Genomic DNA, 144179 nt, shown 5'->3' with positions numbered 1-144179 from the left:
AGTTGACCCTCTGACTAAACCTCTCGCGCCACCATTAGGTTTTGGCTTTCTTGTACTTCTCTGGTCAAAATATTAATTTGTCCAGTACTTTGCTTTATGACCAAATAATGCTTAGTTCAAATAAACTATGATGGTGATCATGTTTGGCTTTATATCTGGTGGCATCAGTATGTCAGGAATTTTTTGTAACTTAAGTTTTTATATATAAATACAAGTGACAGATAGTAAAACAAAAACTAAAAAACACGGGTAAAACGAATAATGGAAAATTATAAGCACATCCGTATTATTTGAAAATTGTTTTTACATTTTGTATACATAGGCTATTTTTAAAAGCTGCCAAGAGAGGGTAGCATTAGCATTGTCACTGTGAGCACGTTGGTGTTAGCATTTAGCCCAAAGACCGCTTTGCCTACAGCTGTCTTTACAGCCACTACAGCATGACTGACTCTTAGCCCTGTCTCTCCTCACTGAATCCCACAAAGTGGTATGCCAAATGACCACATCGCCTCAGTCAACCTCGCAGTCTGAAGTGCAACCGTGTAATTTCGGGTTAACCATGATAAATCTCAGGCTCGGAATCGTGTGTAGTGACCCTCAGTTTAAACCCTGTCAGTCATGTCTGCCCTATCATCCAGCAGTTGATTGAGAGATATGCTCGGTGTCACGTAGGAGTATAAAGCCATACCCTCCACTGATCCTATCTCCCAGGAGGCCTCAGATTGTGTTACAGGAGTAAACAAAAAAGGCACAGAGATAAATGGAGCTCCATACAGGCTCATTCCTCCTCATAATAACAAAGACATGCAAATCATTCACCCTGGTAAACAACTTATTAGTATCTCTAATCTGATTAAATTTAGAATAAACTTATGTATAAAATCTATCGTGAACGAGTTTACACAACTATCTTGGAAAGTGAATGGGAAACAGCTTTCACGTTTTTTTCTTTTGAATGGATTGTTAAAGAAAAGCACCCGTACCACTCGGACTGAAATGATTCGCATATGATTTAAAGCCTGCACATGTGTGAACAAATGTTTAGGATTAAGTCACTGAGGCATAGCCAGGCACTAAAAATATGAGCTGTCCAATGTGCTGAATCCCTAGAGGGAACTAATACAGAAAATAAAATGTACAGTGTACAACCTTCATACAGATAAAAAAAAGATGATATGTTATTTATTTAATAACTCTCCTGTGTTAGTTTTGTCAGATTTTAACTTCAGTCTGTTTAGGTCCAACAATCCCCGTGAATTCAACCAGTTGCACCCTGCAGTCAATGCATCAAGATCCATGAATTATTCTGTGGAAAATCAGTGAAGATTTAAAAAAAGATATATATATATATATATCGCCCTGTTTTGTAATGTTAAAGAAACTGTGGGGAAAAAATTGACTCTGACCTGAATCCGCATCAAAATTGAATGGGTTCTTTATTGACAAGTACCACATCCCTGTGGTTCATTCATGGTATCCATCCAGGTAATTATTTGGTTGCTTAATCGTACATTTCCCTAACCCTAACCCTAACCCAATCTTTCAATATAAAAAAGTGTTACTTAAAGAAAAGTTCATGGTAGGACATAGGTAGCATCTATACTGTGTGTGAACCTACTTTCATGTGCTTTGTGTATATTGACCAGTTATTGGTTGTTTAAGAAGAATAGATGGAATGGGAGTCCTGTCTTCTTTTCACATAGTGGAACATTGAAAGGATGTCTACTAAAGAGTCACATCAGCCTGTCCCATGGAGACACTTAGATAAACACACAGCTAAAATAGAGGGGGAGTCAGGTTGCACCATGAGGTATTGGTAAGAGAAAGGACAAGGAAAAAGCATTGTGAACGCATTGTGGTCGCTCTATTTTCTATCCCAGGTAATTTTTTCCCCCTCTTTGCAGACCGGACACCCATAATTTTTCAAACAAACACAAAACAACATCCTCCAAAGCCTGAAAACAAAGGCCTGGAGACCTGATATAATAATTGGAGTTGGGTGAGTAGAGTGGGTTTCTCTCAGGGAGTCACTCATGGCCTGGGGAGACAGCTGGACCAGGGAAGCTTTGGGAAGGGGCCTTTGGCAAAGTGTATCAGTTGATGGTCAATGAGGTCGTGAATGAACGACTGTCATCACTTAACATTTCACCTGAGGACCTGGTGAATGGTGAAACTGCCACTGACTGATGGTTGAATCACTGTTTGAATCACTGAGCAGCTATTGCAACATTTTAAGTCTGGGTTGTGCTTCATTTGATTTTTTTTATCTGAATGCCAAGTAACTGCCTCACAGTATTTAATTCTCTGTTGTGTTTTCTGTGTTGTAAAATAACTGGGAAACATAAATCTAAATGGTTTTGACTAAGCTCCACCTTATATATTAATTAATTAAAAAGCCTTTTGAAAATGCCCAGGCCCAAAGTGAAATCCCCCATCTGAATCACTCACCAGTAACTGGAAGCCAGAGTCAGACTAACGGTAACTGTCTTCAAACGTTTTGGTGGGGCTGACATGTGCATTTCAACCATTTGAACTTCTAAGATGCATTACCTTTTAAAGTCTTTATCAGAGTTGTTAAGATAGTGAGGTTTAATTTTGGAAAGCAATATTTGAATGACAAAACTTAACTTATCTCTATAGATATTAAAGTAAATTTGATTGATTTCACATTTATGTCATTTTAATTTAAAATTAAGTACCCAAACTATAATAGTATTTCCATATTGCTAAACCCTAAGAGTCCCTCTATGAAACTTGATTTGAGATTGACATCTAGGTTATAATTTGGATCTGCCCCGGATTTCACTCATAAATATCAATCATCTAAACATGCTTTTTATTTTTCATCAAGATCCATGTTGAAAACACCCTATCTCACAATGTTAAAGAAAGTGCCAAAAATTTCATGGGTTCTTTCCTGACCCACACAAAATCCTTCTACCGAGTTGTATTAGTTAGTTCTGTTCATTAGTTTTTGTGTATTGGAGCTGACCATCAGACAAACAAACCAATGTAGACGAAAACCTAAGTTCCTTGGCAGAGGTAATAAATAAAACTACTGGAACATAACCAACAATGTGATTAGTTACTGATTAGCACAATGATGAAACCCCAAGTACGCAGACATCCTCAATGCCGCAGTGTGATTTGTCAGGGTTAATTTTCTACTTGGTATACAAAGGCTGTGACAAGAGCCTAGACATTAGCTGTATACTGGAGAGTTTCTAACTTTACACAACATGAATTCATCAAATTTGAAGGCTGCCTTTCAATGTCCATTGGGCCTTCATCAGAATGCTGGGAAACAGATATTTGAACACATGTTGTATGATCTTGTATAATCTTGCAACGTACTACTCAAGGAAAATCCACTCTGTCGGGTACGCTGTGCCAAAAGGAAGGAAAGCAATCATTTGGCATGGTTGTGCATGGGTAGAGTTACTAGAGGAAAAAACCAAAGCTCATTAATAATATGCAAAGATCCGTGAGTAGGAAAACACTTCATTGGAACCTTTTTTTCCAAACAAAACATTGAAGGATTCCATCACATGAACGGTTTCAGGTCTCATTACTCATTGCCAATGGGTGGCGAAGTGTTAAGTCTGTGGATCTCTTGTATGTCACGTGTAAGGAGTATTCCTAATGACCCAGCAGATCAACAGCTCTGCTCACGCATCCATTTATTTCAGAAAGTCTCTCTGTAGTCACTAGGGATACTTAACCCTATTCTGTGAAATGTCTTGTGGGAAACCGAGTTGTTAATTTGTTATGACAGTGCAGGATATAGTTTCTGATAAAGGCCGAGTTTACCTGCCAAATGCTACATTATTCCTGCAGCGGGACTCAGACCTCTTACTTGGCTGCACTGGAAAAACAAATTTTCATAATTTCTGGCTCTGTACCGCAGGGTGTCGATTAAATCTCTTTAGTCTATTGTTAAACTTAAAAGATGAATTTCAGAACGGCAGTTAATGACCCATACAATCTCAACATTCATTTTTCAGCCCACTCAACGTTTCTCACTACTTTCCAAAGTGCACAAAGGCAAGAGTGCTATAGAAGAGAAACTCTTAAACTCTCTTACTTGGTTTGGAAAATGGTACTTATCATGCACTGTAGCTGATAAAAGGAGTATGACACAGTCTAGACTAGAGGGGCACTCAGAGGTAACATATCTCAGCGAAGGCTAACGGCCTACCTCATAATAACCGGACGGAGAAGAAACTGGCAACCAAGCCAAAGACCCATGTCAACCAACAAGGTAGAGATCTTATCTACACAAATAAAACAGGTTAGTTTTAACTGTTGTGACTTTGGAGAAGCAAAAGTTATGACTTACTTGTCCAAACAACATCACCAGGTCGGCTACCGTGCTGCATCCTTAGGCCTCGTCATCAACGAGTGAAATATGCTCAGATATTCACTCTCGTTTCATTTCGTACTCGGTCACTCTTCCTCTTCTTCGTTTCCACTGACAATGTCCTCTTCGGTATCTTCTGTGGCAATGCCATGATGTCCACAATAAAATTTAAAAGCTAGTTGTCTCTCATAGCTAGCTGCTAGTGCTGGCTCAGGCTGTTGCTTGGTGACGTAGGCTATGGCGTTAAGCTGGTTGTAATGTTCCAACGTGGTACACCAAAGTTACATAGTGCAGGTCCAGGCGTCCAGGAAGCGCTGTGGTATTTATCCATATCTGCTGCAAAATTTTATAAGATCTTGCTTGTCATGTCCCACCCCGCCACACACTCGTAATCCTGCAAACTAACAAACAAGCAGAGAAACAAATGGAAATGCCAAATAAACTCAATAGCGGAGGTAAAGAATCTTAAACCCTTCCAACAGCCTCCCTTTAGTGCAAGTGCTCAGAAATATCAGGCGACAACCTGCTATTTGTGCTGAGCTCAAGTCTGCTGACCTCTGATGATACATGATGTTTCTTGCTTTGACTGCAAAAAGACAGAGAACAAAAGAATATGTATACAACACATTAAACGCACCACGAGGAGTCATGAAATTTCATAAATACATCACAGTGCTTATTGTACAGATGTATCCACAGAACATATTGTTTCAATTTTAGCTCCATATTACCTTTGATGGCTGACTTACTTTCTATGTTTTTTTGTGTGGTTTTTGCCAGTTGAAACCATTGTGGCAATGACAAATAGAAACCAACTGTTATGTAAAGTTACATTAAAGCAGTCATCTAAACTCTAAAGCAGAGGTCTTCAACAGGGGGTCCGCGATCCCTAGGGGGTCCGCGGAGGTACTGCAGGGGGGTCGCAAAATGTTTGGTTGATTAGACAATTTTTAATATTTTTTATAATTTTGGATTTATTTTCAAAAAAAAAAATTCCCCACAAATTTAAATGTGTTTAAATACACATTAACATGCATCGGACATATTGTGAGGCTGATATGACCCTCTGCCTGACAACCTCCATCCGTCCAAGGTTAGATAAGTTGTGTGCTACCCATCAGGGTCCGACATCTCACTAATGTGGGAGTATGTGTGGCATCCATAGATGGCTTGAGGATTCACTCTCTCTTCTACATGTATGTTTCAAATTAAAACATGAATCTGTGAATTACTTTAATAGCTCAGTTTTGTATGCAAGAGTTATGTTTCTAAATGGCAGTGGCATGGCCATCCTGTACCGTGTACATGTTTAAATTAAGAACATGAATATATGAACCTGTGTTATATTTGAATAGCTTAGTATTGAATGCACAATAACAGGGTAGCTATGCTTATATATGGCACTAGGCCCAGTTTAATATAAAACACAATTGTATACAATATATATAGTAGGGGGTCCCTGCTCCATCTCTCCACCGGTTTGGGGGTCCTTGGCCTGAAAAACGTTGAAGACCCCTGCTCTAAAGGATTAAATTCGCCCACACTGGACCTCACGCTCTATCAGTTATGGTAAATGAATGGATGGTAGTATTTAGCCAGTGTGACATCACATCCATTCATGGCTGACTGGCTCATAGGCTGCACATGGGCATTGCTGCAAAAAGGAAATTAGAGGCCAAGTTAAAGCTGCAGGCACAGCCGAAGGTCCTATATGTGTGTATGAGCAGGTTACGCTGTATGTGTTGTCTATTCAAGTGGAGGAATGGTTGGGAGGGGGAGTGTTTTTCTTTTTTAAATGGCCAGAGAGAGGAAGGATGTCTCCAGCCTTGACTCTTTATTGTTCATGAAAACAAAACAAAAAGAGAAGAGGACAAGAGGAGAGAGAGAGAAAGAAAAACGAGCACAAGGGAGCGGAAGAGATGAGGGAGGGAGGGCGAGAGGGAGGGTGAGGGAAGGCAGAAAATTAGAGTCAGTCACTGACAACAATACAGTCTGCTCTGTGACAGAGACATGATGTCATGATAGTTGAGTCCCTTGTGTGGGGGTGGGAGGACGAGCGAGCTGGGTGGGGCCAGTCCTCTGTCCTCCCTCTCCCCATGTGTCTCTTTTTTTTGAATGAATGAATGCACCTTGGGAAGCATAATGGGTAAAGCTAGCAGCTCCACTTCCGCTCACCTGCCATTTGAAAGAGTGAGATTTCCAGGTCGTTCATTCATGCTCCAGTCCCCACTGAGCACGCTGCTCAGAGAGTGAGGGAAGCCTGTTAAAGGATCGCCCTCAAGGGATTGTGTGTGTGTGTGTGTGTGTGTGTGTGTGTGTGTGTGTGTGTGTGTGTGTGTGTGTGTGTTTCTACTTATATACAGTTTTTATAAGCACAATTTGGAGTGTAGAACTTACAGAGTGAAGACATTTTTGGAAAGTGAGGACACTTTGGCCAGTCCTTGCTTTTTCAAAGGCTTGATTGAGGGTTAAGACTTGCTTTTAGGTTAGGGTTAGAGTAAGGTTTGGGTATGGGTTAGGGTTAGTTATTTAGATTAAGGTTAAGGTTAGGGTAAGGGGCTGGAAAAAGCATTATGCAAATGAATGTCCTCACTAAGATAGAAGCACAAGGGGTGTGTGCAAACATTGGTGAAGCAGGGGAAAGATGCAGGTAGGGGGGGGGTTATAGTTAGGGTTGGGGTTAGATAAGGAAACGGGCATATCAATGATCTAGGAAAACCATAATGCAAACGCCTTGATGTGCACCACATTTGCCTTACATGTGTCTGGTTCATGGTGTTTGTTACTAACGTCCTTGATACCATGATGGTTGTTGCTTTAAGAAGAAAAGCACTGTAACCACGGATTATTTTCTTTCAGGGCTTTATTTTAACAATCCAAGCAAATGGTATAAAGTGTATGCCACAAGTGCATGTAGCTCATAACCAAATCCACTTTTGGGGAAGATGTCAAGTGCTTCAAAAGGGGTTTTCTCTTTTCTCTTTATTGAATATCGGTGCCTTTTGGGAGCCACCTCCCATTCACTTTAAAAGATTTATGACTTTGACATTTGGCAAATAAAAGGGTGAACCTGTATATCATATCACTATCCTGATAATTGTAACTTAAAATAGCAATGAAATACTGCACCATTGACATATTAGGTGCCAGCAATGCATCTGACCACACCTACTTTTAAAACCAATATACCCATGGATGTCCAAATGGGCCCAAAGGCTTTTGCTGTCTAAATAACCTGGGTGTTGGAAATGATAACTCAGTCTCAAGCTAGCAGAGACAGGAGCATCACACTTTTGGAGTTTCACCAGTTGTTACATACGTTCAAAAGTAGAATAAAAAAACTATGATTAAGTTCAGTCGGAACCTTTTTGACCAATTTGCAAGGTTACTTCTAATTTTTTCTTCACCTAGAAAAACGTTTTTAAGTTAATGCATAATAATTAGTTTTAGTCATTATATGAACTGATGTGTAAATCATAAACTATGACCGTCAAACTCAAGTGAAAACAAGGACATCCTCTCTCATACCTCACAATATTTACAAAACCATTAGCTTTCCAACAGTCTAAAAAATATATGTAACATTATAAAATTCAAAACAGAATAATTAAGTGCCAGACTGGGTGGGATTTCATTATAGGCTATTGTGTGTTCTTGCTCTCCTGGTGTTCTCTGTTCATGATCGGCAATTTCCCCTCTTATAAACACCCACAGCTTGCTGTTATACAAAAAGTCTAAGCTTGATTAGTTACATTGCACAAATTTAAATAGAATCCAAACACATTTTCTGCATCTGAAGAAACACCTGGGTGGCCACTCAAGAACAGGAACACATAGTCAGATCTATTAATACACTTGTTTAGCAGTAATACTTCATCAGGCACAAGTGTGGATTTGAACCGTCCCGTGATACATGAAGGCACATACATGTTCTTTTTAATGAATTTGGGGGCGAGCCAGGACGAGTGAGCACTAAGAAACCCCTTGGGATCCAAACCACCCATCAAGGAACCTTCAGTAAATGCCTTGGCTGGTATTGAAAAGCTCTCCAGCAGTAACCAACTCCGAAACTATTCTAGAATTCGACAACATTCTCATCTGCTCTGTTCAATTTTCACTACATAAATGACCTGAGGGAGAAGCTTCCGGTACTGTTCTACAGCAGGAACTCTAAAGTCATGTCAGCACTCTGATCAATTAGTCGTAAATGGCATGCAGAAGACATTTCATAAAGGCCAGGAAGTCTCATGATTTAAATAAATAACAAGTTATGAGCTTGCATGACTTTGGGACACGTGTTTGTCTCGTCTTGGTCTCTTACAGGGTCAGTTGGCTCCAGTTTGCTGCTTAGCTGCAGAGGTCAATCAAAGCTGGTAATATTCCACTATCTTCACCAGGAAGCAGTGGGAGGGAACCGAAGATTGATTGCTGTAGGTTTTGAATAATAGTAAGATAGATGGCCAGAGAACCAAGAGATCAAGGACAGCAGGATAGGCAAATAGAGAAACGATCTGTGGATCCACCATGGGAAGGTTCCTGTTATTGTTTGAGTTTATTATCTAGCCAGAGGAAATTGTACCCTTTGCCACCCACAAGCACTCAATGGTAACTATCAAGTTAAACTGCCAAAGTGAGACGTTTTGACAAAGCCTCCTTTTAGGGATGAGGGATGACAGTGAGATGGGGACGGGGTGGGGGTTAAAGCTTGTCTCCTGGGAGTAGGAGGGGCAGTGTCACCGTTTGGAGTTGTTGAAAGGAGCACAATGGCGCCAGGTATCAGGTTTGCCTGTTTGACAAATGGATCTCCTGCTGTGATCGTGGCGGGTGCAGGAGCCTTTATCTGTTCACAGAAACAGATGGGGATATATATGGATCATCGTATTAAATCCTGTAAACAAGTATTCTTACGGTATATGAAATTACAATACATTAGTATAACACTGTCGCTCAACTTAGAGAAAATTTTCAGTGAAGCTTTCCAACGGCACTCTCTCCCTCATTATACTTTCAAATATTATGTCAAGTTTCACACATCAGGACTTAAAAGTTAGTCGCGGAGAGGTGCTACCGCAGAAACCCACCACTCCTCGATGGTGGAGTTCATTGAGAACAAAACAATGGCAGCCACAACTCCGAACCAAAATCCTCATTACTCTTGACGTTGAATGGACCAGAGCAAAACATAGGCTGTGTTTGTTTGCAGTTGGTCACAATCAGTGTCCTGAAGGAAGCGGAAATGTCAAACACAATAAAAACACAGGCTTTCATCATGCTCTTCAAATGAATTACTTAAACCATGGTTATTATCAAATGCAGCTTTTTTGCTCCAAAGGAAAGTACAAAGCACACCTACCTCTAACCCTAAACTTTGCCATATTTGGGAGTTCAGCTTCCTTTAACTTCTTGCACATTTGCCCTTTACTTGACAAATTTGGTTAAAACTCAAATGTGTTTTTGGCTGGTCTAACATGTCCTACAACACAAAAAGGTCAATAAATAAACCCGGTACATCCTGAAACACAGTCATTAAAACAAAATGCAAGATGTCTCAAATTGTTGAGTTTTTAAACAGATTTGCTCCAGCTGTTCACGCGAATCCCACTTAAAACCATGCTGAGGAAAGAGATAGACTCTGACACATCGGACCTCACATTGTGTTTGGCTCAGTTTTTATACTGGAGAAGTGATAAGAAACACACGCAGGCACTAAAGAATGATTTAAGGAGGTCAACATCAACAAAATAACTACAAGACAGCCACACAAGTTTTCTTACCTAAGATCTAACCTGTTTTGACATATCTGGCCATGAAAGCAGCATGGCCCTCACCTACAATATGTACAAGAAAGTAGCCTTTGAACTGATAACGCTGTACTTGACTTACTCTCACCAATAAAACCACACACAAATGTTCGATCCAAGCCCTGTAAATCAGGGCAAGTGCTGATCAAAGCGGGGCAGTGAATCTTACATGGCACATCCTGCATTCCTCACTAAACACATTCACATGTTGTGCTCAAATCCGTAGCACTTGTTTGTTGACTCCCCCATTTGAAGCGCTGGCCGTTTATCTGACCGATGCCTGAATACACTATCTAAACAGCAGAATGCTTGTTCTAAGTACAAACAGGAAGACTGGTAACACTCTGTGTGTGTTGTTTTTTAGAAGATTTTGTTTTTCGCCATCACTTGCTGCAACAACAGTTTGAAGTACGTGGGACAACACTACTTGTGTCCTGTCATTTTGTCCTTGATAAGAACAGATGAGCCCAACTTTGCATCACGGGGAACTAATGCTTCATCACGTCCATTGGCTTCCTCACCCATGTCTGGATAATGTGCCTGGAAAAACCCAAACCATCTCCCTCCCTCCCTCTCTCTCTGAGCTTTGTGTCCAGTATTTGTATGCTGAAATGTTATATCGACCCAGGTTTGCTCAGTTGTATTTTGACTACACACAAACAGTTGAGGAACATATGGAGGAAATAAGGAAATAATGAGATAGGGTTTCTAGATCAGGTATGCAAGCCCCACCTTATGACCCTCTATTTATTATTTGATCATTGATTTACCAATAAGTCAAATGACCACACTCCAACTAACTGTTGTGCTAATTGACAGCCAGTACTGCAGCATTGTCAAGCTTTGGATTTGAATGCTGAAGTGATGCCGTGGGGCTCTCGTATGACGAATAATTCAAGTATCAAAAGTTCAGAGGGTTGTGTCCTTTTTTCTTTTCAAGGCCGCAGAGAACAACATTAACTAATACAATAGTTTGTGTGTTAAGAGTTAGATTTTGATTAGCAGATCCTCTGTATATTGTTTTCCCATTGCTTTGACTCTGGACCTGCTTACTAGGTTTATAAAGGTTTATGATAGCAGATCTGTACTGTTGCAATCTAGAAACACCAGCCAAAATCTATTGAGTGTTAATTTGCCAAATGTTTCATTTACTCCATATCCTGAAAACCTTTCCTCTTGAAATGCTAAAAGTGCTTGCAGGTTGAAACTACAAAACAAATATGTTGGCTAAGCAGTGATACAAACATATGCTAAAACAAAGTAACAGTCCTATCTTACTTTCCCTTGTAGGCTACTAGGAACTAGGTCTATGTTGCAACATATGAACAACAAGAAGGTATTTGTGTGCACATGTACTAATGCTAAATCAGGCATCACAGGCATATTCTTCAGGGACGGGGGACATGGCGCTTAACACAACTACTAAGTTTAAAACAAGTTTCACATGTTTCAACACCATGGAGGCCATGAATCCAAGATTTCTATTTTTGGGTACCTTAAGAAGGTAGGAGTAAACCTCTTAGAGCTCTTTAGAAAATAAGCATACTCACAGGTTTTTTGAGAAAGATTCACATGTACATTTGGTCAGTTGCCACATAGTGAACCAGTTGCCTTTAGTCTCCTGGGGATTTTGGAACCCAAGGCAGTTTCTTTCCGACTTTGCCCTGTTGTTGATTCAAGCTCCCACTGCCATCACTTTAACCTCCTGTTATTCAAGATTTGCGGTTTGGCACAATTAAGTCTATTTTTCAGGCGTAACCACTTAATGATTATAGCGTTTTATAAAAATGTAACATTTTATGTTGATTTTCTTGATGGTTTTGTGCAGGCTGCAGTGCAGCTGACCTTATTGTGTCTTGGAATAATTTTAAGGATTTTAAATAGCTAGCTCATAAAGTCTGCGAAATGTAGCAAAGACGAAAGGACTCGCATAAACATATGTTTGGCATGAAAATTAAGTATGATTACTAACTAGCAGCAGGCATAAAGTACAGGCGTTCTTGCATTAGTTCTGTGTACGTGAATCAGACCAACTTGACATGCTTTTTCTCCGTTGTCTTGCTCAACTTCCATTGTTCAGATCAGCCTTCGCCAGGGTGGCATTTATTTCGTAATTGCTCTACGTTTCAGTCGGCCTTGGTGTTTCCTGAAAAGAAAAGAAATGCGTGTACCGACAAACAACTAGTTCCCTCTGGGGTTCTCATAAATTCGAACACACTTTCGTCTGGCAGACGCAAAGCTCAAGGAAGCCAAAACAGATGTTCCAAGAGTGAAAAAGCGAGAGAAGAGTCATGACCCCCAGAACGAGTTGGAGATGATATTCAAGCAGGTGTAAATGACTTTATTATAAAGATGGATAGCTGTCATTAGGAACAATATCGACTCTGAAACAAACTTTCCTCTGCACAGGTGCTGCTCTGCCGATAGTGAATTATCTCCCTTTTAGCTGATATCGAAGTAAGAGCTATAATAAGGTCTTGATACATATACTGTACATATATAAATAAACATAAGGCTGTACACATATTTAGATGGACTGTATACATAGACAGACATCACCCATCAGAGTAGGCTGTTAGGCAGATGTGAGACCTCAGGAGAAAGAAATTGTTAGAGCACATGTCTGATTCATAGCTAGAGCATGAAGTAATTGGATGTATTATTTGGATGAACTACTTCATGTCCAGATGAACTGTCCATCTGAAACCTTTGAGCCTAAGTACAAGCCTAAAACTCATTGGCAGCATGCCACGTGTGTTTGTTCTTCTAATGTGTCCCACACCTGTTGCATTTTAGAGAGTATGACTTCACAAGTGCAAAAAACAGAAATCAATAAATACAAATACAGAAAATATGGAAAGGAAAGGGAAATGCTTGAGGTTTGGCACATCCACCAGCATTCCATTCTTTCTGCATCCCAACCTGCCAATGATGGAAAACTTGACTTTTTTTCTTTCTCCTCTAAAGTTGCCTGGTACTCAACATGTCTCCCCAATTAGATCCAGGTGGCAGATAAATAAACTAACCAACTTTAAATCGCAGCCACTAAAAACAAGGTCAGATCAAATGTATTACAAGGTCAGATCAAATGTATAACAAATGCATAACAGATTTAGCAATAATAAATGACTGGTAATTAACATGTATAACATAAACACAACATAATACAAATTCCACAGCTTTGGAGACTGACCGAATTATTTGGTCACCCATGGAGAACAGCCTGGAGACTTATGAGAACATGTGTCAACTACACAAACAAAGACAAACAACATCAAGCATCAAACTGCTTTCTGACATTCACTGGATTCTGCACCTCCTCTGTATTTTCTCCGGAGGAGGTGCATGTGTGAGCGCAAATGTCAGCGTGACACGCTCTGCATTTTCTATGGACTTTATCCACCTGCTGTCCTACTACAAAATACGTAAGAAATCCAGGAAAACCGATGTGTGAACCAGCAGGGGCTCCCCTGCTAGATTCACTGAGAGCGAGTAGACACAAAAATGAAAGAAATAACAAATACCTCCCGGTGAAAAAGTGGTGACACACATAGAAGGCACCAACGAAGATGTCAAGAAAGTGTGTTGTGATAAGAGCTGAAGACGTTGTCGGGGTGCTTTCAACAAATCACGTTATCTACGCTACAGACTACTATTCTTTTAATATTTCACTTTCAGCTGCTCCACCTCCCACCTGAATAATGCAGAGGATTTGTTGCTTTTATGAATGGGTCTGTGCAGAAATCCTTCTTCTGCGTTGTGATTGTTTGAAAGGAAAACTCTGTAAACTCCTTTTATGCAAATTATACGGATTTTACAAGGAGTTCCTGTCTGAAAACGGCTATATATGGGGTTTGAAAAATTCCGTTAACTGGCTTCTAACCTAACATGACTCCATTGGATTCTTGGTTTGTTTGTTTGCTTGGAATTTGAATTCCTTCTTCCACTTGTCTATTGTTATTTAATGTGGTTGTGTGGATGTTTTATGTTAGGCCTTCACTGTGCAGATGTGCAGACTCGAGGGCAAAAACATTTTAAAGCATTCAGTCTAATAAAGCCTAATGTGAACAGACTTAAGATGTAAGCAAAAATCTAGGGTCTATTTTTGAATTTTATTGTTTAATATATTTAATCTGATTTCTCAATTTGTCAATGATTGGTAGGGAGTAGGTGTTGGCTTTTTTTATATCCGACAAATTGTTGTTCAAAGTAGAATAGTTTTTATTGTCAGTACGGGAACTTTAGGGGTATAAAACAAGAAGCAACTACATGAAAGTGCTGGTCTATGTGGACACTTTGCCCCAGAGAAAAAGTTCCTGTCACTGTAAGTCTTTTGTAATCAAGCACCAGTCATTGTTTCTTTTGAACAGTTATGAATTCAATGCCTTTTTTAACTTTTAATCATCCTTTGTTTACATTCAACGATTATTCTCTCTCTTTATATATATATATATATGTATATTTATATGTGTGTGTGTGTATATAAGGTCATTTTGAGGTTTTAGACAACTTTGAAAAATGGTCTAAGCACAAGGCAAAGATAAATTTACCTTACCGTGGAATGAAGGTGCAAAATGCAACAAAAAATAAACATACATTTTGTAACCCAGCACAAAGTGAAAAGCATGTCGGCTCCATTATCTGTTTTTGATTCGAGTTAATCAGACAAACCTAGAGATGGATGAGCATTAACAAATGGTCCACTGACTCTATTGAAGTATGATGTTGGTTAGAAAGATAACTCCCACAGTTGGAGTCGGGAAGATTTTAATACAGTGCAAATATTGAATTGCGTGTTGCAGATGAGAGAAACACTAGAAGGTAAAACAGGATTAACGTATTTACTGTCAGAATTGACATAATCCGTCATGACTTCCCACAGTGAATGTCTCTATATGACATTTAGTTTTTGCTTATTGGATTGCTGTACATCTAATGTGGTATTTCCATTAAGTAGTAATTCTACTGTTTAATAACAGTGGAGCAGAGATACTGAGAATTGACAGAAAGCAGTGGTGGACCGGGCAGGGGTCCAGCTACTGAGAGCTGGCAGAGGGATTTCATCTATTTGGATAACCTCTGTTGTATTAATGGATCTTTTCTTGGAGCATGTGCTGCTGGAAGAGGGAGGTCATGGAAAATAATGGCCGTGAACCTTGCTGCAATGATAAAACCAAAAGTTTGCCAACTCTAATGATTGTTTTAGTCACAGCAGACTCTGAGATACAGGAGATAAACACAGCATGGCGCCCTTGGGCTGAGGCGTTATTCTATATCTCATATAGCTATGGCCGTGTCTATATATTTATAACAGCCCTCAACATACTTCATGTTCTCTGTGGTTGATAATAAATTGTGACCTTAAATGCAAAAACAAAAAAGTTTTTGTAATTTAAACATAAGAAATGGTTTGTACCAAAACATTTAAATTTCAAAGGAACCATGACATTTCATTTAATTGTCGTGCTAATAAAACAACGATTAAACCTGCTGCTTCCAATGACAATGGGAAGTAAACTAAGGGATTTTACTCAAGTGCTGTGCTCGGGTGCAGTTCTAAGGTACTCATTATGCTTTATACATGGTAACATTCATTCACCTCACTACATTCATTTGACAGATGTAGGAACTAACTTCTTTTTATATAAAGATTTCAGATAAAAACACATGGTCTAACCTTGTAAAGGGTTTATTTAACCAGGGACTCGTTTTGGCCCTTTAACAAGTAACAATGTCCACTTGGAATGCCTCAACATATTTCTAATGTCCACGAGCTGAGACATTACCCTGTGAACGTTTCAGATGGTTTCATTTAAATAACTGTTTGGTTCACAAAGTAGGTACAACTGTCGATTATTTCACCAAAAAAACAAAATAGTTTAAAGTCTAAAATTTATGTAGCAGAACTTTGTTTTTCTTCTTTCTTTCCACATTAATCATCGTGCAACCCCCAGATCGATCTTGACCCTCTGGAAGGGGGACGACTCTCAGTTGGAAACCACTGGACTAAACTATTGTATTGTATCTAAAGGAGTTGAAACTGAGTTTACCTCAGCCAGCTACAATCTTGATATTGATGAGTTAGTTTTAACAATTGCAAATTAATTGATAACAAGCAGGGATCATTTTTCTGTTGAACAAACATTGATGCTTTAGTCCACTACAATTGGTTGTGTGAATACCATTTCAGATCGAACACTGTAAATATATAATGTGTGATTTATAAAATGTGAGTTAACAAAAAGCAACCTTGTCAACTGGACCTTGTTGATACAAGATCCACAGTTAATTGCACCAAATCCAAATTGCATTTAGATGCTGCATGAAACCGCTGTATATTGTCTCCCGATTTCCTGCATATCAATATTACTGCTGCAATTGCTGCACATAGTCAGTACATAGTAAACTTTCGATCTTATGCAAGCTTTAAACATTTTTTTACTTTCTTTATATGCTTAAGAATTTCTCCTCGGGACTATCTGTTCCTCTGGCTTTGCTCAGGATAAAAACGGCTGATAAAAGCACAAAACCTTTGTACCACAATTAGAATAAAAATGATGACCATCATGAGCTTTAACATCACACACAGATGCAGGGGATCATGTGATGAAGCCATTCAGTCTGCTTGCTTGAGAAGACTTTCCCTCTCTGCCACAGTAAATGATATGAGCCATACAAACCCAAATTACATTTATGATTTGCACGGTGCCAACACAGGCACAAAATCAAAGCCTTCCACTGAATCATTTTGCATATTTACATAGCTGGCAACTTCATGGGCAGTCAAACCTGTCTGTGCGAACTCCCCCAGTTGTATTTTCTGCTGACACACGCTGGAAAGTGCAGAGCCAGTGACAGTCGCTCGCTCATTAGCAGGTTCTTGGTGGAGACCCCAGAGCCTGTGGGTGGCCTGGAGCTGGAGAAAAGTGCTTTCTTTTCTGTATCTACCTCTACTTTCCATTGCAGACCTGAAGTCTCCAGTCCCCCTTAATGTACCCTTTTCAGTGTCTGTGAAGATAAAAAAAGGCATCCAATATTTCAGCCAATAGAAACCGTGTCCAAACAAAGGTAGGGTAGAGTCATTACTTACGATCAAAAGCACATGTAAAAAAACGACTGGACACTTGCTGGATCGAAAACACGACCTTGTAGAGTGCTGAGCGCAGAGTGTGGTGCTGCATAATTATTGGAAGTTTCAGCTTTTTACTGTTAAGAAATGTGAGAAAATGATTGATTGTGTCTTTCATCGCCTCAAATTGAGAGGGGTAATGAAATATCCATCAAACCTGGGTGTATATTGTGGAAATGTTCTTTGTAATTTCTTTTAGATGAGATTGCTTCAGTTGTTTATAACTAGGAGAAGATGAAGACGAAAAACAGTCGGTATTAGTATAAGTGCTTTTAACTTTAGGGGTACTTAAACTTTTTGTTTTTTGAATATTGAACATCTGGTGAACACATTTACATAACAGGTCACTCCCAGACTTTTCCACATAGTCTGTAAAACAGGCTAATGACTGAAGGAAAAACTGAATATGTATTATTTCAGATTAACAGGGAGAAAACAAAGCAGCTGGTTTGCGAGGAGGATTTTCCTAAACAGATTGTTTCGCTGCTTTTTTAGGACAATGAGACGTAAACTCACTCAAAAGATGTTTTTTTTTACAGTGCAGGGTTAAATCTCCTCTGACTCAGAAGATTTTTTTATAAAAAAGACAAATACAATATATTATAAAGCCTGAAAACATCCTATGAATATGTCCTATAGACATTTCATAGAACTCACACCCCGAAAAAATTCTTACAGAATGAAGTGAGTTGAGCAAATCTTCGCATACTTTCTGTATTGCAATAAAAACGTGTGCTGACAGTAGGTCTGGGGAATTTACTAGACAACTCTTGTAAATCATAAATAATATTGCGGAAAATATATTGTAGCACTGTAACAGTTTCTAATGGACCATAAACCCGACATCTGGTTCAAAGCAGCGGCATGGCACCACTGCTGAAAGAGATGTCACCAGTTTTAATACTTTGCAGCTAGAGCAAGGGGCATAAAAAGTTAAGTTGAAAACTAAAGTAACAAGTCAATCAATTTAAAAAAAAGTAACTTGTTTTAACACAACTAAAGACAATGGGAAGAGCAATAGCAGCACTGTAATGACATTGAGGTTCTGGCAAAATATTCATCTGTGATAAATGGAAAAAATCTCGGACTCTTTTGGGAACAGCCTAAAATAGGACCCAGTCAAGTTGTTCAATATCGTTCCAAAAGAAACGTGTTGTTCTCTAAGTGTTCTCTGGGGAAGCTTTCAGATGACCTTGCCACACACGATGTAAAGATAAAGACAGGGAAGCAGTTAACCCTCACATCAAGAATTCTCACATTTCTATTGCAATGATATTCTATTTATGAGATTATATTATAGTCTCAACCTGGACTAAACACTGGACACTGTACATTCACTGCGAGAGGTTAGAATCCCATGTGCAACACATCAGGTTATAATGACTATTATAGTTATAATAACTCTAATGTGAATAAATCTCGAATGCAGTCACAGTTGGTGGTTTTAGTGACCCCTTAAGCTTTTACAGGATTTATTGAAGCAGTCAAAACATCATTTCAGCTTGGTTCTTAGATCTTATTGATAATTTAGCTTTAAACAAATATATTATTCACTATATATATATATGTGCAATATGATTATGCTGGGTGTGTAGTTACTCTAATAGAACTGATGATTTCACATTATGTTTCATCACTAATCTATAAGTGATGGTAACATGTGAAGAAAACTTGTTGAATGTAATAACATGGATGTGCATGATACAGGTTTCAAATGTCGTTTCTTTAATTTCCATGTTCAAGTGAAGCATCGGATGTTTTTGAATTTGCAACGTGTTTGGTGATGCCCTGTCCCATTAATCAGTAATTATTATATTCCGATATTTATATATGTTTTCATCATCTCCTGTCCTATATAGTAAAAACTCTACACAACAACTCAACACAATGAGCAAGAACAAGCCATGTGCAACCAGTGTTACAAAATACATTCTTTTATTCATTCATCATTGTAACTACACAAAAAAAAAAAAATCATGGGAAGTATTCACATAAACAATATTTAGGGGGACATAATTCTTGAAACCATTTACACAGACTATTTTGGAAATGAATGTGCTTTCATTGTCTAAAGGCACTATCCTTTCAATGCATCCGTCAAAGCTACCCACGCCTTTAGTCTCTATACACAGCTTTTATCATGACTACATTATTTTGAATCTGTCCGACTTGTCCCGTCTCTTCCCTTTACTCTTCTCACCTAGATCATTTTTGCTGTAATGTTCAGGATTCATATTTTTTTATTATATGTACATGATATACATCAATTCTTAAATACATTTCCATTGTTTCCAATCTATTTACAATATAAGAGCTTATTGATATTTCAAATGGTTACAAAATATGTGGATTTGATGCTCAAACAGCACTAAAGCAAAAGGAGGCATATGTGATATAATGTTGACTATGTAGGTTGTTTGAAGGAGTGGTACCGACAGAAGCATTGCTTCACCTCCAGCTTAGTTTTTCCAACTGAACAGTATTTCGTAAGAAGAAAGTATGCAAGTCATATTTGAAAAAAACTGAACGAAACACAGAATGTTGATTCATCCTGTAATTCTCTTTGAAAACGTCAGGTTTATGAAGCATGTTTGTAAATCAAATCAATCTGCACGTGTCCTTTCCTACTGGCTTTGTGAACGGAAAAAATTGCACTTCCATCGTATCCTTGAATCATGTGATTGGAAAAGCAGAACCATTCCTTGCTGGTACCGGTACCACCGAGTTTGCAGCAGAGCACAATCTCGGCCTAAACTGTTTTAACCCCCACTGTTGTATCACAATAGATTGCAGCTGTATCTGACGGATCAAAAGCGCTTTCCACAACGGACACAGAACCTTATCGCTCTTCTTGTGGCTAGAATTCGGGGCGAGGAGCTAATGCCCCAGATGAAACCCATCACTGCGATGTAAATGTTCTTCCATTCTTCACACAAGTCAAGCCGGAGTGAACAGTGTAAGCAATTAGTTCCTCATATGATATGACTGGTATTTATAGGGTCTGAACATTGTTACTGGTTGTGAGATTCTGATTGAGACAAAGGATTAAAAAAACTCAGATCCTGAAGTGAAACGCAGGATATTAACTGTCTGATCTAAACTTCAATCTTGGACTTTGGTAAAGAATGTACTGTGCAGTAAAAAATATGTCTTCTATGTAAATGGTCTACCTCTCTTATTGGTATAAGCTGAAGCTCAATGAAACTGCTACGTCTACTGCCTCCATCTTGAAACACCACCTATCACAGCATCTACTGGCTAACTCTGTGGCTCCCTGAATGTCAACGAGAATGTGTAGAAAGGTTTGCTGTAACTGTGAGCAAACACACCATGAGCTCATTGATCTCAAGCTGTGTGTGTGTGTGTGTGTGTGTGTGTGTGTGTGTGTGTGTGTGTGTGTGTGTGTGTGTGTGTGTGTGTGATGGTGCCTGTTTGTACCGTACATGGTTACAAGGATGGAACACTCACAGCAGACACATTAAAGCATTCTCATTCTCTCTGCGCTTGCTGAGTAGCGGGCTTGAACCCACACAGTCTGTTCTGTCTCTTGTTAGTCTCTGTCTTTTGCTCCTTTTCAATACAGCCACAACCCATCTTTTAAAAAAACTTTCCCTGGCAGATGGAGACGGAGGCTTCTATGCCGACAGCAGCTGCCTCCGCTTCAGATCTTCTGGCACATGTGGAGCCTGGACTTGGACGAGGGGGTGGCATCTTTCCACACCTTGCAGGAGAGGCCCTTGGCGCAGTCACAGCGCTGGAAGATCTCCAAGCCGTGAGCGCCTTTCTTCCTCTGCTTAGTGCACACCTCTCCCTGCATCAGCACCGGCTTGCAGATTTTGGTCCAGAAATGGCGGGCGCAGCAGTAGCCCTCGGAGCAGTCGGATGAGCGCAGGCAGGAGTCACCCTCGTGCCCTGAAAGAAGAACACAGGGAACCGCGCCGATCAGTGGTGAACCAAACAACATCAAATTCTGAACTGCATAGCAAGTTGGCAGAACTTGAAAAAACAGGAAAGCAGAAACAAATGCTTCATCAGGGACATAAAAGACCCACGTGTAATTTGAAACCATCCAGCATCTTGGAGTTTTAAAGAGTTTAAAGACAAAGAAATGTATAATCATTGTTCATTTAGCTGTATCCATACAGACCCTTTCGTGTGGCCATGTCAGAAACATTGAGCTTTCATCATGAGTCAAGCAAACATGTTGCCTATCCTGTATATTAGCTATTAATCCCATCTCGTGTAGGTCTGATGTTTTTGGCAGGAGGTTAGTATCCCTTCAATAAGTTTATAATTCATACAGTTTTTTTTCTTTCCTGTGACTTTTAAATGTATCTCATCTCTTGCCAAAGGCTGCTTTATCATTTAAACCAGTCTTCCTGTATCCCTGACAGAACCGCAAGCTGCTGATTAGTTATTTCAATATGAAGCTCCAACCGTCGGCACGAGGGACTGCTGCTCCTCCAGTGGTTTCAACACCACAGATTCTGCGGGTTGGAGACTTTTCTCAAGCAGCGACTTTGTGTCAGGCCATTATAGTGTAATAACGTTTAAGGAAAGGGAGTGAGTCAAGCACAAATGAAATAAACGGCCTTATTTATAGTAACTTAAAATGCCACTGCTATTTTCACATTTATTTTAGTATTACAGCCAGCTGTCTTGAAAGTGCATTAGAGTCGAGTAATTTAAGAGTCTCGTTAAATCTATTACTTTACGGGCAGGTCCTCATATTACCTTAAATCACGCTAAGCAGGGGTCTCACTGCATTATTAGCTATAATCGTGCTAAATCTGCATTCTGTGGTTTTCACTTGTGTACCACACAATAGGTGCTGTCAGCGAAAGTGTTCGTATGGGCTTATGAAGGTGCAGAAACAGCAGGGTCATTGTGGCTCCTTCTGGGCTCGCCATGCTGCGCTCTGGGCTCACAGACACTGACATACGAGCAGAGAGGTAATTATCAACATAGTTTGTGGACTGGCGTCGCCCGTGAACTCTGTAGGGCTGTGAACAACAGAAAGATTCAGCCCCCCAGACCAGGTTCAGTGGGAATGAACGATGAGAGAAAAGACAACAGCGACAGTGTTAAGAGGGGGCGAGGATTCTTGTGGGCATGTTTTAAACATGATGTCGGGAACACACACAGTCAAATCTTACTTTTCAGAGAATGCTTGGCTTGTGCTTTGCTGCTCTTCTTCCAGTTGTGGTCTTTAGTGGAGTGTTTGTAGTGCTCGTCTAACGCTGAGATGTGAGGTGAGAGCACACTCTCTGAGATAGGGACACAAATATCTGCACACAAGGACAAGAGAGAATGGTTAAACAACAGAAAACAGAAATATACTAACATGGACATAAAACTAACCAAAACTGTGAATGCAGGTAACCTCCTGTCACTATGCAGCTACATCAGTTAAAAACGGAACTTCTCTGGCTTCTGTTAGCAAACACATACATATTCATGACATTCACACTGTTTACTGCTGAGACAACATGCCAACATGTGAGCACTGACTCCTCACCTCTGGGCATCTATTTAAAACAGTTCAGCCATGGTTTCAAGATTCTGTCTAAAAGCATGTGTTCAGCATTATTTAAATGTATTGGCTGCTTCCCTCAAGTCTCTGGGCTAGATACTGTTTGTTCATTGACCTAGAACAAGTCACCTTTTTCCAGAATACTTGCACGAGAGACTGAAAAATCACATTTCTGAGTTGCACTGTGCAGACACAACATAACATAGGATCTAAGGGTTAGAAAAGTATGTGTGTGTGTGTGTGTGTGTGTCTGTCTGTCTGTCTGTCTGTGTGTGTCAGGTACGCACAGTTGCTGCAGCGGTTCCCCCGACAGCACATGGCGTCCCGATGGCAGCGCTTCTTCCTTCTGCGGCAGGTGAGGCAGCGTGAGGGAGCCTGTTGAGGGCTGTGACAGTAGCTGCCCACTGTGCACTCCTGGTCACTGCTGCACGGATACACCTGCTGAGAACAACGTGCATTTACTCAATATGTGGAAAATATACCTTTGTTTTGCTTCTGGATGATAGTACATTGCACATATTCATCTACACATGGGTGAGGCTAGAGAGGATAGTTTCAGTGATATCAGACATTTATATAAAAATGGCTCTTCCCACATGGTCTTTAAACTGTTGCATCTAATCAGTGTGTCATTATCTGGACACATCACACCCATAGACTTATTGAACCTGCAGTTCACCGTCAGACTGTTTAACATCAAATGCCGCTAATCTCGTCTGTCTTAATGGGCAATTAGTTTGGTCCTGGGATTCACACAGTACATGATGGTGGAGAATCTCTCCCTTCCCACACTAGGACATCAATGTCAAACCAAATATTTACCAAATGATCAGCTGGCTGTATTGTTGCAGCACTGCTGTGGAAGAGAAGAACACCCAGCAAACATGAACTCACACAGACCAAACGCATTCACAGCATTTCATCTAATTGTTGCCCCACAGTTCAAATTGTAGCAAGCTGTTAACAAGCCAAATAAAATGCATTCCGGTTTATAGGTCCTTGGAGAAACTCTTGGCCCAGAAAACAACACTCAACCTGACTAATGGTTGTGCCCTCACATCAGCTCTTAAATTGGTCTTCAGTATCGCTCAGTTAAAGGGTTTTCGTAAACTGTTGTTTGGACCAAAAACAAGACCGGAGAAAGACTCAATGCAGTTTTTCATGTTCGAAATTGTATAGGTTACCTTATCTGTTTTGTATATACAATCCTAGAAATCCCTCTGAACAAAAAATGTAAATAGATTTTGGGCACAAATTGTACATCACTGCAAATTATGTAGTAAATATAGATAAATGCAGCTGCTTAAAATAGATGACGCTGATGAAAACCAGGCAATAGAAGATTTTCCAGTTACTATGTTTCTAATTAAAAGTATTCAAAGTGTTTTTGGAGAGCTGCCTTCATCACTGGTGCTGGATAGAGACATCACATTGTGTATAATTTTCTCAATTGAAGGATGGAACATCAAAAACAAATGTCAATCCCCTCATTTCATTTTGTTGGCGGCAGCAGACTGTGCAGCACAGATATAAAAACCTCGGCATAGGAATCCGAGACTATCTACGTGTCCAGATAAGAGAGAAGATATGACCACAGGTTGCCTTCGTTCAATGTTAGTGGTCATGTTGTAGGTGTTAACATGTCTTGTGTGGTCATTGGGTTCCAGACAATGAAGCCAAAAATACTTAATTGTCTGTGTTCAGAAGCTAAATGACTCTACAGACATAATTGAGGGGTAATTATTGTTCCTAATTATTCTCAATTAACCGTGATTTTCTTGTTTTTTATGCTAAAAGGTTGAGACATGTCCTCTATATTCCAGCAAAGCATGCTCAAAGTCTGAGGGTCTTTACCGTAAGTGCCGTGAAATGATCACACTAGAAATAAAACACCACCTTACATAATAATCCCTCGTCCACAACAACGCACACAACAATTAAAGCCAAGCTCATTTTTTCCATAACAGATTTGTGCACCAATGGGACGTTTTACTGGAAATGCTGCCTTGATATAATTCCTTGCACATGCACAAGTCCCGTCGCCATTAGTGTTGGAGCGGGAGCAAAGAAGCTCACCATAAAGTGTGTCACAAATCAAATGAGCTGCTCAGACAAGTGATTTAAAGCCGTGAATTCGCACTGAACTAATCAACGGAGAGGGACATTCTGAGCAGCAGCGGGGGAAGCACCAATATTCTGGTTCGGATCACAGTAGAGGTCAGGAAACTTTGTTCTTCCAGCTGGGGGAACATCTTTATCTAATTTTAAACCCCTCTGTCTGATTCCAGAGTGGCATGACTGGAATGGGTGGACGGAGCTGTCAGACATTTAAACGACTCGACACCAATTCAAATATGCAGATCTGTAGGAAAATTGCCCAGGATATGGATTCTAATTGGGTAAATCATGTCCAGTGTGGTCTGACATTAGAACAACATATTTAGCTGGCACACCACCACAGGCACCACAACCACACTGAGCTGGCCCGGCACTGACAGAGCTGATTTAGTGTGGTTTACCACTGACAAACATGGAACAATAAACATATGAATGGACATGAAAGAGGTTTAAATCAGAGTAAAGTCATTAATGCCACAATAAATAGCAAACTCCATTTGGGGTATTATGATCAGCTGAGCAGGGGGAGGGCGTACCCAAAAATACAGGCGTCACTCCAAACGTGAATGTACACCACATGTGTTTAAATCGGCTCTCGGATATCGCGTATCACATTAGAAGTTGTTGCTCGATGTCCCTGCGCCTCAGAAAGCGAACAAGATTAGACTTGTTGGAGGGATGCCACTTTCTCAGGCTGGAAACACATGGAGGCAATGAGAAATGAGCAGGAATATTAACCTGAATGTTCATCCATCATTGTGTCCGGTTCCCATGATCCAGATGCGTAATGTGTTGATGAAAGTAATGAAGTCCTGATATATTAATTTGTTTATGCGCTCTAAATATTGCTTAATTACAACAATGTTAAAAATAGAGTTCCGAGAAAATCTACTGGCCTTGTTTTATAGGGGAAAGTCATTATGATGAGTTCAGGTGAGCCTGGAAAAACACTTGAATCGTGTCTTTTGTGGTTCTGTAGATACTTTGTTGCAGTCTCTGAAAATAATCCTGGTTATGTCATCAGCACTATCTCAGCTTAAACAAGAGACTACACAAAAGACTTTGACATACATGGGTGTGTTGACCAGGCGGGTAGGATGTAATAAAAGTGCTATCAAGTGTATAGGAAGTGCAGTATCCAACTTCATGGAATCACAATCCTAAAATCCAAGCTTTTCTTTGAGAGAAGAAAAGGTTTAACAGTTTGGGGTAATCTTATCTCTTATTTGCTTACTCGCAGAGACTTAAATGATGTATGTGAATCCAGAAAAACTGGAGACAGGAAGGATTATTATAGCTTAGCATCACAACTAGAAACCGGAGGGAGAGGTTAGCCTCTCTAAAGTAAAAATAAAATCTGCTGTCCAGCACCTCTGAAGCTTACTGATAATGCAATGCTTCTAATTTTTTGTCAATTCTGAAATAAACAGAAACATGAGAGCTACAAATGACAGTAAATCTAAGGGATTTGGGTGGTGTTAGTATTTATTGAAGATCAATTGATTTGTCTTGGCCGTCTGTGACTGTGTGAAAACTCCCTGAAAGACCAAACACTTTCATTTTTACATTCCTATGTGTTTAAAAAGGGGCCGGAAATTTAAATGAAAAAAGATGAAATGTGAATTAACTTGTAGGAACTTTTCTGAGGTTTGCAGCGAGTGTTTGCCCCAGTTTCTTATCTAAGCCATGCTAAAACACACACACACACACACAACTTAGATTGGTATTAATGATTTCCTCTATTTAATCTAATAAACATGTCTTAGTGCTGCTCTAGCTCAAAATCCAGATAACAGATGTCAAACTACCCCTTCCAAGTTCCACGTTAACTTTTTGGGATTTGCATCAACTTCTTTATCAGAAAAAAATCGACATTGCGATGAAGTGTTGTTGAAATCACAGCTAAGTAGTGGAAACCGTTGGAAATAGACTGTCGAGAAGTTTTTTGCCGTTATCTGAATATGATGACAAATGGCAGCGGCCACGCGCAGTAGTACTTCACACTACCTGCTTTGATTCCTATCTGTCTTTCTGGACGGAAGATTTGGATTACAGCGCGTGGGTGGAGGGGGGCTTTGTAGAAAAAGAGGGTCGGGGCTCACCTCTTCCATCATGGCTCAAACCACGAGACAGCCCTTTGAAACCCAATGATACAAGGCTGACCCCAAATCGCGGCGGATAATATCGCCTTATCTTGTGTTTTAAAATGGCTCATTCGCAACTTCTGAGAGACAGGGCTTCATTTGGATGCATCTCATTCATCTCCCATCTTTTTTCTGTTGCTCCCTTATTTTTCCCCCAGACAGCTTTTGGACATAAAAGCACAGCTTTGAATCCTGCGCAGGAAGTGGGCTGAGGACTGTGTACTCGGCAGCCTCTCTTGGTATGCTGGTGAGACGATAAAGGCCGAGACAGACAGAGAGTCATAAGGGAAGCCCCTGGCCCTGTCTCGTGCTGCCTCCGTGCTGGTAAAACACCGTGACTTTGATGAGGAAACTTAAATGTGCGGGAGCAACAATCTACAAGGGATTTACTACAGGATATACAGGGCTTTAAACCATCCATCCTGGTTGCAGGATCCCTTATTTACCTCTGTGGAGTCATTCCAAAGCACTGATATAATTCGATGGAAGTGCCCTGTAATGCATACAAATAACACTAAGAATGTCTCCTCTGCTTAGTGCGATTGCGAGGGATTAAAATTCAGAGAGAGAATGAAAATATTTTCGGAAAGTGATGAGGGTTGAAACTTAGTTTCAAAAAGTGAGACCCTTTCCTGCGTTATTCATGTTTTCTTGAGAGGTGCAAAGGACAGTAACATGATATAAAAGGCAGAAGTTGATGGATGGGTCAACAAAATATCAGATTTAAGTGCGGAAGATGACTATTTGTTTCCCGTTTCCAACCAAAAGTCAACTTGTACAGTTTTTTTTTACATAACCATAACCATTCCCTAACTTTAACTGAGTGTACTGTTTATTATTGTAACTTTGATTACACAAGCCCCTTAACCCTGACAATGTAGTCATGTAAACCCGGGGGTGGGGAACAGTCGGCTCAGAGCAGTCGGGAGGAAAGAAAGTTGTGCTAGAAAATGGAAAAACATTACATTTTTTGTTGAAGTAACAGAAAAGTCTGCGTGCCAAATTTTCGGGGATGCGCTCACATCGATACAAACGGCCAATCACGAGCATCATTACAGCTGGAAACACACAAAACTGGATGGGTTGCGAGGACAACTACGCTTGGATGAAGTTAACGCTCGTTAGCGGAGTTTGCGTGCCCAACAAGCAGCTTTCACAAGACCACATCCTGACAGGGATGATGTTGAGCAGGCAAGTTATACAATGAGCAAAGTAATAACTTAGCGAAAGCTTCGTTCAGAGGTTGAAATTATAAATTGCCTGATTGCCGCTGTGGAAGGTGTTCACCGATGTTTTCGCTAAGCAGATAAATTACAATTACTGATACTAATACTGACAAAATGGAGACAAAAGAAATCTCCAACTTTTATTTTACCTGTGAGGAAACAACAGACATGATCAACACTGACCCACAAGCTATTTTGTGTGTTGAATCTATGCCGGGTTTGGTACGAGTGAGTACTTTCCAAGCCGGATACCTGATACTACCAATGGTGATTCTAAAATTAGTTAAGTACCATCAGCATCATCATCATCACGACCATCACACATCTTGACTCTTCAACGAAGAAGAAGCATCGCTGTACATTTCTGTAATATGTGTTCAAATAGTTATTACGGCCTGTGAAGGATACTATAAAAACTTGGCCCTTGATAGGAAGACGGTTCCTCATCTCTGTTGTAGAGGGCCTGAACAAACAATATGAGTGAGTGGAATATTTACAATTTGGAGGATTATGGAGGCAATTTAAACCTAATTACTGGAGGGAATTTCTGGTGTGGGCCACCAATGCACATATGAATCAAGCCGGGGATGGAGCTGCTGTTCTCCACAGATGAGAAAGTGAATCTTCATGTACAATGGAACCTTTTTTATTTGACTACCTCTGCAAAGGACAGATTTAATTGAAATTGTGTGGATGAGTGGAGCATGACAAACATTACACATTACACGTTTGGACCGCATCCGCTTTCGTCAACATGGCGAGATAGGGCATTAGCCTTGATGGAGGTTTGCACCTCTTGGTGCTGTTTTAGTCATCAAGTACTTTACAAAGAAAGGCTGAAATAAAATATATACTCAGGGTGATAACAAAAAATACTTCCCTGCTCTTCTAAATGACAGTGTGCCCCAACCCCCTTTCTCTGACCCCCTCTCCAACCCGACTAACCTCTATTCAGTCAACATTGAGGGACACCATTTGAGTATTATGATAGATCAGTAAATATATGCTGGTATTCCATTGATGTTGATTGAGAAGCTAAAGTAAAGGACGTATTAAACATTTGATACACATCCCAATTCGTAGAACTCGGTGATCGCACTTGACCCTAAAGCTGGAGATCAAGCACATAAGCTGAAAATGTGAATGGTGTTAATGAGTGGCAGGGGCCTTGCAGAGTCAAATAAACGATGTCACTGAGTAAACAAACTTCATATGCCCTGAAAGCACAGACAGCCGGTATCAGATAACATAGGGATGGCTGCGCACAAGTCACTCTTACAAACCATGTCTTTAAACACAACTTGGCGTCTTTCATCACTCAAAACACATGTGTTTATGGGCATGTCCCTTTGAGCGCCATAAACCCATGTCTCCAAAAAGTAGACCTTCTTTAAGTTAAGTATACATTCTGGGTTGATCTTATTCATCGGACATGAATAAAGGCACACATGACTGCGCTCTTCAAAGACTATGTAAAGAAAGGGGGGAACGCTCTTGATGGTGTGCTGCTCTAAAAGGTGTAATCCTGTGGAATGAGAGGTGGAATGGGTCTCCTCTCTCATTAAAAAGGCCAATTACAGTAAAAAAAAAAAAAGAGGTCAATATGGGAGACTCCTAATGGCTCCAGTGCACGGCCTTCACGGTGCCCAAGGGAGCCACAGACTGGAAAGGCCACAGGACAGAAGACTGGAGCATGAATATCAGCCGGACTCTAACAAGCGGTCACACCTCTCTCTGCCTTTTCGCTCTCTTTCTCAGCTCATTAGGATCACCCAACAGCTATTTTGAGCCGGAGAGGAGGCAGGCAGGGCTGAGACAGAGAGAGGTAAGAGACGTGGCTGTACTTTTACAGGCCGAGCCCTCAGAGATCGCTTGTTAAAGTGATCTCTCTGTGCGGATTTAAATAAAGCAACCAGTTAAGTCTGGCTGACCGACTGCTGATGTTTTACAGACTTGTCCTGCATGAATGCAGCCACACTGTCGGTTCCCTTGTGGGCCCGGAGGTTAGAGTGGTGAGCGCTGCCCGCCCCGCGCTATCCATTTCTGTTGGTTCCCTTCCAAGAAGCCAACAGTGCCACCCACGAGCGGCGGCTGTCAAGTTCTTAGAGGTTTTGGGTTTTGTCGGTTTTACTCGCAGTCGAGCTGACGTGTAAAGGGTCGGACAACGAGAGAACACTCTGACTCCGGGGCAGCCAAAACCTGACCCCGGCTCGACAGTGATTGATATGACTCTTATCTCCAAACGCTGTCAGCAGCCAGAGGAAATAAAAACGCATTAGGCTGTCGAATGCTGCTTCGACAAGAGTTCCTAATGCGCCGAATAAAATACCAAATTACACCCTTGTCTCCTGCTCGTAACCCCGGGGCGGCTGGAATATCTCGCTTGATAATTTGCTGAATTTCAAAGTTAACCGATGAGGGCAATTTATTGGAAGATTTTTTTGTGCTTTTTGAATTCATCCGATTTTCCGGCCTCACAAACGGCTGCTTCACAACCATGCAAACGATTGAATCTTCTTGTGTTTGACTGCGGATTGAAGAGAGGAGAGCAGGTTTCAAAAGGGGAGTATTTAAAAATTCGGCATGGCGGTGAACTATGGAGATCCCTGATCACATAAATAGCAACTTCACAATCGTTTACATCCTGAACGCTGTACAAACTCCGTGGAGGTTTATAATCTGGCAACAATTTCACACCAGCTGGAACAAAAATCAACAGCATGACAAGTTGACCATAAATCTACTTGTGGGATTTTGGCATTGAGGTTTCCCATAATGCAGATGCAGAGAAATGCAGAGAAACTTGAGTTGGTGCATGCACATTTTCCAAACTTACACCCAAGCCTTAATCAACAGTAATTAATTTCTCTAATGTAGAGGGGGGTTGAAATATGTTTGTGGGGGCCTAGTGTGAACCACTTTAGAAGGAGAATTACTCAGTAATGTGTTATTTTGTGTAAACCAGGGTTGTATTCAGCTGATTAGTGTCCATTTAATCGCTCATAAACTAAATCAGTGCCCCACGTTGCCAAAACAACCTCATGAAGAGAGCAGGCGTTTCATCTATGATTTGTTCTGTTCATTTACAGCGAGGGTCAGTAAAGTTATCCTGCCAGAGTCGAGCCGCAGATCAGGCCAAGGCAGAGCTGCGGCTGTGACTTGAAAATACTGGAAAACCTTCTGGCTTCTAGAACACACACACACACGCACACAGGTACATTCATACACACACATGCAGTGTACCCCCTCCTGCCACAATTAACCGGCTTAATTTGGACACACAGCACCATATACACCCTGACATTTACTTTAATAACAGTACGGTGGTCTCTGCACTCATATATTGTTTTCCCTCAGTCCAGCCGTCCAAACCACTCCAGATTATTGCGATGGCAAAGAAGTAAGCAGGCGTTCAAATTGAGGTCTGGCACTGCCGCTTGAGGTTGGGTGTCCGCACTCCATAGAGGAGAGGAGAGAGAGTGAGTGGCTTTCCCATAATTGACTTCTGTCTGAGCTGGACGTCAGAGCGCGGATCTCAGCACAACGCTCCTCACCGATATTCAACACGATCACATATGTTGGACACGGCCAAATGTAAACACTGTGTTCAAAGAAAAATGCTTGAAAGGTAAGGTCAAGCATAATCAGCTGCAGTGAGCTGATCCAGAGTGTCTGGTGCAGGGGGGGGGGGGGGGGTGTGGCAGTGCCATCTGCTGCTCAGAAAGAATCTGAGACCTCAACAGTGTCTCTCGGGTCAAAATATGAATACTCATACATGTTTGATGAAAGTGTACATTTAGTGATAGTTTTTTGGTAGAAGTCAGGTTTTTGTTTAATTGATATGTCATATGATATGTTTCCCACATTTATATCAGTTTTAAATCCCCTCTCATAAACTTAACTAAAACTTATTTTACATTATATGGAGAACTTTGATCTACCAGCAAAGCAATGAATGCCCGATTATGATTCCTCACTTGATAATCACCTGACTCATAATGTTCACAACTTTTTTTTTCTTTCGCCGAAATGAAAAGCTGCCAAACCTTTAATATTTCTCGATCCTGCGTTTGCAGTCAAACTACCGTAATTTGGCACTTTGTTGAAACAGCAGGACTTGATAACTCTTTGAGTGGGTATTAAGTGGCTGGTTGGTAAGAGTATCCCTCAGAGGCCCCACAGTAAGAATCTCATAATCCCAGCAAGCGTCTGGACCACTTTAATGACACTAAGACCCAGACAGAAAATTACCCCAAGTGTTAACTTTTTCTCACATTTCTCGAGGCATTAATGATTTACTGTGGAAGTGCGAGGCACCCGACGGTGGCGTCAGGTCTGAAAGGCAATTAGGGTTTATGAGGGGGTCCGATCCCTGCAATTTCCAATAACGATTCACACATGAGACTTTTTTTTTTTAACAACATAAGGCTATTTTACGCGTTCACCTCCAGAAACTCCAGGGGCACACTTTTCGAGACCGCACAATTACGCACCCTTGTGTGCATCAATGGCGCACTTATAATCAGATTTAAATTGAGAAAACTGACACTCTCTTCTCTTCAAGTTTATTGAAGTTAATAATCACTACTTGTGGAATCATTACGGCTAATAATATTCAACTTAATGCACCCCACTTTCTCAAATATTCAAATTTAAGGCTGTGCGTAAATGTTGTTTCAGACGCTCCATTTATAATTTAAGTGCTCTGACAAGAAGGATAATTATCATTACCTGCGTGAGGATGTGATGTTTCTTCGTGATCCCGATGTGCACAGTGGAGGACCGGTTCGTAGCGGTAGTGGGTGCCTCATCCACCGAACCCGGCTTGATGGAGTTCGGCTTCGGGCGCGTCTCTGATACCTGGGACGTCCCGGTCCTCAGCGCAGCGACGAGAAACATCACAACACAGCATCTATTCCATGCAGAGACGAGCATCCTTGATGAAAAAATATATATATACTGCGATACCGAAAAATATATATAGAATTGCTTGAACAGCCGGATTTTTGTGGCACAAAAAAAAAAACGTTTCTCAAAGACAAGTGTGCGACCTGGCAGTGTCCATGTGTCACTCTTCCCCAGTCTCCAAAACTCGAGTAGTAGTGACGAGGCCAACTTTTCGTTCCTGGGAATCAGATATTGAGAAGAATGACTGCCATCGACATCGTTATCTGGAGACAGAGAGCCCAGTGTGTGGCAGGGACACAATGGATAAGAGAAGCTGTTAAAATGCTGGTGCTCTGAGGGTCAGAAGGAGACTTGACATGAGGTTTCCACTCTGTCTCTGTCTGTGACTGAGCCCTTCGTCCTGCAGCCGGCTGCTTTGTGATCTCGGATACTTTCTTTTTATAGGATTGTAATGAGTTTGCTTCCTCCGCCCCTATTCACCACTGAAACTGATCTGTGCGGGGCACCGCTGCGTGCGCATTGTCTCTCGACACCGGCACCAGGAGACCCGTTGGGAAAACCTTATTAAATTATACACTGTGTGTTTTAACTGGGCGCTTGACCCTTTTTACTGCGAGGCGGTTGGGCGCATATAGGAAATAAGGGGGGGGACGAGGACTCTAAAGAGGGTTTGTAGGTAACGTGGACGATTTTTCCACAATCACAAGGAAGAATGTGTTTCCTTGTGCGTAAAAATGTAAAATCCATCACATCTGAAACCAAAAAGCGCTTCTTTATTCTACCTGAGGTTAGATTTGTGATGCTCCAACCGATGTGAGATGCAAACACGCAGGACGCTCCCAGATTCAGGGTCCATTTAAGCAGCATTCCAGAATAACTTAGAATAAAAAACTGTATTTGATAACCACTGTTTTTCTTTCTTTGGGGAAAAAGGCATCCCTCATGATACCAGGGATAACAATGATGGTGAAGGTTTGTGATAGAAGTATTATAGAGGCGCCTTTGTTTGATTGTATCAGGATGAGTTATATTCATGTTGGTTGGATGATAATACACGTGGAGGCACAATAAACTCTTTCATTTTCAGATAGGTAAAGCCCATGAATTTTGGATGAATGATGTGTTTAGTACAGGGACACTAGTGCTGCCAGGAGATGGGGATGTTATCAGTCTTACAACTCCAGATCTGTTTAAATGTGTCTTTCACTCATTGCATTAAATATTTATAAAACATCATCTCTTAACCATGATTCATATGCTCTCTACAAATCAAAATGTGACATAGAGAAAGAGAGCGTGGTGCACATTAAAAAAGCTGAAAATCTTGTCAAAATGAAAAAAAATTAAGCAGCCAGTCAACAAAACCATCTTTTCCCACAATGGCTTTATGACTCTACGCCTCAGTGCTTTAGTTTTCACACAACTCGGAAGCACCTATTCAAAGCTGGAAGCCGGGATGAAACCAATATACCGGTAAAGGCTTCTGACCTCAAAAGCGATCCATCACAGGCTCCAATTCAAAGTGTCAAGTTCTTTTGTCTGAGACAATGGACAACCAACTGAACTGGGGAGTGGGAGGAAGTATTGGACTTGTTTGATGTAACTGTAGATGCTTAGAGGTGATACTACCTCTGTCACCTGAGTGCACAGTGATTTACCCTGAAAGACTGGCAGCAGACAGTTGTTTTCAGCAGATATGCATCTTTAAGTTTTGGAGGAAACGTTACTTTCCGCACATAACCTTTTGATATTTAAGAAAAGAGCGAGGCTCCTCAGCTGGATGATTAGCACTGCCAGTATGAGGATTCCATTAATGTTCTGTGGGACAAATGAAAGATTATGTTTCAAATAACAAAGAAAAACAGCGTCAATGGCTCACAGCAAAAATGTTTCCACTTTTATACCTTTAATGCCCAGCTGGATCACGTCCGCCTTCAATACTGCTGATTGAGCAGTTGAAAAAGTCCCGGCAGAGCGGGTGAACGCGGCTCAGTGAACCGGAGGTCCAGACGAGAGAGGGATGTGGCCAGATTGGAACATTTCAACCACATTCATCACTTGAATACATGAAAGCAGAGAAGAGGAGACACTTAAAATGACATACTGATGAAACTCGAGCGGCCAAAGACCCAGCACGTTGATGCTCTGGTGCTGATAAGTGTGTGGATGTCCAGAGGAACCACAGCAGATGAGCTGTGGCTGGTCTGAGCAGCAGATGATAAAGTACATCCGGATGGCAGGAAGGTGAAATGAGTGTTTTGGACAGCGAAGCTTCTGGTGCCTCACGTAAAGGTTCTGCACGCTGTAAGTCAACGCAGACGTCTAGAGGGATGACAGCGTGAGCCCGCCCCCTGTGCTTAGTCACGATTTTCAACACTGTGGATTGACCGAGGGCTTTGAGGATGTAACAAATTAGTATCAAAAAACGTGAAGAGAAGGGGGAAGAGAGGGGAAACAGGCTCAGTTTCTTCACAGCTTGGATTCAGTGAAATGCAGAGCACGAGCACCTGGGCCAAGATCTGTGATTGCTTTCTTGGCACACTGAGCTGGAAAGAGTGGGATTATCGTGTGTTCAGACATGCTATCATCATCCCAGCCTCCGCACGGTAATCACATTTTGACCACTATTATGCAGCATTAATGCTGTGACGTTAAAACCTAATGCTGAGTGTTCGATGTTGAAAAATCCAAACCATGTGTAAAGTAGACGCCATTCACCTGACGATGGAGAAAGCAGAGCTCTGTTGATGTGCACTTTGTTCGGGGGGAATATTAACTTCATGTCATGGCAGGTAGACTCTCTTGATGCTGGACCACGATGGTATCACATGCAGGTGAATCATACAGGAGAAGGTCTCCACCAGTGGAATAATAGTGATGTTAATGCTGACAGAGACACTTAAGTGGCACAAGCAGTCCTCTGCCAGGCGCCACAGTCTCAGCTCTTGGCTGACAGGATTGAATGTTTGAGGCTAGCAGCATAAATACAGTTTAATACTGGTCGAGGCCTTACACTGGTCTTGTCGAGTTAGACTCAATTCACCCTCTCGCTCAGAGCTGATGAAATGACGAAAGGGATTTCTCATGATGACAAACCCAAGGAAAATGGTCAGTCTGCAGTTCTTTTGAGTTTATGATGCGTTTTACCATCTTTCAGCTCATTGTTTTGATTCTACAGCCGCCGACCTTAATCGTTCTCTGCCCCTGTGTCCAGATGCACCGGGCATCTGTTTTCAGCATAAAAAAAAACAGCTGTTTGCCAACAGCCCTGCACCAAACAACAGACTTGCTTACAGTGGAAGCGTGGTGAATCATTTAATGTGCTAAAAAACCCAATATCAGTTAGTTTGTGGTGAGAAAAGATCAGATGATGAGTGATGGTGATCACAAACACAGCTTCAAATGATTATAGCTCAGGGTCTGTCAGATAGTTGACTAACATGTTCAGCCCATACACTGGTGTCTGGCTACAGTATAGGCCGTTAATCCCACCTCCTCCATGTTGGTGGATGGGACTTGGACCAAACAAAAAAGTTTAAGTATGCAATTTCCAGTAAATTTGGTTTTACTAAGTTATGCGATGCCTCAAAAACAATGTGAACGTGTTGTCACGATTAACAGCTGAGACTGGTGTGTTCTAATAACGTATCGTTTGGTATCTTATAGTTTGGTTGAGTCTCCGTAGTCTTTAAAAATATTTACCTTTGCCAAGGAGATTATGTTTTCACTGAGTTCATATTGTGAAATGTACATTAAAGGCTGTTTTTAGTTTATTTGGATAAACTATAAATAGGCATTAATGAGCAGTAGACACAACATCTTACGTGCAGTGTGAAAGTCCATATTCGCTATATTCTTGGGTTATTGTGTTTGTGGGTTGATTCTGTTATGTCACTGGAGACAATGTAAACCAGTTTCTCTGTGGCACAATGTGACTGGTTCTCATTAATGGATCATGTAAGTCTAGAGCTGGTTTGATCCTCCTGTCTGATCACCCGCAGCCACGCGTCACTACAGCACCCAGCCCACCCTGCGTCTGCCTGTGATTCAGGGTCACTCGGAAACGCGGGTGTTTACGTTGTGTTCAGAAGATGGGGTTCCCCACAGTCGAGACCCAGCAACATGTCGGTAAATCAGCGCTTGGTCGGTGTGGCGGGGCTCAATGAAAGGCTGCCTCGCTGACTCACACAGAACATGCACATGGACTACACCCACACTAGATGAAACAGATGACCAAAGAGACTGTCTCGCTCTTCTTGGGTAGATCAGTACCTCAGTTTCCTGCAGATGTGAGCGCGCTGCCTTATGACGCGGGTCGTCCAGCAGGTGGCTAACTGTTAGAGCGCCCTGCCAAGAGGAAGCAGGTCCGGTGCCAGAAAATGAAGTGTTCGGACGTCAGAGGAAAAACACACTTTGTTGGGAGTTGTTTTTGATTTTGAATGTAGGGGACTGTTCCTATTTTTATTAGCGGAAAGTTTGCATGTGACGTTGATAAAGGATTATCTGGAAAGCTCTTCATATTAAGAGCTAAATACCAGCAGGTTTTTGGTGTAGTCGATATATATTTACTGGTTAATATATTTTTTCCCACAAAATCCGAGATAAGATCTATCATTTGTAGAGATGAATACATATCTGGACAGTTTCCTTCAACATTTGCAAAAGACCTTTCAACTCTTTCCAAATACAGTGAAATAAAAAGCCAATGCATATGTTTATGATAAAGAGTTAATTTGTGACAGATACGTAAATTAGCCAGGAATACAAAATCTGGGATCAAAGAGTCTTGTGTGTCCCCCATTCACAAACGCTTGACTTTGTTACTGTGAACACAGGGATTTCTGTAACTCCTTTATAACTTCATCTTAAGGGGATAGATTCACATTTTTTCACGTTATCATTCAACAATCACATGTTTATCGACTGTAGATGTATGGGAATGTGTCTCGGAGAAAGGGGCTGCAACTTGCACTGGTGAACTTTAAAGCCAGTATCTGCACAGTAGTGATCGTGGAGTGGAGTTGTCATATCCAGGTCCTGCTGATACTCGCACTCGACAAATCAGGGTGTGTTACCACATTTATATAGCATCAAATAACTATGTGTGTGATATTGACATGGGATCAGAAAAATTTAGCAAATTTTGTGGAGGCTTATGACTTAAATCCATCCCGCCACCAGGTGGCGATCGAGATGATTTTGGCTTCACTTTTGAAGAGCTGTCGTTTCATCCATGCCGTGCCAGTTGTAAACCTGTCAGTTCACAGTGGACTGTTTGCCTGGCCTGTGGTGAAGCTGGTTGCAGTTCTCTTGCTGCCCACCTGTTTATTCATCCGTCAGTTGTTGTGATGGACAACGTCACTTACACAGACGAGTCCCAGCCGCTGCTGCCAGAGAGCACTGGTCACCTGTTCAGTCCAAGTTTATTAACATTGAACATATCACATGTCCAAGTCGCACCAAATTCAGCCTGCACTTCCTTGAGCCCGTAACAATACACGTGTGAAGTGTGAAGCCGGTTTGATCTTGAAGTGAGCCACAGACAGGCAGAAATATTGGGAATTAACAGATATATCCAGTTTATTATCATGGCCATGAAAAGATCCTTTTCATGGATGATCTCAGGGTAAGTGATGTGGTCTTTTAAGGTCACTTGGTATGAATACAAGCTTTCAACTGTCTCAGTTACACACATCATTTTCCAAAATACCAGTTCTCTTTGAAATTAATAACCCTCTATATGTTTCCTAGATTGTATTTTCCCTGCTGAGCTGCAGCAGAACGGTTGTGACACAAATATGGAGATTTTCTATTTACTATGAACTTTAAACAATTACAGCCACGCGCCATGTTTCAATGTACATGTGGGGATTGTTTCAGAAAAATGTGTAACATCAAAATGGGATCCAGTGCTGTATGTCAGGTCCACCTTAATCACGTCACACATGTCATCAACATTTAAAACACATGTCAATGAGTGAATGTAAGAAAATTAAATTAAAGATTCTAGTTAAAGAGCCTGAAAGAATCATCATGAGAAATAACCCAGAGCCTGCTGACCTGAGAGATGTGACTGGATCACTGGTCTGTCACCAGGTTCAAAAGGTTCACAGTCAAAACTATTACCTGATATAATACACACATACAAAACGTTAAGCATAATGTTTGAATACTTTTATATCAGCTGTAATCTGGGTGACACAATAAACATCCAGAGTGCTTAATTACGTCAATGGTCATTAGGAAAAAAGTCATTATTTTGTCATTAGCGCATTGTAAATACTGATTGGGTCGCAAATCTGTGATTTTCAACAGAAACATGGTCGGGGTTTCTAGATGTTCGCTCCTGTGGCTGCAATAGAACTAAAGCAGATGAATTACTTCCTCTGAGATCAATTAATTCATTGTTCCAGCCGCGGCCCACTCTGCACACACTACACATCCTGCAGCTCTGACGTGGATCGCTAGTAACATCACTTTAATCAAAAGTCCAGCGCCGCTTTCATGATGTCTTTTAACTGCACATTCCATGGAGACGAACTTCAGGCTGCGGGTGATCACTCAGCGGGCACGGCTCTGTTCAAAAGACGACACGTTGCTCAGCAGATAATTGTTCCTCTCCTCTCATTTCCCGGGAAGATGGATTAGGCCACTTCCGAAAAGTCACGTCTTCGGTCTGGAGCATGAATGCACCCTGTTTCTGCCTTTAACTGACTCAGATTATTTAATCGATAGCAGTGACCCCTCTCCGGCAGAATGCTGACCACATGAAAGCACGCAGGGCTCTGGTAATCAAGGGGCGCAGAAGGCCATTCCTGCCTCGAAATCAAACGGTGCCCTCTTTGCCTTGAGTGGTGGGAAGTGACGATACACAGAGGGGCACTGTCACTGCTGCTGCTTTAAAGGAAGCCCCGCTGAAGTTTCATCAGAGACAATGGATACGAGAGAAAAGGCAGTTTTGGAATTCCATGGTCATGTCTCATAGTATGACAGAGACCTTCGCCAAAAGGCCTGAGAGTACAGGTATCACATAAAACAATGGAATGCATTTTTCATTCACTGACACCAAGACCACGAGGAATGTCCTAAAAGGGGTTAAATGTCCTAAAAGGGGTTAAATGTCCCAATGGGGTTAAATGGAATACCAGTCACTTTACCACACTGCCAGCCCGCATGAGAATTCTTTATCTCACTTGATCATTACTGAGCTTTGTGTGTAAGTCATTGAATTCAACAGTTTTTTAATCTTAATAATTTAATAACTGTCTTCTTGTCGAAGACATAGATCAATTTTGAAACATGAAACTTCGAGAAAAACAGGGCAAGCGTGTTACAACCAAGCCGTGGAGAACAATATTAAAATTAGAACATTAAATTATCACTTTCTCTCCAGTATGATAGATGTATTGGTCAGTTGATTGGGACATGAACTAAATCCAGTGTGTTCCCTTGAATAGTATGCACCTGGGTTATTGTTCATGTTTGTCATGTTTGATTATTTTCATAGGTAAGTTCATCACAAAACATGCAAAAATATTAATTATATGTTCATTTTGGTCAGTTCACTGAAATAAATGAAAAATAAAACATTTGTTCTTACATTTTATTTCCATCACTAAAGGTGCAACTGTAAAAGAATGGTGGGTCCTAAAAACAAGTTTTAAATTTCACTTGTAGCAGAGATATGAATGTTGATCATTTACCCGAAACCAAAATGTGTGGCCGACGACCCAAATGAGATTTATGATGTGCCTGACCAATATAGGCTACAAATAACCTGTTCTCATGATAAACTGTGTTTTTCCAAATATTCCACTGAATCAATATGGTCAACCAGAAAACTAGATAATACCATCTGTGGGATTTTTATGACCGTACTTAGAGCCCAGCAGTGCCTGGACAGCGCAGATAAATGTAAGCTTAATTATTGCTGCTGCGATCGCCATGAGCAGTGTTGATTAGTTGTGACAGTAATGGTGTTTTAATTGAAACCAGGCCCGGCCACATGCATGCGAGCCTGGTGGTGTACATGCTATGTCTGTCTCACGCATCCACTCTGCAGTTTACCCTGAAGCGCTGCTTTCAAATGTCTGAAGTCATTACGGTTTCCTACGGTTTCTGGTCTGTAAGTCACAGACCTGTCTGTGGACGTCCAGCAACAGTGGTTTGTAGGACTATAGCCAATAGTTAGATATTGATACTGACTACACACTGTAGCCAGGTTCATAAAGAAATTGCAATTTTAAGTATATTAAGAAGTAGAATTTACAAGTTTGTGTACTTATTATGACTTAAATATCATACAATGATTAAAAAGTAATAATATATCATTTGTTTCTGCTGTAACTGGTAAGTACATATACATTAAAGGGATAGTTCACCCAAAAATGAAAATTCACCCATTATCTACTTACAGCTATGCAGATGTAGGAGTGTGTGAGTCCACAAATCACTTTTGGAGTTTCAGGGGTAAACAGTGTTGCAGCCAAATCCAATACAATTAAGGTAAATGGTGACCACTTCTTCAAACGTAAACAAACTACAGAGAAAAATGTAAAATGCCTCCTTACTGCTCATCCAAGTATCCGGAATCCCCGACATTCAATATTGGCCGCGTAATTTGGGGGTGACCCTGCTTTATCTGGACCTCAGCCCATCCTAAAGGTACCTCTTTGTTGTCCCTGCAAGCAGCTGTGGTGACATCATTTTTCTGTGATCACTCGCTATCAGTGTGACTGTGTAGAACTGGATTGAATGACTGCCACACAATGCTCCATTGTTCCCAAATCTGTGATGTCGATGCACAGGAAAGTCACGGAGGTGTCTCCGTACATTTCAAATGTAGGTTTCCGACCCTGTCATTCCCTCTAATATTTTTTTAATCCCTGCGCATTTGGGACCTCTCACTGTGTAAAGCACTCTGGGCTACATATGAAAATACAGCCCTGGTTAGTTTTTTAATGGCAAAAAAGAGGAGGAAGCAATTCCGAAAAAAAGAAATTGATATTTCAACTCTGCAGCTAAACAAATGCCTCCCTCCCTTCATTGAAGCATCTCCACCAAAAAGCGTGTACACAGCAACAGCTACTTTACCTTAAGAAAAACCTTCACACCCTGGCTTTTTTGTAATACTGTGGCAATTAATTCAATATCTCAATATGTGTGGCCGCCAAAGACATCTAGCCCATGTACTTGTGTTATAATCTGTTTGTAACATTGACAATCATTTATACTCGACATCTTCAATAAGAACAGACGTGGATTAGGGCCTCATGGAAAAATGATTTTCTTGGAAAAGAACAGAAGACTGAAGTTCACAGGACAAAAAGTGTTTGTGTTTCCAGTGTTTGTCAACAGCACTATCGTCAGAGCAGGCTGCCGCACCTCTTCCTCCAACAATCAACTCTTTAATCGCACAGTGGACTTGGCAACATGATGACAGGAATCTTCCAAATGTTCTGCGTTGGTTATATAAACGTTGTTTCTTTTCATCTTCATAAAACTTCAAGTATATCAAAGGGCAAGTTCAGCCACAAATGAAAGTTCACTTATTTTCTAATCACAACTATGCCAATGAAGGTGGTGGGTGAAGTGTTTAAGTCCACAAAAGGGAGGGCGGGGGGGCCCCAAATACCCCTAACCAGCTTTGGGGGGGCCCAGCTTGCAAAAGTTTGAGAACCCCTGTTCTAACAGAAAGAAATCTCTTGCAGCCATCTGCCATTTATTTAAGACTGGTTGTTACGGTGGAAATAACAATAGTGATACTTTTAGATTTTATGATACTATTAATGATAGCTGCACTGATTTATAACAGTAGTGATACTGATAATAATAATATAATGTCAGATCTGGACCCTGCAGCTGTGCATGGAGTCAAAAATACACGAGGAATGAGATATTTTTATATGTGCTAAAACATACAAAACCTCTAGTGTGGTGCTTTATGAAGCAGCTCCTGTGAGGGTTGTGCCACTGTCCTCTCGTGTGATGAGTGTTGATAATGTCAAAGAACTCTAGGATCTCATGAGAGGAAACACTAATCAACACTTCTAAACTATTTTAAACTCGCCACAACACCACAAATATCTGTGACTTCTTCTTTTCATTTTGAACCTTTTTCTGGTTCAGTCCCTTGTCATCCAGATGCGTTGGTCAGTGCTGGAATGTTGCTGGTTTGGAAAAGTGTGAAGATATTGTTATGTCTCAGAGCACAAACTCCCTGACCCTCACATCGTAAAGAAATCACTCATCTCTGGAAATCCAGGATTCTTGGTCGTGGAGGGAGAAACGGTGCCAGCATGCAGTCAACACCAACAAACCAGTCATTCAACGAGGAAAACAGTTTTGCACACATTCACACACATTCACTCGGGCCACAGCATCCTGCTTTCTCAATGACACACACTTATTATGGCTGCAAGAGCTAAATCACTGAGGCATGTCAGCTTTTAACATCGCACTTTACATAGCTGACATTGTATGGATTTCCTAAAGCCTCGCTTTTCTCATAGCTGAAGGCAGCTAGTAGATGTGATGTTTCAAAGATCTGTTTAAAAACACTGTTAAAGGATAATTCTGGCCTAAACGGCTCATGTTCATAACCCTGAGGACAGTTACTTGGCTTTAGTGATATTGACCTGGATCGATATTGAGATGCAATGAGACTTTGTTCCCCTCCACATGTCCGATCTGTATTTCAAAAGCATCAAAGTGAAGATGTCTCCTCACACTCACTATTCCCACTTTAGTTGTGACCAAACAGTGCAGGTGAGACAAGAAGAGATGACCCTGTGGTCCCTGGGATTCCAGGCATGTTGCATGGAGCTGCAGTGGCGTGGCTATGGATAACGGGCCCCCTGAAGGACTATTATCTCTCTGAACACCCACTTCTCTTAATAAAGTAATCCCACTGGAATTTTTCCTCCAGCCGTGGGCCTCTAATTTTGTTACAACCTTTCACCCTCCTAACTTCAGCTGTATCACAATGTTTTACCCCCTGGACAATATCCGAACGCCCTCCTAACTGAAGCGGCATGTCAAACATCCATACATCACAGAACAACCAAGAAAACAAATGTCTGGGTGTTTTTTATTTCTGTCATCCATACTGGTCCTTGGTGTTTTTATTGGTTTGATGTAAGGGTCCCAGATGTCTGTAGGTGTTAAGTTTGCCCTGGTAAAAATGTGTTTTATCTCTGTCTTGCAGGAAAAAAAACTTTAGACGTAGAGCAAAGATGAAGCACTTTGCTGTGGTATGTTTCCAATTTCTCTAAAGCAGAGTTTAAACTGAAGCAATTTGTATGCACTGACACTGATAAGTAAAATCTGAAAACCTTTCAAAGACAGCTTTGTGTTACCAGCCAATCACTGTGGAGTAAATGCTCCAAAACATTTTCTAGACAACAGAGAAAGGAAAGCCACACATTCGATTTGCTGAGGGCTCATCATGGCAGCACATGATCTCATCACTATGACCATAAGGCGAGGTGCACCCTCTCCTCTAACCATCACTGGCTCCTTTGTGCTCACATCATGCTGCAGTACATCATAAGCATCTTCTCCCTCTGCTCATCCTCCAACAACTACTCACCTGTGTGAGGCTGCAATGACCCAACAGAGCATGGGCCGTCTTTCACTCACAGGCTTTCACACATGTGCCCAGCTGCTGGTGAGTAGAGGAATTACAGGCTTTCCTGAATAATGGGACATGCTTCGATATGATTCTGATATTTCACTCATATTTTAACTTGAAAATTTAAATTCTCCAATAGACAAATGAGATAATCTGTTTCTACTCATTTTTCAAGTCGGTTTCTCTGCAGCAAATTGTTGCTTCTCTGCTGGATAACACATTCAATCAACATCATGAGGAATCATTGTTTAACTATAACCACTCTGGAGAGCACCAAGTCCCAATAGTTCCCATAAATGTAATGACGCTGCATCAAATTCCACACACTCATAGATATCAGGACCCTCAATATGCCTGACTTTTTTAAATCAAGATCAATGAATGACTCCCTATTAATCCATTGGGAATCCTTCCTTTAGAAAGTACTCTATAATTGGTTGAGGTGACGAATGCAGCAGCAAGTCATAGATGTTGATGGGGGAAATATTGGTTAAAATTAACTGACAATGTATTTTGCACAGACTTTACATCTATGATAACAACAAATTACCTAATTTGTATAGCACCTTTAAGACAGGCAGTACTAAGTGAAAGAGGACAACAACAAAAAAAACAAGCATCGCAGACAACAGGCAAAGGATAACATAATTTAAAAGTGACGGCAAAAGAAAAGGATAACAAAAACATGTTAAAGCTAAAAACAGTAGGAATGAATCAGGGGCAACACACAAACATAGCATTAACTCTTTCACGAACATTTAGGAGTGAAAATACGTAAGTAAATGTGAAGTCTTACAGTTGGACTAAATAGGTAATTCTAAAAAGGGACAGAACTAGAGTCATGTGTAAGACTGAACTTGAACTTTGCTTTCTTGAATTTCCTTGTTAGAAAACATGCAACAAAATGTCTCTTGTTTTCTGTTACTTCTGCTGCTGGGACACAAGAAAATCCATCACAACTAACTCACACAAAAACATGCTGTGAGCGGATTCCAGGCTCGTGCTTATACTTTTCCTTCGACAGTTATTTTCTGAGAACAGATATTTTTTTGTTGTCCTTATCAGTGGAACCAAAGCAGTGACTTAAAGGTAGGCGGCATATTAATGATGAATAAAAAATCGTTTGATGAGAACGGTGGAAATTCTTTTGGGCTTTCACGGGGGTGACTACACGGATCATATCGAGAAGCTTTGAATAATTTGAGTTTATTACAGATTACACAGATGTTTTATACAACAATGTTCTTGGTGCAGCTCAGATGAAAGCGGCCACAGCAAAAAGCTTGAAGGTCAATAAGGACGTTTAGGCATTTTAGCACATGGGATGGATCAGACACTAAGGTCTCAAGGAGTCGGATTGCGAATATCGTCATGAGAATGAAGACGGTCTTACAGCACATGCACTGTAAAAATAGAAAAACTAATTTTACTACATTTTACACTCTTTCTAGTCACTTCATTCACCTACTTAAACTAATTTTCCATGTGTTTTTCGATCATACGTTATTCACAGAGCTTTCATACTGCGTGCAAACTGAAGGAGCCAGAGATGCTTCAGAGAGAACAGAGAACAACCACGACTGTTGTTCTGGGGGACAACCCGCCCTACCTCCTGAGCCACAGGTGTTAATATCTGCGACATGTACCACGACTTTTCAGTTTATTTAAAAATCATAAAGGTGAGCAATTTCACGTTTTTATTTTCACAGTGCATCTCATCCCAAGGCCAGGGAGAGGCAGCACCTAAACAAAAAATATTCTAACCTAAAACATGTCAGCTCTTTAAGCTGTATAGATTCTAGATGGATTCATTACATGTGATGTTCACATATTTTTTCTGATGAAGTCATCAAGCCTCCACAAATTAACCTACACTCACCTTAAGGATGTCATATTTCACATGAAACTGAGAGACTTGAAGATTAAACCCCTGCTGATTGTGCTGTAGAGACCATTTTTAAAAGAAAAGTAACCCTGCAAAACTGCTGGTGGACCCCGTTCTAAACTTGGCCTAACTTAAAATGGGGAGCAGTCTGGTGCTGAGATATAATGTGTTATACAAATACTTTGTCTGAAGTTTAAAATGCCATTAAATGCTCAGCTTAGGTGAGTAATTTTAAGTTTTGTTTTACAGTGCATCTTATCCCAACGTCAGGGACAGGACGGCACATAAACATTAACCATGATCATCTTTTCAGTCTTTAAAGCTTCTTTAAAGGTCCTATAAATGAACTGAGTCACATTTCCTCTAACCCCTATTGAAACATGCAGGAACATTTCTTGAATGTTCACATTGACTGTGAGTGCGCTGGGGTTTCTGTTTTCACTTCTGAAAGTCAAAGCCACAGCACTTGTTGCTTCCAGCAGCGCTACTGATTCCAAACAACGTGTCTCTGACAAAAAGGTCTTGTGAAAAAAATTAAAACCCCAGATAAAAGATGAAAGGGCCGATGACTTGCTTTACAAGATCAACGTGCAGTCGGAAAAAGAAAGACAACTATGACTCTGAAAACTCTTTGATTCTGTGTGTGTGTCTGTGTGTGTGTGTGTGTGTGTGTGTGTGTGTGTGTTCGCTCTAATAGATGCCAGGTGTTAAGCCGTTCTCACGTCGAAAAGCAATAAAGTGTACAAGACCTGATGGCTGACCTCGACAAAAATGTGATATTATGCGGAGATGATGCTGCAGTGGTGCCCTGATGGTTACAATGATATGAGGCAGCTTCTGTGTGTGCGAGGGACGACACCACAACTTGATGAGTGATGTGAGGAACGAAGCCGTGTGGGGCAAGAATATTTACATAGCAGATGTTAGACTTCGTGGAGGTCTGCTACTTGAAGAGGCCGATGATTTACCCCGACTGTCTCCAAAGCGTTAGAAAGGCTCTAGTCGAACCAAATTCAACTGCAAACTTTAGGGTTGGCAGTGAGAGCAGCTCAATCCAGCCAGAGAGTCCTAATTTTATTTTTCAGACAGAGCGTTGTGAAGGCACTCGTGTCTTCTCCAGCAAAATTAGAGGAAATTTCAGTTTGGCTCTACATGTGGCACAGAAACATATTCAACATGGTGGTTTTTGACAGCACCTGAGAAGGCTACAGGGGTCCTGGGAATTTCTGAGAGGCATGTTGACCAATCGCCTCCCCGGGGGGGTTGTTGGGGGCAGATGTGAAGCACATTGGGCATGTTTTGCTCCTCAGACGCAGACGTGCAGATGCCCTGGACACTGGTGGGAATTCTGCCTTGAGGAAGTTAAAAAAAAAAGTGTCTGTGGTCAGTGGAAAGAACCACAGCTCAAAGAGAGGAGCCACTCCTCAGGCTAGGGCAAGGAACAAAATGTCCCCTCGCTTGGTGTGCGCACGACAACCCTTCCCAGAATATTTTTAAATTACATAATAGCTCAGTGCCAAGTGAAATTTAAAACCTTCACCTCCTCCTTTAAACCCTCTGGCGTAAAAAAAAAAAAGTGCTTGGGGGAAAGAGGAGAATTCAGGTTAAAACATTTTGTAGAATTAATCAAAAAGTGATTATTATTTCTTACAGGTGAATTGGAACATGTAAAATGTATATTAAACTAAACCACTGAGCGGCACCAGTCCTTTGTTTTTCATGTAAACTGAACAGACACAGCAGATTACAGGCCTGATATGTTCCCGTGCCTGTGTGACGGCAGTAATTACTACAGGAGATGATGTGTCAGTGTTGAGCTGAGGATGTTACACAGAGGTCAACCTGTGAGCCTGTGACACACCAAGAGTTTTAAAATCCTGGTAACGATGGCTGCACTGAGACCTGTGCTTCAACTGTTCATGTTTTTCTTTTGTGGAACTGACAGAAATCCCACAGTGCCACCTGCTTGACTAGATCTTCAGTCAGGCTGTCAAACAAGCAGATCAATTATCTGGAATAAATAGGTGATTAATTGATTGACTTCTTTACCACTTCCAAATTGGGATTCTCGATTTATGTGAATTCTTTGTTTTAAAATGATGGAATAAAGCAAAGATTTGGGAATTTTTTTCCTTAGCATTTAAGGACCAATTAGTTGATTGAAGAAACAATTGCCAGTTAAATCAAATATAGAGTTAAATAAAGGTCATAACCTTCTTTATACTAGACTGGCACTGAAAATAATTATTCCCTGGGAAATTTGTTTTAATCTTACAATGGTAAAGAAAGTTCAATGAATAGATGGGTGGATGGGTTAGTGAGATATGGGATGGATGGATTGAAGGATGGATGGATGTACGGATGGATGGATGGAGCTTTCCACCACAGAATAAATCTAGCTACGTTGGAATCATATAATATATGACCAGTACAGCAGCCAGCCACAAGGGGGTGAATTTTTTTGTGAACTGTCAAGTTGTCCAACATTCATGCTAACAGTTATATAGTATTTTCCAGTTTTATTTGAGCATGTTCAATTACATTTTTCATAAATAAAAATAGATAATATTCAGATGCTCTGGACGGGATTTTCCACACTGTACGTTCATTGTGTTTCTCTCTGTGACTCATGCAGCGAATGTCATGAACACTCTCTGTTACAGTCAAACCCCCTCATTACCCAGATACAATATCATGAGGCTTCACCTGGGTTTGTGAAGTTGAATCTGAGGCAAGACTGAACACCGCTCAGTCAGAGGTGTGCCAGAAAACGGCCAACTGCACGTGTACTGAAAAAACCATGGGGCCAAAACAAGAGGCATTTTGAATGAGTAACTGCAGTCGTAAACAAAAACGGGTTCCCGTGAAAGAGTCAAAGCTTCCCAACATGTTTAAAAAAAAAAAATCTGTTTACCCTCTGTATGATATTACTGCTCATGTGTATTCACGGTATAAGTACACCAGCAAGCAGGGTGTTCGTCTACTGGAGGTCCTTATCCCCGGGCTAATGCAGGATCGTATTATAATGTTGAGGTTCAGGCTGTGGCACTGAAGGAGCAAACTGAGCCGCGGGCGTACAACTCAGAGAAAACCACTGAGAACTGGATAAACGCTCGACTTTAAACAGTAGACAACAGGTATTAGCTTCACCTTGATGTGAATTTGAGACAGTTTAATGAAACAGGCTTCGTTTGATTTTCAGACACTACAGCGAAAATGGAAAAATACAACAGGAAGATGAGAATGTGGTGAGAATCAGCCTATAACTGTATTTTTTACAGAGGCCGTCAGAAACATTTGGACCTTTTCCGGATTTTGCCTTTAACACGTGAACAATGAGCAGGAGATTGTCAGACATATTCACATGAATTGATCTGTAAGGAACCGTGCACAACAAAAAATAAACATATTACAATTTGAAGTATTTGTATTATGAGTACCTTAACAGGTCACTGACAAGATATAATATTATGTATCATAATGTACTTCATATTTCACTGCTCCGATGTAAGTGAACGCAACCAAACATTATTGGAACAACAGAATTCTATTGAGCAACAACAGCTTGTTGTTGGTTTCAAGATGGTGTGACGTGTTCTGTTATGTTGGCATAGTCGCAATTATTTCGGTGATACTAAAGTTCAAGGTTCTTGTTTCTCGTGTGCTAACAGGCGAAGACAGAACTTTAACTGGCGGCATTGGAAACGTCAAGAGTGCTAATGTTGAGGACAGTGGTGAACAACCCCAGCTGAGAGGGATCATTACACACTGCCATCTGAACATACCACATCATAAAGTAATGGCCTCCCTCAGGACACACATTTGATACTGTTGGTCGGGGCCTGTTTCCCTCACTTTGTGCTGACAAATATTTTCTAACAACAAGTGTTGTGGAGATCAACTGAGCCTCAGTGTTACACAACTCGAAGTGAAGCCGCGGCCGAGCACCAGGCAAAGAGTTTCTCTGTCCCCAGTTGTTTCATTTCGAACAACTCTTCTTGGACCCGGTAAGACATCCCATTAACTTTTATAGGATACTCCATTAGTCCAAAACTCCCTCTGTAGAGACAAATACACACCAAACACTTTGGAATGTGATTTAAAATTCCTGCAAATATAGCAATCCTGAATTTGGGCTCAAATCCTGGAAGCAATGGTTGAATTCTAGTCGTGTTTTTGACATCAGATCGACGTGTTTGTGTGTCAGATTGTTGTAACAGAATGTGACATGTGGGAAATAATCTTGAGCTCTCAGCAGGAAAACAAAATCCCACTTCCATTTAATCATTGAACCAGAGCATTGATGAAGTGCAGCATGGTCTTTTTGTGTGAAGCCCATATGGGATACTCCACTCTCTTTTTATCGGGGTAAGATTCCTTGAAAAGTGTTTGATAAAAGTCACTACCAACTTTTTGGAAGAAATTATCATCCTCTAGTCACAGGGTTTGTTATTCAGTCCCCAGCACCACATGTGCAATTGTCAGAATGTCCAAAAGTTGCCGTGTGTCTGCGTGTGTGTGTTAGAGTTAAGGTAGAGTTGACATTTTCACGCCGGCCTCTTTGTTTGTTTGTTGTTTGTTGGTTGGTTTATTATTTTTTTCAGCTGAATTACATTAAAACGACAAAAGGGATTTCAGAAACACTTGGTAGAGGGATGGGACGTGTGCCAAATCAGAACGCACTTAAATCTGGCCTCATGAATTCCCAGACCCAGTGATTCTTTTATCGACTCCTTTAACATAGCGAGAAGCGTTTTCACAGTTTTCCTAGAGAATAATTAATGGTTCGTAATGAAAAGGGACTGCACTATTATTTATTAATATTATTTGTGAGTGTGTGCCATTTGGTGCGGATCCAAATAAACATCTGGATCTAGTGAATTCATCAGGGCCTTGTTCAGCTTTGGCGGATGTACGTGCTGTTCTTTCATATAGTTCACCTCATCTGAGCATCAGCTGACACGTCACTGAATGAACATGCTTCACCTCAGGACAGCACATCCACTCTGACTAGCGAGCCGAGGCAGATGATATATTCCTGACTTTGGAAGCAGCAGCAGACAAACCTATTGCCAGTGACCTTGGAGTGAGAAGCCTCCTGATTATAACCATGTGACATGGCCACAGTCCACAACAGCTACTAAATGGTTCTTGATTTGTTTTCGTCAACTGATGCTGGAAGGACTGCACATGTCCTTCAACAAAGGTCAACAAGTCAAGCAAATATAATGAGAAGACACGTCCATGGCCTTTGATCTGACACGTCCGTGGCCTTTGATCCGACACGTAGAAGTGTTTTCTCATCAGCAGGACGACATCACACTCAGCTCCGTAGGTGTGATTGTGCTGAGCGCTGGTTGGAAACGGGACATTTTTGGAATTTCTCTCATCATATTTTTGGATAACCACACTGAGGTTCCACAGCAGCCAGGCGGTTAATTTCTCAGAGTTCCGGGAAGTTCCGGTGTAATGTTACAGGAATTCTAATTATAAAGATTTTTCACACACAGCAGTGAAACAAGTTTGCGGCAGGAGTGGGTTTAAATGTGTGGCCCCCGTTACCACTCATGGACCACAGTGAGTCCCACAGCCTGTTGTTAGTCCTGATTGCTGCTGTTTTCCAGAGTCCACGAAGAACAATTCCCTGTGGTCACGTCTCAGGTTCTGCTCATTTATTTATTTGTGCTCAGAGACACCGGGATAAAAGGGAAGCGAGGGCTCAGGCGGAGGCAGACACAGATCTGGTTCGGTTTCATTAGCACATCCGGAACTCAGTGGCTAAGTGGCTGCACGACTGGTAGCTGAGCTGCGACGTGCACCGTGGATGAAAGACATGCTGCGTTTAATCAAGCGTTTAGCCGTCGCTCCCACATGCGGTCGGACTCTGCCGGTGCTTGTGTACGCGCCGGCTTCTCCTGTTCCACGCATTGTTTCCAGAGGGAAGGATTAAGTCCCAGAGTAATTACTGCAGTCTATGATCAAAGCTAGAACAATGTCCAGGACAAATAGAAATCGTGGCATCGGGTAGCAGTGCATCTGATGCCACAGGGGAACTCGAGAGGGCCTGAGCGAGGTGTGCCAGGGAGAGGCTGAAACCGCACCACCACACTTATTTGTGAGCAAAAGCGGCTGGAAGTCAATCACAGGTTCTCATTATGTCTTCACGTACGAGTCGGACTGATGAACTCAGAGTGAACTGCCGCACATGACTCATGATCCACAGAATCAGAGAGGGGTCAACAGCTTATGGATCCTGGGCTGTGGAAACCAGTGGCCACGGATAATATAGAGTAGTAGAAGCTGTGGTACTGATCTTTTTATTCAATCTATTTATCAATCTATTGATGATGATGATGATGATGATGGAGGTGGGCTCTCTGAGTTTCCTTCTAGTTTGACTTTGTCGTCGATCCTCAGAGATACTGTTTCCTGCTATAAAAACACACAACACAACACACTGTGATGGTAGAAGTAAACACAGTCTAAGGTCGGGGTGGAAGATACTTCTGCCCAAAGCGACACACAAACATACAGAGTAAATGAGAGAGTGAGGGACTTTCACTGTCTTCCAGATCAGCCCAGTGCGATGTGATGTGTGGTGGGTCAGCTGACTCGGCACAGAGGGATCCTTGACACTAGGCTCTGCAAGAAGTCATTTATTCATCACTCACTCACAAAGTAGGTTAATAAAGAGGTGCCCAAATGAATTGGCTCATTATGCGGCACACAATTGGATATCCAACTCGATATGAAGAGCTCCACAGCTTCATTAGTGACCTTTCCGTGCCGCTTGGCCTTGAGCCTCTTTCTGCTTATTTATTCACAGCTCATCGCCCCAGAGGCCTCTCAGATAGAATCTCTGATATTTTCATAGCGCTTTGTTGATTTATCCTTTAACAATGGTTTAATTCAGCAAACAAAAAAATGATTTGATTTGATCACAAACCCTTTGGAAAAAGCCTCTGAAATTAGAATTAAAGCCATAACAATCAAGAAGTGCCGCCTCACAGATCAAGAGGCGGCACTCCAGCTCAGCGACACTGAAATACTGACACTGTGCATTGTGGATCAAGTGGTCAGCTGCTCCTTCTTCTTTTTCCCCTCTTTACTCTCATCTCACTTATTTTCAGAACAAACAACTGTGCCTCAAGAATTGTATCTCTCCTGCTCCAAAATAAGGCGTTTATTTGTAAGTCTCCCATCGCCCACATGAATGGCACAAAAGCATCCTCTCAACATTGTAATTAAATGTTCTTTATAGTGTTTTACCCATTATTTGCCCATGTGCTATATATGGGAAAAGGATGTTTTGTAAAAGACACGTGCAAACAGACAAAACATCTTCACCAGCGTGACAACACACAGGCAACACAACAACGGGCGACCAAATATAGAAACACAACCACAGAAAACGTGCTGCGGACACAGAAAACACATTTCATGAGGGCTCACAAGTTTGGAGGTAACATATGTAGTTAAGCACAGATTTTATTGTATATTGTTTTTCTCGTTGCACCTTTATTTCCATTTGGAATATCTTGAATACCCAAACTCAAAGTCACTTTAGGACATTTCAGACTCGATTGATTTCTCACACTGCAGATCTCCTTTCTCGCTGCACTGGTTATTCAAAGGTGTAATATCTGTGAAACCTTTAGCCTCCGCCGCCAAGTTGGACCTCGAGCATCTCAAATCAAGTCATCCTCCGCTTCTTTCACAGATCTCTATCTCTCTCTGTTCAAGTAGCTTTCAGTTTGACAGCAGGACTCATTGATTTCACATTCAGATTTTGTCACGGAAATCCCTGCAATTGCACACCACTAGCCCTGCATGACTTGTTTTTTGCTCTGCTTGTGCTCAAGTTGTGTGTTTGCATTCAGATATTATGTTGCCTGGACAGAGTTCTTGCGCTCAAGCTTCAGCTCTTCTCTTAATGTTCATGCTTCAACTTCTGCTCTCTGATGTTTTTCTTCTGCGCTTGGATTCTTTTGTCTAACAAGACTGTTCAAACTCCCCAACCAATAGGATGCCAGGTGAAGTGCTGACAAATAGAATTGTCCCGTCCTCGTTCTTCTCAAACTGATACAAAAGATACGAAAATAATAAAAATGATCTGCTGAGAGAGGTATTTCTTACCAGAAGTGCTGTTCACCTTAACACATACATTGTAGAGAAACAATTTCAAATACCTAGCAGAAAGATGCTGACGGATATAAACTGTTCACGTTCAATAAACCCAAACAATTAAATTTGAAATCCAAAAACCACCTAAAAGAGAAAGTTTCTCTAGAATTCAACTGGATCAGGCCCGAACCGAAGTTTGCTAAGATTAAAACTCTCTGTGTCTTGAAGACAGTATCCAGCATAACTGAGATGACAGTTTATGACACTGTCAAGAGGCAAAACCTTGATTGTAATAAATGTGGGACACAAACGGAAATGTCTGGATACTTAAACGCGGAAGCGCTTCACTTCACAGAGGCTCTTGTAAAGAATATTGATCGCTGGGTTATCACAAAGTCTGCCGAGTCAATCTGCTTTGAATCAGCCATGAGCCAACGTGTGACTGCGCGGGAATGTGTAGCCGAGCGTCTGCAGTTCCTCACAGCGGCTGGAATGAACACTCTGGACTGTAATGACATATATTTTTGAAAGAGGGTTATTTAGTCATCTTTAATTTGAGTAGCTGTGTTTATGTGCTTTCAATGCTGCGTTCACACACTGTAAAAGTTGACAGCGATGAACTTGGCTGTTTTTTACTGTGGTTGAAGTTTTATTTGGGGTTATGCAGACTTTAAATGTAAAGTTCTGAAAATATGGACCCACCACTTTTTAGATTATATAATTCATTGCCACAACACAAGGTTTAATTTTAGACTCCCTCGTGATTTACATGATTATATGATAATTATTCACGTCACCTCAGTTCTGGAGTCTCGGCAGATGAGACACACACTGTGCAAAGCTTTGTTAAATTCCACAAATACCAACCACTTCCTTGGGCTAAATATAGATTCAAAAATATAAACTTATGGCCTCTCGAGCTCCGTGTTGTCCATCTCCATGACCATCGTTCCTCTGCTTTAGAGACAGATATTCTGTTTCCTCTTTCTCAGCTGCCTGCTCCCGGAGGTGAGACGCTCACAGAGGAGTTGGAAGCTGTGGAGGACGAGGTGGGCCGACAGCCTGACGCTGCATCTGTTGTTCGAGAGCCTGGAACCCTTCCCCTCCGAGGTTGTGAAACAGATGCTTCCCTTTGATGTGCTCACAAATCCTCGTTTGATGCATGATCTCCCTCCCTCTGTATGATCTCTTCCTTTTGAGCCTGGAGCTCCTGAGATAATGTTCCTGAGGCTGTCGAGCCTCAGGAACACGATGCACTGACAAGAGAGTAATAAAGCATCTCATGTAGTACAGGTGTCATCTAAATCCATTTTAATGGCACGCGTGAGGAAGAAGAACATATGTGACAGCGGTGTGAGTAATGTTTTGTAGATATTATGTTGTATCATGTACTGTGCGTGAACATCAAAGAACTTATCAAGTGTCTGACACACATTTTCTTGTGTGTTCCTCTGTGAACAGTCGCCTGCACGACCGCTGTAGCTTTAGTCGATTGATATACGACCGTTAAATATCTCCGTACAGTCGGTAAGTTTGTTATATAATCCAGAGCTTAATGTCTCCAAATTACAAATACAGACCACACACTGTCTAAGTTAAAGACAAAAGAATCCTCAACTGAAGTTTCCTGATTTGCATTAGTATTTGTTCGACCACATCTAAATATTGCATTATTCAGCAGATAAATCCTAATCTCTCAGAGCTAAAATACTCAGAGAGAGATGTTGGGGCCAAAACATCCATTTGCAATCAACCTCAGAGTGCAGTGTGTGGACCATGTGTCGGAGCCGCCTGAGAACATGGCGCTCTTTTTCCTGGATGTTATGAAACATTGGGCGAGACGGCTCCTCAGACATGAAGCCGTCATGAGGAGGATGATCACAGGGAGACATGTCTGCCGGAGAGCACAGGCTGTGCCCTGCACCTCGGAGCCATCGCCGGGGATCACAGGCTCCCCTTGAATATTAACCATGTCCTGTATCACTTTGTTGCATTGTGCAAAGTAAAGCCTGTTTTTATCACGACTGGCTTTGAAAACAACTCAAACCAGATGGAAGGAAATTGGAGATAAATGCAGCTGGAGTGCACGTTGGAGCAGAGACGTTTGGTGATATGGGACGAGACGGCGATGATGTCACTGCATGTGCGACAATATACGAGTAAAGGCCTCACTGGTGGAATTTAGACGAAATGACTCTTTACAAACTTTAATTATCTCTTACTAATGGTGTTTTATACAATTTAAACTTCAATACATCACTTTATTTCGTAAATATATATATATATATATATATATTTGACCCTTTACCATTTATAATTGAATGCTTCACTTGTTTATGATCATTCTGTTTTATCGATCTTCTATAGGACTGGAAAAACTGTTCAATTAATCATATAATAATTACAGGGATGATGATTGAAATATTTCTATGTTGTTTTCGTGATAAATAAACTGGGAGATTGTAAAGGCCACTGGTTCATTCAATGCCAAAAGAAATAAATAAGAAGCATTCAAATGTTATTCAAATTCAAATTATTACAATCAATCACTGGAAATATTCTTTCATTTTACTCTCCATGTTTATTCTTTGTGATTACAATTATTGTCTATATTTCACGACTACACAAATAAGGTATAAATTAAACTGAATTTTTAAAAGTTATGTATCAAATTCTTTCTAAGAGATATATTTTATATAACAGTATTTTAAATAAAGTTCACCAGGTGCTTTTGAAAAAGAAGGGTCAAACCATGTTATGAGGACATGAGCGAGGGAAAACCTCCTCTCTATGTTCAAGTGCAATGATAGAACTTATTGTTTATTTATCATGAGTTATGTTTATTTCCTAATATAAGATCCAGATAACTAAATAACATTCCATTGCTTTGATTCCCTCTGGTTGTACATTGTAAACTCTGGCTTCAGAAGCTGCTTCCAGACATGGACTGAACTGCAGAGATCCTCCAGACGCTCTGTGGGGGAGCTGCATGTGTGAGCGCTAACATCCAAGAGAGACATCAGGAATAATCGCAAGCAAGTGGGGGTGTTGAAGATAAAACACGTGAAAAATAAAAAACTCAAAGAAAACCAATATCTCCAGATAATAAAAGCGGTGCCACAAATGTAGAAGACTCTGATGAAGACGTCAAGAGATGTTCTGGAGATGAGGACCGACGCTGGTGCAGATGTGCTGTGAAAACAAGTAAATCTCCTCCAGAGGTCGTGTCTGAAAACGGCTTCACACTCGCAGCTAAAGCATCATTCGGTTTCTCCACCTTCGATGAATGTTATAAGCCACGCGAGGAGAAAACGAGGCGGCGCAGGTGAGTCATGTAAACAGAAGTCAGGACAAGACCTGACTCCTACGACACCTTCTGCGTTATTCTTCAGAAGTGTGCCACCGCCTCAGAGGAAAGAAAGGTTACACAGCACCATCTGATGAATGGGCCCCGACAAGCGGACAGAAAGGATCCAGAACGAACACACTGAGCGTGCTACAAGTCAGATAACATCGGGAATCATAAGGTAACCTTTCCAAAAATCATTTGATCCTTTTTTTCTGTGCACCGAAAAAAACAACAGCTCTTCTTTTGAAGCCGCGCTGAGATCCCAGCTCGATTACCGTTTGAGATTGAACAAGATCTGGCAAAAAGATAGAAAAAAATAAATTGCTGCTGGCAGGCCTGTTCATTATATCTTGGCGCTGGATTAGATAAGGTACTCAGGGTGTTTCTGACTGAGCCTGGTTTTAACCCGTCCACCTTCCACTCTCGCTGCATCTGGGGCCCAGCTGCAGCTCTTTGTATACAGTGTGTGAGTGTGTCTGCATCTGATTGGGGTCACTAGAGGGTCTGTCGCATTCAATATACAGCTGATTGACCAACTGGGGGGGGGGGGGAGGAGGAGAAGAAGGGTCACAAAGACGTGAAGAGGTTCAGAGCTATTGAGTTGTCAGAATATGAACCGTGTCACCGTGAGATCACAGGCCGCTGAAAGTCCACGACAGCTCCATCAACGTAGCTCTAGTTTCTAGAATGCATGAAATTCAATGCTTTGAAATGAAGTGGGATTCTTTGAGTGTGTGTTAGATGTTTAAAAAGTATTTGGTCTAAAGCAAACAACAAAGAAAAGATAAACACAACCAAAGATGAGAGAAAAGCAAAAGAAAACAATTTGTTCGTTTCTGCTTTAAAAAAAAAAGGGTTTAATGGATGAGGAAGATTACAAATCTGATCCCTCGATGGTAACCATCAACCCTCTGATTATACTGGCGGACAGTTAAAAATGAATTACCACATGGAAAATATTAGTAACTTATGAGGGGAAAAAAATAAACATGATGAAAACATAACAAAACATTTAAACTCTTGAGAGAGAAGCTCAAAGCTCAGAGACTACATGCACAACACAGTTAAAAAGAGAAGAACTTTAAATGTAAAGAGAATAAATACGAAAAAACAAAGAAAAGTTAAACATATTCTAAGAAGTCTGGGAAGGTTAGAGTTTCGTTTCTCAATAAAATCATCTTTAATGCTGATCTGTGTTGCAGACCATCTGTTGATCTGGTGGACATGTTCAGTCTAGCAACAGGTGGGACAAAAAGCAGGTGGATGTGTGTGTCCTCATTCAAACAAGACAACATGTGAATTCACTCTCTGAAGACCAAGGCACTCAACTCTTACATCAAATACTCGTGTACGCCACATTTGGAGCGATTTGCCTCTTCCACTCACAAACACACAGGACGAAGCAATTTGTGGTTCAGACGTGAGTAACGCAAACTCTAGCAAGTGCAGTAATGGTTTGAATCCCGAATACGCAACATTCATTCGGCACTGATCAACAGCGCTTTCCACGCGGGCCAATACAAGTCTCCATCTGTAAAAATCTTCTTTAAAACAACATTTTTTGCAACCAGTCAACAGAATGTAGAGTCATAAAGTTAGTGAGAAACACAAACATCTACTATGAAGACGTCTTCTTTTGTTCGGTTAAATGAAGTACGGTACAGTTAAAAACACAAACGGGATAAGACTAAAAACAACTGACTGACAGAGAAAGGTCACAGACAGGAGCCGGAGCGTGGTGTTTGACAGAAGCTGAGTGGTCCGCACGTCGCTCGTTGTAAACATCAGTAGAAACCACTGTGTTCCCGTGTGGCTTCCTCACACACTCGACCTTTACTCGGCCTTCTCCAGTGACTTGTAGTAATCTTTCAACACGGCCCAGGCCTTTGGCGCCATGAAGCCGTCCGGGGGATTCTCTCCCTCGCGAGCCATCTTCCGCATACGTGTACCTGAGATGAAATCATAGTCTTGGTGGCTGCAGTTGGAAGAAGCAGAAGAAAAGAAAAAAACAGAGAGAATATTAGTTTTTAGTAGCAGACACATTTCAATTAATACAAAAATAAGATGCTTATCGACAGAGCAGCGCACGGGAGCCAACAATAACTGCCTGCTGCTCTGGAATCGAGTGCATCGAGGCGTAGCGGCCGACCGGTTAGTATTTCTGCAAACCAAGAAACGAAGCTCTTTAAGCATCTCACATCCCGCACAGTGAAAACAGACGTGAATACGGGAATGGGAATATTTATCTGACTAAGCTCTACATTTCATATTCTGACCATTTCTGGCAGCTGCTCTGCTCCCACATCATTCTGTGGCGAGAGAGATGCTGTGACGATGCAGTGAGCCAGCTCGGCAAGCAATAGCGACAGAGGTTGGTGCAGCTGACCCCCCCCCCCCCCCCCCCACACACACACACACACACACATTCTAGCATTCTTCAAATTCATTGTGTGGGAGCAGATCATTAATTTTTATGTTCGTGTTTACCGTACTTTGTTGCATAATCTTTTTTTTAAATCACGACCACACCTTCAACTTTTTAAAAGGCATCATTAAAGCCATTTTCAGACCTAAGAATCTCCATCTCCACAGAATTGGGTTCGGACTTTTCATTTCACACATACAACGCAGCAAGAGATTCTCTGCCCAGATCGTTTCACAACAGAGACATCTCCTCCACCGGATATAGGTGAGGGGGGGGGGTGCAGAAGGCAGAGGCAGGACATAACATTTATTTTCAATATTCAAAGAGACATTGTTTAACTGTTCTTCATGGACAGAGCTACAAACAATCAGTTTCCGAAAGATAATGAATTCAAGACAACCTCTGGTGTCCTCTGCTTTTACGACGGCTTCTTTTGTAAAACATTGAGTGGATTGAAACAATTGACCCGGTGCTGTGAGGTTTCTCTCTCTATTAGACATGTTTATTTACTGAAACACGGATTGCTTCCGTTCAGACGAGTAACAAATGATGAATTATTACTTGAGGCGGTCACACACTGCTGTCAAACCACTAAACCAAGTGTGTGTGCATGAAGGAAAACCATCTTTCATCAGTCCAGACATTTTTTCCCATATTTCAGACGTTCTGATGTCTGAGAGGAAGATAACTTCCCACCACACCTGGTGCAGACAAAGATATGAACAGCTTTGTTTGAAGTGAGCAGCCAAGGACCCTCTTCATCTCTAATCAGACCTGAGCAGAGCGCTGGCACAAGATCACCACATCTTCACTTGCTTTGTCTATAAATGACTGTCAGCAATAATCAAGACACTTCTGAGACATCTTGTTAACAGACACTCGCACTTTGTGGAGCTTACATGTAGGCAGAATCAAAGTCCATCGCTGTGAAGTACAGTTTCTAATTGTTATCACACGACACAGAGCACGTCTTGCGGCTTTGAAACAGTTTGAATCTGTGAAGAAGACCTCACAGTTCACATGGCGTGATGTAAAAGGGCCGCAGGCAAATTCTTCCAAGAACATTTTATACAGTGTCAAATTAGAAACAGCTTGCTGTGACCTCAGCCATTACACTTTAGGGAAAGACTTGAGAGGTATTGCTGGTGATTAGGCGTAGCATGGATAGTCCACTTGAAATTCGGCAAAGTGCTGTCAGCGTGCATGAGAATGGAATCCCATTAATCTAACTGAGTGACGACTACAGACCGTGGAAATCCAGCAACTCTCCTGCATTTGCATTAGATTTAACCTTAGAATTACACCAAAGCCCAGGGTCAATGATATTCAGCATAAAACTGGAATCCACTCCTCAGGGTTGTTCGTCTCTGCCAAAGCAATCAAGTGGCAGGTTCCACATCGGTCCAGATTGAAGGAAATACATGTGGTGAAGATTGAAGGGATTTATGTGTTAAGTGTGTTTGCAACATTATTCCATCACAGTAAAGTTGACCTCTGCCCTTAGGATGACATCACTTCAGCTTTTAGCCTATGAAACATTTTTGTGATTTCTTTTCATAATTAGGATAAGTATCCTGTAGTCGTGGCCAAAAACATGTGACAGAGGTCACAGCGACTTTGACCTTTGATTTATAATTAGTTGAAACTTGAGTCTAAAGCTGCCTTCAGACATGCAGTGATATCCAAAAAATGTTCTGAAAGGTGCTTTGTGTGAGAATGCAGATGTCCGGGTCATTAGCTCCAGAAATTTTCTTGGGCTTTTCCTGCCAGTTCCTGAGTAAAGTGTCCATAAAATATTAGAATGAGCGAGCGGGCGTGATGAGGCAATTTAACACGCAACAGTCATTGAAACTGGAAGACTACAAATATCAGGGGATAAAAAAAAAAGAGGATCCATGGACATAGAAGTTGACGGCAAAGATGACAACTCGGAAAGACAACAAGGTTCAAGAGCTTGTGGAGATAAGGACTGCCGTTGGTATCACTGTTTGCTTTCCACAGTGGAATTTAAAAAACCCATGTCCAGCCTCCTGCATGCTCTATCCAGAGGAAAACCCTTACCCAAATGTCCAGGACAGTTTTCTGTTGATGTGACCTGCCAGATCTCCTGCTATGCTAAAACAACAACCCTTTTTAAAAGCACTGTTAACTCTTTCCACAGAAGCACTTCATGTCAACAATGAATGATCAACAATTCAGTTTGGATTTAACATTATAAACATGCATCATGGAAAACTGAGCAGGTCTGGTGATTAGTTTGGTCGTATTTACTTTGAACATTCCTACACTGCTACAATTACACAACCTGATGGCGGAGAGGGAACGAGATTGCATGATTTTTGTTAGTCATCATGTGCTGTGTTGCTGTGTACGTATACAAACTTTAATTAATAGCAGTTCTCTGTAATTTTTTGAGCAACATCAAAGCTAAATTTAATCCGAAAAACCTTTTAACTGTGTAAGAAAGAAAAACAGCGTGTTATTCTTGGCCTGATGTTTTGCTGTGGACAACAGAGCAAGAAGAAAGGAAATTATAGGGGAAAAAGGCAAGACAGGCCTAATAAATTTAGAGTGTAATTTCTGTTTAGGCTGCTGGTTCTAATTGGCATACATGTGAGGTATTAGTCTGGATTAAATCTAGAAATAAGATGTTCAATTTAGAGTGAGCGAAGTCTGCTGCACTAGACTAACTATTTCTGTTTTCCACTACCCTGATACTTAAAGACTGTGGGAAACAAGATGAGAACTGACAACTGAAAATGTTAACATGAACCAGTACTTACTTCTGAGGGTCATAAAAATCCATCGCTCTCTTGACCTTATTGTAAGCAGCAACCTTGAAGGGGACGATCTCCAGGGTGATGAGGCCGGGAGCCATGGTGAGGACCTTGGCCCCGTGAGAGGGTTCGTACAGGTCCTTCCCCGTGGCAGGGTGGGGCATCCCTGCAGGGTCACGGCCAACGATGTAGAAATTGGCACCGGCTACCATTCGAGATCTGCAGTGCCACTGAACCTGTGGACGAGGAGACAAGGAGACTGAAGAAAGACTTGACTGGAAGACATATGCCTCTCTGTATGTCGGCCCTGTGACACGTTGGCGACTTGACCAGGATGTACCTTACCTCTTGGCCAATGTCAGCATGGATGGGCTCCTGCTCCTGCATCTCTCAAAAGCATAAGCTGTATACATAATGTATGTTTTGTTTTGCTTGGGCTCAGCCTCCCCTCTTATCTTATTTGCACAATACATCAGGGGTGTTACAGGCCTTTAATAGTTTACAGATTAGGTCCTTATGTAGAGCTCTGTGGAATCATGCCCCTGTTAGTCTGACATGCAAGTCTCCAAGCAAGATGTTTTCTATTTGATGATCATCATGCTCTTTGTGCTGTAGTTTATTTAACGTTATATTTTTGTAGTAAAGGCTTTGACTATAAAAGTAACTGAGACCTGCTTTGCCGTGGCTACCTGTCTGGAGATGCTACAATATATCACTTAAATAATAAACAAAAAAATATTTTAGACAGAACTATACCTCCACAAGATCAGTCAGCCAGTCTCCAACAATTATTCCCAATAGGAATTAGCATTCACCATAAACAGAGGTTCCCTTTCTGTTTCTCATTATGAATAATTGCAAAAACACATTATGTCTTGATAATTACTAACACTGCTGCCATTAGGATAATGGACTGCCCTGTAGTTTGTATATTTCAGGATGTAGGGGTTTTAGATTAGGTTTAGATTACAAAATGCGATTTCAGTTTAGGGTGGAAGATGTAGACCATAGAACAATCTGACTAATAATGAAAGTTAAGTGGAAGTAGAAAGCATGTTTTTTCTGTTTGAGTAACAGGTAGAGCCAGGGTTAATGTTGTTTTGAAGAGTTGACAGGGTCAGAACTATGACACTAGACTCAGTCAGACTCCCTTGTGTTCCTGTTCAGAATTACAACATAAATAAATTCACTGCCTGACATCCACCAGCCTCCAATCTGCTCTCAATCATTTTCTCCATAGTTTTCCCATTAACATAAGTCAGGGTTTCCCCCAGCACTATCTTGTTAAGGCGGCCGCCTTAACAAGACTAGGGCCCCGCCTTGACTACCAATGTATTGAAAAAAAAAAAAAAAAAAAAAAAAAAAAAAGTTGAAAAAAAAAAAAAAAAAAATGGCATTGATAATACTCAGGTAATACTGTTAACAACATTAGTCGTGCCAATAAAGTTTTTTGAGTGTAATTGAGACGGCGACATCTGGTGGTTGAATATATTGTTGCATAGTCTATCATAGTCACCTGTCAATCTACCGCCAGTGACGTGCGGTGAGGTCAGTGAGTGGGTAGGCACTGAGTTCTGAAAGCCAGATTTCTCTAAACCTATATATTGTTAAATCAAAAACAATAAACAACAAACAGGCACGCACGGCCGATTTCAAATAAGTTCCTCCCTTTCTTTCTTTCTTTCTCTCTCTCTCACTCACTCACTCACACACACACACAGACGGGACGTATATGAAATGTCACGACGGTGACTTCAGGTTTGCCCGTAGCCTACTGTAGTTTGGTCTAAATGATTAAACATCGCATCCATCGACTTAACGGACCCGTCCCTCACACCGAGGGCAGAATAAACGTAAGGCAACAAGTCAAACCTTCGCCGATTCAAACTACCGGTACTACTTCTATTCAACTTAAAAATAAAAGACAGCATTCATCATTATGTAGGACTACAGCATAACTGATGGCAACTCCACTCCATAAACTTTATCTTAATAGATATAGTACCAGTAGCATATGCCCCATGGACCTGTCCAGCATCAGAATGTAACCATTTATCCACATTGCAGAGCTTAGGTTTGTCCGTCAGTAACAATGAAAACACAACTGCTCAATTGAATATAAAATGCAGAATGGATTGCACTCGGTATCAATTCATCCAACTTTATTATTAAATAAACCCCCAAAAAGTTTCTGACTCACCAATCTGACTCCCTGGCTGTAGAAATAAGCAATACGATAGTAATCCAGTGACAGTCTGACTGACAGCACAGCTAGCTAGCATCCTTCCGTTCATGTAGGCTACCTGTCCGTTTGAAATGCTCGAACATTGTTTGTCCCTGTTGCTGCTGTACACCGTCCAAGGCTGGCGCAGGCCTTTCTCTTGCTATTCATTCTGTTCCTTTTTAAATTATAATCCAATTTGTTAAAATTCCTCCAGTCTGAAATATCTGCGGGCACGGACACGGCAGCTGCAATGTTGACTTAAAAATCCGCGGGGGTAACGCGACGTGAATGAGCATAGCAAACGTAATGACGTTGGCCTAAGCTGCGTAAATGTCTAGTAATATCTCGATTTTAATTGGTCCATGAATGATATGTAACGTAAAGGCTTATGCAGTATGATGAGCTACATCAGCTGTATCCAAACCTGTCCCTCCTGTCAGCGATCGCGCTCACGATACCAGTGGCAAGTGTCAATTGTGAGCGAGATTTTTCTGCCATGAATAGGGTAAGCCCATCATCTTCTCACTATCTTAGTTCAAAATTTAAAATATTAAATACAACATTGACTTCATTCACTCTATGTGTAGATAAAGACAGACCTGCGAAACAGGCTGCAGGGCAAGAGTCTTACAGCCTTTCATGAAGATCAGCATCAATGGCCCACCAGTGTCTAAGTTTAATTTCAGCAGGGCGCTGGAACTGTTCTTTGCACAGCCACGCAGAATAGCATGCACTGATGCCTCTTGTCAGCTGTGCCGCAAATAAGAAGATCCAGAAAGGAACTGTAAATAGTTGAATTTGCCCTTTTATGTGCATACAAAAGTTAAGTGTATTGTCCATTATTTGTATTTAATTTGCACTGTTCTTTAATTTTATTTTGTAGTGTCTGCATGTTTTCCACAACATTTGTACCTACTGTTGTTTATTTATATTGAAATAAACAGTTGTTTATTTCATTCATGTGTACTGGCATCTTTGAGCAAAATACCCCCAAAAATTTTCGCCGCGCCGCTACGCGCCGCGCCAACAGCACCGCCGCCTGCTTACCACCTTGACTGAGACATTTACTGGGGGAAACACTGTAAGTGAATGATTAAAAGATACCCAGATACACAGCTACGCTCAGCCACACAGGGAGGTTTGTGTATGGCATGGAAACACTAACAGAGCTCCCCGAGGAAATTTTAAATCCCCTTTCCTGCCATTTATCACAGTCAAAACTGTGCAGACAAGTATGTGACAAGTCTCTTCTTCAAGTCTTTGGTTATTACATGGTGCTGCAGTCATTCTCTTGTTCCCTGTCAAGTTTGAGGAAAGTGTAACTTTCTTTCTTTTTTTTTTTACGAAACCACAAACGTGCAACTGAAAATACATTATTGCTGATGGTCTTACCTCAGTTGGCCCGGCATACATCATGGGTGAAGGAAAGATGGCAACGATGGTGGAGTCTGGATTCAGGACGCCCTCCTCCAGCACGGCAGCATGCTGCTTCATTCGCCAAGGCAGCGGCACATCGTCGTCCTTAGTCCACCCTCCCAGTGGATGGAGCAGCAGCACGGGTCGGCGGTAGCCTCGCTCGATGAGACGCTTGTGTGTGTCCTGCATCAGAAGAGCGTGGCCATTGTGGACCGGGTTGCGGAGCTGGAAGGCAAAAACAGCATCTGAAAAAAGAGAAGGGAGAAGAAGGGGTTGGTTATATTCAGACGAAACATCTGTATCTGTACAAGAAAAACAGAGGGCCACAAGTGCCCAGCCACTGAAACCACACATGGCATGTGTTCTTATTGGTGAAGATCTGAATCATACCAGACCTCTCCTCGACTGTGACCTCACCACCCTGACTCTCACACAAAAGAGTGGACTACCCACAGTTCTCTTTTTAAAGGATAAGGAGATTCAGTTTATAAATACTCCAACTGTTAAAATACTCAAAATATCCTTAGTTGAACATCTCAACACTGTTTTATACAGTTCTGACAACAATCAACCATTACCAATACAACTTGGTCTGTACCTGCATTCATTTCTTTAAACTTCTGTTTGAGCTCAGTGGGTGTCAGCCGGTATTTGTCGAGTCCATCGTTCCAGGAGATCTTGTCCAGAACCTGCAGGTCTCCGCCGACCAGCCAGTCCCCGCTCTCCATCACCATCTGAAACAGGAGCCACAGCGATCATGGCAGTGAACGCGACTCAAACATGATCCAGACTTAGGACACTGTGGTCCATTAAAACTTCACTGTGCTGGAAGCAGACCAGCATGAATTCTAATAAAAGTCCTGAGTTATGACCCAGTTGCAACAGGGGACAGCATAAATCAAAGTCCTGATGTGAAGATTAAACGGCCAAAAGAACTGCACCCTCTTCTGCATTTGACCACATCAACTACCTTGATTTCAATAACAGAGCAGAGACAAAGTCCGATTGTGTTCCAAAATAAAACCTGGTGATGAGCTCATGACCAAACGGAAGAGAATGTTTTTCCCTCCTCACAAGATTTAATCCAACAATGTCACCAAAGTGCTCAGGACCCAGGAAAAGGCAGCTATTGTTTCAGGCTGCATCTCTTGCCTTCCTCCTGCGGCATTTATAGGACTGTAGCTAGAGTTACTGAGCACACGGGCCTGTGGGATGTTAATGTTATACAAAGTGACAATTCTCCACAGACCCAGCAATAAAATAAGCACTGCTGTAGAACGGAGACGGTGAGAATCGGAAAACAAGAGCCATAAGTGAAACCTGAAGTGTGTAGGCACTGGAAGTAGCAGATTTGGAAGTTGATGAAAAGAAAAAAAAATCCATTTATATCACTCATTTCATTAATCATGTTTTAAAAAGATTTTTTTTTAAAAAACTCTTTGATATCCTTATTTCACAAACATATTGTTTTCAGTTTAATCTGGCAAACTGATCAAAAACATCAGAAGGCATTCGGCAGTGATGTGGTCAATGACGACTTGGCTCCACTGTGACAAGTTTGCAGGATTATGTTGTGATTTGTTTTCCTCACTTCAATGAATCCAAACTGTCGGCTGCTGGCCGGAGACGGTAGTCGTGTGAAATGCTCAACAGCCTTTTTCTTTAGGAGAAATCAACAGCATTGATGAGTTGCAATTTATTTTTTTCCCCCAACAGAAGTGAATGGAAATATATAATGTCTGCGTAGATAAATCCAAGAGAGCAGAGGCCTTACACGTACACATGTGCTTTGTTTAACTGTTTAAAGTGCCCTGTAGCTTTACATGTGAAAGGGCCAAAGCCAAATAAACAGCCACTACACCACAGTTTCCGCAGACAGGGGCTCCCTGTCTGACTGACAGACAGGCAAACAGGAAAACGTGGATTAACTACATGCTATATGGAGCAGGTCGTTTCTGACAGGAAAAAGACGGGATGGGGGGGGAAGAAAGAAAAAGTTGTTGCTAGCAGCTCGGAGGTGTGTTGACAGACTGGCTCCGGCTTGGAGAGTTAAACATACACTTAGGTATACATACACACACTCTTGTTAATGAGTGACACCTTAATCACAGAAAGCTGAACACACATATCCGGATGTGACAGGTTAGAGTGGAGTACTCGGCATGTGTTAAAAACCAATGCTGAGGCATAAGGTGTTGACACTGGAGTCACGGTACCAGCTTACGAGACTGGCAACTTCTTATAACTTATCTTAAAAAACACATTACCAAGCCAAATTCAAGATTTTTTAGCTAAAATTTAAAATGACGTCAAACTGTCCTGGAATATTGAGACAGCTGTCAATCCAGCATTTTTTAGGGGCTTTAAAATTAGCCACTGATGTTTTCAGTAAGTCTGACCTCAGGGTGTGAAATCACCAGATGCCCCGGAGTTTACTGTTAGTTTTGGCTTGTATCTTTGCAAATAACCAGGTGGCTGACAGACTGCACCAATCCTGAAAACAATGGGGATGATAATTCCCCAGAACTTTTTCAGTTCGTGCAGATGGAGTTCTTAATCTGACAACCATCTCTGTCACGAGCACCAGACTGTTCTGTTCTTTTCCAGCTACAAGCCAATGGACCTTTCTACAGGGTCTGCGTGACTGTTCCACGACGTCATCTTGTCAGAGTCTACCTGAGTGCCACAGCATTTGATAGGAGACAGATGGAAACACTTCCTGTGTATATTTAAAGAAGGGGTGTGAGAGTGGAAAGGTAGAAGCTGGCAGAGGTTCCTCAGCCTGTTCAGCTGAGCAGCAAAATCACAAATGCATTAGGTGGAGGCTCAGCGAGAGACGCAGCATCCAACTATAACACCTGCAAAATGAGGGTGGACCAAAAAGATCAAGTGATTACACTGGGCGTCCTAAAAGCCTGTGAGAAAGGCTCCACTCCTCAACCTAGTCAGTCTTTCCATAAGCATTGTGAAAAAGACAGTTTGGATCTGTGTTCCATCAATGCACAATCCAGGCAAGCAGGTTTCTTTCACATGCACAGTGTTTATCAAACAGAACGCTGAGACACGCTGTCTGGAACTCTGCAGATGCTGTTCAGTGCTTTCTTTTAGGGATTTTTCTATATCATTTCCAACATATTTGCCGCTGCTCTAAATTCAGCTTTCATGGAGCAAAACTAGCCCTGAATATGTCACGTCAATTTACCTTGATATAGGGGTGGTCCTTGCAAGTGGTGCCCCACTGTCGAGCACAGCGCTCTTCTTTGCGGTGTTCATAAAACTCAGGGTTGCGAAGGATGGCAACTCGCCTGCCTCCATAGACCAGGGCCACGGCCGTCACGCCATCCAAGCGCTCTTTATCTGCGGTAGCCACTGGCAGCACCACAGGCACTGACAGGTTGATGACGCCGCCTGGGACAAGGAAGAAAACATTTTACGAGGACAAAAGTCACATTTATGCAGGAAAGAACCCTATCAGTCAAAAACTATAAGATATTCAGTTTCTTGGAAAAGACAAGCAGCAAATCCTCACATTTAAGAAGTTTGTTAATTGAAAAGTACTTCAACGATCAACTGCTATCACATTTCCAGTCAATACACTTCTGAACCATGAAAGTGTGATGCTCATTATGTAGTTAGTTAGCTCAGTTATCTAAATATTCTTAATTATCTGAACTAATTTATCTAAACCAGAAAACACACAAACGGACAGCAGTGACAACATCCACTCTGTGAGGGATGGAACAATGCACAACATGAAAATGCCTTCTTTTAGACCTAAAGGGTGTAAAAAATGTGTGTTTAATAAGAAACACAACTTTACAAGCGCTTAAAAGAAAACTCCATGAGACATATCTAATATCAGACAATGAATCAAGAACCACCAGGTAGAGGGACCCTGCTGCAAAGCTCTGAGATTCCCTGAAAAGACATTCAAGAGCAACAAAAACCCTCAAAGGTTCAGTAGATGCAACCAAACAGCTCAGACATTCTAGTAAAGTCCCTATGCTGCTGCCCTTAAGGCTAAATGTGGAATATACAGCTAAACCACAGGCTACAGTGAGTCGTCAAGGCTGCAATTTAAGAAGCTCGAGGAGAAAAATCCTCTTCAGCTGAGCTACAGCTTGACCCTCTCTCATTTTCTGACTTCTCTGTGTGGTGAGTGCTTTGGTGGCCGGTTCATTTTGTCCTCCAGGTTGATGACAACTTTGGGAGCGACACGCTTTTCACATCATATCAGACCGAGTAATGTGAAGACAGGGGAGGACTATGACTGCTCTTGCTACCCCCAACTCCCCCCTGGACCCTCTCCTGGTCCCCTCTGTCACGATGAGTTTACAGCTGGTTTTAATAACACACACAGACACACAGACGCACACATACACATAGACACGAATGCCAAATGTCCGAGCGAAGGAGACATAAGCTTGACTTTGATTGTGTTTATTTTTGCAGACTATTTGATTAGTCAAACATGCCGTTTTCTGCTTCCCAACCAGGTTTAGTGTTATATTGTAGGCAATCAATCCTTTCACCATGAGATCATTCTTTCACCGTCGGATCCCTGGAAGGAAGTGAAAATGGACAAATGGTGGAGTCTGGTGTCAATCAATACACAGGCCTCTTCCTCTGCGTCCTTCTCATCCAGGACAAACAGAAACACTATATATTTCTGCCTCAGTGCAGCAAGTTCAGTTTATGTGATATTAATATTTCTGGGGAAACAAACCTAAATCAAATATGATTTCATGCCAAGTTGTTAGAATTTAGTGTTATTTTTTTATCCTTCATTGAGGACAGAGATTGTTTTCCTGTCCTTCCTACTTAATTTTATATATTTTTCATTTTACCATGCGTTTGTAACTAGATATTTTGCACCACAGCACAAAAGTGAGATCTGTGTGGTCTTGTGGGTAATAAAGTCAATCTACTTTCTCTAGGAATTTTTTTCATTACAACAGGAGACTCTATAACTGATGAATTTGTTTACTAGAAAGTGCCAAAAAAAGAGGAGGCATTGTTGATGCCTCGGTGCCAACACAACCACTCCTTCATCAACACAACATAACCATTCAACTTCAATCCAGATTAGGGCTGTGCTTTATGACTAAAACCTTCCATCCTGATAGATCTATGATACCTATCAATATTTATACTTTTTCTCTATGGAAAATGTCTCTGTTCAGCTGTTACCTTCCTCCATCTTTGCAATTTTCTTCTGGCAGAAGCCTCTTACATAAGGTCTGGGGTTTGTTTTGTGCACTCGATTGTGCTTTTGTGTAACTCGTCTGCAGATTCTATTCTGTACCGTTTGACCCGATTCTTGTATGGTAGGTAAAAGAAGTTAGTGTTGTTCGAGTCTGTTGTGGCAACTGGTCTGAAGTATAACTTGAAAAGTATGGTTTTCTGGTCTATGTCAAATTCTTCATAACCAAACCACATCCACACGACAGAAGTGACCCCTCTATTTGGTGAGAACTCCTCGTCTATGTTTGCTCGTCGGAGTCTCTGTTCAGAATTAACCCGCTCTGTGACACATTTACTCTCCTCTATATTTGTTCGAAGAACACAAACAATACAAAATATTGCCATAAAGACTGGTTTTGAGGCAAAAAGAACAATAGAGCATAAACATCACTATTCCTTATTATATTAATGGGTCATACTGCAACCTAAACTGAGTTCTAAACTGAGATGGACTATTATTATTTATTTAGCCCTTTATTTAGCCCTTATTGATCCTTACAAGCCACATTTACCAATTCACACACGTCAGGGGCAATATGGGCTCAGTATCTTGTCAGCATGCGGACAGGAGGAGCCGGGGATTTGGAATAACGACCCTCTGCTTAGTGAATGACCCGCTCTACCGAGCTACAGCTGACAAAATGGCAAAAAAAACAAGAAATGGCAAATTGGAGACACCTAAGAATGAACCCTCTGTCTGATAGGTAAGCTAAGGACAGGATGCTTCATTTCTATGTTATATTTAGTAGACAAAAGAACGATAGTTGTGCTAGAATGCCATTAACAAAATTTGCATTGGTCCATTTCCCTGAAAGAGTCTCGGCATTCATGTTCCAATAGAAAGCCCTCTGTGTCTTCTAAAGTAAGTGTTAAGATTTTCTATTTTCCTAAAAATAAACATAAATGACGTCTTACCATCCAGCAGACAGTCAAAATGGAGACACTGTAAGAATTCTCTCTCCCTCATAAAACCGTTCAGAGGAGTGGCCCAGCCTTCAGCCAGCACCTGCACCCACTGCATGTCCAGCTGTGGATTATACACAGTCACATACAGTAGGTCATATATGGAGGTTTAACTTAACATGCTGTATATGCATTTTACATTTATTTTGAAAAAACATAAAAGATAATTGCCTTTAACTCATTTTTACTTAAAAGATAAAACAAAATAATATTTAACAATTTAAAAGCACCTTGGTGATCTGCACAGCAGGCAGGGTTTCTGCATCAGCCTTAGCCAGGTCCAGTTTGTTCTCCTGAATGTAAAGCTCCTTCACTTCATAGGATGCATCAACAGGAACTATGTCCTGCAGAGCCAAAAAAATATGAAGTTAATTATCTTGTGTCATTATTAAACAAGTTGCACAGTAAATGTTTGTGGGAGTTTTTCTGTTTCATTAAGAAATATTGATAATGTGATAACAGAGTAGAAACAGTGACATCAACATCCACACAATTATGAGGGTTTGCTGCCTCTTTGTGGCCAATGAAGAGATTACAGCACAGTGCGTGTATCAGGTCAAATGTACTCTAAAGGGGTAATAGCCAACATTAAAACCACAAGTGCTGATTCTGAACACATGTTTTAAACCTCTGTAAGCAGGACAGAGAGAGTTCTCACCCTCTCCTGAAGCAGGTCAATCAGCTGTTGTATGCAATCGTTCACACTGCAGGAGTCGGTCTTCAGCACCAGCTCTGGAGCCTCTGGTTTCTCGTACTCTGAGTCAATTCCAGTGAAACCTGAAGAAGCAGAGACAGAAAACAATGAAAAGTGTGAGTTCCACTTTCTAAAATGTTCAACTCTTAAACGACATTAAAAGACTATATAACCTTTATTTATTGTTTATAATAAAGTTGTTTATTTATTATTTATCAAAACACTTAGACAACAGAACTTGTAGACCGAATATTTGTTCTATTGAAAAGTATACTACTTTAACCACATTCTAGAGTCTACTACCTGAAATCGTTGGGATAGTGATATGGCAAATTAAATGATATGACTGTTATTTGATGAAAAGACATTAATGTTGATTTTAATATCACATTTATTTTAAAAACCCTATATTTATGAACTGAACACAGCTCATAACGCCACCTAGTGTTTCATATGGTCATGGACCTTTCAGAGCCAATCCTTACAGAGGGACAACTGTTTGTCATGACATTTATATATGTATGAAAAGATTAAGAAACTCTAATCAAAGGTGGTCGTAAGCAAGAGAAGCTTCACAGAGAAGGTCAACCCTCAGATCCTTCTCATTAACAAACAGTGTTATTTATCTATGACCAAAAGGAATATTTGACAAAGGCTATTCTGCTCAAAGCAAATGGCACAAAATTCAGCTAAATAAAGGACAATGTGTTACAGCACAGTGTGGTAAGAAGCACTTTTAACACCTCTAACAGTGAGTGATGCAGCAATTTTTTGTCATTATCATTGTTTGAGTTTCCTCTTTTCTGCCTTTGTGGCACATTTCACAACAATATAGGATTTTGAGCTGTTCCTTATAGTCTCAAAGTTCTATGTGACAGAGTATGAACCCCAGTCTTTTCTCTACTGCTGCACTTCACATAAAGACTATCGGTTCATACTCCACCTCTTATTTCGCCCGCTCTAGCCCTCTTGTACAGTCCCTTCACGTCCCTCTGCTCACACACGTCCAGTGGAGCGTCCACAAACGCCTCAAAGAAAGGCAGCCCTGCAGCCTCATGGATCTTCCTCGCATTGACGCGATCCTGAACAGACAAAAACCATCAAATTCAATGTCATACACAAAGGACTTCAGCCTAAGAGAAGTTAGTGCAAGACGGTATGTTTTGAATGTTAAATAATTTAGGTTGATCAGGTTTAGTTTAACAGAAAATCTGTCTTCTCCTATGAGATGCTAAATTCACTGCTGTGTACATTAAATTAGGTCGTACTGCAGCAAACACAGCTCAGAACTGGCTTTCAGAGAGAAATGAAAACAATGATGGAAAATGACATGATCAGTAATCTCATCAGTAACAGTCCAAGATCGACAAAGTGTTCCACAAATAGATGTAGAATTTATAGTGGAGTAAAGCATAAGCCTGCTGATCGCTTCCCAGTCTAAAACAAAACTGTTCACAGAGGGTCAGACTAAATATAGTTTAACAAAAACTGTGTAACGGCCAGGAGAGATAAATGAATACAGTATCAGTGAGGCCCGGCCACATTAATCCCTATCATCATTTACTTCTCTCACTTCATCGCTGATGTTTTCATTGGCGACTCACTCACCCTGTTGTAGGGAGAGATGAAGCTGGCGATGCAGACCAGCCCAGCATCAGCAAAAAGCCGGGCCACCTCAGCAATTCGTCGAATGTTCTCTTCCCGGTCCTCTGGGCTGAAACCCAGGTTCTTGTTCAGCCCTTGACGGATGTTGTCCCCGTCAAGGCTGTAGCAGGGAATGCCGTGACACACCAGGTACTCCTCCAGAGCCATGCTCACTGTGGTCTTCCCGGCACCAGACAAACCTGTATATTGAGAGAAAAACAGTATTGGGGAACCATAAAATTACCTAATAGGTGTTTTATAAGGACCCTTGTTAAAATCAACCTACCAGTCAACCAAACCGTGCATCCTCTGAACCCTCCTCTTGTTCCCACAACCTGCCCGCGCTTGTTTCGGCTCACGTGATGAGCCTGATAGGTGACATTAGTTGCACGTTGCATTCCCTGAAAAGGAAAAAGATTAACTGTCAACTCAGCAGGCCAAAACACAATTACAAACATATATTAAAAACTCTAAATTAAAAGATTGGAGGTTGTCATGGATGGATTGAGCTTTACAAATTTAAACACTTTAATTTTAAATAGCATCTTTGACATATTGTTTACGGGAAATTTGAATAGAAATACTTTATTATAAGAAAGCTTACATGTATAGTTGCAAAAACCAATAGTCTCTCAACTAATTGCTGAATGTCAGAAGAGTGAAACATGCCCATTATAATTTACCACAACTAAATCTGAGTACTCCAGTAATTAGTTTTTTCCAGTAAACAGTAATTCAGAGCCTTTTACATGTTCTGGTTCTTTGTCCAATATGACAAGGAAAGGCTTTAACCGTAATATTTGACACTGGTGGGGTTTATCCTTTTAAAATTATAGATATTATCCAAAGCATTGACTAGTTGGGTGGACTTGATTTGTTGTTTCAGCTTCATATGTTTGTGCAATTGTTTTATAGTATATCAAATCATCACTTGAATATGAATTAGGTGTTTAAGGCGATAGGTTACCAGGCTAAAGGGAATAGAAACTGCAGTGTGCTGTGCTGACACATCCAAGCAAAAAAGTGAATGACTACTGACTACTGTAATGCCCCCACTATCTGGTTGACCCAAAAATCTAGTAAAACCAGCAACAGCTGTTTCTGAACTCTGTTGCCGGATTTATGACCAGGACGAGGACAAGAGACCACATCAATCCTGTAATTAAGTCCTGTCAGTGATCATGTTAATTTCAAGAGTCTTTTACTTGTTTTTTAAGGCACTTCATGATCTCCCACCAGCCCTGCAGAAGATTTTATTACGTCTATGTTTTAGCTTTTAAAACTGAACCAGTATTAAATGGTTCAGGTATCGTTTATTACATCATCAGATCTACAAACATCGAAATATTTCCATTATAACAACCGGTCAGACAGAACTTAAATGTGACGGTTGCACTACTGTTCCTGGTTTCTCATATCTTCTCCACACACCTCTATTCTCTCTTATCTTTATCACCACCTACATTGATTCTGGTCGCAGAGGTTTCCTCATATTAAAAGGCAAGTTTTATCTCCCCACAGCCGCCTCGTGTTTGTTCGTTGAGGTCAAGATTTCTCGATAATCATGTAAGGCCCCTCCTTTACTGTGTGAAACGCCTTGAAATAACGTGTGTTTTGTTTGATATTCAGATTCACATTCAGACAACTTTTTTGATCCCAAAGGAGGAATTCACGTGCAGACTCCCCTGTTCACACACACCACAACCAATACAAGTTTCAGTGAAAGACGTGGAGATAAAGATTAAGGGGATAAAATAAATAGCAATCAAAGACAATAATAAGATAATAAAGAGACATTTGTTACTAGTGTTATCATTTAAACTGTCATAAAAGACAAGTAGAATTGGAATGAATTGAACCTGCCCATCAATATTATTATTGTGTGTTTTAAATTCATTATAAACTTTGACTAGTATTACACTTTTAAAATCGTTGTAATTATTGTAGCTTTTAAAATCTATCTCGTTGTCGGCCTTTTTATTTAATGTTTTATCCATCTCTGTCTCACCAGTAACTTGTTAAGCACTTTGAACCTCACTAATCTGAATGAAAGGTGCTTAAACAAACATGGTTTGCTTGATTAAAAGATTACAAGAGTAGTTATTAGACAGTAAACCAGTTAAAGCCTTTAAGATGTGACTGGGGTGTGTGTGTGTGGGGGGGGGGGGGGGGGGGGGTTATTACAGCTGTATTGAGCAGTAGATGCATGAGATGGACTGGACTGTTAGCATAACTCTGCTAGCTTCACTGTGCGCTAACGCTGGAACATTACGTGCTAACAGGTAGCTAGCCGTGTACCCGGTCGGTCCGTTAGCTCAGAGCCGGCTCACGGCGGAGGACTGCCGCGGTGAACCGGTGAGTTTGACCGAACTATCGAACACACACCCCGGTGAAAAAACACGGAACTCACCAAGCTCTCAGAGGCGTTGTTCACCTTCTGCTTCTTGTTGGTGTTACCGTACGTGTCCATGTTCTGGCGGCAATTAGCGGATAGTGTGAGCGGCTGGCTGTGTGTGACGCACCCCTCCGCACAAAGCGTAGTCTGCTGGTGCACGTGTGGGCTCGGGAGTTCGCGTGTGTATCTGTTATTCAAGGTGTCTCCGGTGGATGGAGGAGCCCGGAGCGGCGGAGCCTGGCGCGTCTACCGGGAAGAACTTCTCCCAGCGGCCACGTCACCGCCGACGGAGTGACGCGCTTCCTCCGTGTGACGACACGTCGCGTTTCTGCAGGAAACACACGAGCGGATCCGGTGACGGCTCTGTTTTGGTTCAGTCACGTGTGCTGATCTGGCGTCAGTTCGGTTTATTGTTTTCTGTTATCTGGTTTATTGTTTTCTGTTATCTGTTTCGTTGCATTGCTGAGTATGTTCGGGCTTTGCAGTGATTTACCAAATTGTTATTACTGCTATTATAACCGACATGGGTACAAATATTTAAAATAAGTTAAAATAAGTCAAAAGACTGAATGCCCAAAAACATATGAACAGCATTTTTAAGTATTTTTATACATGGGACAATAAAATAAATATAATACTAGAAGGGCACATACCTTTGCCCAGTCATTTCCATGTAATCCTGCTAACTAACCAACAAACAAACCCCCGAAACCCCAATAGCAAAACAACCCCCTTGGCATAAGGTAACATTTACAAAAGCAGTTACACATGAAAAAGGAAGCAAAAAATTGCAGAACCTCTTTGGCAGAGGTAAAAATACAATACTCTGTGTCAACATGACAACGCTGAATTACCCACTAATAATAAAACCCAGTGCTGCTCCACCTCACTGGTTTCTTGCAGTGCACCTCAGTTACAGGGTAATACTGGTGCTGATTACAGGCCAGATTCTCAATTAAAGGAGGCTGTGAGGCAGGAGGAGGCTGGATGCAGAGGATGGATGAATCTGTGTGGGGCGGGGAGGAGGAGGAGGAGGAGGAGGAGGAGGAGCCCTTCCTCAAAAGCCAGCAGCAGTGTCGTGTGTATCAGACCAGCCTGAGCAGAGCAGCAGCTGATCAGCGAGCAGGGCGCAGCATCAGGGATTCAAGCAGCTGTAGCTACAGGAAGAGGCACCAGGAGGCTCGAGCCACACAGGTAGGATGCTATTAACTGTGCAACATGTGTATGTACATGTAGAGACTCTCATCCTCTGTCGGTATGTGCTGGTTATATACATGTTTACTACAGGTGTTAGTACAGTATGTTATCTGTACTGCTAACAGCAGTACTGCATTTCATACCATCTTCCGGTTACATTTTCACAGTGCTGCTTACAAATACAGACACACACAGCAGAAATGAACACGACTTGACATACACGGGCTATTTCTGAATGTTTATTTGTAGAGTAGGGTTCATACCTTGCATAATCATGTAAAAAAACTTTTCTTTGGTTGATCACTGAGTATGACCTGGAAGAGTGTGTGCTCCGGATGTCATGTACACTGAGCATTTTATATGTTGGCTATTTTGTACAAAAATAACAAACACATTTTCTGACTTGTGGGCCATAAACCGATACCCTGATCAATCTAAAATAGTTGTATCCATATAATAACATTTATATATACATATATATATATGTATATATGCATACTCAGTACACAGACTGTGGATTATTTGTGATATAGCGGTCTTAGTTTAATTACATTTGAATAATTCAGTGGTCACTTGCTACACATGCAACAACTTTGTATGAAAACGAAAGGGTTATAATTACAGGACGTGCAGTTGACCTGTTGCCCCACCCAGTAGCCTCATATGGAACATGGTGTTTAACAGTGTGTGTGGGGCCACTGTGCTACACCCCAAAAGTAAACTTCAAAACCGGCTGTGCCGCACACATCTCCCATGTGACAAGGCGGCAGCCCTGTAATATACAGCACGCTTGGGAGACACCCAGTCTTGAACCTGACATTATAGTGCCTGTATCCAGCCCAAATGTGGTTATGGCAGCCAGACCCTGGAGTTGCTCTGTGCACATTGAGGCCATTTTGGGCTTGTCTGGTATAACGTTGGTTGTCTTTTCAAAAGAAAACGAAAATACTTCATCAGTTTGTTTTGATAGTGAATGGGTATAATACAGTTTCAGTAGAGGAAGTGAACATAACTGTGATAAAACCAAGAACATCTCTGTCGTTTACATTGTTTGGATACATTGACTTTTAAATAAATATAGTTCAGTATTACTCATAGCAAACTGCAGTCATGTTTGAAGTCAACATGTTACCCCAACTTTACTTCTTCTACTAACATCACTGGACTTTTTAGTCCATTACAATAAACTGAACTCCTTCATAGATTAAGGGCTTAAATAGATGAAATGATGTTAAATAATACGAAGCATGGTTTTAAATTCAATCTCATTTAGAATATAAAGTAGAGAGGAAACAGTTTTGTATCACGATTAAGTGACCAATATTATCAGCATTAACAATGAGGCTTTGACTTTAACTTAAGAAACTTTTTGTTTAACAATGCAAACATCCTATGATCCAGTTTTTAACGAAACCTTGAATAAGTACATCAAACGTGCATATTAAAACAACACAGCCACTATGAACAAAGTATGTTGTGCAGGTTAGAACAATACAACCATATGTAAACAAATCCAATGTCCGACGTTGATGAAATAAAATAACACAAGCGGAGCTAAGGTAAGAAGATTGAACATGTATTTGAAAACCAAAAAATGTTAGCGACAAAGGATGTTATCAGTTTCTAGCTATGCTAAAGCTAAAGGACAGGACCTTCTTACATCACTGCTGCTACTACTAATGTTTTTAAAAAGCACGTCCCTCTTGTAATTTTTTGAAGCACAAAGAAACAATCTCTTTGCACACAGCCATTAAGAAGGTGTTCTTTATATTCTGTTATAGAGCCTCAAACCCAATGTGACTTTAGTGCCAAAGTGCTATAAACTTCAAATATATCAATCTAATCCTCTTCAGGGAAACTTCTGAGTTCTTCAATTAACATTATGAGTGTCTGTCATAGAAAATAATTTACAGTGAGCTAAAACAGGAACTCGCTTTACTGCCGAACATGCGGTTTCAACACTGGATTTATAGCTTGTACATTTTACTGTATAGTCATCTCCTCTCTGTAGTGTCACCAGGTTCCAGAAGGCTGCCCCACCTCTGGCGGGATTTATTTTAAACCCTCCCTTTGATTAAGACGATCTGCGCGTTGTGAAGAAGAAAATGAGTGGACAGCTATAGTAGTGTGTTATTACGAAGGCCCCAAACTGGGAGTCAAAGCTCTGGTCGACTTTAAAGTAAAATACAGCCTTCGAAGGCGACTGGGTGGCTTCTCTTGAAATAGCCTGGGTGAGCGGAGGCAGCCAAGTTGTCCATTACGGCCTGTGACCATGTGGAATAGGTTTTTCTGCCAGTTTTCCATCACCACCCATCCCTTCAGAGCGCAAAGTGCTCCGGCTGGTGGGAAAACACTGTGTACTGTACACTAGGGAGGAGGGGACCAGTGGAAAACTAGTCCAATGGAGACTCTCTGCTGATTTCCCATGTACGGTACACACAGGGTAGTCTCAGTGAACATGGATAAATAAATATCTCCGATCGTATTTGTACTGAATGTCACACCGATAAGTCTGATGTATGATAAGTAAAGACACAGTCCACTCAATCACGTCTTGTATTATGTCCCTCCCAAAACTTTGTATGGACGCTCTGTAAACTAAGGAAACAGCTGACTGGACACTAGAAGATGACACCACAGACGACATTACATCCCATCTTCTACCAACAGTAAAAGTTCTGTTAAAAATGGCCATCTAGTGAAGTTCATTCTTGACCTTTCAAACTGTAGGTCAGCGAAACCATCCATATCCAAGCCCTTTTCCAGAACTTTCGACTGCTTCATCTGGGTCTGTGTCCATGTTGTCTTAAAAGTCCTGAGGTCACTGTGGATGGGATTGTGACATCACATGTTCATATGAAGGCTCGTAGAACTAGAATCGGCAAAATTCTAAGGGCTCTTTCTTAGCCCATGTTCCATTTTTCCTCCACGTTTTCAGTAGTTTAATGCTTCATCCTTCCGACACTTTAACTGGAATGTCTCTCAGTAGAGCTCGTATCTCCACCTGGAGACGGTCCCTGTTAAATTCAATCCAACTGCACCAAAGTTCAGTCACTGAAATGTTCCTGAAAGGTGAAAATGCTGAAAAAAGCCCCATCTTGCACTGTTAAAGGAAGTGAACAAATCTGACTCCTAATCCGTAAAAAAAACTCTATAGTTTCTTTACTGACCCCCCCAAAAAATCAGCTCCGTTATTTTTATGTAATCTTGCTTTCAAACAAACAGACAGGGGTGAAAACATAAAATAAATAAATAAGATAAGGGAGGTAATTAATGTTAATGTTTGGCCAGACAACAATAATGTCATCCTAATGATATGTGTGCCAGATCAGATAAAAGCGGGGTGAGGGTCTGTGATTCGCAAAGTGCCCCCAATGTCCTATTTACAGTAAATTACAGACAGTGTCCCATTATTTACAGTCTATTGAGCAGCAGCAGGACGTCTCTACATGTCACGATCCCCACAGTCTTTCTCCCTGCTGCTCTTCTAAAGTACAGACTGGCTCAAATTCACAGGTTTAAACTGTTTGATTGTAGAAAAGTCAAAAAAAATACTGAATTATGCTTTGTTCTAAAAACCTAAAGGACACATTCAGCATCTTTCTCTCTCTCCCACTCACAATGTAAATGCTAAGAGACCAGAGCTTGAATGTTGACAGAATAACAATTAACCATATAGACATGCAACACAATCTCACTAATAACAGACGGGGTGTGGCACTATAATTGGTTTACATTGTTTGCCTGCTCCCGATGATCCCATTTGCCATGTTGATCAGAATTAATGTACGTTAAGATGAGCCTTTAAAGTCCGCCACACGCTGTGCTTCGGAGCCATCCATCAGACGAGAACCAGAGGCTGGGTCTGCAGCGGGTTAGTGAGAGGACATTTCACCGGGAGCCTCTCTGTGCTGTAATAATATTTTCTGAAAAATTGATTTTGTGGAAACTGATGCTTTCAGCAGCTCTCCTGAATGCAGCCTCACTCTATTTCTATCGCCTCTGTTGTCCAAGAGCCAGGTTTTCCCGCTAAGTAAACATACCATTCTGTATGTATCCCAGATGACATTTATTGTGATGCATCTCAGGGCTGATAGCAATATCCTGATATCCATTAATGGAGCTGTTAACAGGACCAGAGGCCTTTTAGATGGGAAGAATAGAAGAAGAAAAAAAGGTTACTGCTGTATAGTGCTCTCTCAAGTCATTAACTGAAAAGGGCTCACAAACAACAACATTTGCTCTTACAAGAATGCATCCATTATTTTATTGTATTACTTTCATCAAGGAGCTGATTATTTCACCCCTTTCTGTTGGTTTGTTGGTTACTATGCGAGATTACGCAAAAACCACAAAACTTGGTGAAATTAAGTGAAGTGGGTCAGGAAAGAGCCCAATGCATTTAGGTTTGGATCTGGATCAGGGGACAGATCCAGAAATAGTTTTTCTTACTTTCTCTAACAATGTGAGATTGGGTACTTTTCAACATTTTCATCGATTTCTCGGAAACAAATTGTGTTTCTGTAACAACTCTCACCACAAGGTCAATAGCTGTTCCGGTGCTTTCTTCCTCAGGACAGTGTTTTCCCAATTGTCAAGGACTCTTAAGTCACTATGAATAAGAAGTGCTCTGAATAATGGGATGACATGACGACTGGAGAAAACTCCATCTGCAGAGAAAATCCTGTGACATGATTGAAAGCTCCAGAGCAGCCACTAAATGGACTATGGTGGGGAAAATGTGCCATTAGCTACTGTTTCAAAGGCCAAGAATTTAGTATTCATTTCAACTTGTTCAGTTTTCTTCAGCTACACTTTGCATTTATGCATCTTGCATCGTCTGTGATGAGCATGGAAAATGCAACAGAAAATGTTTGACCATAGAACTGAACAAAACTGACCGAACCGTAGCAGCTGCTCGTTGAGGCCAACATCAGGAAACCCAAGCCGTCTGGCACAAAGACTTTAAAATGCCTGAAATAAGAGTCTGACAGAACAGCCAAACTGAAAACTGTTATAAACTCAAATATAGCTTTTCAGTCTGAACCGGAAATTTCATCCAGAGGAGTCAAGAACTTTATATCTATAAACCTCAATCTCTGGCTCTAATAAACCCTGAGATACGGATAATAATTATTGCACTTCAAGCAGCACCTTTTTACTTTTCTGCTTCTCATATCTAAAACAAATGATAATACCATGTTGTGCTTTCCAAACTTAAGATTTTTTATTCTTGTTTTCTTCTCCTGGCGCTTCAAAAAGCCGCAGCCCAGAGGAGCGGTGGATGGACAGCGGAGACACTCATGGCATCTCAGGAGCGTGCCGATGCGAGAGACTCTGCCACTGCTGATCTGAACCCAGGGATGGAGGGCAGCGCCGTGCCCGGCAGTGGCAAAACGTGTGCCGTCCACACTCCAGGCGGGGAGGAGACCAAGAGGGGCTTCAGGAAAGGCATCGGGAGGCACAATGACTACGTGAAGATCTCTGTACCGGACTCCAAGGTCAATCGTCTGCCCATGGAGTGGTGGAAGACGGTGATGGCCTTCTTTTATGCTTGCTTCAACTTGGTCCTCACCACCGTCGTCATCACCGTGGTCCACGAGAGGGTCCCGCCCAAAGAGAGCAGCCCACCTCTTCCCGACAAGTTCTTTGACTATATCGACAGAGTTAAGTGGGCGTTCACAGTGACTGAGATCAACGGCATGGTGCTGCTCGCCATCTGGATGGTCCAGCTGTTCTTCTTCAGATACAAGTAAGAACCTTTACACTACACACTGTGAAGGCAGGCTTCGTTCAGCTTAAAGAATAGATGATGTTATTTCCTGTCAAACTTGTTTTTGCTCTGCATGTCTCTGCCTGTTACTCAAGAAATGCCTCTTTATTATAGTCTACTGAGGCTGCTGTTTGTGTTGAAGTCGTATTTCTATAGTGGAGTTTTCCCTGTATCGCTGTTTTAATGTACTTGGTTAAACTATTATGAATTAAATTAATCTTTTTACATAAGTTCTTCCACATTTTAACTTTTGAATACAGGTTTGAAGATACTGAAGCAAATAGAGCTCAGAAGAGGCCGACAGTCCCTTCTTGAAGCCAGATTTGAATCCACTAGATCAAGATTTTTATTTATAAATATCAGTCCACTTAACATCAGATTTTTTTTCATCAAGACCATTAATTGTTCTCTGAGAAATAAGGAAAATGTTCTCACAGTGATTAAGTGGAAAACTGTATCCGTCCTCTGATCTGAATCTGCAACCAAATTGAATGGGTTGTTTCCTGATTACATCATTACACCAAGTTTATTAATCATCCTTCCTGTAGTTTTGCATAATCTAGCTAACAGAGAAACAATCAACAAACAAACAGACGGGTTTAAAAACATAATCTCCGTAGCCGAGGTCGAATCTGACCACAAAATAAACATTTGAATCACTATTACACCATATTATAGATTATTTGTCATTATCTATTTTGGTTAGTAAAACTCAATGTCATTGGCTGAACAGGAGCTGTCTAGTTTGACACCTTATCTCACTGAGCAAGATCATCTCCAGAGTTCTGTAGATTTAAGTTGATGCACGTGTTTTTGCATAACCTGGCGACTATATATATATACTCGCTCAATTATGGCTCTTCCATCGTCCATTTACAGGTCAATAGCAATCAGACGCTTCTTCTTCCTCATTGGCACCCTGTACTTGTACCGCTGTGTCACCATGTACATCACCACCCTGCCTGTACCTGGCATGCACATGACGTGTGCTCCTAAGGTGAGTCGAATACAAACCTCTGAGACTCATTTCCAACAAACGCATGAGCGAGAATGCTTTAAAAAATAAAAGCTATTATGACTTTTCATTGGCTTGAGACATGGAGGTGCATGTGTCTGGTTAGAAACCTGTGCTCCTGGCAGTTGTTTGCTGAAGCAAGTAGAGTTAAAACACAAGGGGCCGGACAGTAGATCCCAAGAATTTGATGTGTTTCATGTTGTATATGAAAGTCTTCAGCTACTTGGAAGAGGTGAGTTGTCGTCAGTAATTTGAGCAGCAGCTGGAAGACATGTAGCCATGTGGCGTTGATTTTACTCCTCAACCATCGTCCTCTCATTTCCTTCAATCCCTCTTCATGTTTCCTGTCCCTGTAAATTACCGGCTCAACTCATGTTGCCCACAGAGATGAAAAGAGCGACAGAAAAATGGAGAACTTATTTAACATTTGGAAAAACACACTTTCTTGCCATGTGTTTAATACAGCCAGCAGCTGGTTCTGTTAGTTTAGCACAAAGACTGAAAACAGAGGGAAACGATTAGCCCGGCCCCAGGTAACAAAATCCACCTACCGACACCTCGAAAAATCTTCGGTCATTGGTGTTTTATTTATTTTTTCCTTGTGATCTTCCATCTTCTTTTCCTCGTCAGCTCCACGATGACTCGCAGGCCAAAATCCAGCGAATCCTGCGGCTGATTTCCGGCGGAGGTCTTTCCATCACGAACTCCCATCTGCTGTGTGGAGACTTCCTGTACAGTGGACACACTGTGATGCTCACCCTCACCTACCTATTCATCAAGGAGTGTGAGTACTCACTGCAACACTAAATTGTTCACCCGTAAATGGAAACATGAATAATAAATATACGACATTGTCTGTTTCCATTCTCATTCCCACGTGTTTTATCATGCAGCTACCTTCGAGGAACTAATAGGATGCAGATAATACATGTTATGCTTTGAAGGTCGAGGGTCAGATAGATCAAATCCCTGCTGACGCCGGGCGAGAGGTACAGAGGCAGGAGACAGGAAGCCAACGGATCACGAGTCAACATGCAGAGACAACTTAGAATCGTAATTTAAAAAGTCTGGTGTGTAAAACTTAGGTGAAATATTGACAGAAATTGAATATAAAATAATCCTTGTGATTTTTTCACTCGTGTGTTTCATTTAAATTGTATAAATTGTTATTTTCTTTACCCTGAAATTGGCCTTTTATATTTAAATACTTTATATTTACATCAGGAGCAGTTCCTTTCTATGGAGGCCACCATTTTTTTTTACAGTAGCCCAAAATGGACAAACTAAACACCTTTTGAGTTTTATCTTTTTATTGAAAACTGAACCCTACCTCAGGGTCTCTTTCATGTTTGGAAGGGGAGGGTGAGGTGATGGGTATTCAGCTGCATCATGCAACTTCACCACTAGGTGTCACTATATTCTACACACTGAACCTTTAACCTAATACTTCAGATTAAACCAGAGAACCTGGAAATAACCTACACATATGCAAGGGGAACATGCACACTCCACATAGAAAGACTCCAGCCAAACCGGGATTCGAACCGAAATCATGCACCACTGTTCCGCTCGCCACCATAGCAACTTTTGTATATTATATAGCTGCAAAGTCCTGGATACACACTCTGTTGCCTGTTTATTAGGTCTACTTAATTAAAGCGGTATTATACAGCAGCCCTGCCATTAACTGATTCTTCATAAGGGATGTTATGATCTCTTTTTTATAAATTACTTCTTTTTTAAGTTTAGATTCAACTTTATGGCCATTTTAAGGCTGCAGTTTCTAGTGCTACTAAATTATATATCTTTATACAGAGCGACATTTTCATTATTTTGTCAATCCCAATTATGTCAACAAGGCAAGATATTGGAAGCATTGGTCGGTATAACGCAAACTTCAGCCTCCTAAGTCACCACACATTTAACTCCATACTCTTTCATGGAGATACGATGCTTTCAAAGGTTGTGTTCTATAAGGCTGCATCACTTTGTCAGCTGAGCGCAATAAATTGGCAGCTGAGCATGTGTTGAGTTAGTAGCGCGAGTAGCTCCCGTTAACTGTGTATTTGGTACTTCTGTTTCATTGCATTTCTTACATCTCTGTACTTTCTCATTATCTAAAGTTATCAATCTATCCATCCATCATCTGTCCATCACCAGGTAAGTTTCTAAAAATGCTAAACTAAGTTGTTTGGTTGAGATTTTAGGCTGAAGTAGCAGCGTCTTAGTCTCGTCTATTTCAAATGTTTTTGTGTCACATGAAATCCTTCTGTTCTTGACACATGTCTCTGTCTGCCCTTGTCTGTAAGCGTTAATGTGAAACATTTTGCCCCCCTCCCCCCCATCTATCTCTAAAGACTCGCCGCGGTCGTTCTGGTGGTACCATCTGATGTGCTGGCTGCTGAGTGCAGTGGGAGTGGTTTGCATCTTGGTGGCTCACGAGCACTATAGCGTGGATGTGGTCGTGGCCTACTTCATCACCTCCCGCCTGTTCTGGTGGTACCACACCATGACCAATTTACAGGTAAGGGCAGAGAGCCGTACACCGGGGGGGCTGTTGTAGTTCAAGAGAGTAAATGGCAGCTTTAATCGCTTGAAGGCTTCCCTCTCATTGAACCTTGTTAAACATGAATCATTACACATGGGGCGATTTACTGTGAGTCTGACATGTGGCTGCATTTTCCTCAGTGTAGCACCAACAGAAGAACAGTTTACATTTAAAGGAAATGCTCTCTAATTTGCTGTATATATATATAATAATAAACTTAGAGTTAGTTCACATTTTTGAATTGCCTGGATGTCACTCCCTGTAGAATGCCTTCAAACTGATGAATTGCTTCCTCTACTCGCAAAAATTTAAGCACACAGTTGATATGGTGCGGTACAAGGGTATAAATGCTCTAAACATTCACCACAACTTCAACACAGTCAAAAAGAAAGAAACTGAATGTGATACAGTATTTCAGGCTCTTGTTACTGTGATATAGAGACTGTTTTTGGGTGCGTCTTACAGAATATGCTCATAATTAGTTTATCCTAAAATACAACTGTTTCAGTGTCCACATGTACACAGAAGCTGTTGCGTTCTATTTTAATTCCCTCTGTTCAAACTGCTCAATGTGGGTTACTAATACATTTCCAATGTAAATGATGGGGGACAATCCCTGTTCTGTGCAAAGATGTTTAACGTGAGACTTAATTTGACAAATACAGTTAGTAAAATACAGTCAAATACAGTCATTTTGGAAGATACTGTCTCATTCCTCAAATTAACAATTGAAAAGTCCACATGCTTCTTACTTGTAATTTGATGACTAGAATTACTATCACTGAAACCATATATTCCTTATCTGACATGCAATCCCACCTTTTAATTTCCACAAACACATTATGACAAAAAAAACAAGAGCCTGGTCATCATCACTACTCTGAGCTGCTCTCTTTGTATGGAAAGTGATATAATAACATATTTCTATATAATTTTTTTCCCTGACAGACTGTGAAATGTCTGCCCAACAACTACCTCACCAACACCTGGTGGAACCCTGTGTTCAACTTCCTGGAGAGGAACGTCCAAACCTCGGTGCCGTGCTCGTACAGCTGGCCCATCACCTGGCCTCCCGCCTGCCTTAAGAACCCCTGCAAGAAGTACTCCATGGTACAAAGTACCCGAGAGGAGTGACCTCACCCCCCACACCACAACAGTGTTGCCTGATCATCCACCAGAGGCTGTACTCATTCATTCAGTCAACTTGACGGGAGCTTAATGGTACCAAATGCTTAGCAAAAGCAACAAAAAATGTGCCTCGAAGGAAAATCTAGTTTTCTCTTTGTCTCTCAGTGTTATTTATTTTGTCAGATAAAGTTTTCCTTGTTTTTGTAAATGACACTTGTAGCAGCTCCTGGTGAATTTCACACACTTTGTCGCAGCTGACTCGTATGGTTTGTTTTAGTATTTGCCAGACTTTGATTTTGGATCTGCTCCTGTTACATACTGTATATACTGATGAGTTTACCTCAATGTAATATCAGTGTGCTCAAGTCACAAGGTGCCTTAGTATGTTAGATGTCAGTAGATGTATCAAAACTGCCATATGAGTCATTTTTTCAGCTTATTATTGTTGTTATTATTATTTGTATTATTATTATGATTATTAATATTATATTACTATTCATTTGTTGTCATTTTAGTATTGTGTTTTATTGTCTCATCATTGTATTAAATGTAACCATACCAAGGCTTCCTTGTATTTTGGGATTTAATGAAATAATCTTTGTTATCAACCACCTCACACCAGTTACAAGAAATAAATGTTTTTGTAAAAGTAGTTCCAATGATAGCCTACATGAAAATTAAGTCTTAGTCCCATGCCTCTGTATTAGAATTACATTGTCCACATAAGGAAAGAAAAGATTAAAGCTCTGCATTCAGACTGTGGGCTATAGGTCCCATTTTGTTATCATATACGTTACCAACTATTAAATTAAGCATAAATGAACTACTACATTTGGATTATGTTAACTATATTTATATTATTTTATCTTCTGTGTGATATAGACCAACAGTGACATTCACACACAGGCACTGGGTTTTGGCTCAGTCATTCAGGTTTACAGATTGTGTCTGAAAAGGAGAAGAATACTGACCTGTCCTCAGCTCCCTCAACAGAAGACCAGGCACAAATCATACACACAGAAGACCACCGTGTCCACTGTACATGAGCAGAGCTGTGACTTTGATCAGTCACTTTATTGGTCAATTCCACCAACACACACACACCAAATGAACAATAAGTTTAAATCAAGTCAAATATACTTTAATGTCTCTGTGGGAAAATATTTCTTGGGCCAATGTGCTACAGCAGCTGCAGAGCAGCACATTGTGCGACAAAAAACAAGGTCAGAGACCCAGAATAATAAGGCAGAATAAAAGTGAGTTGAATATTGCTCCTGTCCCAACAAAAGAGGGAGAAGAGAACTCGAGATTGCCCTTTTAGAAAATTTAAAAGATATTAAAATTAACAGTAAATACAAAATATTTATTTCTTTATTCCAACATTTACATTGGATTGATTTATTGATTTTCTGAATCCCTTCGGGCCGTCACAGCTAATATTAAGAAGAGAGAGAGAAGAAGAAGAAGAAGAAGAAGAAGAAGAAGAAGAAGAAGAACTTGTTACTGCAGGTGACCCTGAGAGACAAACTGAGGGGGCTAAAAAACTCCTCGCCACGAACCAATCACAGCAGGGGAGCAGCTCCGCCAGCCAATGGGAATCCAGTAACGGTAGCACGTTACGATACAGGAACAGATCGATGGAGAAGTAAACAAAAAGCTCGGCCCGTCGCGTGCTGTAAAGAAGAAGACGGGACCGTGTTTATCTGCGGTTCGGCGCTAACTGTGGGCGCCATGTTGCCTCCGTCGTGTCTGGAGCTCTTCAGCTCCTCTTCTCTGTCTCATGTAAACACCGGAGCGGTGGCACTTTTCTTCCTGGTGCTTTATTTACTTCACTTGTATAGGAAACAACGGGAGTTCGCCAACATCCCCCCGGGCCCCACACCGTGGCCGGTGGTCGGTAACTTCGGCGGCTTCCTGGTGCCGTCTTTCCTCCGGAGGAAGTGGACGAGCTCCGGCTCCGGCTCGGAGGCGGGGGAACCGGTGAGAAACGCCGCGGTGATTCTCACGGAGCAGGCGAACGTGTACGGTCCCGTGTTCAGCTTGTTCGCGGGGAAGCAGCTGATCGTGGTGCTGAACGGATACGAGGCGGTGAAGGAGGCGCTGCTGAAGCACCCGGAGGAGTTCTCCGACCGGCCGGACATCCCCAGTGTCTCCATCATGACCAAACGGAAAGGTGACGACACCGGTGGCACTCATAGGTTTTATATATATTTATATATAATGCACCTTTCATGCATGTTATTGTCAAAGTGGGAGGAGAAACACAACAAGATCAAACACAAATAATGAGATGTTGCATTGTATAAAAACAATTTAATTATTTCATCTCACTGCTCCCATGTTTCCTTTTGTTCTTCTACTCCCACATGTTTACAGACATCTTTAAACTGTATCGTTTTATCATATGATTACTCATTTTTGTGGACAAAGAGAACAAATTGTAAAAAATATAGTAAATATAAAAACAAATGAAATGAAATGAATCCTGCGTTGAGCATGTTAAAGCCCTCAAAAAGCCAATTCACAAGCCTGAAAAAAATGTACAATAATAACACACAGCCAATTCATTTGCCTGAATAATAATAAAAATGATCCTTACAATTTCAATAGGGCCTGAGTGTCTATCAGTGCCTTTCAGTGCTCGGGCCTTAATAAAATGGAATAAAAAGTTCAATTGGAGATCAAGAATAACTAAATTAATAGAATAATCAATGAATATATTAAGATAGTTAGAATGGTAAAAGACAGTGCGATAAAAAAGTCTTTAAATAAATCACAACATATCATGATCATTATGGATATTGACTGATATAAATTGTGTCAAAAAAAAATGTCTCTAATCTTGCAAAACTAATATAGAAAGGTTCAAAAGTAGAAAATAAGGATTTCCCCCACTGTTTAGGGAAAAATATATGAGTTCCATAAAGGTACGTTTGAAAAGGGATGAATTGACACTTAAATTCCTCAATGCTCCTTCTGTTTTCTGATTTAATCCAACTTTAGGAATCGTCTTTGCACCTTACGGGCCGATTTGGAAAAAGCAACGCAGGTTCTGCCACACCATGCTCCGGACGTTTGGCTTTGGGAAGTTGAGCTTTGAGCCCAGCATCGTTCAAGGTGTGGCTACCATCAAAACGGAGCTGCTGCGACTGAACGAGGAGTCCGGGGGCGCCGGCGTGGACATGGCCCCGCTCATCTGCAACGCCGTGTCCAACGTCATCTGCTCGATGACCCTGGGCCAACGCTTCCACCACGAGGACGCAGAGTTCCGCAAGCTGCTCAACCTGATGGAGCACGGGCTGGAGATCTGCGTCAACAGCCCCGCGGTCCTCATCAACATCTTTCCGCTTCTCTACTATTTGCCCTTTGGGGTCTTCAAGGAGCTGAGGCAGGTGGAACGAGACATCACCGTGTTTCTGAAGAGCATCATTGCCAATCACAGGGAAACATTAGATCCTGAGAACCCGAGGGATCTTGTAGACATGTACCTGAAGGAGATGCTGGCCCAGCAGGCTGCAGGACAGGAGGACAGCAGCTTCACAGAGGATTATCTCTTTTATATCGTGGGAGATCTCTTCATCGCAGGCACAGACACCACCACCAATTCAGTTCTGTGGATTCTGCTCTACATGGTTTTATATCCGGATATCCAAGGTACAAACAGCACCTGCTATATCTCCAGTCAGATTCTGTCCGATTTCCTCATAAACCTTCCATTGGATTGTTGATAAAAAGTGTGGAAACAACTAAAGATGCACACACAGTCACAGTCATCATGATCGATGATACAAAACGTTTATGTTTTCAATCTATAAATACTTTGTACTCTTTAAGATTTACACTTCATATAGTGCTGGGTGAAAAGCATGTTGTAGACTTCAGTGAAAAAATGTTAAGCTCCTATGAACTACATATCCTGTTTTCTACATTATGAGGAAGCAGTTATTTGTAAAAAGGGAATTCGAAACAGCTGAAGTACTGAATTCCCACTTTGTTGTGTAGGACTGATGCCATGTTGTCATGTTGCCTCTCTTCTTTTGATTGTAGAAAAGGTCCAGGCAGAGATTGATGACGTGGTGGGGAAACATCGGGTCCCGTCTCTGACTGATAAAGGAAGTTTGCCCTTTACCGAAGCCACCATCATGGAGGTGCAGAGGATAATTGTAGTGGTTCCTCTGGGTATCCCGCACATGGCCTCCAAGACAACAGGTGAACTTAAACAACACGTTCGAACCCTCGTTTTCTGCTAAATCCTCAGTTGGTGCTCAATGATTTCATGTGGGGTTTTTTTCTCTTGTAGAGTTCAGAGGCTACACTATTCCCAAAGGAACAGTTATTCTGCCCAATCTGTGGTCTGTCCATAGAGACCCCAGTGTGTGGGACGAGCCAGACAATTTCAACCCGGCACGTTTCTTGAATGATGATGGAACGTTGCTTAGGAAAGATTGCTTTATGCCATTTGGGATTGGTATGCCTTTCGTTACTCATAAATGAATTTTAACTCTGCTTGTGCCAGGAACCAATGAGTTATCCCTTGTGCCCCTCAGGTCGCAGGGTGTGCATGGGCGAGCAGCTGGCGAAGATGGAGTTGTTCCTGATGGTAACTTGTTTACTCCAGGCCTTCAGATTCCGACTCCCAGAGGGAAAACCTCCTCCTCCTCTGCACGGGCGCTTCGGCCTGACACTGGCCCCCTGTCCGTTCACTGTGTGTGTGAGCCCTCGGAGTTGAGACACCTGGTTTGAACAGATTTTCAGTAAACAGGGTTTCCTGATAGCCATGACCTTTTAAATAAGGGCGAGAGGAAACGTAGATCAAACAAAGGTCTCCTGGAGAGACCATTGAATACATTTGGTTTATCAATAATATTTCAAATATGATTTTATCAATGGAATGATTCTTTCACTTTATTATTTGATGTTGCATATAAAAGATTATAGGAATAACCACATATAAATGCTTATGTCCTTTATTGGGGCACAAGAAAAAGGAAGATTTTTTGTTTGTTAATATATTTCCTCACCGACTTGATCTATGGATTAATGACAACCTCTTGATAAAGACAGATTATTTTAATAATTTATCTTCGGTCATAAACATATATACCTTTTCTTTTCTCACTGTTTTCAAAGTATTTCTTTAAATTGTTGCCAATATTATGATGGGATTTTTGTGGCCCTGGTTTTTTTCAGGACAAATTGTCAGCTCAGTGTTAAAAACTTTCACGGACACAATGTGCAATGAAATGTTTATGTCAGTGGTTCAGAATGAAAGTAATATACAAAGATTATATGAAATTGAACCAGTGCCGTGGAACCACTGATATGTGGCTGCGTAAATAACATCATTTAAGTCATGTTTTTAATTCTGAAAGAATGAAGTGATTCAAAATTTTCATATTGAAAACAAATGTATATGAAATATATATTTTCATATACATATACTGTTATATTGTTATAACAGTCCACCAGCAGGGGTCATTCTAAGACTTTTTATAAGGTGTTAATATGCAGTGGTCTGATGAAGACACATGTACCGTGTAATGTAAAGTTCTATTTAAGTCAAAGGAAGTGAATTATAACAATAATATATAACTTCATTAATCAAAATCATCTCAGAGCTGGAAAAGAGACGAAGCTGTGACTTCTTGACAATCACATGGAAAGTTTATAATGTGTTTAAAGGGCATTAAAAATGTGTTTGCTGATTTTCCACCAACGTGTCCATTTTTTCATTTACACTTGTTAACATCCTCCACTTAAGCTCCAAGATGTTATTCTCTATACCAGGAAATCAAGAAAGTTATTTTTACTGTGCTCACTCATAAATGTATGAGGTGGTCAGTGAAATGTATGAATTAGACCAGGATTGTACAGCAACACTGAGTTAAACAAAGCAGATTACAAGTACTGTGCCAATTAGATAATTGTTTGTACTTACTAACTTCCATAAAACTTTACACATCTACTTCACCATTTTTTTGGGAACTTTTTACTTCACTACATTGATTTGAGAGGTAGAGGATAAACTGCTGGTATCACTGGCACACTCAAAATGGTATTCAATTCTTCATAGAGTAATTGAAGTACTTATAATCATGATAAATTATTGATACTTTCACTGAAGGAGGATTTGAAACGGACTTCAAGTAACAGCTTATAAATAAGGATCGATTGTTGCAAATGAAATGGTATGAAAATTATCATACATTTTATTTATTACGCACTTTACTAAACAAAGTGCTTTACAAGACAATTATAATACAATTCATGACATTAAATATGTTTTATAATGTCATAAAATCAGTGCTTAATTAAAGCGAAAAGAGAAAAAAAAGACAGACAGAAGGAAGGAAGGAAATAAATAAATAAATAAAACAATCAGGTGAAGTAGAGGTTGCAAGAAAGACATTTTAAATAACTTTAAAACCACATTTGTTTATTAAAATATAATTTAAGACCAAAACAATGAGGATGATTATAAATAGTATATAGTGTATTTTAATTGTTTTTATTCTATCAAAACATATATTTGATAGAGATCATATTCCTAACCTATGAATTTTGACTTTGCCAATTCCCAGATGGTCCTTTAGAGACACTGTTAAACTGTATAAACCTGCAGCTCTTGAACTAATCTCACGTGTGTATTTATTATCCTGATATTTAACTAGATGTGGGTAAAAGGTCACGGCAGCGTGCGCGTGATCACGTGACCGACGACCTTCGTTCCCCTCCGGTGTTATGTTGAAATCTGTCTCCCCGTGAAAACGTTTCCTCCTTCACTTCCGCCTGCAGCAAACACACGATCCTCACGCTCGCCACCGACAGGGGGCGCAGCCTGGGAGACACCACTTTACCGGGGGTAACACGATTCGTCACCACACCGGATCGTAGCTCCTCTCTCATCATGGCGTTCTTCACCCCGCACCTCCGCAGAGCTCTGTCCACCTCCGCGGTCAGACACGTTGCCATCAAACATGTGACCATCATCGGAGGGGGACAGATGGGAGCCGGGATCGCACAGGTGAGCGGACACAGGTCTTCCTGGGTTGGGGTTAGCCTCGTAGCTAACAGTTAGCTTCAGTAAAAGTAACCTGAGATCAGCTGCTGGAGGACATGAGGGGACAGAGCTGAAAGTTTCACCCACTGCTGCGAATAGATCTTTATGTTGCTCATGACAAAGAGACTAGTTGATAAATGATTTAATGGCACAGTTGCCAAAATAGAAAGTTTTCATAGGCTGGTGTCTGCAGATCAACCAGTGGGCAGGTGAGCCTGTTTCCTTGTGTTGTGACTGGACTGGTTTAACAACAATGCTCGTTGTGCAACATGGTCCTTGTATGAAGTTTTGTATTATGACTTTTTCCCTATTTTTAACACAAACCCACCCAGCTGTTGCACCGTCACTTTTAATATGTTTCTCCTCCATTTCCCTGCATGCACTGCTCTGTGCATCGTCAACAGCGAAAACACACTTTGGATAATCATTCATTTTGTGACTGTAAACACATTAAGTTCCTGCAGAGAGTTATTATGCAGAAATAATGAATCAGGTCAGTTAAGGCTTTAAGGAGATAGTTCACCTTAAAATGACAATTCACTCATTATCTAATTACCACTGTGCCGATGGAGGCAGTGGGTGAAGTGTTTGAATCCATAAAAACACTTTTCGAGTGTCAGGAGTGAACAGCTTTGCAGGCAAATCCAATACAATTAAAGTAAATAGTGACCACTTCTTCAAACGTAAAAGAAAACAACAGAAAAAACACACAAATGCCTCCATACTGTTCCTGTGGTGTCATCAAAATGTCCGTAACCCCCGACATTCATATTCTACTCGAAACAAGGTCATTAACACCGTGTTTTTATCCTCACTGACAAGTTTGAACCTCCTCCCTGAAGGTCGCTGCAACAACCGGCCACTCGGTGACGCTGGTGGACACTAATGAAGACATCCTGAAGAAGGCCGTCAAGGGAATTGAAGGGAGCCTTAAAAGAGTGGTGAAGAAGAAGTTCGCCGACAAGCCGGAGGTAAGAAGCAGCAGATCAACAGACAGAATACAACCAGGTCAAGATCGGAGTGAAACGTGTGTAATTAATAGAGGATGTATTTTGTGTGTTTTTCAGGCGGGTGAGGAGTTCATTCAGAAAGTCCTGCAGAATGTGTCAACATCCACAGATGCTGGATCTGCCGCTCAGAGCACAGATCTTGTGTTGGAGGCCATCGTGGAGAATCTGAAGGTCAAGCAGGATCTGTTTGGTCTGCTCGACAAGCTGGCACCAGAGTAAGAACTGTCCCCTTTCTGATTTAATTGATCAGCTACAAGTGTTCCATTAGAAGCAAGTGCAGTAGCGTTGTAACATAACTCCACTTCTCTATTTTCTGGGTTTTGCAAGTTTCTGTTTGTATTGTTTGTACATCAGTAATCAGTTTTTAAAAACACTGAATGATATTAATTTCCTAATATGAGAGGTAAGAGGACACGTGTTGTATTTGGACGTGTCTGTCTTACGTGCTCCTCACTCACTGTGTTTCTGTAACTTTTTTTAGACACACCATCTTTGCCAGCAACACGTCCTCGCTGCCCATCTCCGACATCGCCAGCTGCACCAGCCGACTCGACAGATTCGGTGGCCTTCACTTCTTCAACCCCGTCCCCATGATGAAGCTTGTAGAGGTGAGGCCCCAGAATGCAGTCTGTGTTTTATTTATGCGTTTGTGTATTTAACAGGGAACAACAGGGGAAAACACAGATTCACATAGTTGCATAAGACCTAAAGCAGTAGATGTGATGTGTATGTCTTTCTTCCCTTTTCAGGCCTTTGAAAACAAGTTCAGATGTTCATGTTCCTATCATTCATATCCATAGGCCGTATACATTAAGTTTATTAATTTATTAATATTTGTCTAATCTTCTCCAGGTCATTGGAACTTCAGCAACAAGCCAAGAGACGTTTGATTCCCTCCTTAACTTCAGCAAAATGCTCGGTAAAACACCAGTGTCCTGCAAGGTGAGTTCTGATGACTGATTCATGTCTTACAGAATATGTCTGTCCACTAAGCAGTAACTGACCTCTCTTCACCCAGGACACACCAGGGTTCATTGTGAACCGCCTGCTAGTTCCTTACATAATGGAGGCCATCCGGTTGCATGAGAGAGGTTTGTATACCTGGAACCACTGTGAAAGAATCGGAGCTCTCATTTATTTGTTATTATTTGCTTGAGTAAATGTTTTTCTGTGTTGTCCCTTGTCTTCCTCAGGACACGGATCCAAAGAGGACATTGATATTGCCATGAAACTCGGTGCTGGTTATCCCATGGGACCCTTCGAGCTCTCTGATTACGTAGGATTGGACACTATGAAGTTTATTATGGACGGTGAGTGAACTGTGTGGTAAATATTGATTGTGTTTATGACTTGATTTAACATTTCAATTGTTTCGGCTTTTGCAGGTTCATAATTTGAATCTACTTGTTTACTATAGTGGACCTACATGCAGAATGCTTGTTTTTTTGTCTCATGTGGTAAACAGCTGCCACACGTCCTTCCACCTTCAGTCTGAAACACTTGTGGTCCAACTCCCAAATAGCCCAGTTTGCTCTGATTGGTCAGCTGATCCACTCTTTTGTGATTGGTCATTCCCTTATAGGGTGTGTCAGAAACGTCACGCCCCAGAGATGCCCTGATCAGCTGTTAGCACTGCCTTCGCTACGATAACAGTGGCGTCGGTTCTGCTGTACCTGTATGAGCCAAGCTAACCAGTAGCTGGAGACACGTAACCTGGTTTGAGGAAAAAAGAAGAATGTAGGAGAGAAAGACTCCCTCGGCTGTGTACTTTGGCCTTTGTAACTAAAGAGATCATTTACACACACAATAAGTTACATGACATTAAATAAGAGTGGAAATCTAATAGTGGCACGGCTGTGTCAGTCTGGAGAAACTACTGCAAGAAAGGAGAAACAAATCTAATTTGAATAACAGCATCTACTTCTTCTCTTTTTTTGTAGGTTGGACTGAAAAGGACCCCAACAACCCACTGTTTGGCCAGAGTGAGCTGTTGAACAAGTTGGTTGCAGAGGGAAAATATGGCAGAAAGAACGGAGAAGGATTCTACAAATACAAATAGATACGTTTCACTGTGTTTTGTGTGGAGGGACGAGTCCGGACTTCAGAAATAAGCTATCAAAGGACTGATAAGAAACAGAAATAGAAAATGTGCCTTCTATGTTAAAGGTCAACTTTTGTCTCAGTCCATTTTTTCTTATGCACGTCGTCCCTTGAATATCTTTGAAGAGATTAAATGTAATTAAATAAAATAGATTTTTAAAGTACTTTTCTGGCGTTTGACTGTTTTGCAGATACACATGAACATCAGTGACACTCATGCTCAACATCTAATGTGAAGGCCTCTTACCCATTATCCCTCTTCAGTAGATGGATATGAAAACAGCTGATAGGTCAAACTCTGCTCACATGTCATTCTGCACATTACATGAAGAAACTAAACACATCACATATATAATATACTTAATGTACTTTATATTGTAATTCCACTATTGCATCCTCAGTCAGTGTTGAAGGGGGCGTGTATGAGCCATTTGTCAGATGCTTTAAAAAACATCTCACACAACGAACACAAGGTGGCGCTGTCTCATTTAAAATGGGGACATACTAGAGGCACAATTCAGATTTGAAGTTGTATTCTTTGATCTTTGCTCTTTGATCCAATAGTGTTTACGTCATAGAATTTTTACCTTGAGATTTTTACAGTTTGACAGTTCAGGAAAAAATCACCTTGTTACCCAGATGTAAGAGTTTTATACTTGGATGATGGGCTTTTCATTATCATTGCAATTATACAGTATCTGTGTGTTTTTAGAGTTTTAATTGTGTTGAACTGATTGTGTTTGATTTATAATCTCTAAGTGCGACTCAGACTTTTACATCTGGCCCTTCCAGCGCCGGTCTTGACACCACACAAGGGATCACATGAGCCAATGGTGCCTTTTTATTTTTCTTTAAAAAACAAACAAAAACAAAATAAAAAACAAACAAAAAAAACATGTTGAAACAGTTCAAATATGACCACTTGGTAAGCAAAATGCTAAACCAAGATGACAGTGACCCAGAATATGATAATTAAAAAAAGGAATTCATCAAGTAATACTAAAATAGAGCATTGAAATCAAAAATGTTACAGAGATGCTTGCATGGAATAAACAACATGGCTAAAGACACACTATTAGCTACCAGAGAGGAAAGACAAAGGTCCATTGCAATAAAAGAAAGACTGCCAAGTGCTGGGGTAAATATATATATCTGCTTCATTTGTCATGTTTCAGAACAATAAAATATAGGCCTCTGAGCTATCACTCTTGCCTTTGTCCTCATGTTGCCTGCAAAAATACCAAGAAAATTGACATATCCTGACAGTTTTTAAAAAGTACACATACTGAGCATTATTTTACATCTGAGCAAGACTCGAGGTCACTATTTGTTACAAATAGTTATCAAAAGAAGCCTTAAGTTTCAATTTTCTGCAAGACGCTTCAACAAGAAAAATGGCTTTCCTGTGTCCAAAGCTTATTTTCATATATACCACTATATAAAAAAAACAATATTAAAAAAAAGAAAATCACTAAAATATACACCGAGAAATTGAAACGAGGGTTCAAGATACAAAAAAAGCATTCAAAATAAAATTCAGTCTTAAATGAAAAGCAAATCAAAACGTTGATCCTTTTTTGCACCAACTGGTCAGCGACAAACTAAAATGGCGTCTTGAGGACGTTTCTTTAGACGAGATGAGATCCCTCCATCTTCCTTAGTGCAGTCTATAAAGAGGTGTTTGGTCAGTCGAGTGAAACCTCAAAGGGGCTCCAAAAATCCAGTGAGAGAGAGAGAGAGAGAGAGAGACGAGGGGAGGGGGGTGAGGGCGTGAAGGTCGGCCTAATAAAACTATACAAATGAACAGAGGTGACAAATAAGTTACAATAACTTAGGGACGGGTGTCTTGGGAGTTTGGGCAGTGCAGGGGGAAGGAGTTTGTGTGCACATCAACAAATTGCTGCTGTTTTTCCGTTTTAGTTTTTTTTCAGTGCAGTGCCTTGGATCGTGGTGAAGCTCGAGTCGATACAGGAACCTGACAAAACACAGACGTGGATTCTGGGTTTCATTTCCCGGTGCGAGAGTGGGGTTTTCGTGAGGGTGCTCCAACTAATCATGATTGTCTTGTTCAGTTCAGTGTCTCTACAGCAGGCGCCTTCAGGAAGGAAGTGTTGTCGAACAGTGAAGTGTTTTTTTTGGTGAACGGTGGTGGTGATGGTGGTGGTGGTGGCATGTGACTGTGTTGAAGGGAGTAGGTGTAGTTGGGGTGGGACAGGGGGGAGGGGGGGGGGATCCTCTGAGAAGTGGAGGCTTCAGTTTGGAGATTTAAGGGTCTTCATGAAATCTAACAGGCCTCCATCTCTAGAAGAGGGCCCGTAGCTGCTGCCTTCGCTTTGCATGTGGAGAAATTGTTCCGTTTTCCTCCTGAAGAGCAAAGGAAGAAGAAAACAAAAGTGGATTAATGAGCCGCTCTGACTGTGGAGCCACTGCATCTCTGTACAGAAGAAAAATCTGCTGAAAGAGAAAACAGGAAAAACACAGGTCACGTCCACGTCACATTAACCAAAACCAGACATATCAAGATGAATCACGGTGACTCAGAAGTGTGTCACTGTGCGAGCACGTCTCCCCCCCCCCCACGTCAGGGAGGGGCAAATTACAATCAACAAGATCAATCAGTAGAGTGTTATGTTCTTAGCGTTACAGCTGATTGAATGAAAGCCGCTGTGTCGGGCCCGGCACTGAACTACAGAGGGGTTATAGGTCGGCGACAGGATGTGGGCTGGTCTGGCTTTCATCTAGTCCGACATGGGGGTTGCCGTGACCCAGCTGGCAACGCCGCGCTCCTCTGTGCCCTCCCCTGACTCACTCACTCCTCCTCCCAGTCTCTGAAGGCGAGCGCCCGATTGTGCAGCTTCTGGTTTGACATTTAGGAGGCCGCTGCAGGTGGGCGATGGGAAAACAAGATGAAGGAAGGCTCTCGGCGCAGGAGGATCATCGCAGTGACCCAGCTGGTTAACACAAGCGAGAGTTCACCGAATTGTTGTTGGTAATTATCAGAACAAACACAGTTCAGGTGCAGGTCGACGCTGTGGCGTAAAGGAAAATGTCACCTGACTGCTCAATCCACATCACAGGGGACTGAATGAAGTTTGGCGCATCTCCCTGACGGGGGAATTGTTTGTCAAGCTGCAGAAAGAGTTCATTTCTGTCTCGTGATCTGGGCTCGAGCTCACCAGACACAGTCGGCTTAAGTTATTGACAAGCCAGGGAGAGATATTTTAGGCCGTAGCGGCATCAAATAGAATCTGTGATCAAAGTGGAGAGGCAGAGACAGAGGTGCATGGCTGCCTCTTGCGACTAAAAAGATGGATGTTTTGCGAAGACGAGAAAAAAACAAAAAAACGGTATTAGTTTGCCTCTCCCTTGTGGCAAAGCCAAGAGTGTGTTATTGTGGGAGAGAAGTCAGCTGAGCCCTGCTGCTCGCTGCATCTTAACACTCCAAATTCTTAGCTCACACACACACACGCACACACACCATCCTGCAGACTGCTTTACCACATGTGGATAAAAGGGAACAGACGGAGGCCACCTTTCCCAAGGAGAGCTGACCCCCGAGCCGCACAGAGCAGAAACTGAAAGGAACACAGTGCTCCGAGAGAAAGAGAGAGAGCCCCTGTCGCTTTTATTTACCTCCGCCGCCCTCCCTCTTTTCATCCCAGGATCTCAAAGCCGGCCCGCACGCCCGGTGCTGCACCCTGTTTCCTGGGGAGCATTTTTCCTCCCCCTACCACAGACATGAAAAGCACCGGCCTTCCTGCCCGGGGAAGAGGCCTGAAGGGCTGCGGGCGAGAAGTGTGTGTGTGTGTGTGTGTGTGTGTGTGTGTGTGTGTGTGTGTGTGTGTGTATGTGTGTGTGTGTGTGTGTGTGTGTGTTTGTGTGTGCGTGTCTTTAAAAAAAAAGGCTGGTGGTAACAGCAGGGATGTGTGCTTGCGTGGTGGTTGGTTGTAGGGGGCAGCAGGCCAGCGCTTCACAAGGTCCAGTCGACACAAACACTGGGATTCAGGAGCAACTTGACCCCTCCTCTCCTCTCCCCTCACTTCACCTCACCTCCCTCCAACTCCTCCTCCTCCTCCTCCTCCTCCTCCTCCTCCTCCTCTCTCTACATTAGTGCTCAGGAATGCCGGCTGGATTTTTTTAGTTTTTTTTTGTTGCAGGAAATGAAACGCTCCTCTGTTCAGACAGCTAGCAAAGGTTTAGTCTCCCCCCCCCCCCCCCCCCACGTCTCTCTCTCCCCCAATTCCTTTCCCTCTACGGGACGGAGGGAGGGGGGGGGAAGGGGAAGCCGTCGGACAAGCTCTCGCCCAGCTTTTGAAGTGTGTGAGGTTAAGATAACTGGCACAGCCTCGCGTCTCAATCGCCGCTTTCACCTCCCCGGCCGAATCAAAGAGCCCGCAGCTGGGGCCCGCCTGCCTCATAGCCCCTTAACCTCCAAACCCACCGACCCACCCACCTCCGCTGCTCCTTCCCTCGCTCCCGACACAGAGCTCTGGGGTTTCTTTCTGTGCCATTAAACGGGAAAACACTGCTGACAAATTACTCTAAAAATAAGCCAAGTGGAGAGAGGTGTCTCCAGCGCGGGCTGAGGAGCAGACTTTACCATGGCAGAGGAGAGAGGGAAAGACTGAGGGGAGATCGAGAGGAATCCAAGTGAAGGACGATCTGTGATTTCTTAGTTTCATGAACCTGATGTGGGAGATGATGTTGTTACACCAGAACATTTCAGATTGGAATCAGCACGCGATTTCAGAATAAATTTGGCAGGTGGTTGGATTAAACGGTCAATCATGGTTGCCAAGGACACCAATTAAGAGATGAATGAAAAGCATCCAGGGTCATCATTTACTTTTTTGTGAAGAAATACTGATGCTAAAGTAGCATCTACGCTAACATAGTTAAGAAGTGACGTATTACTAACGTAATAGCTGTCAGCAGTTCCTTCCTCACAGGACGCTGATTATTTTCATCATCCATATATCCGTCAACTATTTTTGGATTAACTATTCAATTGTTTTTACCGAGGATTGTCAATAAAAATGTCAAACCGCGAATGACAAAAAAAAGTCGATAGTAACAAAGAGCTCTGTTGGTCTGATCAACATCTGAAACATGTTGCAAACCAAGAGGGGCTGAAACCAATGAATGTTTGAGGTTTTTGCTTGTAAATAAAAAAACAGAACCAACTATAATGGCAGTCAGTAAAGTGCATATCTCCAAGGCCCAGTAGTCTCCTAACATACATGTAATCGAGCTGCACACACTCGGATATCAGTCCCATAAATTTGTAATTTTTTTTAAAATCAAGATCCATTGTTTTATGGGAAATTGTTGAAAATGTCAAGAAACTTTTATGGGTTCTTCTCTGACTGATACCACATCCTTTCATGGAAATGCGTAATTTTGGTCGCAAACAAAAATTGACGGAGGTGAAAATATGACCTCCCTGGTAGATGTAACTAAATCAACCAAATCTAATGGGGAGCAATGCTGAAACTTGAGCGTCAATTCATTCTCTCTGTTTTTATCGTCCTCTGAGGTCACACCAACAGATGATGAGCTCCAGCAAAGGAAACATCGGTGCATTCAGTCTCCGCCGTGGTGACAAGCCTTGGCTTTGACCTCTGCCGGGACTGCACTGCTCGCTCTGGTGACTCCTTCTCAAAGCAGCCTCCTCTATGAAAGTGGTGGCAGAGCTTCTCTTCAACACACCAGGGGGAAATAAATAAAGAGGCAGGGTAATAAAAAAAAACGCACCTGGAAGGGAAGGCGACGTCTTAAACTGAACTCCCTGCCCCTGTCAGCACTTTCTTAGACATTCAACTTAAAAAGAAACTGCCGCTTTAAAAAAAAAAGCATATACTTTTTAACCTCCAATATAAAGTCAGGCTCGGGGGGGTATTGTGTCTTTTCACGGGGGGGGATATCAGAAACTAACAAGTCAGTCAGGAGGGGCTTAAATAGGGAGAAAGAAAAGAGGAGGAAAAGACTTAAATATGTGAGCGTAAGGAAGGGTGGGGACTGGCTGTGGTCAAGGGGGGGGGGGGGGGGGGGGGGGGGGAGGGGAGGAGGGGAGACACCAAAACCCCAAACCTCAGGCATGTGTGGGTGAGACAAGGGGGGGGGGGGGGCACAGGAGGTGTGGGAGGATCGGGGGGGGGGAGGTGGTGGGAGGCATTGCCCACATCTGAGGCGGCATCGCTGGGGGGCCCGGGCAGCTGAAGTCTGGCCGTGTGCCCCCGCACCGCTCAGTCTGAGCCGCTGCAGGCTGAGGGGGGGTAGAGGGGGGGGTTGGAGGTTAGAGCACATTCAAAGGGCCCACACAATGACGGCTCCCTCTGCTGTGGTCTGGCTTCAAAGGGCCGCCACCGCCGCTCGTATTCACCACCGGGACAGAGGAGAGGAGCAGGGAAGAGGAGGAGCGGTGACAGAGAGGAGTAAAGTGGCAGAAAATGAGCGAGGGATGAAAATGAGAAGGGGCCGAGTTTTTTTTCGCCTCCTTTGACAATTACCCGACCGAGTGGAGTAAAATAAAAATAAACACTGCTTCCCTCAGACCTCGCTGTTCTCTTCCTGTCTGTGCCCCGGCGTTACCTGGGGGCCTTTCGTTCACAGATAAGCATCTCACGAGCGTTTTTACGAGGCCACATATCTCCGCCTCTTCCCAAAACAAGAAGAAGAAAATAGGGGGGTTTGGAATGAGGGCTGGGGGGGGGGGGGGGGGGGGTAGACGCAGAGAGAGAAAGGGAGGAAGTGAAGAAGACATTACAAAAAACACAACAAAAAGAAAAGCTGAGAGACTGGACCCTCATACTGTTCCTGCAGCTGACCAAACCACAGCACAATGGGCCCGTGACTCAATCAAAACAAATCTCCATTCCCAGTCTAAACAATGGCAGCACTTTAGCTGCATGTAAACACCGAACTTTAAGAGGGTTATATCCTCATCTTAATGGTTTTTCTCTCCCTCTCGAGTGGGCTGCTGCCAGGCCCGGGATGAGACAACCCTGTCGGAGTCCAAGATTTGTACTTCTGAGCTAAAACCACAGTCGTTTGCATTGCACCGCGTTTTGACATAGTGCCACCCTCTGGAAGCCCGTGAAGCGAGTGCTGAGGGGTTATTTGTCTCCACAGAGTCTGCTTTGTGGAGGTCAGGGGGGAGGGAGGGGCAGAGGGGGTGAACCTTTTCCAATTCTATATCCTGCCCACAGCAACATTAGCCAGGGCGTTGCTCTGATTTAAGCCCAAATATCTCTCTTCTCGCTTTCGCTTCCCAACCGTGACTACTACTTTTTTCTGTGAAGAAGTACAATTTTAAAAAAACAACTCCAGACCCAGAGTCCGTCTTTTCTTTTGCGATCCGGATTCCTTCCTCAATTATCCCAGGTCACTAATAAGGGAGGGTGTGGAGCCACTGGGCTGTGCCGCGGCAGCCTAGAGGCTCAGTGCCAAATTGAAACGACTCGGGAAATAGAGGCGGACACTGGATCTTGCCTAATTGCGGCTGGAGTGTGTGTGTGTGGCTGCTCGGGTGTGTGTGAAATGTGCAGAGAGTGATGAGGGTCTGGTGGAAACAGGCACACACAGATAGAGAGAGGGAGACGGTTAGAGGCAACAAATATAGAGAAGCGGGAAATAAATAAGGGATGGAGGCTGAAGGATGAGTGGCAGTTGAGTGAGATTGGGCAAACTCACAGAACTGAACTCTCCAGAATGAGGGATTTTCTTCTGGCCCGCATTTTTCGCTCTCCCTTTCCCCTAACACACTCACTCACTCACTCCCTCCCTCCCTCTCCTCTCCTCTCTTCTCTCTTTGCTCATCAAAAGTCTTTTGACAGCTGACTCCTGGCTGCACACATCAGAGGGAGCAGAGCCGGGCCACGACAGAAGAGGAGGAGGAGGAGGCGGAGGAGGAGGAAGAGAGAGTCGCCACCAAAGCTCCTGCTATACTTTTTCTTTTCATGTTTCTGCACCAGGACCATGTGGCTCGAAACGGGCCTTGATGCACCGACAAAGAATAATTGACAAGTAAAGACGCTTCGTTTTGCATCCGGACAAAGGAGCACCTTCATAAGAGCCGGGGCGAGATGACTCATGCAGTTTTATGGCATTTTGCAAGTGTGTGCAACTCCACAGTTCCCACCAGCCAAATCAAAAAGCCACCTTTGTTAGGAGTGTCTCCCTCCTGTGAAAAAAATGTGCAGCAGCCGAGACAGAATGAAAAAGCCCGGAGGGCACGTATGTATCTGGTCCTGATAACCATCTTTAGGGCCGTGAATCAGAGGGGCTGAGTCAGACAAAAGGCTGACAGGGCGAGAGGAAGCAAGACAGGGGAGAAACAAAATAAAGAAAAAAGTGAGGGAGAGGAGGAGTTTCAGTGCGCTCTTTGAGTCGGTGTGAAGTGAAAACAGAGGGCAGAGGCTAAGAGACGGAAATCCTAATTTCACAATGTCAGAGTAATGACTTCTCAGAGTGCTCTTCCACTGCGGTGAGAGCCAGCTGTGTGGCGGCCCCAGTGTTTGACATGCTAAAGATAACAAAGAGAAGCAATGTCATCCATAAAACACAGCCCGACGACTCGACTCCCAGTTTGCCTCACAGGCAGAAAAACTCTGCAACGGCCATAAAGTATGTTAATATAAAAACGTCTCAAGTCAATTTTTCCCTTTCATAAAATCGACCAAGAATGGAGCAATTGTAATGCTGGACGGTCTTCATTACGATGGTGCAGATGCTAAAAATAAAAATCGAATGGAGCAAAACGTGTCGAGAATGTGTCTGAAGAATTAAGTCACGAACAAATGTCCGTCCTGATTTGTCACACAGGGGCAGAGACAGATGGGGTGGAGGCTGGGGCAGATGAAAAGAAATAGACCAACGAGTTCATTTAAAGATGTTTTTTGGCGTCTACACCGAGCTAACCTCAATCCAGCTCTTTGGGATCTGCATAAATTGAGGGCTTGGGGAGTTGTGGCAGTATCCTTGGTATTATGCATATTAGTTTAAGGCTGTCACTGAGAATCAGCAAGGGTGTCCATCCCGCTGCAGCTAGGCGCTGCTAATTATTGGATCAGAGATAAAGTGCTTTTTAGCGCTCGCATTCGCTGCCTCCGAAAAGCGGCATTGGCGGAAGAAAAAAAAACGGAGAAAAGAAAAGCCGCCCGACCAATTTTGAGTTCAGAGAGAGCCACTGGGTCAGGAATCGATCAAGTGGAAAACCTTTGTCTGGTTGGGGTGATTTCGACTTAAGACCAGATTTGTCACATCTGCCTGGCTTCTCCTGCTGCCGAAAGGGAGCGGAATAACAGGATGCTACCCGCCTCACTGGGAGGGGGAGAGGGAAGGAGATAGATGGAAGGCAAACAGATCCATAGAGAGAGAGAGAGAGAGAGAGGAAGATTGAAAGAGGGAGAAGAGACTTGCCTTCCCCAGAAAATCTGGAAAAAGTTAATCCTTATAACAAAAGAGGGACAGGTGACAGTTTGGAGACGGGTTGACGTGTCACATGAATCAATACATCTCAACATATCTTTCACATGTTTAAAAAAAAAACGCTACAGGAGTGCCTTTGTTATGGAAGCATTACTGACACGCTGAGACCCCAGATAGCGTGAAATCTTGTTAAGGTATAGCATCTCATTAAGTTCCTGCCAAACGAGCTGCTGAGTCCTGCTCCGCTCAACAAAGATGCAGAGAGAGACAACACATGTAGTCCATATGGAGCCGAGCTGACGTCAGCCTTCACCAGCAGTGAAAAAAACAAAAAAAAAAACGTTCTGGGCTCGCTAAAGTGTTTTCAGATGTATTATTTAGAAAACACAAGAGTTGATGAGCTGATATTTAAAGCAACATTTTTCAAAAAACCCCTTTTTTAATTTGTTTTTCTGACACACGATGGAAAAAAGAATAAGCCACAAACTTAAACCAGTTTAACATACACACACATGCACGTTGACATACACACGCGGGCAGACAATCCATTGCCTATTGTGCTGAGGCCTTTGTGCAAACAATCCCTCTTCAGGCCTGAACACCACTGACACAATGACTATGGCGAGGTTAGGGTGGACCTTTTTAGGATTAGTCTGTGAGCACATACTCTCAAATCAGTGTTTGGCTGTTTAAAAAAAGGACTCGACATGAAACTGGACCAGACAGGAAGGGGAAGGAGTGGGGGTGTCTTACCATTTTCTCAGATGTACGCCGTTTTCATTCTCTGGCCTGTACCTGCAGAAAATTGGATCTTTTTTTAAAAGTTTTTTTTGGGGGGGGGGGGGCAGTTTCTGGACGGCATTGATCTCTACAATCCATTACAGACCAGAATAACAAAAGGAAAATTGACATTTTACTTAAGATGTAATTCTCAGTGGATTAAACTGGCAGTGCTGAGAGGAAGCTCAGGAGAGCAGCTCAACAAGGTCAGCAGAAAGACAGACTGTAGTGTAGCAAGCAAACAAGGAATGCAAAGCCCAGAGTTGGTAAGTCGTCGTATAGAATGGACAGACTAATCCCAAAGCAGGTGTCATGTGTTAAGATGGGGATGAGAGAGAGGCAAGGGACAGACGGATGGAGAGGATGTCCACAAACAAGTGAATGAGTGAGTAAACTGCCTGCACAGCCAGACTGAAGCTGAAGCCAGAATAAGGACAGCAGGTGAAGTTAGTGTGGTTAGTGTAAATCTCTACGTCTATTGGGAGATTAGGTTTATCCTTCTTACATCATGATGACATGTATTCTATGGGAAGATGGTGAAACTCACGACCTCAACATGCAACAGACAAAAGAATAAAGAAGCAGAAGAAGAAGGCACTGGAGGGACTGTTGCTTACCTGGGGTCGTTTCCTGCATCTTCTCCCTCTTCCGCTTCTTCTTCTTTCCCTAAAAAATATACAGAGGAACACATAAAGTGTGGCTCCAGCACTCACGCTCACTAGACCACTCTGATATCCTGCTGCTGACTGCCATGTTCACTCATCCCCTGCTGGGCATCCAACCAGCATCCCTCGGACTCCGGACTCCGCCGCAAAACTGCCCCGCTGAGAGGGACGGAACCGACCCAGGGTCTGATTCACAGTAAGTGTTCTCCACTTGCTCTCAACTACCTTTTTTAAATAAGGGACTTCCTTTCTACTATTTCAGGGCCTTTATTTGAGTAACATCTAATCACAGAGCGACACCTTGCTCTGCTGTTGTGACCAGCCCGTGTCACATTTCCACTACCCCCCTTTTCTCAAGTGCAATTAAAAACGCTCGCCATAATTAGGCTAGTCGAGCTCAATGACTGAGGAGTGCCACTCTTTTCCCAGCGAGGTGGTGGGAGTGTGTGGGGATTTATAGCTTATGCTAAATCCCCAGGGGGGAGACTATAGGTATAGATAGCAGCGCAGAGTCGTTCTAGTCAAATATGAGCAGCACTTTGGTTTCCTGCTGCAAAGTCTGCTAATCCACTTATTCATGAGCTAATCTGCCTTCTACTGCTGCGGCAGACAGGGGAGAGGAGCGACTAAGTGAGAGTGGGTGAGAGAAAGGATGAGCGAGGGGGCACACTGGCAAAAAAATATATATGAATGCTACATGCTCTCAATGCCGCTGCCTTACCTATTTCCAGGCATGATGTGCTGCCTGAGGATTTGATTTGTGGGAGGGGTCAAAGAACAGCGCTCATAGGGATGCAGCATCTTTTGAGTTAAAATCATTTGCTTTTACTTTTACAGTAAAAGGTAAGTTATTCCTCTACTTTTTTCCCCCTTCATATAAAATACGTTTGCACTAGCTGTCACTGGCTGATGTCGGGTGGCAGAGCGGTGGAGACGCTCCCCCAGCTCAGCGAGGCATCTTTGCCGCGGAGCAGTGGAGGCAGAAGGAGGAGGGATGCTGTCGGTGTCCGAGGGGAGGCAGATAAACACCACAAAGCACTTTGGTGGTGGAGTGAACGTGAGTGCCGGAGCCACACTTTTAAAAAAGGCTGGTGCTCTCTCACACATTCATACACGCCACATGTACACAGGGACAGACTGCGACAACTTCCAAACACATGCACACACACACACACATACACACACACAGACACACACCGAAAACAGACTGCATCCTAAATCCAGCTGAACCTCCCACATTCACAAACAAAACAGGCAGCTAGAGGAGCAGAGGCTGCTGCTGCTGAATGATGGATGCACCATCCAGCCTCTGCAACTCAGGCTAACAGTTGCCTTTTACATCCACACTGATATAGAACATCAAAGCCCGGCATAACCATTACCAGGCAATTTTCCCTCACTGTGGCAATAATAATGTCCGTGATACTACAATCCATTTAAGTGTGGATGGTAATGTAGCAGTGAGTCACAGTGTTATGAATTACAAATCAGGCTGAGACAAAGGGTCCACCAATGGACCCTATTAGCACGGAGCCGACTGGTGTGAATTAGCGTGTTTGTGTGACTATTGTGTGACATCTAAAGAACACGTCATGCGACACGGACACAAACAAACAAGAAAGGACACAACACACACACACACACACACTCGCACCTTTGCAAATCTGTTCTGTTGATACTTACATAGTTGTCTCGAGCGGACCAGCCTGGGTAGAGCTGCATGTGGAGCTGCCGTTCCTTGCGGGCTAGCTCATAATACTTAGCTTGCTCTTCCCGAGTTAAAGCATGCCACTGTTTCAGTAAAAAGGAGATTAGGGGAAAAAATAGCATACAGTCAATTACTGGCATGCACTTGCATGTTTCCCTGCATAGAGAAGTGTGCTGGTGTTTTGCTAAAGAAAAAAAAAAAGAAGCTCTTTCAACTTCCAAACGTTTGTTGTAGAAAAAAAAAAGAAGAAAACCGGGGGATAAAAGAGAGACGAAGAAGAAGGGGGAACATGATGAAGAGATTAACATGCAAAAGAGTCGGAGTGGGAGAGACGAGAAGGGGGGGGGGGGGGAAACTTTGATTTCATATCAAAACACTGGTTCCAATTTAGCAGCGCTTTTTATTCAAACTATGTCAGCGAGCAATTACCCTGTGCAGGCCACAAACTAGGCTTTGCTGTGGCTGGCTGCCTCAACCGCTGGGCCTATTCGTTAAGGCTTTTAACATGGCTCTGTGGTTCCACTCTTTTCCCAATCCTCAAAAGGAACAAATTTTGTCATTTCCAACCGTGCCATTATCCAGGCATATTTTATTTAAGCCAATTTGATTAAATGTCAGTTAGATAGGCAGTTTGTATCTGTGCGGCTGAGAGGGAAATAATTGGCCGGGGCAATCATTATGACAATAATCATGACTGGTTCATAAAAGACTGTATGTTAATAGAGAGAGGAACCTTTGTGCCTTTTGTACTAATTGGGCCTGGAAAGTCGGCCCGTACCGCCTCTTAAGGGCCGTGGCTTGAACCTTCATCTCTCGGTGATTTCACCCAATCAACAAACATAAATTAGAGCAAAAGGGAGAATGAGACCGAGTACGGCGACCATGTGACCTACCCTTCGTCCCAGGATCTGGTTGATGGCTGCGCTCTCCTTCAGCGTGCACTCGGCGACCACGTTCGCACGCATCTCTTTCATGTAGAGCATGAAGGCGTTTAGTGGCTTCTTGATGTGCGGTCTTTTGGGCTCCTGCTCCTTTCTCTGCTCATGCTGGGGCTTCCTGCAATTAAAAACAAAACAATAACACCAAAGATGGAGATACAGAAAACAGGTAGAGACAGAAAAGCTAGAAATTGAGAGACATAAAAGAAGGAAAATGGTGGTGTCGCAATGGCACCAAATGCAGCCAAGGTCTGGTTGCTCTCAGCCAATGGTGAGGCAGCGTGCGAGGGGTTGCCACGCGATGGGCCCCTGCCTCTTTAATCATGTGCAGTTGCAGGCCGTCATGCAGAGAGATTACTTCACCAGTAATGGCAACCGAACCCTTTTTGTCTATAGCACATTGTTAATCACTTAAAACCAAATGCTCAAACTCACAAGCTGAAAGATTCCACCCCCTCTCCTGACTTACTTTCTAACAACCTTTCTGATTCGACAGATTTGGTATGAGGATGGCCATGAATAATGTAAATATCAGATTTCCCACTGCACACACTGGGGATGTGAATTCAGTTCATCCAAGCACTAATCTGGGACCTGTATCTGTGGCTGGCTAAGTGTGTTGTGATCCCTGAGGCCAAATGAAGCACAGGCCTGTTATCAGTGGAGCACGGGCCCTCGCTGCTTATCTGCTCACATCAAGGCAATGAGAACAAGGCTCTGACAGAGGGTCTGTTCAGCGATGGCCTGCTGTAGTGGCTCGAATACCTGGAAGTATGTCGTCTCAGAAAAATGCTGATAGAAGGGGTGAGGGGAGAAAGTGGAGACCTTTAAAGCTATTAAAAACCCAGACAAGTATGGAAGTGTTTGATAAAATGTCATTCTGCGTTTGCGAGACTCACATGTGCATGATGTCTGTTTCGTGCGGTGGCTCGTGTTTGACCTGCGGGTTGACGATGGCCGGGTGGGGGATCCCTGTGGCGTGAGGGCCTGGGGGGCCAGGCACCATGTGGTGTGAGAACCTGCAATAACAGTGGACAACATGCACTTTAATTAGCCAGAGAGCAAGTAGAAGGTCAGTGGTAAGGACAGGGTCTCGTAAAGGTCACCTAAGTGAGAAACAGAAGTTGGAAATGACAGTGAGAAAAAAGGAAGGAAACAAGTCTCGTCCTGCGGTTCGATTTTCAATGCTTAATATTTAGAAAGAATGACGGCAGAGTCACTAACTGCTTGTACGTGCAGTTCTACTTGTTCTAGACCTTATTTAATGATTGATTTCATCAACCCATTTCTTGCACTATTACAGTAGAGAAGCAGAGTAAAGCTTTAATGTCCCAGGGGGGAGGTCTGGCTTAATGACAGCAGTCATTATTATCATTTCATGCTGGGGTTAATGATAATTTCCAAAAGCACCACAGTAAAATTCTAAATGTTGGCCGAACACATCAGTGGTTCTCAACTTGCAATATTAATCTTGACGGTTGTGGCAGGGAACACTTCTACACAAATGTATGTTAATTTATCATATTTTTCCTCTGAATTACAGTAAAGTTATTCCTTCAGGAAAAGTGGGTAAGTACCTAATAAAAAGTTCCCGGTAAGGGAAAAGTTCCTAAATCAAAAATGGGCTCTTTTATTATAGTTATTCAGATCTAAAGAGGTCTAAGGAGGGGGAGACCGCCGGGGCTTCAAAAGTCGCCTGATCCCGCACCTTACATCTGGCATCACTCAGTGTGAGCCTGGAGCCCTGTCTCTGCAAGCATCACACTGACGGAGAAAAAGATAGCAAGGAAGAAGAAAGAAAGAAAGCAAGAGATGTTGGGCTAAAAAAAGGGATGAAAAAGTACAGGAAATGGAGGTAAAAGACACAAAAAAAAAGAGCCCTTCACAAACATGAAGTGAGGCTCAGAGAGAAAAGTGCTTCCAAAAACCTTTGATGGGGGTTAAGCAGCCATATGGTGATGCAGGGGCACGTATGCGGTGATGTGTTTGACATGTGTGCTAGGGGAAAAAGAGGAGCTGGTGTGGCTGAAGCCGCAGCAGCGCAGCAGGAACAGCCAGAGGCAGACCTCCCTGTGAAGGCTGCTGCTGCTGCTGAGGGCCAGCTTGCCTACATTCAGCGCATAAAGCCAGCACCGTGTCAGTTTGCATCTGATGTGGGAAGACAGGGGAGTAATTGATCCCTGTTTACACGAATTGACTGCACATGTTATTGTCTTGCCCGTCTGCGACTCACCATCCCAGTGGCGGCGTGATCTGTCCCACTCCTCCAGGTGATAGGGAGTAGAAGTTGGTCATGTCCTGGTGATGCCTTTGCATTCCTGCAAAACAACAATCAAGGGTTAGATAATACACCAATATTCTTTGGTCAGACATTTTCTTCCAAACTTTTTTTTATTCATTTTGTCATTTCCTTTTTAAAGAGCAAAAAACAGGTAAGAAAAAATATAGACTGCGTGTTCGCATTCCTCAAATCACTGCTACGACATCTGCACTAGTAGATATGCTGAGGTTTTGTACAGGGATCGGCCTCAGGAGAGAAAGTGTATAAGGTTGGACTGATTAATGATTCTGAACATTCATTCTTGACAAAAATAGAAGTTGAGGTTTATTCACCAGCCTTTTTAAGAGCCGCTAAGGTCACAACTGTGGAAACTCAAATAGACTGTATTCCAACCTTAAATGTATAATATGCAACTTTGGCCTCTAGGGGGCTCATGATCAAAACAATTACAAAAGACCTAGCTTGTGAACTAGTGCGGGATCATGGGAGTTTCTGTGTTCACCACCGTTTCTTGTCCCATAATCGTAGGTTTACACAATCATAGTCGGTTGGTTCCCCTGTGAGCTTCAGCCAGAGAACGTGTAGCAACCGTTACTGAATAATCGTGATCCGTTTCAATCAGTTGAGTGAAATAACAGCTAACGGGCTAGCAGTTTGTTTTTCCTTCGTCATTCATCAATTGACCAAGAAGTTATAGCGGAGACGGGAGAAGCACCAGGTCAAGCAGATATGATGCCATTTAAAAGCGAACAAAATACATTTGTGGATTTCTTGGAGTTTAAAACTTGTTAGAAACATTTTGGATAATGTAAGTAAACGGATCAACAAAATATATAACCTAGGTCAAGTTGTTTTTAGACATTTTAATGAAGGATTGTGACATATTATAACTTTAAATCTTAAACAAAAAACAATGCGGTTCGAAATCCATTTTTATTACTCATTTCAATCTTCTACCCCGAATCAAGGACATTGCACATGATGGGAATTGAACGTGCCTCCTGACCTCACATTATCACCCGGAAGGAAAGGAGGATATTTTCTCCGCTTAGCCAGATTCCTTCCAGTGTGGTTTAGTGTATTTAAGCTGGTTAATTGAAGCTGCCCTCTTTGTGGCGGAGGCTGCAGCGCTCCCTGTAGACACGGGATTGACTTGGACTAACTGTCAGAGGATCTCCAGGACTTAGCTCCTCCATCTCCGGCTCGCCTGCTCCTTCAAGGTCGAGGGGTCTCTTAATGAGAATGGGGCGGCAGGATGACTAAAATGTAACGAAAATGTATGGTCTCTATCTACTCGTGCGATACAGATTATTTTTATTTTTATTCATTTCAGAGCAAAGGGAAGTGATTCTATGATCCAGATAGAGAAACGACAGGCCGAGTGTTTCTACACGTATGCTCAAACACACGCACAAAGAAAAGAGGGCAAATGCCTCCAGATTAGCACCATCTTCTAATCCCTGCTGGAGCCAGTCTTTTCTCCCTGCCTCTATCCTCTCTCTTCCTCTTCTTTCGGTCTCTCCGAGCTGTGGTCTGAGGGGGCCTCCCTCCTCTGAGAGGCAGGGTGAGCGAGGGGCTTATATCTCCAAAGCCAATGTTGCAACGCTGGATTCACAGCGCGCGTAGCACTATCCTCTGCCCACTAATCCACCAGCGAACACTCCTCAGGGCCCTCCTGAGGGCAGAAGGGAACGAGGCAAGGGGGTGAGGCGGCGAGGGAGAAGAGAGCCCCAGCGTGTTAACCTTGTCACTCACACCCCTAAGGTGCCTAATTACTCACTCCCCCATATTCACACGTTCCCGTTGACACCCAACAGAGCTTCACACTTGCGTTTCCTCGCCAAACAAGCAACACGATTCTCAGTGTAAAATATTCTGTTTTTAAATCGGTGTTCCCATCTTTAAAAACAAAACACAATGTAAAGGTTTGAATGTAAAAGGTTCAAAGCCCCCCCCCCCTCCCCCTTTACTCAAACTTCCACCCTGCATTGCAGCCCTGTGCATATTAGAGCTCATAATGAGAAATCCTTGATTGTTTTTCATAATTAACGAGCAGATCAAAGTCTGAGGCCGCTGAGGAAGGCAGCGCATCAATTGGTCGATACGATATCGAGAGAGAAAGAGAGAGGGAGGGAGGGACAGCAAGAAAGAGAATAAGAGAGGATTCGTTTTAAGCATCTTCAGCTTAGCTCTGCTTGTATACACACATGAATATGCCTGGGGAAATCATTTGCAGCTAATTCTGCAAGTGCCTCGCTCGGACATGGATTTCTGTTGGGCTGCGAGTGCAAAGATCAAATATAGTAAGAAAAAGACCTCCGGGGGTTCTATGCGCTCGAATGCGTTTGACAGAAACTCAGTGGATCTCTGTGGACTGACAAGCAAACAAAAAAAGTAACATGGAGAGTGTAACGATATGACAAACATTTTCTGAGGTCGAGTGTGTGCTCTGTGTATCTATTGCTTAGTTCCGTGTCAACACAACTCTCTCCTGCTTCCTTCAGAAAAATATTCAACATAACGTGTCGGGTGCACGATTCCTCTGGCATAAGTGGAGCACAAATTCTTTGTGTGTCTAACTCCCTTCATCTCGCTAAGCTGTGTACTCTCTTCATTTTGTTATTTATAGTTGGTCCCTCAGAACCTCATCATCATCACCATCATCTTCATCATCATCGCCTACATCCTGTTTCATTCCTCTCTTTCCTTTTCAACTGTCAGCCACGGGAGAAGAAAGTCTCGCGAAGACAAAAGGTGCGGGACAAAACTATGGAGGGCTCGCGTCGGTTCGCTTTCAAGAGAAGCTGCCAGCGTCTCCAGCTGCGCAGGGGCTGAGGAGCTCGTGCAAATTGCTGCGGAGCTTCTCGGCAGCTGTCAGAGCTGCAGCTTGATGTTGTTGCAGAGAGGCACAGGGTGCAGAGGGAGAGGGCAGCAGAGCTGAGCGCGCCATCCCACAGGCGGCTTCAAATGAGTTCACGCTCACAGCTGACAGGAGGGATGACTTCACTGTGACACATTGTGGTTTGAGCGTCTATTGAATCCTGAGTGTGGGCAGGTATGTAAGAATAATCAGGTAATTGTTTGGTTTGTTCCAGACTAAGTTCACCATTCAGCGTGACCTGAATAAAAATCCTATTTTATTCTCAAACCTACAAGACTAATTATCCCTGTTTATTGACGGATGATGTAAAACTTTAACAGTTTATAACAGACAGGCAATATTTTTATTAATACCCATCAAAAGACTAACTTCATGTAGAGCATCACTAAAAAGCTTGGTTTTGTTAATCAATTCATTACCGATGTTTCCACTCAATATATGTTGAAAGAGGGGAATGGAAAATCTACAACACACTTTTACAAATTCCCGGCGGTGCACTGATGCAACACAATTAATTAAATACACTTTCTTCAGTGTCACTATACAATTCAATGTTTTTCTCAATCAGCTGTGTGTATGCAGATATCCACGGCTAAAGCTACGGTTTTAATCACACAGCAAACCTCGGTCTTGCCTTAAATAACCAGACAAGGTAAAAAAACAAGCACCATGTGCAGTTGGGCACATTTTATTTCTGTACAGTTGATGTGTACGGCACAGGTCAGTAATGGAAACCTACTGCCTCAGAGTGTTTCTCCTGCCGGGCGGATCACAGCTTTGTCAGCTTCTGTAAACTCAGCGTATCACTGGTAGTTTGGGCTTTAGCCACGCACCTTCCCCCGACAGGCATGTTGTTTTTTAGGACGTAGGCAGAACTTGACAAACACCGGAGCAGAAAGTACTGGAGGGGCCAACAGACATCAGTTACACTCCCTGATGATATAAGTGTAGTTTACGTACAATCATTTTTCAACCAGCAACAACCGATAGGAAACAAAACACTTAAATGCCCGATCACTGGTGTCATATTGTCAGTTAGAGAGTTCTACACAGTCTGGTATACAATCCTTAAATTGTTCTGATGACAGACTGATACTCGGTACGGTATCAGCAGATAAGCGGAGGTATATTAACTGGTATTGAGCTGTCTTTCTCTTTCTTACTAGAGAAACTCAGAGGCAAATTTAGAAAATATTTCCACTCTGAACTTATTAGACAACAGGACGACAAGATCATCCAAAATATCTGGGAACACAGATCTTACACAAAGTTCTCATACAGTCAGCTGAATTAGACAAATTGCTTTCTAAAGGAGTCTTGAGCAACATCATGTCTGTTTATCTTTGACTCAGCTGCCACACAGTCGGTGCACAGGCTGTTATTGCTGTGTCATGCTTTGCTCTCTACCTTGTTTGTTGTTGCCATCCTGGTGATGATGTCCAGAGTGTGATCCTAGAGCGAAGTGCTCGTCACTGTATGTGATCAGCGGGGTGAGTGGGTGGACTGCATGGGACGGCTGCACCACGGGAACTTTGTTGGACTGCGGAGAAAAACACAAGGAGATTTTAAAAAACACAATAAGAACGAGTGATGATGACAATATGCATGAGCTTCAGCAGCATGATTCGATGTGCAATATGGCTCCGTCCTCTCCCCGTCACATGATGCAGGGACTGGTACGGCCCTGGTTAAGGGTGGTCTACTGTGCAGAACAGTCTCCTGATATATGTGAGTAAAGCTTCTGAGTATGGTCAAAAGTTAAAAAATAATTCTTTCAGTTTACTAGTTTAATGCTTGTTGTCAACCTGCTGTTTGGAATGGGCTGTTTGCATGGCCTGTGGAGTGGTTGCAGTTTTCTTTCGAAACTATAAAAATGACCCTCTGTAATTATGAGCTGCAAGTTTAGACGGACTGTGGGACTCTGGAGACACATCACCACTACTGCACAAAGAGCTGTTCACCTGCTTACACAAAGTTCTGTGACACTCAACTTGACCCAAACTGTATCAAATTCAACGCTGCACGTCCTTGGGCCCTAAACAATACACATGCAGTGTGAAGCACACTGCATGTGTATTGTATTGACAGATTTCTGGAATTTTTAGATAGATGCACCTTAAAAACTTTGTTAAACCTAGGTCAGCAGGATTAAAAAAACACTAGTCCCTCAAGCAAAGGGGAATAACAAGGGGAAAAACCAAGTCAAAGAGGTGTAGGAGCATGTTTGAGACAGTTAAAGAGAGAAAGATGTGAGCAGAGCTGGAGCGAATAGGAGCGAGGAAGAGAGGGGAGAGAAACAGAGACTCACAGGGTAGAGTTAGAGCAGAGGTCTTAGGCGGGAGATCAAAGGGAGTCATTAGCTGGTGAATAAGGGGAGTTCATTACAGAGCAAGAGCCGGGGGAAGGAAAGATGAGGGATGGAGGAGGAGGAGAAGAAAGGGGGGGGTTGGCTATGGAGGGAGAGCGCGAGTGAGACAGATGTCTGCAGTGGTACTTAATGCGGGGGTAATCACGTCAACAGTGGGCCGGCCACAAGCCCCCCCCATCCCCCCCTCCCCATCCCTGGCTGACTCAGATCGAACCCTGCCTCCTGACAACTAAAATAGGCCGAGGCCGGACCCAAAGAAAACCCAGCCCCAACCCCCAGCCAACAGCGCTTACATGCTTCAGCAGCACCGAACACATGGTAGTGCTTAGCCATGCTAAATCTACTATTTACAATCTGAGCCCAGAGCTGAGCTGGAGTCAAAATATCACCTCCACAGGATATATGGCTAATCGGAGAGACATCGGTTCACCGCTGGGTGAGACGCGTCTTACGCCAAACAGCACCCAGAAGCTTTGGATCAAAGGGAAAGAAAAGGCCTAATGAAATGGTAATGAGATGCTCCCATGGGAATGTCACCTGATTAGGAAATGTTGTTGAAGATACACATAATCATGAGACCGCTCTTTATTAGCGCTCAAGTCGGTGTCCCAGTGAGGTGTGTGTGCCAAGGTGACATTCCTATGGTGCCAACTGGCGATTGGTGCACCTCCTCGTCCAACACACACACACACACACTCACACACTCACACAACGCCCTGGACACAGAGGTGGCTGGAATGTCTGAGTTTTCCCGGACCTCTCGCAGGCTGGCACGACTCTCAACTTAATACCTCCCTCCCTCCCTCCCGCTCTCCAGCTTCTGGGAATGTCCTCACCAGGAACACAAAGGCCAGTATGTGTGCTGCGTTTCCAAAAAGAGCTCAGTGTCCCCAACCGCATGAAGAGTCATCCACATCAGGCTCCTAATCAGCCTAAGAATTTCATCTCCCATGGTCAGTTTTTTGTTTTTCCCCCCCAGTTGCATATTAGTCATCCGCCACAGACCACATTGGTGCAATTCCAGGTTGAGAGACAAACCCTGCCTGAAAACTAATTAAGCCATGATGCAGGATCTTTTTTCACACCAGTCCAGGTGGGTCGGGCTTTCTGACCCCTGCTAACAAGAGTCAAAGGTGATGGGATAATCTGTGGGTGTGTGTGGGGGGGGGGGGGGGGGGGGGTCAGACCTCATCCAACAGAGGGGAGGGCTTATTAGTAGGGCCGCTAACCCTGAAGGAGGGCTAACCAGGACCGAGGCGGCTGGGACATGCCTACACCAGGGGCTAAATGATACCATTCTCACCCATATTATTTTACGCCTCTCCACTCCCATTTGCTATCCTTTGAGAATGAGATAAGAACCTGGGGGATTATCATTTTAGCTGGAAGTCTTCTCCGACTTGTGGCGAAGGGGGCAAGGGGGAAAAAAGCAGGTGGAGACAAAAGTTAGTCTCTCACACTTGTTCATGTACAAACTATGACACTGCTAAAGAATAGGAAGGTGCAGAAAGCTTGATGCTCGTCCCAGTTACAGCTGTCAAATCTATTTTTGTCAACTTCTTAATAAACTGCCTCCCTTGTGGCCAAATCCACCAGGGAGAAATTGCAGTCCTCTGTGACCAATAGAGAATTTATGGCTGTTTGGTCGCACTTACACAAACTGCATGCCAGGCTAAAACCTGAGGAAGAGAAGAACAGCAATGAATTGTAATTTAGGCTTCATATATCTTCATCTCTCTGTCATATCGCTGTATTATGGTTAAACACTATGTTTTTTACTGTCTCTTTAACGTTACAGTGATTATGGGCCAACTGATGTTATGGATCCAATGTGTTAATACTTCCAGGTGGAGACTTGTTTGCTTGCTGTGCCCACGACACCCTTCTACCAATTGCCTGATGTGCGTAGACACTCAACTGACCACGACCATCAAATCGCGTCACATCGATTTGATCCCCCCTCATCCCCCTGTGCTGAATCGAAAAAACAACAACAACCATAGTGGCAGCAGCGGTGTTGCAAACGGAGGGCGGCCATATTGGAGGTCCCTTTTATTATACAGGAGAAATAATAGGCTTAGGATCTCTCTATTCATATTTTTCAGGGAGAGCGAAAGAGGAGAGGCTGCAAGGACTGAAAAGAAAACGTTCCATTTGGAATTCCATATGCAGGCTTGGCCGGCCCTTTTAAAGAGCCCCTCAGATGTGGTTTTAAGAGAAATTCATTGTGTGGAACTGGAGCTGGCAGCGAGCCCTCTGTGGAGGAGACACTCCAGTGTGTTTCAGCGCGGGGAGCCAGTGACTTGGCGTGCCATCTGAAATTGGGGGAAGGGAAGGCAAATGGGACGTTTCGTTTTTGTTTCGTTGGGAGGATTTTTCTGACGGCACGCCGGTGTCTCGGAGCTTGTATTCTGTCAAATTCCACCACCATGCTGCCATGGTTGATGAGCACGAGTGTGTGTGTGTTTAAATGTGTGTCTATGTGGTATCTGGAGTAACCATCCCTGCAATATTGCCTTTTTAGCATCTCTCTCCCTCTCTCCCCTCATAGCACGGCTTTTGTGCTCCACTCAATTATACCACTTCTGCAGAGTGGAGTGGAAAAAAGGGAAAGCAGGAATTTTATAATAATCACTTCCCACTTCTGTAATTTATATGCAATGAGGACTCTTCCCGCCTGCAGCTACAATCAAGCGTGCAGAAACCATGTGAGGTGTTTCACAAACAGCTGGGGAGACGGCAGCTCAAGTGGTGGTGGCTGTGGATTCCCATGCTGCTAAATCTTTTTACCAAGATGCCCTTCTCACCTCAAAACCCAACCTCACATAATCAGGGGATTTCCTGCACTCCAGAGGAAGAAGATACATGAAAAATATATAAGAGAAAAAAAGATGAGGCAAGAAAGGGAGCAAGTAGCATCATCAAGTGTTAGAACATGTTTTAAAGTATCAGTGAATCACTGGTCGAGAGCACACACCCTTTTGAGATTGTTTAAATAGTCCTTAGCTGCTGTCTCCACTGACAATGTGGGTCATAAAGATGAATGGCTAACAGTCAGAATGCTGAAAGTTTGAGCATGAAGCGAGGGCGTGCCCATTGCTGAGATCCTAGTCACCCTCAGACCAGGTGTTCACTCTCAGGTGTGTTTGTGTGCAAGATGTCCAACCTTCTCCAAACAACGGTGAGCAAACATTCTTGGCCACAGTCTCTGAACACAGGAAAGAAAAGGGAACAGCATTTCACTCCAGCCCTCCCTCTTTTTCATCAAAACCAGTAGAGACCAACCTGAGGAAGCTTAAATAAATAACCAATTACCATTCGTAGAGCGGGTTGAACCCCAACAGCTTTGAGCAGAATGCTAAAAATGGAATGTTTTATTGGCAGGATGGCCCCTTGGCCAGGGGGCTTAATGTAACGAAACCCAATTAATAGAGAAGAAAGCCAGGCCGGCAGCAAGCGGAGGAGCGCCACGCGCCCCGGGTAATGAGACGAACAAGTGAAGCCAACCACAGGGACAGGCGTGGAGGAGGCTACGGATAACAGGAAAAGCCTGCCCTGGAGAGAAATTTACATCTGTGACCCCCTCCCCACCCAAAAAGAACCTCTTATTCTCCCCCTTCTTTAAAATGTAGTTATGAACTCTGGTGCGCTACACGGACTCCAAAGGGTGAAGAAGACTCAATGATACTGAGGGCTGAGGCCGGCTGGTTAAATGGAAGGAAAATGTATGAGCGATAACACAAACTTAAAGCAGAGGGGTGCTTAGTGAATTATACACATTAGCTAGATAAAGTATGTGTATACAGTGCTGTGGCTTTAGGGGCAGTACAAATCTGATGTGTCCGAAAACTTGTGACAAATACCACCATGACCCACAAGCCAAAAGTCAAACACTTGACATAACACACACATGACAGACGCGTGCCACTGAATAAACATAGAATCCACATTCGCAAAACAAAAAAAAAAAACACCAACTCAATAGACATGCTATAAAATTCATGTGTGATGCACAGGATCAGAACCTGCCATAACAACGAGATTAATGCATTTAACACATACATGCTACACATGAACACAAAGGAGCTATTATCAGCCAAGTTTTTCCACCGCAAACAAGCACAAGTGAATAGAACGAGGTGGATTACCCATCATCCTTCAGCTGGCATGGAGCGCGTGTGCTCCGAGCGAACCGATCGCGCGAGCTCTCACACTGGCATTCAGAACGTGCAAAGACTTTAATTTGTGTGAAATATGCCTCCCCAGATGAAAAGACTCGATCCGCTGTTCAACTCTTAATTTTTCTATATGTCGCGATGCTATTAAAAACCTGTGGCAGAGCGAGAGAATGTCAGGAAATGATCCAGCTGCTGTTTTTCTTCCCTGTTAAGCCACCGAGTTAAGAAGTGTGACTACAGAGCCACAGTTTGTTTTTGAAGAGCTGGTGCTTTGTAAGGTCAATCAAGAGGTCATGACCGTTTGAAGTGGAGGACTAGGAATAGGACTGAGGGAGAGTTCAATATCATTGTGCAGTAGCTTTTGCTATGTATATTGTGTAGTAATTTATAGTTTTCCTATCCAATTGCAACCGAAATAGAAAAATAACGTAATAAAAGTAATTTGTCTGATGTAATACAATAAAACTGTAAAACACAGTTCAAGGACGATGCTGGAGGTAATTTATATTTTCATTACTGTCAACAAGAGCAAGCAATATATTTATTTTAAAATAAATGTGATTTAAATGCGGAAGTTTCATTCGACTTTCAATTGAGATATCTCATCCTGTCTGTCACTTTGTCCGCTTGAAAACCGCTCATCCAATCGACCTCGAACTTGGCAGGTGTGATACTGAGGATCAAAGAATCTACAGAGATTAAACCATTTTTTTAAATGATTAAACCTTACTTGGTTTTTTTAGGAATACTTTTTTTTTGCAACTTTCTTTGGTGATGTTAAGCAAGATGCCATTCAGTACAACACTCTGTTTTTGGACAACAGTGCAGCTTTACAGCAGAAGAATAATGCCCAACAGGAGGTTATGTTTTACCATGTGTCTGATGGTTGCTTTTTCAATAGACAGAAGAAATGAACCCACTCTATCTTGGTGCAGATCATTAACATAAAGTTTTTCAATATGGATCTTGGTGTAAAAAATTACATTATTTGAAGCGTTAAGAAATAAGAAATATATATATTTAATAAGAAATATATTTCAATTTGTGAAACATTGATATTAAATCACCACATTCAGTCATATCTTCATGTTGTGTGTACTGTGTATATTGTAAGGTGCTATGAGGTACATTTTGGGAGTGAAAACTTTCCGTGCCACACAAAGTATTGTCATAGCGATCGCACTATCCAAGCACTGAGTGGGAGTTTATCAGCTGAGTGGAGGTCGCCTGCTCCACTGTTGTGTTTGCAGAGAGTGTGTGTGCGGTGGAGGTGTGGTGGGGGCTGGGCCTCAGCTCTGGCAGCGCCCTGGGCGAGCTGCAGGATGTTCACCTTGCGGCGGGGCACGGGGCTCATTATCACAGCAGGACCTGGTCACATCAAAGAACTGAGAAAAGGGCAAACATTCTGCTGAAGTGCCACTGTCAGCAGGCCTGCGAGCGCACACGCAGACACAGGCACAAAAGGCAGACCGCACACACAAGCCCCCACTAGGCATCTACACCCCCACAAAGAACATGGCTGCTCTCTGAAACGCCACGGATCTATGGAGACGGGTTCGCTGAAAACGCTAGAGACACCTTAGATGGCACAAGTCTCACAGAATTCATTTATCAGCACTGAGGAGTTTAGACAGATCTACATGGCACGTCTGGACAACGGCAGTGTGTCTAGAGATGGTTGAACCATTGCCTCATCTACCTAATCAGCTGTGCGTTTTAAATCAAAGGGCTGTTTGAACTCAGCCGCTAAACTGACCACAAGCAGAAAATGTTTACAGCACACTTATTTTCTCATACTGAATCAATCGGCATCCCTCTCAAGCAGCTATTTATAGCAGCTCTGCTGCTGCATTAACACACTGCATGATTTATCATTAGAAGCCAGCGCTGGTCTGCTGAGTAGCTACATTCATGCCAGGCGGCGCGGCGGTGCCAACATCCACATTCAACAACAACACACCAAGGCCCTGAGAGATGTACACAAATAAAACTGCAGCACAAGCTAACTTTGTGTGGCTAGTGCGCTAAAACCTTCGCCCCCATACAGCACCAGAGACAGAGAGAAAGAGGGTGAGGAAACACACTGCAGAATGGAGGGAAAACTGCTGATGAGTTGCCTCATGCTGGAGCTGCATAGATCCGTCGAACAAGAGGGGATTTGCCTGCTACACCTAGATAGTGTTCCCCCCCCTCAGCTTTCGCCCAGGTATTCTGGGTATGAATGGCTGTCAGTTTGGATTTGGGAGCTGAGCGTTGAGGGGGGAAAATGGAGTCTGGTGGGGGTCTTTGTGTGTCTCTACCTGTGGAGACGAGAGCTGGAGACAGAACTCTTCTCACTAAGCCACAGCTAGCTCCAATGCTACACTTTACGTCGACAGAAAGGAAGGGGGTTAAATATTAGCATTGCAGGCTAGCCATGGTAGATCCGGACAGAGGGAGCAGGCGGCAGCGGGCTGCGGAGGCGCTGCCGTGTTTGCAGGGAAGGTTTTCAACAGCACACACAGGGAGAATGTGGATGGGGAGGTGATTTGAATGAGAGCCGCGTCTGCCTGAGCTGCAGACGGTATTGACCTAGTTTTCCATCTCAGACAGATGTGCACCCACCTACATAGCATGTGAGGAAGACAGAATGAAACTAGTCGTAGCCCGAGCCTGTACCGTTGGTGAGTATATGGAATACAAAATATACCTTGAAGAAATATGTCTGAATGAGATGAATTTTCGTGTCATAGTGTTAAGTATTTAGGTTATGCAACATTTTAAAAAGTTCAGTTCAACAGGAGCCTCAGGTCGTATGACACCTGTGTCCTGGCCTGCATCTGAACTTTTGACCCCGTGGTCATATGATCAGTGGTCGCCTCACCTCAGTGCACCTTTCCTTTTGAAGACACATTCTTTCTTCTTTTACTTTCAAAACAATCTTTTTACATGATTAGACGAGAGCTCAGATAAAGCTGTGTTTGTCCTTCTGTTTCAAATTATATCACTATTTTGAGTCTAGGTATAATCAGGCAAGGTTCCCGTCACAGTGCTAAGTATTCATGGTAGCGGAACACACTGCAAACCTTTCTGCTCCCTCGCTCTATTGACCGTTCAACAATACCAGCAGCCCACTGTTTGGGTGTGAATCCACGTTTTAAAGGATTAACTGGTAAAGACTACCAACAACTGCCTTTCAGCCTGGAATTAGTCATTAATCAAACCACACATTTTAGGGGTTCTTTCGAGCCAGACGCACACGCCCCTGCTAAGATCTGAATGAAAAGCACAAAGCTATTCAAATCTGATCCCCTCTGAACAAATGGCTTTTCTCCATCTCCACAGAAAAAGGGAGCACTTCAAGAACCTCTCCAAGGGACCTGAACGGTCACATGGAAACTCCTCCCCATCAATTAGCATTGTGACAGGGTTTTATGGGCTTTAATACAAACAAAACAATGACCATGTACAACATGGCAGCGGACGTCTGCTTATCCCTTGATACCTCCAAAGAAATGGTAATAGTGAGCACAAAGGAAACTCCTTAGGTCCAGGGCATATGGTTACAGAAACATTATAGGGCACATTCATGCACCTGAGGCAAAGAATCTGAATGATAAGCCTAATGAGCATGCAGTGCCTGTAATTCAACTTTCAGCTATATTAATTCATGGTGGACTCACACATGTTTGACCTTAATCTCATCTGTCTATTACAAAAAGCAATGTTAGATTGAATGAGCCGTTGATTTATTGAAATGGAGTCCTCAAGCTCAAACAATCAGTTGATCAACTGAACCTTTTTTTAACTGAGAGCTACTTTAATATTCAATTAAAAAAATGTCATCCAAAAATATTTTTTATAATAAGAATAGTAAACTGAATATCATTGGACTCTGGACTGTTGACAATGCGAATGTGATCTTTTGCTCTGGTAAATTATCATGTCCAAATCAACTGGATTTGAACAATGTAAAAAATAGTATTTAATAAGCTACAGTAAATAGTGACCACATGTGTGAGCCCAAGTCAGGTGACAATCAAGTAAAGGGAAAAAAGTAAAAGTCTAACAAAATCTTTCCTTTTATCTTATCTTCGGGGTGGAGGAACTATCAGTGTTTGCAATGACGACAGAAAAGGGAAAATGTAGATTTGAGGGTGAGGGGCCATGGCCAGCTCTTACATTTCCTCATCTTTCATATCAAAAGATAGGGGTACAGTGGGGATGGACTGATTTGATGTTTTGATGCATTGTTTGATGACGGGGAGCTCAAAGTCGAGGACGCCTCTGTGATGTCTCTCCATTGGAGGACATGAAAAGCGTCACCTGGCCCCTGAGCTGAGGGCTATGGCTGCTAGTGGATTTAAAGGCTCCTGCCGAGCCGGACGGTGGCTCCATTGATGCCACATAATCCATTCAGCGTGACCTTTATATTTTTAGAGTCAGCTCCACTTCCCTGCCTGCCTTGTCAAAACTATAGCAGACATCAGGGTGCTGATGAACTACCTCCCATTATAAAACAGGATGGTATATCTGATTTATTTTAATGTGTAGCGAGGAAAATAACTGTCTCCCATCACCGACCGAGCCGCCCGATGATCAAAAGCAACACGGAGCACAAGGCGAGCTCATCAGATGAACAAACACATTCTTGCTAGATATCTTTGTGGGTTTCATCATCCCGCAACAATTGACTGCTGAGGAAAAAAACAAAGCCTTGTTCCCATCCCTGTGACATCAGCGCTTACAGACAGAGCACAGAGAAAGAACCAGAGCCCAGACGATCATATATTTCCAATTAAGTGGTACAATAATGTGAATCTGCTATTTTTACTCTGCACTCCATCCAACATCAAATTAATTGTTTTGTATTCTTAAATCCCCCACCAAAATATCACAGGCTAAAAAAAATGGGCATACAAATATATAATCTCATAACGTACACAAGGCAGTGCTGGTCATGAGCATCAAACTCCTACCACGTTCTGGATTTGCCTTAACTAGTAGCAAACATAATTGGGATCAATCTCAGTAAGCCACATAAAAAAAGCACAAGGGTGTAAATTGTGACACTGCTGTGTGTTAAGACCCTAAAACAGTTGCACAGATCAGACGAGCTGCAGCAGCAGGGAGAGAGCAGCATTCAGCGCTGCTGTTTTCCTCTGTGACTTGGGGCCACTGAGTTTTTTCTCCAGCCATAGTAAATTGGGCGCCTGGGGCCGGAGCCTTGGCCAAGCCTGCATTTCGGAGCCGACTGTGGAGGGCATGAGGGATAGAGATATGGCACTGGAGGGAGGACAAGGCAGGGGATGGTGGGGGGGTGGGGAGGACTCGAAACGCAGTTGAGGTGACATCACGCACATGTTTTAACACAAAAGAGACCGGGCTCGTTAGCACACTAACTAGCAAGCTCCATGGCAATCAGCACTTTCTGTTCTCTCCATCCACTACGTTATAAATATGGCTACATCTGCAAGTGTAATCACTCCATTGTACTCAGATTTGTTGCTCGTCTGGGCAGCAGCATGGCAGCCTGCTTTTCAGCACCTCTCCCCCTCGATCCCCTCCTTTCCCTCAAGTGCCCTCGCCTGTTCCTGGCTACTCCTTTGCTGGTGAGGCCGGTGTGTCTCACAGATTACAGAGCTCCGGTCGCTCAGGTAACAAGAGTCACTAATCTGGCTGGGGTTGAATTACGCATAATTGCCCCGGCACTGTGATTGATTTCAGCCCTGGAAAGGAAAAGACGACGGCTCCCCACCACCACCAAAATACCCCCCCCCCCCCCCCCTCCCTGCCTCTCTCCAGCGCTCACGAGCGGCAGCCAAGACTCTCCATCTAGTAGGAGGCAGGAGGCTTTGAAGAGATCAAAGCCAAGGCCGGGAGCAGTTGCGCGCCCTGGGAATACGGGAGAGAGGCTTTCTGCTCCTCAGCCCTATTTTCTAGCGTCATGTCGGATTGCAGCTGTATTGCATTTCGCCAGTTTTCTTAATGCTCTTGGTTTTGACTTTGACATCAGTGATCCCCCTCGGTTTCTTCAAAAACAAGGGGGGAGGAGAAAAAAAGAAAGTGAATGAGGAAGAGAGGGAGAGAGAGGGAGAAGGGGGGAAAAAGAGAAGGAGGGAAAGAAAGGAGAGGGGGGGGGGTAAAGAGATCTACAGACTGATTTTTATTTTCACAACTCCATAATTGGCCAGTTCAAAGGAGGGGAGGGGAGAATGTAGCATTTGTTTTCAATTCTGCAGCCGATATGAAAGGAGTGACAAACTTTTATGGGTTTCCCAAAAATTAAAGACAGGCAGCTTTTTTCACAGTCAAAGAACAGGGTGTTTTTTATGACTCAGACCACACAAAATGAACTGATAGCAAAGCCCTCCTCTTTGTCCTCCCACAGAAAATTCAACAGTGTAGCGCAGCTCTTACGCACCCCCCTGAATGTGTGTGTGTGTGCACGTGCACATGCGGGTCTGCATCCAATATCCGTTTGGTGTATGTGTTAGAAATGGTGAGACGAAGAGAAAGTGGTTTGATGTGTGCAGCGAAAAACACAAAAGGAGGCATGAAGAAAGAGTGCAAGCTATATCCATCTATTCATTTAACAGCTTGGCTAATAAAGCCTGGTGGCGAGAAGGCACCCTTTGTACTGTAACTATGCAGGCCTTATACCAACCTCCTACACTGGGGACCATTAATATTTCAGCGCTGTCAGATCCACATTGCATGTGAGCCTCTTTAGCACTCGCACCCACAGCAGAAAGAAATAATGAGCTTCTGAAAAATATGAAACAGCAACGAGAAGGAGGGAGGGCAAGAGCGCACCAGAGACTGACCAGCTTCATACAACAGAGCAGCTATTGATCATAGCTCTATTTCTTAGCCGGACAAAGTGAGGGCTGTTTGAGCTTCTCTGAAGTCTGGATACAGCCGGCAGGATTTGCACCCATGTTTCACTCCTGTGGTCCTATTGTTCCCGTTGCTGCAGTTTACTAGCTGGAACACTGCTCGCCTCTATTTAGACCTACAAGCTGTCAGGAGGAAGTCAATAAAGCTATTCATGTTTTTACTCATTTTACAGCTGTATCAGGGAACAGTGAGGTACTGTGATCGAGCTTTAGGGACTACTGTCAAGCTTCAATCAGGGCTTAACGACTCAACTAGGTCAATTAAGTGAAACATGTGCTGCAGGAGCATATTAAAACACATCTCAGATTACAAACAATGTCTATACAACTGGATTTGAAGTTTCATTTTGAAAACGTATCAATTTTGCATCCGGACGCAGTTCCTCTACACCAGCTCAACATCTTTGCCAAGAGACAACCGCTTCACCCACAGTGCTTTCTAATTACGCACAGTCATAACAACGGCAAGCGGGACCACAGTTAAACAACAAATTGACAAAACCACTCCACTCCTCCAGACACCGCCCCTTCCAGTCTCCATTTCTGATCCGCCCTTACAGGAAGTCCACACCCTGGCCAGTCAAACTGATTTGGGCATAGGGAACAACCTTGGCGAGGCTTTCCGTTGACCCCAGGAGATCAGTTGCAGGCTGCTGGTGAAGAGTGACGCCCTTCGAGCAGGTGTTGTGGGCCCGAGCGGCGGTCTGTCTGTGGAAGCCTGACTGGCTGGCTCCAGGCTGTGCTGCTTGATTGGTTAAGCTTCCTCCGTTTCAGCGGGAGGACGGGGAGCAAAGAAAATGTCATCATCTATGAGCGCTGCGCTTTGAGCAGTAACATGCCCAAAATAAACATCAACAGGGGTTAAGTGTGTGCTTGCATGTCATGCGTGCAGCCGTGACATTCCAAATTGCTTCCCCCAGAAACGTATAGAAAACACATTTTTCAGCACATTGAACACATGATGTTTTCAACTTGGTCCATAGCTGCCCTTTTGATCTGCGTCACTCATTTCTGATTGACATAAGTAACAAAGAAATCTGAGGTTTCTGATTATATCGACTAGTTGCTTCATTTCCATAGTTTTGATATAATGACACAACCTTAAAATGAGGTGTGTTACTTGTGGATGTGTTAGAACGAGATAAACAATGTAAATGTTAATCAACGAACAAAATAAAATACGAATGCAGGTCAATCCAACAAGAAGCACAATCTTTTTCCACTGAAATCAAATCCCAATCAATCAGCATGAGCTTCTACCAGGAAAACTAAATAATCCTTGACCTTTACTGTGATCTCAGTATTCTTATCTTTCTTTAACAATGCATATCTCTTGGTCCTGGGAGAGAATCACTGCGCTTGGCTCCACTGAAAAAGATAAAATGCATCGATAGGGTGATTGCAACCACATGTCGTCATTAGCACTGTGCATGTGGAGTAAATGTGTCAACCGGCATCACCAGACAGCGGAGGACACGAAGGAAACCTTGGTTTAATGGTGCTGTTTATAAAACAACGAGACCCAGCGGCACTACAAAGAGCCAGAGAAGGCAAGTGTTTCTTCTGTGTGAGGTCTCTGGTGGTGTCCTTCATGTGTACACACATATTTCACTGTGTGATAGAGCTGCACAGCAGATGACATCAATGTCAGTAGGGCTCTTTGATTCATATGCCGCTAGATAAAGAAAGCTTTAGAACGGGGCCATTATACTTCTAGCTTTTTGACGACTACTATATATACTATAAATACATTTTTAGACTTCAATATGCACAGCGTACTGTTCGAGAGTCTACTTATAGAAAATTAAATGAGCTGACAGTGTGATGATTATATGGAGTCCAGCCGCTTAAAGGCGAAATGCTACATTCGACTCCAGCAAACTTAATGCCGCATATTCACACTGTAGTGAGACTTTAAAAAAAATGAAAAATTGCACCAGCTGCCATCTAGAACATTATGTGTGTACATGGAAGTCTGCTGGTAAATGTAGTGTTCTCTTTAACAGGGATCTTCCACGGTAGCGCTGGGGGCATGAGCTCAGGACACACATGGCACGGAGGGACACCAGAGCGGTCCTACCAAATCCCGTTAGGTAAGCCTGGGTTAGTGATTCCACGCTGCGAGACACTGGCTAGCAGATCCGTCACGTTCCCACTACATCAAAGAAAAGTGCAGCACTACCCCCCCCCCCCCCCAACCCCCAACACACACACAAACCCTCTTCCTCGCTATGAGGATCTGCAACTGAGGGTCCAAAGGGGAAAAAAAGAGAGAGTGCTAAGAGAGGGAGCTCTCTAGCCCCCCCGCTGCCAAAGCAGCGAAACTCTGCTTTAAGAAAAAAGGAAAAAGAAGTGATGCTATCCATCTCTGTTCACGGGGTTGCCTGTGAACATACGACTGCTCTTACCCAGCCGAAGATCACCATCACATCTTCACAGTTAGGGGAAAAACCTTCCACTACATCTCTGCACTATAATTGTTTCGGAACTAGGAAGATGCAGTTGAGTCTTTATCTCGTCACCGATGCAATTATGAGTTTATGCAAATGACTGTTGAGAGGCATGTGCGAAACCTAAGGGTGTGAAAACAGTGGGGTGATCTGAGAATGATTTTTAGGTCATTTAAAAATACGTTCCACCCATCTAATGCATGTTGATCTTTATTTAGAAACTGTCACTTCTAAACCCTGACTTGAGTTCAGGAAGCTGGATGAGACAAAGCCGATGAAAGCAGTGAACTTTTATTCTTCTACACATCAAACCTGGAGTGATGACAACATCCTAAACGCTTTGAAGATCCAACTTCATACACAGTATGGGATGTATTAGGATAAATCTAACCATAAATGTAAAACAAATTTTTGACCACTTACTGTATATGCTTAATCTGGGCTTCTACTTGGCTCTAAACATGTGCACATATGGTGGAATGACAAGAGAGATCATTTCACAAGAAGAAAAAAATTGAATTTACATCAGACTAAAAGAGAAAAAAAGAAGTTTAGTTGGTAACATTTTACAAAATTTAATTTGTAAAATGTACACAGTAAGAAACATCTGGTCTCGCTCAGCAACCCTCATGTCTTTTTATTCTCATCAAACCAAATGCCATGACTGAAAACAATGACTGAAAATGATGATGTATTTATTTCCAATACACTTAAAACACGCAAGTTAATTTCCGATAACTTATTTTTTGTGCGCATATCTAATGTTTAGCTGGAAACCACACCACTCATTTTGATTCCCTCACAGATCGCACTCTGCCCGCTCCCACACATTTATGTCCATCCTGTGGCCGGTTGGGCCAATCACAAACCTTCATATAAACTGAGGCGATGCCTGACGAAAGATGGCTGACGTATAAGGGAAGGTGGGGGAGTCTATTGATTTGCTATTGGGACCGTTTGAAAAGAAGAGCAAATAACTGCACTTAAGGCATTAGATGATACCTATGTCCCATATCATTGATCTGATTGGTTGTAAGTCCATCCATTTGTCTCCAAAGGCATTTTGGAGGCTCAGTAATGTTAGTCTAAGATAGGCAAACATAAATTACTATTAATTAGACAGCAGTTCCAACAAGCGCAATTGCCAAAGAGGGAAAAACATAAAATAATTAAAAAGTCTTTGCCCTCACAGAAGAATCAGCCTGCAGACTCCTCATCCTCAAACAGCTACAGGTTTGAGTAGAAGTCAGCATATTTATAATCCACCAGTGACTCTTTGAAGTGGTCAACTTTGTCTTAAATCCACATTAACCACACAGTAAATGAAACTGAACCCCGTTGGGCATCTTGACACCAACATTTCAGCTCCTGGGGCGGAGGTGACCTATCAGGCGAGAAGCACTAAAATCTGCTGACAATCAGCAACTCCCAAAAGCTTCATCATGACTGGACAGCATGTGCGGGAATGTCATGGTCAATGGAAATCAATCTAAACTACTGGGATTGGGGGGGTGGCAGTGGCGGTGGTGGGGGCTCGGGATGGAAGAGAATGAAAGAGAGAATGTGCCTTTGATCTCAGTGAAAACTGATCCCAGGCCTGCAGATACTGTGGCTGCGATGGCCAGCAGCAGAGGCAGCAATCTGACATCAGTGAGAAAGCCAGAGGACTCATGTTCCATGATCCCTCCACCGAGCCTTGGCTCTCTTTATTGGATAAGTGAGAGAAACGTATATAAAATGACTACCGTTTTATTGAAGACAGGATGAGGGGGAAAATTGGGTGAAGAAAAAAAAAAAAGAGCAGCCATGGTAAATGAAATGAAAGCAGGGCTTTAAAAGTTTTGGCAGCGGGAACGCCGCCTAACTGCCTGGCCTCATTCATCTGCAGTGAAGGGTAATTTCCTCTCATACAGTCAGCTGGTCTCCATACACACGTCTATGAATCTCTCAGTGCGTATGATGGAATAATTGATAAAATTGACCAGAAAACAAGCAATAAAAAGAGAATTTAGAAAGCGTCATACCCCCTCATTTCACAAGCTATTTGTTCACTGGAGAGAGAGAGAGAATCGTGAGGTAATCAGGATCATGTTTTCTCCATAATGTCACATGCTTTCACCCTCTGCTACTTGGTGGAGGGGAAGCACTGCAATTTTAACATCATTCCACGATAGCGGTTGCGTATGAATGAAGATCCTTTACACTCAGCATGTGGCTTCTGCCCCCGACAATCACATCTGCCTCCGAAGACGATTCTTCCGCAGAACTCGCATTTTGAATAAAACTTTACACTGATGAAACTAATTCATATGCACTGCAAAAGCGCATACAACCCAGGGATCTAGCTTTTTCGGCACTGTGTAAGTGTTTCCTGTGTGGAGGCACCAAATCATAGCCAGACCGAGGCTGGGTTGTCTGAGTGCGATACCAGAAACATGGACAAAACAGGATTAGAATGGACAGCTGCTGGTGTGCGCTGCGTTTTATGTCTGTCTTGAGAGGAGAAATTTGCAAACGGGACAGACACAGGAAGCCGCCAGTGAGAGACCTGCAGCTGGCCTGAAATTAATACCGTTAGAGGGACGATTTCTGTGACAACACACTCCATCCCTGGACGGTAACACAAGCTCCACCGCAAGTCAGCCTCAGAGACGTGGTGTTGCCTGTGGAGCTCCTCGGTCATGGCGGGCTTAGCAGAGGGCTTACTTGGGTCATTAAGAGATGCATCATCTAAGATTTTAACAAGATGGGGAAATACTTTACATCTCATGCTAATCTGCTGGAAAATAAGGCGTTTGGTTCACATATGGTTTCGGAGGGGTAAGGTGTCAAGAATGCTGGTGTAAAGATACTACACAACAACAACATAAAAAATAATGCTATGAACATGTGGAGTTGATTTTCGTTTTAATTAGATCCTTAAGTTGGAGTTTGTGGCAAGAATCTTAATTTTAAATGAAAAACTGTCTTAATAAATCTTTTTTTCATAAATTTGGAGATCGATATGATTAATATGATTTGTCAGTATGGTTGTGGAATCAAAGCAAATCATTTGTCAATTAATTGTTTGCTCTCTTTTAAAATCTTAAACGATCAAGAGTGTATCACAGCATTCCACAGCCCGGAGCGACATTGCAGATTGTTTTTTTTCCGCCTCTATTACAATCCATATAACAAATTATTTGATTTACAATGACGAATCAGTCAAATGTCACATATGAGAAGCTCAAAACGGCAATGTTTGCTTTTATTAACACTACTTAGGTGTGTACTGAGAATGAAATTAATCTGTTCTGATTTCTGCATGAACTATGAAAAACCACTGATTCCATCAATGACCTAGGTAAATCAACAGGTTGCCTCCTCACTCTTCATGCTCTACTGCTCTGATTGTACCATTACCGGATTAAGTGGCCTTACTATGAGAGGGTTTACAAACACATTTTGACATCCAACTTCAGTTGTCTTTGAAACTATATTCGTGCTAAAATTGTATCTGAGCAACATGAAGTCAAATCTCCGCTGTGTATCGTTTTATTCCGTGTTTGATTTAGCTTTCCATTCCACATGTTAACCATCACTTTACCAACTTTTACTTAACTTATTAAAAAGCTCTAACCCTCATTAAAAAAATACATTTCATGCCTCAAATAAACTTACTAATTAACATTAATTCCAGCGAAATTTTCCCACCCCTAAATTCCTCAGCGATTTGTTTTCTCAAATGAGCGATTACATAGAAACACATGTGTATCCTTCCAACACATCGCTTTCACATTATAAATGGATTTATACATTGAACTAAATGAAATGCAAAGACAAAGACAAAGTGACAGGTGAGAAGAAGAGCTGTAACTCACCGTTCTGGCCATGGGTGGTGAGAGGGAGCCATTGTTCATGTAGGAGTCGTTCATGTTACTCATCATGATGTAGCCTGGGTAGCCCGAGTAGTGATGGCTTTTGCCGTACATGTCATGATGTTTCCCTGGTAAAATAAATTGGGGGGGGAAATTGTCCGTTTGTGTTAGCAAAGGGCAGAGAGATGAAAACATTTCAGCTACAAGGAGAAACTCAGACAACTCTTCATTTTAATAAGCCAGTATCGAAACTCTAAAGAGTTAAGACTTTAAACACAATCAAATCTTTAAAATCTAAATCCAGCCGGCAGTAATGACAAAGCCGAACACAAAGTTGTGCCGCGGCCTGTTTTGCTGCGGTAATGGTATCGCTTTCTATTGCTTTAACCCGTGCCCCATTTTGCCTCAGCCTTTTGTTTGTGCCCTTTCTTCCCGTCTAGGAGAGGAGGGTCGCATTATGCAGAGGAACAATGGAGCCCCTCTGTGCCAATTAGCACCAATTAGAAGAACATACAGACTGTGTCAAAACAGGAGACGCCCCAACTGTTCCTCTATGCCTCTGACCTGAGAGGGGGAGCTTTATGTAAGAGGCCTCAATACATCGCCACTCGCCACTCCAACTGCGAGCGGCGTAATAAGGCCGGAGGGGGGCTGGGGGTGTTTGGGGATACACGGCCTGATGGCAACATGGATCTTGTTGTGAAGAAAGCCAGTGTTTGGTTTGAGGGGATCACTATTCAGGATGTGAAAGGCCAACAAAGAGGAGACACACTCCCAACACTCCATAATGATGACCTGCAGCTGCGGGGTCAGACTACAATAGCCAAGAGAGCAATGAGCCCTGAGTGGCAGCAACATGTTGCATGTGCTGGAGAGATGATGTGTGTGGGGGGGGGGGATTTAATCGGGGTGGGAGATGGGGTTGCATAATAATAATAAAAAAAGGTGTATTATCATCCTCTTTTCACATCTCTGCAGGCACCCTCATCTGTGAGGGAGGTAACAGGTAGCTGTGAGCATGGAGGTAAAACATGTCCTGACTAGACCTGGATCAGAGATAATCTGACTGAGGGCAGTGGAAATGGGGTCTCTGATAAGCACAGTGCAATAGTGTGACTGATCACTGGAAGAAAGAAAGAAAAATAAATCTGGTGCTTTCTCACACTCGACTCAGCGTATTATTCTGGAAGTCCGTTTTTTTTTTTTTTCAATGGCGACACTGACCGTCCTATAAAGCATGCACAGTCAAAGAGCTGTGTCCCTTACCGTCTTCCAGATGGTCTCTGTGTTTTTCGTGATATGAATCTTGGGACTGTCTGATTGCCTGTCAAAGACAAACAAAAATAAGAGAGAAATGAAAGTGATGATGAATTAATTACAGTAGGAGGGCCTTCAGAGGCTGTAACACAGAGAGAGACATGGTGATACGGTCAACCACCCGCAAACACTGCAGGGACAAATGCCATCCTTTTGCTTGTCGCCAAGGCAGAACAAGCTCACACACACACACACACACAGACAAACACACTCAAACACACCACTATCTATAGAGGGGCGATGGAGCAGCCTGCATCAAAGCTTCAAAAGAACCACTTAATTAATCTTCATGTCCTTAAGGAGCATACAAATTAACTTGTTTTCAATATCATAGGTCCACTCGCATTTTCATCTCTCATCTCTAAATTCAAATAAATCAAGTGCATTTGTGTTGAGAATTAAAAAAAAAATACTCAGTGGAAAGTGAAATAGAATTATTATTTAAAAAGAGAAAATGGTGCAGACCTAGTTGGCTAAAAATATATATAAAATCCCCTGCATTTCGCATATCAATTTCCTTTCTCTTCTTGAATCAGAGCCGGGAAGAGGACCATCTCTTTTTTTAGAGTTCAGACCCCTCAGGATGGCTTCAAGCTGAGCGGGGGGGAACTTCGCTGGATTCCTAATTAACATTCAGCCTCTGTCTCGTGCGTCTCTAGGACATTTCGGTGGTGAATGTGTACAGTCTTGTTCGGGATGTGCTCAAAATTTCATTAACGCTGCAGTTAATGAAAAAAACAAGCCCGTCTTAAGTTTGTAATGGGGAGGCTGCAGCCGGCATCCTGAGGTCAGTGCACGGGGAGACAGACGCTGGGAAAAAATTAAACACTCGTTTTAACTGTGATGTTTCAAACCTAGTCTGTTCCTCTTATGTGCGTGCTACTACAGAATGTAAAGTAGGAGAATAAACATTAAAAATTAACCATTAATAATTCCTCCATTGACATTCTTTATGTATTTAGATACATAGTGAATTCAACATTTATACGTTTAAGAATCTTAAACCCCAATATTCTTTTTTATCTGATGAACGAGGACAAATACAGATATTTCACTGCCCTCAAAAAAGGATTGCAAAAATATATATTTAGGACTCCAGTAAACAGTTATGACAATAATAATATATGGAATTATCAGGGAGCAAAAATCAAAAGATCACGTCCCAGATGACAGAAATAATTGCAAAGCGTCATTTCATTTAGCTTGCATTTTTATGAGCTTTGATCTTTCGGAGTAAATTCATAATCTTGTTTGTTAATATGGTTTTAAGCCATGTGTGCTAAACAGATTCATGTGCTGGTGTTTACAGCGGCTGAGTGGTCATAGTGAAACCAAAGCAAACACAGCTATTAGCCTACTTCTCACAGGCAGCACACACACACACACACACACACACAAGGCCTCAATTCTTTAAGCCCCAAAAATAGATTTTCTTTATTCTTAATCCAAATTTCACTCTGGCTAAATGAAATCTAACTGATGAGGGAGGTTAAAACATTGAGGCCTCTGTGGTGTAGGGAGACTATGGAGGGCGATGGATGCTGTGTTGAGAGGAGCATCTTATGGTTTCTGTGGGTGCACCTCTGTAATAATTTAAAGCTTAAGCTATTCATATTGCATTAGAAATGACATACACAGTGAAATGAACAAAATCTGAATGATAAACGTGTAGGTTGCACGTTATAAAACTAAGGAAGTGTGGCTCGGTATAGACTGTCACTGCAGCTTTTCATTTTGTATTAGAATAAAGCAAATAACAGAATAAAAGCACCTGAACTCATCTCGTTTGCCATTTAAATCCAGACGATAAAAGTACATGAATAAAACTTCATGAGCAGAAAGGAGACTATCAGGCCTTTGTTGTTAATTTATCTTTCTGTAGATCATTCACACTTTATCCTTTATCATCCATATCAGATCAGTGAAAGCTAAATATAAACCAGGTCTTTCAGTGATTATTAAGGATTAAAAACAACTTTTGTTTACAAGCTGTTTCCTCCTGTGTGATGTGGGGCTCAGCTCTGATGCCCACCTTCCTCCTCCTGGTCCTCCTCACCCCAGTTCATCATGCGTGGACAATAACAACACAAACAGCACTCACGTCGTGGCTGTTGCTGTTGGGGCTGCTCTCCGACTCGTGGACCAGGGACGACTTGATGTCGGCCAGGTCTCCCTCCTCCTCCGAGTGGCTGAGCTCGGCGAAGATCTGCTCCTTGTGCGGGTCCCCCTCGTCCTTGAAGGGGATCATCTCGTCGGTGGCGCACAGCTCCGGGTCTCCTCCGCCGCCGCCGCCGCCTGATAACTGGGGCATTTTTAACAAACTGACTCGCTCTGCTCCACCGGAGGAACTGAAGCCACCACCGCGGCCGGGCGAGGGAATCTCACGGAAATCCCCGGTGGAAGTTGTAGGGGGTGAGGGGTGAGGGGGGTGAGGGGACCGTCTGCTCTGGTTTCACCGGAGCGTCGACGGTGAGTCACCGGGAGAGGAAGCGGCGTGGCGCGGACACGCAGCCGGTGTGTGTCTGGAGGAGCAACAGGAGGAGAGCGTGTGTTTGTCTGTGTCAGTGTGTGTGTGTCTGTTCTCCACGAGTCTCTGAACTACACGCGACCCGGAAAACTTGACGTGCAAGCGGGTCGGAATGGAGAGTCCGGTGCACGCCTCAATGTCATGAGGAGAAAATAACAAATACAAATAGAGGAGAACCACGAGTTTAAGATCTCATCACTACAGCGTGTGAGTCAGCGCACAGCGGATATGGTCCAGGAAAAACAAATGTGCGTTAAGAAAAAGTGCCAACACAAAGTGGAGAGAGAGAAAATAGTTCCTCGGTGGTCCGGTGGAGAAGCTGCTGCGTCCTTGGAAATCAAAATTCAAAGGAATTAAAAAAAAAAAAAACAGAACTGAGCTAGAGCAAAAAATAAAAAGCTGGAGATGGAGAGGAAAGTGATGGAGGTGGAAGAAAAGGAAAAATACTCTTTTAATTCTTAGGGATTTAAAACCGAAAAATTCGTCCAAAGTACATCCTCGAGTGAGAAATAAAAACACATGAAGATATAAAGGAGGGGGAATAAAGACGAGCGACTTCCCCGCTGCTGCCGCACCGTTTCCACAGTGTCATGTAACCCGTGTGTGTATGTGTGTGTTTGGTATAATGTAGCCGTGCGCCCTCCCTCCTTTCCTCCCCTCTCTCTCTCTCTCTCTCTCTCTCTCTCTCCTTTCAGTCTGTGGAAAAGGAAGGAGAGATGAAAGGGAAGCCGAGGCTGTGATTGACACCGCACCGATTGACACTCCTCCTGAGACACAGATTTATACGCGGCTTCACAACAAATGGGCAGACAGGAGGAGAAGAGGAGGAGGAGGAGGTGAGGAAGAAGACGCTCTCTGTGCGTTTGGATGCCTTGAAACAATTACGATTAATAAAAATGTCAATGGATTTAGAAGAGTGTTTTATTTGGAGGTAGAATAAATCCAACGTCGATGCAAGTGATGGCAACATTGTTATGTGTTTATCTGTAGATGAGGCCACTTAAAAAACAGTAAACACCTTTCCATTGTTTTGTTTTTTATCATTTCCCCACATTCACATCGTTCCATATATTTATTGTATACTTATTTGTGATGACAACAAATTAGGAACATCCAGGGTGAAGGTTTAGGTTCGTTTTTATTATTTAAACCGCGTAAGCTTTTGATGGGCTTCCTGCAATATCTGGGAATATTAATTTTAATATTGCTATTCAGTAAAACAATATGTTTCAATATGACAGCAGAAGGAGATAAAGTGGGTTGCAATGGCCTAACGAAATAAGAGAAATAAAAGGCCACACGGTCATAAACTTTTCCCCATTGACTCAAATTAAAAGTCAGACACTCATCTGACCTTGTGTGGAAACGTGACAAAACATTTAATTTGACACTTCAGTCACAAACACACAATAAAATCCAACTTATGAAAGCTAATCGTTTTATGGTTGACGGAAGAACCGCACGCGCGTCATTAGACAGTGATTAAATAAATTGAAGTCATTAATTAGGAATGAAAAATATGTAAGCACGTGCCACCGACACGAGGGGGAAAGAACTGTTTTGAAATCGATGCGTCGATGTGGAGTCTCTCCGATTTTATGGGAAGAAATACAGAGAAGGTGGGGGTGGGTTGAAGAAAAGGAAAATAAACGGCAACAGATACTGATAATAATTAAAAAAACAAAAGGAAAAGAAGTGGAAGTGGCGTGCGTCAGTGCGTCTGTCTGAGCGCAGAGAGGTTGCGTGAGAATCACAGTTGGGCCGGGGAGGCAGATCTTTATAAAGCGCGGGGGGTGGGGTTAGAGGGGCGGAGCCGCGGCTCCCTTTGATCTCGCGGCGGCTGGCTCTTTCATCCCCGACTCTCACCCCTCCTCCTCCTCCCCGCTTCCCCCAGCAGCAGCAAGCCCCCTCTCATCCCCCCCCCCTTCCCTCCCCTCTCTCCCTTTGCCTTTGTATGACTAAATTTGGTCCGAGTGTGGAGCCGGGCCAACATTTCCACGTGTGCGTTCATCCTCCCAGCTGAGAGACAGAGAGAGAGAGAGAGAGAGAGAGAGAGAGAGAGAGAGAGAGAGAGAGAGAGAGAGAGAGAGAGAGAGAGAG

General features: G+C 42.4%; 6 protein-coding genes across 8 annotated transcripts; 3 read left to right on the top strand and 3 right to left on the bottom strand.

Moving 5' to 3' along the window:
* Positions 1–19203: 19203 nt before the first annotated feature.
* Positions 19204–33677, bottom strand: dkk2 (dickkopf WNT signaling pathway inhibitor 2). The gene is made up of 4 exons (XM_053418474.1): positions 33043–33677; positions 23111–23264; positions 22447–22578; positions 19204–21202 (listed from the first exon to the last, which is right to left on the bottom strand). The coding sequence occupies exons 1-4, from the start codon at positions 33244–33246 to the stop codon at positions 20952–20954; spliced, it is 741 nt and encodes a 246-aa protein (XP_053274449.1). The 5' UTR covers positions 33247–33677; the 3' UTR covers positions 19204–20951.
* A 25372-nt stretch (positions 33678–59049) lies between these two features.
* On the bottom strand, positions 59050–78277 carry papss1 (3'-phosphoadenosine 5'-phosphosulfate synthase 1). The gene is made up of 12 exons (XM_053418640.1): positions 78007–78277; positions 75883–75997; positions 75561–75796; positions 74896–75034; positions 73917–74035; positions 73489–73602; positions 73211–73322; positions 70254–70459; positions 67650–67785; positions 67028–67296; positions 63418–63647; positions 59050–60184 (listed from the first exon to the last, which is right to left on the bottom strand). Exons 1-12 carry the CDS (start codon positions 78064–78066, stop codon positions 60043–60045), a joined length of 1878 nt encoding a protein of 625 aa, XP_053274615.1. The 5' UTR covers positions 78067–78277; the 3' UTR covers positions 59050–60042.
* Positions 78278–78987: 710 nt separating this feature from the next.
* sgms2a (sphingomyelin synthase 2a) lies at positions 78988–90215 on the top strand. The gene is made up of 6 exons (XM_053418827.1): positions 78988–79185; positions 84451–84940; positions 85841–85958; positions 86607–86760; positions 88334–88500; positions 89473–90215. Exons 2-6 carry the CDS (start codon positions 84492–84494, stop codon positions 89656–89658), a joined length of 1074 nt encoding a protein of 357 aa, XP_053274802.1. The 5' UTR covers positions 78988–79185; positions 84451–84491; the 3' UTR covers positions 89659–90215.
* Positions 90216–91275: 1060 nt separating this feature from the next.
* LOC128436645 (cytochrome P450 2U1) lies at positions 91276–95362 on the top strand. Its single transcript, XM_053418440.1, has 5 exons — positions 91276–91825; positions 92656–93306; positions 93700–93861; positions 93953–94120; positions 94200–95362. The coding sequence occupies exons 1-5, from the start codon at positions 91384–91386 to the stop codon at positions 94379–94381; spliced, it is 1605 nt and encodes a 534-aa protein (XP_053274415.1). The 5' UTR covers positions 91276–91383; the 3' UTR covers positions 94382–95362.
* Positions 95363–96494: 1132 nt separating this feature from the next.
* On the top strand, positions 96495–99986 carry hadh (hydroxyacyl-CoA dehydrogenase). Its single transcript, XM_053419362.1, has 8 exons — positions 96495–96676; positions 97555–97683; positions 97780–97937; positions 98204–98330; positions 98575–98664; positions 98741–98813; positions 98916–99032; positions 99663–99986. The coding sequence occupies exons 1-8, from the start codon at positions 96560–96562 to the stop codon at positions 99779–99781; spliced, it is 930 nt and encodes a 309-aa protein (XP_053275337.1). The 5' UTR covers positions 96495–96559; the 3' UTR covers positions 99782–99986.
* Positions 99987–102032: 2046 nt separating this feature from the next.
* On the bottom strand, positions 102033–142676 carry lef1 (lymphoid enhancer-binding factor 1). 3 transcript variants are annotated; one of them, XM_053419359.1, is made up of 11 exons: positions 141654–142676; positions 139502–139559; positions 138239–138363; positions 119912–120044; positions 115576–115660; positions 114242–114361; positions 113298–113460; positions 112380–112487; positions 110649–110697; positions 110005–110046; positions 102033–102186 (listed from the first exon to the last, which is right to left on the bottom strand). In XM_053419359.1, exons 1-10 carry the CDS (start codon positions 141861–141863, stop codon positions 110012–110014), a joined length of 1086 nt encoding a protein of 361 aa, XP_053275334.1. In that variant the 5' UTR covers positions 141864–142676; the 3' UTR covers positions 102033–102186; positions 110005–110011. The 3 variants fall into 3 exon arrangements, with proteins under 3 accessions (XP_053275334.1, XP_053275336.1, XP_053275333.1); XM_053419361.1 differs by having other exon boundaries at positions 110649–110691; XM_053419358.1 differs by lacking the exons at positions 102033–102186; positions 110005–110046; positions 110649–110697 and having other exon boundaries at positions 111789–112487.
* Positions 142677–144179: the final 1503 nt, after the last annotated feature.

This window comes from Pleuronectes platessa, chromosome 3 (genome assembly GCF_947347685.1).
Source record: "Pleuronectes platessa chromosome 3, fPlePla1.1, whole genome shotgun sequence".
Taxonomy (NCBI): domain Eukaryota; kingdom Metazoa; phylum Chordata; class Actinopteri; order Pleuronectiformes; family Pleuronectidae; genus Pleuronectes; species Pleuronectes platessa.
The sequence above is the reverse complement of the archived record's forward strand: the minus strand, read 5'-3'. Positions and strand labels throughout refer to the sequence as shown.

Coding starts and splice junctions, on each gene's coding strand:
- lef1 (XM_053419358.1), bottom strand. CDS start 141,863: ATGCCCCAGTTATCAGGCGGCGGCGGCGGCGGAGGAGACCCGGAGCTG. Junction 138,364..139,501: donor CAGAGACCATCTGGAAGACG/GTAAGGGACACA, acceptor TTATTTTACCAG/GGAAACATCATGACATGTAC. Junction 120,045..138,238: donor CACCACCCATGGCCAGAACG/GTGAGTTACAGC, acceptor TTTTCTCCGCAG/TCCAACAAAGTTCCCGTGGT.
- papss1 (XM_053418640.1), bottom strand. CDS start 78,066: ATGGACACGTACGGTAACACCAACAAGAAGCAGAAGGTGAACAACGCC. Junction 75,998..78,006: donor ACAACGCCTCTGAGAGCTTG/GTGAGTTCCGTG, acceptor TTTCCTTTTCAG/GGAATGCAACGTGCAACTAA. Junction 75,035..75,560: donor TCATCTCTCCCTACAACAGG/GTGAGTGAGTCG, acceptor TTGTCTGTTCAG/GATCGCGTCAATGCGAGGAA.
- sgms2a (XM_053418827.1), top strand. CDS start 84,492: ATGGCATCTCAGGAGCGTGCCGATGCGAGAGACTCTGCCACTGCTGAT. Junction 84,941..85,840: donor CTGTTCTTCTTCAGATACAA/GTAAGAACCTTT, acceptor GTCCATTTACAG/GTCAATAGCAATCAGACGCT. Junction 86,761..88,333: donor CTACCTATTCATCAAGGAGT/GTGAGTACTCAC, acceptor CTATCTCTAAAG/ACTCGCCGCGGTCGTTCTGG.
- LOC128436645 (XM_053418440.1), top strand. CDS start 91,384: ATGTTGCCTCCGTCGTGTCTGGAGCTCTTCAGCTCCTCTTCTCTGTCT. Junction 91,826..92,655: donor CATCATGACCAAACGGAAAG/GTGACGACACCG, acceptor ATCCAACTTTAG/GAATCGTCTTTGCACCTTAC. Junction 93,862..93,952: donor CATGGCCTCCAAGACAACAG/GTGAACTTAAAC, acceptor TTTCTCTTGTAG/AGTTCAGAGGCTACACTATT.
- dkk2 (XM_053418474.1), bottom strand. CDS start 33,246: ATGCTCGTCTCTGCATGGAATAGATGCTGTGTTGTGATGTTTCTCGTC. Junction 22,579..23,110: donor GGGGAACCGCTGCAGCAACT/GTGCGTACCTGA, acceptor CCTTGTGTGCAG/ATATTTGTGTCCCTATCTCA. Junction 21,203..22,446: donor AGCCAAGCATTCTCTGAAAA/GTAAGATTTGAC, acceptor TTCTTCTTTCAG/GGCACGAGGGTGACTCCTGC.
- hadh (XM_053419362.1), top strand. CDS start 96,560: ATGGCGTTCTTCACCCCGCACCTCCGCAGAGCTCTGTCCACCTCCGCG. Junction 98,331..98,574: donor CCATGATGAAGCTTGTAGAG/GTGAGGCCCCAG, acceptor AATCTTCTCCAG/GTCATTGGAACTTCAGCAAC. Junction 99,033..99,662: donor TATGAAGTTTATTATGGACG/GTGAGTGAACTG, acceptor CTTTTTTTGTAG/GTTGGACTGAAAAGGACCCC.